This window comes from Syngnathoides biaculeatus, chromosome 15 (assembly GCF_019802595.1).
Source record: "Syngnathoides biaculeatus isolate LvHL_M chromosome 15, ASM1980259v1, whole genome shotgun sequence".
NCBI lineage: Eukaryota > Metazoa > Chordata > Actinopteri > Syngnathiformes > Syngnathidae > Syngnathoides > Syngnathoides biaculeatus.
The window spans coordinates 9670760-9781920 of NC_084654.1; the positions used below are offsets into that span (position 1 = coordinate 9670760).

At 41.2% G+C, this 111161-nt stretch overlaps 6 protein-coding genes across 10 annotated transcripts; 2 read left to right on the top strand and 4 right to left on the bottom strand.

Moving 5' to 3' along the window:
- Window positions 1-395: 395 nt before the first annotated feature.
- On the bottom strand, window positions 396-16188 carry maco1b (macoilin 1b). 3 transcript variants are annotated; one of them, XM_061844268.1, is made up of 12 exons: window positions 15734-16188; window positions 14233-14362; window positions 13996-14137; window positions 13356-13482; window positions 7491-7614; window positions 5862-6040; window positions 4201-4741; window positions 3275-3433; window positions 2920-3102; window positions 2258-2378; window positions 1935-2109; window positions 396-790 (listed from the first exon to the last, which is right to left on the bottom strand). In XM_061844268.1, the coding sequence occupies exons 2-12, from the start codon at window positions 14274-14276 to the stop codon at window positions 588-590; spliced, it is 1998 nt and encodes a 665-aa protein (XP_061700252.1). In that variant the 5' UTR covers window positions 14277-14362; window positions 15734-16188; the 3' UTR covers window positions 396-587. The 3 variants fall into 3 exon arrangements, with proteins under 3 accessions (XP_061700252.1, XP_061700251.1, XP_061700250.1); XM_061844267.1 differs by lacking the exon at window positions 14233-14362 and having other exon boundaries at window positions 4201-4738; XM_061844266.1 differs by lacking the exon at window positions 14233-14362.
- Window positions 16189-17164: 976 nt separating this feature from the next.
- On the top strand, window positions 17165-25631 carry rhd (Rh blood group, D antigen). The gene is made up of 10 exons (XM_061843095.1): window positions 17165-17450; window positions 19256-19442; window positions 19553-19703; window positions 19869-20016; window positions 23847-24019; window positions 24093-24230; window positions 24299-24426; window positions 24502-24581; window positions 24745-24818; window positions 24917-25631. The coding sequence occupies exons 1-10, from the start codon at window positions 17306-17308 to the stop codon at window positions 24941-24943; spliced, it is 1251 nt and encodes a 416-aa protein (XP_061699079.1). The 5' UTR covers window positions 17165-17305; the 3' UTR covers window positions 24944-25631.
- A 143-nt stretch (window positions 25632-25774) lies between these two features.
- On the bottom strand, window positions 25775-34057 carry tmem50a (transmembrane protein 50A). Of its 2 annotated transcripts, none has more exons than XM_061843092.1 (7): window positions 33920-34057; window positions 33279-33384; window positions 31574-31686; window positions 30730-30797; window positions 26723-26815; window positions 26532-26592; window positions 25775-26450 (listed from the first exon to the last, which is right to left on the bottom strand). In XM_061843092.1, exons 2-7 carry the CDS (start codon window positions 33378-33380, stop codon window positions 26405-26407), a joined length of 483 nt encoding a protein of 160 aa, XP_061699076.1. In that variant the 5' UTR covers window positions 33381-33384; window positions 33920-34057; the 3' UTR covers window positions 25775-26404. The 2 variants fall into 2 exon arrangements, with proteins under 2 accessions (XP_061699076.1, XP_061699077.1); XM_061843093.1 differs by lacking the exon at window positions 33920-34057 and adding an exon at window positions 33684-33871.
- A 1484-nt stretch (window positions 34058-35541) lies between these two features.
- On the bottom strand, window positions 35542-37982 carry mgst3b (microsomal glutathione S-transferase 3b). Its single transcript, XM_061843094.1, has 4 exons — window positions 37732-37982; window positions 37493-37615; window positions 37281-37353; window positions 35542-36323 (listed from the first exon to the last, which is right to left on the bottom strand). The coding sequence occupies exons 1-4, from the start codon at window positions 37855-37857 to the stop codon at window positions 36223-36225; spliced, it is 423 nt and encodes a 140-aa protein (XP_061699078.1). The 5' UTR covers window positions 37858-37982; the 3' UTR covers window positions 35542-36222.
- A 1076-nt stretch (window positions 37983-39058) lies between these two features.
- On the top strand, window positions 39059-43618 carry rsrp1 (arginine/serine-rich protein 1). The gene is made up of 6 exons (XM_061843091.1): window positions 39059-39254; window positions 40153-40680; window positions 40769-40944; window positions 43068-43142; window positions 43263-43400; window positions 43510-43618. Exons 2-6 carry the CDS (start codon window positions 40167-40169, stop codon window positions 43573-43575), a joined length of 969 nt encoding a protein of 322 aa, XP_061699075.1. The 5' UTR covers window positions 39059-39254; window positions 40153-40166; the 3' UTR covers window positions 43576-43618.
- Window positions 43619-46388: 2770 nt separating this feature from the next.
- On the bottom strand, window positions 46389-57063 carry syf2 (SYF2 pre-mRNA-splicing factor). Of its 2 annotated transcripts, none has more exons than XM_061843751.1 (7): window positions 56929-57063; window positions 56552-56650; window positions 51125-51250; window positions 50638-50755; window positions 48991-49081; window positions 48343-48441; window positions 46389-46736 (listed from the first exon to the last, which is right to left on the bottom strand). In XM_061843751.1, exons 1-7 carry the CDS (start codon window positions 56944-56946, stop codon window positions 46571-46573), a joined length of 717 nt encoding a protein of 238 aa, XP_061699735.1. In that variant the 5' UTR covers window positions 56947-57063; the 3' UTR covers window positions 46389-46570. The 2 variants fall into 2 exon arrangements, with proteins under 2 accessions (XP_061699735.1, XP_061699736.1); XM_061843752.1 differs by lacking the exon at window positions 56929-57063 and adding an exon at window positions 56752-56883.
- Between the last annotated feature and the right edge of the window lie 54098 nt (window positions 57064-111161).

Below are 111161 nucleotides of genomic sequence, written 5' to 3' on the forward strand. Positions count from 1 at the left end.
AGCAAACACACAGAATCGCACATCTTAAAAACAATTGGCCAACACACCACAGCAGCAGAGTGATTGCTTACTTGGAGACTGATCGTGGGTTAAAATAAATTTAAAAAAAAAACTAAATGGATCTGTGCTCACTTTGCACTACATTCCTCGGATTTTTCTTGCTACCTTGAGATTTTTAAAAAAAATCTGTAGGGTGCAATTTGGATCTGTTTGATGGGAATTCTGTGTTGCACTCATATTATTAATCAGATATTCCCCGGGTAAAATCCAGTTTAATTTGTGGCCAGGAGCTATAATGAGGGTAAGAACAGAGCAGCATCCTTGAGATGTACGCCTGATTCAGCCCCAAACGTGTGAGGTTTCACTACACACTGAGAAAAAAACAGAGTTCCTAGTTGATGTGGTGTCTTTTAATTTCTTTTAACTACACACGATACAACATCCTTCTGACCTGGCAAGGAGAAAATAATGACCCAAGAAAAACATTCTCAGCCGCAGACATGCCGAGCAGACAGAAAGGTGCTGGGCCTGGGAAATAAAAAATAAAAAAAATAAAGGAAAATGGAGGGAGGGATAGAACAAAGCGGTCACTTTTTGAGTGGCTGGTAAACTGAGGCATTGGGGTCCAAGCCAGAGGGGTTGGTGTCCATGAACTTGGAGGAGTAGTGGGGCGCCACGGGAGTCATGCTGCTGGTGTCAGTTGTGTATGAGATGCTGGGCATGACAGCCATCACTTCGGCTATCTTTTGCTTCAAATCTTTTATTTCTTGGTCTTTTTGAAGGATCTGACCTATGGGGAGACATAAATAGTCAAAAGTCAATCCCATGACAGCAGATGCCGCTTGTACATTACATTCCCTACACTCCTGGCATACGGGTGAACAGGAGGGTTGGCATTTATCAGCTTGTACCTCTCAGGCGACACTCAGCAAAACAGGACAATATCGTGTAACGTTCAGACAGCCATTGTAGCTTCTCGCATTCATATAAGATTTGTGGTGACATCAGTGCTACACCACCAATCACTCACAAAGGGCAGTGCATCATAGCTTCTCACTCCGATTACACACTGGCAGCAATTGCCAACTGTTAACCCTTCGGAACGTGTTAAATTCCTAGGTTCGGTTAAAAATCAGCATGTTTCATCAGGACTTTGTCCCGCTGAATTTCAATGGAGGAAAAAAATCATCCTAGCGGCACTGCTTATGATCATTAGGCCGGCTTTGCAATTTTATTTATTTATTTTTTTTTAAACCATTCATTCATTCATTGTCTTTTTTCTAAAAACAGTCTTTTCCGTCAGGTTTTGGTGCTGCCTGTTCGCCACGTTGCCAATGTGGCAAGGATGTGGCCAAGCGAATATCGCATACCCTAACCACGCTGGAAAATCAAAATTGCCTGTGTCAAAACCTCAAAGTTCAAATACGCGCCCCCAATTCTGCCGTGTCTAAGTGGTAGCGTTTTTTTCCCCCCACTTCATAACATGCTTTAATCCACTGTCCAGTCGTTGCTGAAAAAGAAGCCAGGCTCACAGACTTTCCTGGCTGCAGAGATGCATCGAGTCTTTTCTTCCCTAATGCTGCTTGGCACCGAATTGAAGCATGCGTATTTATCACCTTGATGTACGTTTGACCAGTGACTGGTCAATGTGTCCTGCAATTCACTTCTTGCAGCTTGCTAGCTGCCGTCTTCATCAATACACAAGCCCTTAATCCCACATTGGTTGTCATGATGGGAAGCAGCACTGGATTGAACAGGACACTCGTATAACAAAACCAACATCTTTTTTTTAAATGAAATATACAGGATCTTTACATATGCCTTTTATATCAATCATGTCATCATCGTTAAATTTGTGTCTTTAGTAGGTAAAATTTGAGGTGCTAGAAATCCCAATCTAGCTACCTCACACCTGGGTCTTCAAAACTACAGACCTTGCACAATTTCTTGCTGCCTCTTGGCATCTCCCAGTGCAGAGAAGAGGTCCAGTTTGATCCTGGTCTCAGCACTAAGGCTGTTCTCCAAGTGTTGGGTCTTGTCCTGCATGGCTGACAGCGCTGACATCAACACTTCTGTGTCTTTTTCATTCTCCTTGTATTTATGAAGCTCCTGAAAGGTCAGAGAGGCCATACTCATTCAGGGGAAGGGCAATAGCATCTGCAGTTGCTGCAGGTTTTAGGAGAGTTGCATTTAATGGCTGTCCAAATTGTCTATTATTGACACCAAGTACTTAAAAAAAAAAAAAAAACTGTATTACCTGGACTTTCAAGTCAAGGTCTCGGATCTGGTCTTCCTTAAGCTTGTTGTCCAGGTTTAGTTTCTTACACTCTGTTTCTAATTCTGTGATCCGCCGTCGCAGTGTGTCTGTGCATTCTCCTCTGAAAAGCAGTAAGACTTCATTTAATATATATATATAAAAAAAAAAAGATGATAGAGAACAGATACTTTAACATTATCACTGATAAATTTAATGTCTTTATTTTTTCTTTTACTGATTTAGGACAACTTTGAGGCGGAGAATCTAAGAATCACATTGTTTTTGCTCAATCAGGACAAGTTTGTTTTTTTTAAACTTACATGTATTTTCACTTTTTATCAGGGGTTTTCAACCTGGGTGTGCAGAAGAAAATGATTTATTTCTCAAAAAGAACAATCTTAGATGAGCTATATAAAGAAAAATCATCCAATAATGTCAAAAATGTAATCAGTTTAGAAGAAAATCAGATCTTTTTTTTTTTGTAAACCAATCAACTTCTCATAAAAACCTGACCGGAACAAGAAACAGATGTCATTTTTTGATTCAGCGATTCAAAATTCTCCTAAATCAGTTGGGGGAAAAAAAATGATGACTTGGAAAAATAAATACATATATATATATATATATATATTTTTTTGTAAATCAGTGAATCAATACGCTACCTGGAAGCAGCAGCGAGAGCTACTGCTCTGGCTGCCGTAGCTTCTTCAAGCTTTTTGCGCTTCTTTTCATCTGCGAGTTGTTTCTCAGCAGTGGTACGCGCGTCCTGCTCAACTTTGAGCCTCTTCTCCAGTTGCCCCACAGCCTGCTTGTCCTTTTGCTTTGCCTGTACAGCATTATGGAGCCTACAATTCCATGCACACAGGAAAACAAATATTTGGAATCGACTTCATTGTGAGAGTTTTCCTGGTCTTTATCGGTGCTCATTTAATACGGCTTCAAGCCATAACTCTAAACCCAAATTTTAAAAAGCGTGACCTTGTTGGGAATTCGCAGAAATGACTTAAAACCACTTACTTGTTTTGCAGCAGCTCGTTCTCCTGGCGGAGTTGACCCAGCTCAGTACGTATTGAGCGCTCAGCACTGCCAAGTGAGCCAATCTGGCTGCGCAGGTCCTGTTCCACCTGCCGGCTTGCCTGGAGGTCAGCCTTCAACTTCTTAACGTCCTGCTCCAATCTGTCGCACATGAAACCATGAGCAGACCTATACTGACCCATTCAAATACTGAGAGGCCATTCCCAGGCCGTAGTACACATCTTTTTTCCCCCATTTGATGGCACATTTGATTTTCAACTTTAGACTGAATATAATAAACTCCCTGTTTTTTGTGACATAAGAGAGAAAGTACTTTTGAACCATTTGTCAACACTTAAAAGCTAGAAGAGGACTCAATTAAAAAAAAATTGAAACTTGAATCATGGTCCAATTTCACTATGGACATCATCAGCTGACCAGAACAAATATAAAAACTTTGATGATTACATTTGGTAGTAGAGTGGAACATAATCATCTTGTCCATTGTTTATTGCACACTGATGATCAAAAAATGTTGTTCAGTCACTGTCCGGAGCAGTCGTTGGTGACTCGAGTTGTAGCCCAGTCTCGCCTTCTTCTTGACAGGCTTTGACAGCTTTGTGTCCAACAAAGGTGGTGGAATGGATGGTATTGATTTCTTTCATACACTGAAATCAATTGAGAATTACTTTTTGTTGTTGTTTTTAGTCACAGGACTTATTTGTGTGCCTCAGGGGTAACATCACAGCTTGTACGGGCCAGTGTTCTAGCTGGTTGACAGTGAAGCAATTACAATACAGTACTTATTTCCCTCGATCAAACACATTCATTTCATAACCTGCACTATAATGTCATTCTTTTCCCTGAAGAAACGCAGCAGTGAATAAAATAATCACTTCACCCATTCTACATCGAGTGCGTGTGCTTACCTCACAAGTGCTTCAGGCTTGCTCAGCTGATTGTTGGGAATACAGTTGTCTGTAGGGTCTCTGTTGGAGCCACTTGATGTCCCCTTCCCCACTGCTAACTTGTGCTTCTTCTCATTCTTCCCTGTGGAAGAGGAGCATGGCGTAGAGGATGGCACGCTGCCATTGGCAGCACTGTGGCCACGGGGAGAGGAGTTGAGCATTGTGGCATTGCTGTTTTTGTAATTTTTAGAAGAGGAGGAGGAAGTGGATGAGCAGGAGGAATTATTGTCCTCTTTAAGCAAGTTTTCTGTGCTGCCGAGTTCAGTGGTCAGTCTCTTGCTGTTCACATGGTTTTCCATATATTCCATCTCTTGGAGTTTAGAGTCCACTGATGATGGCAGGATGCTGTTGTGCTGCTTTTTACCCTCCCCGCCACATTTTCCGTCTTTCCCTTTTTCTCTATACTCTAACTCCGGCAAAGGCCCCGAGGTCTTTTTATTGGCAGGGGCACCATTCTGTAAAACTGGAAGTGTGTCTACGTCAGATATTCCTTTAGTTGCTGCTGTAAGAATAAAATTAAAGAGATTTCTGATATATTAACACAGTCAGGTTGGGTTTTACTATACAATGTTAAATAAAATTAAAATTGATATGACGGAAATTAAGATTTCAACTGGGAACAAAAGTTAAAAACAAAAAACTTGAAAAAAAATATTTGAATGGTGTATACATTCATAAAGTGACGATAAAAAAATGTGAACCTTTTGGAATTTAGTTAAATTTGTGCAAATGTGATCTGATCATCTAAATCATGGCCATTGACATTGTGTCAAAAAATTCAAATCTTTGCCTTTACTGAACATACTCATTGTTGGAGGATTCAAAATGACAATGAAAATGTAAGCAAACATCTATCCATCCATTCTCAATGCTACTCATCCTTTTCCAGGTCATGTAGTGCTGGAGATTATCACAGCTACTCCAGGCACGATCTAAAGAGTACCAATAAAGTTCTAGGAGACTTATCTTTATTAAATAATTAATAATTATATCAGCAATATGTTGTCAGTTATATTTACTTGCAGTGCACTAGTAAGTCGCACATATAGTTACTCTATGTAGAAAGTGAAGGTTTCTCAGTGCTTTGGTCAAAGTAGGAAGTCTTTTCATGTCAATGGGTTAAAATCCAAGTTGAGCGATAAGCTCTTTTTCGTCGTTTCTCATCTCCTTCCCATTTTAGTTTTACTGTGAGTTTCTCTTCCGTGTTCTTCAGAGATTGGGAAAGACACGAAGCAATTCCAACCTCTCTTGATGCTCTTGGCAAATACTGTATATTAACATTACAGTATTACAATTTTAAAAGACAAGATTGTATCCTACTTTAATTTCCAAAACGAGATTGTTAGTTTTTGGGTGGGGATGTTGTGGTTCATATAAACAGAAATGCAGTGTTATTATTTTAGACAGCTCTGTCAATGCATTTGACTTCTGGTGCGATCCAATGACATTAGATAGAATTATTCATAAATTGAATTCCAAAAGGTTTAAATACATATCATACAATCGGGCTATTTCAAGTTGGACAAAAAGAGCAGTTGTGCAATTCCATCTATGATTGCTTGAAGAGATTTTTTTTAATGCATACAGAATAGGTACATATAGTACGCATGCCTGAATCTCACCTTCTTCTGCTTCTCGTTCTTGCCGTTGAAGCATCTGTTGCTCTGGAGGCAGAGCCTGCTGAAGAAGCTGCATGTAAAACTCATTCTCCTTCTGTACCTCTTTCTGCTTCCGAAGGCGCATCTTATAGCTTACATAGCTCTTAAAGCCAAAGCCCAGTGTCACTACTGGATAGCCAATGCTATAAAAAGCATAATACATACAACTTTGAATCAATCACATTATTTCCATAATAATTCACAATTCACAATAAAAACTACTGAAGTATAAAATGTTTTAATGATTAAAAATGCAGACATTATGAAGTTTACCATTCAGTATACTACATGGACTACACACTACAAGATAAAAAATATGATGCTTTTCATCATCCAGACCACTAATTTCAAAATACTGTGCCATGAACAGTTAGGTGTGCAACAGGAAATTATGTAATGTCCCTCAATAGCCTTAAAAATTCATTTATTCACTACAAATGTTTATTCATCTATCTATGCCACACTGTAAAACCAATTTTGGAGAGTGGTAAATATGACACATCAACATCATCTAAAATTTACTTTATTAATTTTTGATAGGTAAAGAAAGCACCCTAAACAATAGGGTAAGTTTTACCTATACAACCTATTTGACAACAGTAAAAAGTGTTGCCAAGAAAAATTGAGTAAAATCCATCTGAAAGCCGTTGGTACTACAATATGCAACATGCATGATGCACCAATTGGGTGACATTTCATTGGTTCATCAGCACATAATGGCATCGCCCATTGGTGACAACTGATTGTTCTGTTTGGTTGTGAATTAGCCAATAAGTACAAAAAACAAACAAAAAGAAAATGGCACTGTATGATAAAACAAATTTAGCTAAACAATAATTACTTAGACATGTACCTGCTTGTATTATGAGAGGGACACAAAGTCTTCTAGCCCCCACCTCAAACTCACGTTCTTTGGTTGAAATATAATCAGAAATATGGTAAACTTTATCCAGGTAAGTATTTTATCGCTATTTAACTAAGGCAGTACTTCTCAATTGTTTTCTGTTATGACCCCCACAGGAAAAAGAAAAAATAAATAACACTACTGCAAGACCCCCGCGGTTACACCTCTATATAACATTGTATATAAAGGATAATAAAATCTAATCCTGATAAACACTGAAGAAAGTACAAAAGAAAGGGATCTAGATGAATCTACAATAAAGAACAAATGGATTAATGTTGTTAATCATGTTTTTGAGGGTCTCACATGCCTCCCCTGGCATCGCAACAGGTCACCCCACATTACTTCAGAAGCACAAAATTAAGGAAAACCTCACTCAAAACATTTGATTAAATTTACCCAATTGAAGTGGCTGCTAACTGTTGTGTTAAATGTATTGGGTAAATTCTATAGTTTTTTTACAATTCAGCAACAAAGTGACAGGCAGCACAACGCTACTAGATGGATGCCAAGCAATTTGTTCATACACTAATATTTTTGTTAGGTGGTTTGTGGTGGTGAGATTTTTTCCCCCCTAATATAAATGTCTTAGCTCAATGGACACATTTGCATTTGTAATAGAAGGAGGCCTGCAGTACTTTTAGATCGTATGAAAAAAAAAAAAAACAGTTAAGTATGCAGTGGCTCACCAGTGTGCAGCAAATGGGCGACACAAGTCTACATGGAAGTTCTTGAGGTCTTTGAACCTGATGGCTGCCTCTATGTACACGAAGAGTATCCATAGCGATACAGTTGGTAGACAGACTCCTCTCTCTGAGGACAAAAACATAAATAATGGCAACGATATTATGTGCATGCATGCAAACAAACCAGAACTTAACGCTGGGGGTCAAAAATCCCCATTGTATTGTAAATGTCCATATTTTCTTTATCCCATGCTGTTCACTCAAATATACAACGTATGTATACTTGAAAAAAACGTTTAAAAGATTGCATTGGGGTCAATTGCCGAGGCAGTTGTGGTCGATCACGTGATGGTGTGCCAAAAAAAAAAAAAAAGACATTAGGCTATCATCCATCTCGTCACTTGATTCAGGTGTGGCAGATGCATCGATCGCACGCCTCCCTTTATACGTGATTCTGTCTCCTGAGGTAATTAAAGTTAAAAAAAAAACAAATGTATTGACAAACTAAAATTGAATGAATGAAATATTTTATTTTTATTTCTAAAACTATGAATATAAAAAAAAACATTTCTGTCAATTAATTTTCATATCTTGTCATTTTTTGTCTTTTTTTCTCATTTACATTATTTTAATACATTTACAAATTTATTTTCTGATTGTTCTTATTGATTATTTTCAATGTTGAATTTTAGTAGTTCAACAAATGTTTTGAAATAATTGACAAATCATGTTAACCATGGTTTTAATAAATTTAAATTATTGTGACTTCATTTTTCCATAATCACTCAACCCTACTCACCATAATTACATTGAAAAATTTACAGCTAATCCATATGATCAGTATCAGCAGCTATCAGCGCATCTCATTCATCGATTATTGGTACGGGAATCGTCAGCATAAAACTTTGATCGGAGTATCCCTAGTCCATAGTGTGCACAACATCAAGACATAAGATATATCATACTTGGAATGTCAGTGCTAAGTAAATATTTGAATAATTTGGTAATTTTTTTAAACTTCAAGGTTTATTATTTGCAGTTCCACTTGCCTTCTTTGGAGCCATGATAGGGGGTTAATGTTGCTAAATTTGAAGAAAAAAAAAAGTCACTACAGTAGTGGGAAACGTGTGTGTGAGTCAACTGCGGCAGTTTTTCGCGGGTGCTTTTGAAAGCACAATAACAAATCGTCGTGGGTCAGCTGGTCGGGGTGTTCGAATACCGCAAAAAAAAATTGAAATTTTCGTTCAAAAAACCGATATGTACAAAAACCAAGACGTTCAAAAACCAAGGAACCACTGTAATACCTAAAACTTCACATATTGCGTCATAAATATACAGGCCCAGTAAAGGTTCTGACAGGTCCACCACAACCTGGCTCATGGGGACCATGTCAAAAAGGCCTAACATCGGACCATGAGTAAAATATTGTATTGCTCTTTATATCAATTCATCATAACATTTGGGCTTGGCCAAAAGGATTTTTTTTTTATTTGTTGCGTATTTCCAATGTTCTGTTGGTCATACAATAGAATAATTTATTTCTTGTTTAATGAATACTGCTGAAGATAAAACTTCTTCTTTGTATTTTTTTATCTTGTCATTCGCAAGATTTCTTTAAAAGATTTTTTAAAACTTGCAACCAGTAGTATTTTTTCATATCGTTCAGCCCCAGTCCTTATCAATCACTAGGTAGTTTTAATTGGGCCCACATTGTTAAAGCTTATCGGTTTCCAAGTGACGAGGACTACTTCTGGCTAATTAGCCACATAAATGTGTGTTGTTGTGGCTAACTACACGTGTGGCTCGGCGATTTCTGTACTGTTTGGCAATGTTGGCCAGGAGATTTCCTGACCCAGTGCCAACCCTGAAACGGGTATAATTCTTCACCATTTAACTTATTTGGAAAGAAATTACCTGAAATTAAAGCTAGAAGTCTGCAGTTGAAATATTTTTTGTATTATTTCAAATCTTCCAAGTTTGTGGACCATTTTATCACAGAATAGAGATTCAGTAATCCACCGCAAAATCACGGTCCTTGCTTTGCAGTCTGCTGTATAGCAGATTTTATTACAGTTGTTACTCTATATTTAAAATTACTCGTACAATATTTGGGTTCTCACTTGCTGTCACAATAATTTTTTTAGAATTATATTTTTTCCTCTAAACTTTCATGATGAATGACAGTATCATTGATGCTTTTTTTAATGTTATTGATATAATGATAATAGAGCATAATAATTGTACACATCTAAATTCTGTCCTGGTAATCAGAAACACAAGCAGAATTATGTAATGTTCTCTCATTTACTAAAGAGTGGCCACATTTCACAACAAGAAGTAATAGGAAAATGAAAGTTTCCCCTTTTGTCTTCAAGATGCCTAATCTTCACAAAACAGTGACATCTAAAACGATTTTATATATTTTAATTTTAATAAAAATTTTAAGTGAAGTGTTTTGGAGATTATGTTTGCTCAAACCTTTAGTTTCGTTTCATAATAGCATTTCCCATATCCAATTTTAACAAGTACTCCCAGTGGAAACTTCCCACTAAGAAACAAAAGCGTAAACAAAACAATGACCGCAAACTGCTGACAAATGACCACTTTAAGCATCATTTGTTTCAAATTTTCTGATCTGTCTCGCTATTTTACTCAACTTACACGCTCTCTATCTGGTCAGTGCATAGTCAGTGATTTCAGTGATTATTGCCTATGATGTAGATTTGATTGGCTGAAAGGGTTCCAAAGCCATCATAAGATTGCTCGGTCCAGTTAATCACAACTATATTAGGCCTGTAATATGTTGCGCCTCTTAAAATGGAAGCAACCCATGTCTTGAATCATAACTTTTCATTTTTGGCAATGGTGTGAGTCTGTTTGGGACAGTTTATGGGTCCACAGCAGGGATTTTATGAATCACAAATATGATAATAGAATGTGAAATGTAGTGCTGCAGCCAACTAATATTTTTGGTAGTCGAGTAACCTCCTGAAAATTCTATTACTTGGATTTTACTATTTGGATAAACTATATTTTTGCTTGGTTAAAAAGCCATTTTGAATATGAAAGACAAAATAAGACGTTTCACTGAACAACCTACAACGAATTGTTTTTCTTGATATGAAAAGTTTGGATTTCTTAAATTCAATTTTTGCATCAAAGATAAGCCATTTTGGAAAAAAAAAAAAAAAAAAAAACAGCCTTTGTGTATCTTCAGTTAAACAGTTAAGAAAAATATTTGTACTACAAGTTATAGAAGTGTTCAATTTGGCAAAATTACAATGAAGAAACCTAGAGATAAAAACACATTTGACAAAAAAAAAAAAAAAAAAAAAAATTGATGAACCATTTTACTCGACTGGTTAATTGCCGAGGCAGTTGTGGTCGATCACGTGATGGTGTGCCAAAAAAAAAAAAAAAAAAAGACATTAGGCTATCATCCATCTCGTCACTTGATTCAGGTGTGGCAGATGCATCGATCGCACGCACATAAAGGCGCGCTCCAGCAAGCTGGCCTCCTATTCATGGTCTTTCTTTTGCTTCCTCCACGGCAGTTGTGGCGATGAGTGCATGCTCCCCCCACCCCACCCCCTCCCCATTTTACCATGGGATAAATGGGAGGAGAAATGGACTAGGGGTTATTTTAAAGGAAGAGTTCACCAAAAATGTCTTGGAGGTAAAAGGAGTATCAGATCGAGTGATAAGACTGAAACCTGAAATTGAGGGTATTATATATAATGTTATTAGCAACTATGCTGGACAGGTAATATGTGACCTTGAGGTGAAAGAGAAATTCTGGAAGGAACTAGACAAAGTACTACAGAGAATCATGGAGAGAGAAATAGTCATGAATGGTGCAGATTGTAATGGACATTTTGGTGAAGGAAACAGGGATGATGATGTAGTAATGGGTCAGTACGGAATCCAGGAAATGAACTTGGAGGAGCAGATGGCGGTAGACTTTGCAAAAAGGAAGGAAATAGCAATAGTGAACACTTTTTTTCTAGAAGAGGCATGAACATAGAGTGACCTACAAGAACAGAGGGAGAAGCACAGAGGTGTATTACATCTTGTGCAAATGATATAATCTGACTGCAAAGTAGTGGTAGGAGAGACTGTGGCTAAAAAGCATAGCATGTTAGTGAGATGACTCTGGTGGTGGGAAGGACGATAAAGAAGAAAAAGGCAGAGCCGCAAACCATGTGGCGGAAGCTTAGAAATGAGTGTTGTGCGGCTTTTCAGGAAGAGGAGAGACAGAGTCTCGTGGAAAGGAGGAACTTCCAGAAGACTGGACCACTACAGCCAAGGTAATCAGAGAGACAGGCAGAAGAGTACTTGGCATATATTCTGGCAGAAAAGGCGAGAAGGAGACCTGGTGGTAGAACCTCACAGTCCAAGAAATCATTCAAGGAAAGGTTAGGCATGATGGAGTGGGACATTGAGAGGACTGAGGAGAGGAGAAAAGAATATATTAAGATGTGATGTAGGGCAAAAAATAGAAGTGGCAAAGACTAAACAAAAGACATATGATTATATATATGGCAGATTGGACACTGAAGGAGAAAAGAAAACTGGCTGCGCAGTCAGGGATAGATATAGCAAGGATGTGCCTCAGGTTAGGTGATTAAGGCTAGAGATGGAAGTGTGTAGAGTGGTGTCTGTAGATGAATGGAAAGAACACCGAGGAATTGACGAATGAGGAAAATGAGAAGGCAAGAGTAGAAGAGGCAAGTGTGGTGGACCAGGAAGTGGCAATGATTAGTAAAGGGGAAGGTAAAAAGGCATTAAAGAGGATGAAAAATGGTCCTGATGACATTTCTGTGGCGGTCTGGAATCATCTTGGAAAGGTGGCTGTGGAGGTTTTGACCACCTTGTTCAACAAAATTATAGCGGGTCAATAGAGGAGGAAGCACAAGATTGGTTAACATGGTAAATGACAACATGCTATGGCAACCCCTAATGGGACAAGCCGAAAAGAAAAGAAGATTGGTGCAGCTTTCATGTAAAAGTTGGGATCTGGGCATTGGTGACTAATCCCATATTGTTGTGGTGCTTATGAACCATAACTGTGGTGACTGGCTTTACTTTTGACTTTTTGACTGGAGACAGAGGCTCAAATGATGTTTGGAACAAAAACTTGCAACAAGAATATGGTTCAAATCATCATGTAGTCAAGCTTTTCTTGGGCTAGTTGCTAGGGAGCCCAATATTCCAATTTCCAGGTTTAGTCATGTGATGTTTGGAATGAGATTTGTGAGTTTAATTTCAACCCATAGCAGAGGTCTCAATTCTAATTAATTATTAATCCACAAACTGAGTATTAATCAGAATGCCAGGTTGAGACGAGTCAAAGCAGAAAAAAAATCATTCTTGTCCAAAAATGCTTTGCCTTCCCATACACACTAATACAGGAAATAAATTCCAACCTTGGCATAGTTATTTTACTTGTATTATGTCTGTTATACTGTATTCTGCACAATCACAATAGATCATTTCAATCTAGTTTAAATTGGGGTGATTTAACTTAACCGATTAAAGGAAACTATATCCCCAACCCCCACCCCTCTCTCTCAAACAGACTTTGAACCCATGTGGTGTTTCAATGACCACACCATTACTGATTCAGGTGCCTCAGGAGAGACTGGTCAGGATCCCGACACTATACTAAACTACACACAATCTGGTTGCCTGGGGCCTAACTTTCGACAACAGATTGTGGAATGTTGTGTGATCAGTGTACAGATCACTTCCAAAGGGTGTGTATGTCACAGGTGAAGGTGTACAGCGTGGCTCATCATACGATATGTATCCATTAGTCATTTAAAGTATGTATGAAAAATAAACGTGAAAACACAAAGGGTGTGTTACCTGTGTGCCAGACATACTGCACCCACACATAAGTACTGGCAGCAAAGAACAGCCATTGCACAGGGATGAAGAGGAGGCAAATGAAGTCCGAAGTAAGGGCCACAAACACAAAGAATACTGAGAAGGCCTAGAAGAGAGCGAGAGAAGGGTAGAATAAATCCCATTTCACAACAAAATTATTATTATTAGCATTATCTTAATGCTGATTTCCAGTCTACCCCGACATTCCAACATTTCAGAGACAGGCATCAAACCTACACAAGAAAGTTGTTCATACATCATCTAACCTTAAAACATTGACAACAGCTGTGTAGAGCACCATAGCAAAAAAATGAAACTGGCAAAACATTTAATTGGTCTGTCCACAAAGTCCTTCATATTTTCACACATTTAACTGGTTCACGTTCAAAGAGAAAACTATCTCTTAAAAGCACTGCCTGTCTGGTTTTCACTTGTAGTGCACTAAAATACCAAAGCACATGTTCTTAAGCCAGGAAGGAGTAAACCTGAGGTTTTCTCATGACAATTTTCCACATCATTGTGCTTCTCTCTCAAATATGGTTCTGATTACACATTTTGGAAACAGACTTTAGCATCTACAGTGTCAAGGTTTACGGCGGTTTAATAAATATCCACTCACCAGCCCCTGATATCTAAAAGAGTCGTACACACTTCGGAGGAAGAGCCAGAAGGGCCAGAGGTACTCAAATCTGAACTCCAAAACAAAGTCAGCCAGTAACACTAATGCCCACACCACCAGGAACTTCAGGTACAGGAAAGTACTGCAAACATGAGAGATAATTTGACACATTATTACACATTATTAAAATGACTACTGGAAATGTAATAGCAATCAGCTGCTGCAGGGATCACCAACCTGAAATTCTGAAATTGAGAGCTACTACTTGGGAACCAATACATGCAAAATGTGGAGGGCTGATGATGTGATACACTTCTGAGATAAATTTGATTCTTCAATCAAAGGTAATTTGATCAAAGATATTCACCTATGTAAAGAGAGTAAGAATGTTAATGATTGTTTACAATAATTATGAACAATGATTAAACAGAGTAGGATCAGAAGAATATCTGGATGTTACAATTTCGATAAAATCTCCACAAGTGTTTGAATGTTCAAATGATTACAACTAAGAAATTCCAAGGAAACTTCAATGTCCCATTACTGGAGACCTATTTTCCAAACAGGTCTATGGGCTGCTGATGTGTTCTCGCAGGCCCCAGGTTGGTGACCCCTGAACTACTGCATGGAATGTCAAAATTGTAAACAGTTGTAACAGTGAGAATATGTATTGGATAAATGCAAAGTAGGCTACCTTTCTGAGCTGATTGTTGAGAGAATGTATTTTATCCATTTAGTATCTTGTGAAATATAACGAGGCTTTAATAAATCATGTGGATCCTTAAATCGTGACTACACATCTTGCAAAAGGTGCATTTGTGGACTCTGACATGATACTCTTTCACTTTTTTTCAAAATGACAATGGAGTCAACTGTTGAGATCCTTAAAATGTGCTGCAATATTTTATGTTCCTGTTTCTTTCATAGCTTGTGAAGTTAATTTTGCAGTGTTGACTTAGTAGCAAAAGGTGAAACCCGGGACTCTTGACTTGTCTGATCTTAGGACGAGTAGTTGTTTTATCTAAAGTAATGCAGTGTGCCTTATCAATATTTCAAGGACTCGAAACGTCTAACTAATGCCCTTTAGCATTTGGCTCACTTCATATATTGAAAACCACGAGAGGTTGAACCTGTCAGGTGTGGCTGTGGAGATCAACCAATCAATTTCTACCTTGTTGTAACTCAATAACTGAGCCTAATCGCGACATACCTCGATCATGTAAATGAAGCATGAAATAATGTCTCACTATGCAAGTACGACCCGTGTAGTTTGTTGCCACAAAGTACACACACCTTGATGCTAGTGATCATGAATTACTCAAGCAAAGCGGATGAATTATCCTTGGCCGACAGATGTCAACTGGCCTGAGCTGACAGTCGAAATTGTCAGTGTCGATATTAAGTCCAGTCCAAAATGTCCACTGCAGTTGATATTAAACCAATAACGTGGCAGCGAATGACAGGTTTGTTATATGGTTCATAACAGGCTCATGTGTGGCCTAGCGCTACATGTTAGCTGTACACAGCTAGCTGCTATTTAAAACGAAAAGCGATCACTAGCCTACACTGAGCTATCAATAGCAGCTAGTTAGCTGGCGCTAGCAATACATTTGTATCAACATAAACATTGGGAAGAGTGTTCATTTTACAGCTGTCAAGCTGTGGCAATTTTTAATGAGCGGTCCCATTTGTTGGCGTGCGGACGACACATCCGTCAGCCAGCCTCCATAGAAGTTACCTGCCGTATATACCCTCGGTGATTCGATTCCGTTTTACCGGCCGTCGGAGTTTGCTGCAGTCCGCATTGCGCCGCTTCATCCTCCTCCACTTGGCTTTGGCCTTCGAGCAACCACCGTAATCTTATCCAGTTTTCTAGCGTATACGGGCAACGAAAATAAATGAAGTGGTGTAGTATATGTCGCTATAATTATTTTTCCCAACTGGCGAGAAAGAAATAAATAAAGGACTCTATTCGGGGAACCTCCTCCTTTGCTCTTAGCGCAAGCTCACTTGTGTCCTGGCCGCGCTATATTTTACGTGCGTCTAGTTGGCAGACGTTTGGGACATCCAATCAATCTATTCACCGAGGCCTCGCTCTTTGACGGATATCGAGATGAGCCACTTATGGTGCGAGACGACCACTCGATCACTTCCCGTCCGCCATGACTAGAGAACAGTGTCTTTTGAAATGGCTCATCGGCGAGCCAATCACGCTGTTTGTGGACAAATCGGGATATTGCTCATTGGCCAATCAGGTGCACGTAGAGGCGGGGTTTCTTTGGATATTCTTTATGGCTTCTTCTCATCAAAAAAATGTTTTGTGTCATTACATACAAATCTAAAAACGTATATTCATGCTTTGCAGCTTGAGTAATGTATTTCAGTTTTCATTTGCAGACGCGTTCAGGTAGTATTTCACATATAGATAAAATAGTAGCATTAGACCAATTATCAGTGGGGCTGGTTATCATCGACAATGTTGGGCATTTCGAACATTTTGAAGCATATTGACATTGAACATTTTATAAAATCCGATGAAGATCAATTTTAAACTGGTTCAACTGCAAGGAAGTATTTATATATGTATTTAAATTCTTGGGTAACGTCAGGAGAGAGGTTGTGACCCTGGGAACTCTCTGCACTTGTTTTTGTTTGCATTTCAAAGAGCCTGAAAGATTCACATTTCACCAATATGGACATTTTGGAAAACTTTTATGTAGTTTCCAAAACATTTTGCATTTAATTTTTCTCAAGTTTTCACTTAACTTTAATAAATGCATGCTCTGTCTGGGAGTCCCCTGCAGTTTTGTTGGAATTTAAAAACAAAGATGTCTATGTATAAGATGAATACAAACAACTTGTTGCAGACCTGAAAAGCTGTCTAATAAACATATGCTTAAAAACATTTGAACAAAATTACATATTGGAGTTTGTATTATTCAAAAATGTTAATAATAATAAATTTGGACATGTATTGTTGATGATAATCTCTCCTACTTAAATTTTAAAAATGTCTCCTCTCATTACCAATTTTTTTATTCATTTTTTTCCAGACACCAATGAGTCAAGGTAAATGGACTACTTTTGTCCATCGTGTGTGGAAAATGTCATAAATATTTGTTTGTTTGTATTTAATGCTTTGAAAAAGAATGGAGAATTGAAATTTTATTTCAAATGGTTAAGTAGACTTCCTTTCTCTTTCTCTGTTGAGCAGCAGATGTAGCTGATGATAAAAAGCTGCGAATTGGGTTGCACCCCATTTCATATCATCAGTGTGAAACATACGTCTGCTGGAGCAAAATAATCTACTATGGCTCCGAAGTACGCCCCAAGTTTGCGTTCTCGTTTGGCTCCTTTGTTGCTTTCCTTGCAGATGGGCTTTATTGTTGTGTATTACTTTTGTGTTGAGATTGAAAACAATATGAATGGGAATACATTCAGCAATGTTTACCCAGGTAAGTCATCGAGAGTGTAAGTAACCTCTTATAATGAAGTGAAAGTCTGGCAGGTATGGAAAGTGTGGCAAAATTGTAACTTTGTTTTCTCGTAAAAATTCTGTCGGGCATTTCTGATATTTTCTGAATTACCAGTTTAGGCTTTCTTATTTGAGGATGTAATGAGAATTTCGTCGAGCACGTCAGGAAACCTTTATACATAGGACTCTTGTTACTGAGAAAATATATTTTTAAATCCTATATTCCATATCAATACATGTGTATTTGTCAATAGCTCTCAAGTTAAACGTTAACGTCCATGCATCTATCTTCGAATGCTTATGTGAGGTCGGGTCACAGGGGCAGTAGATTTAGCAGGGACACCCAGACCTCCCTTTCCCCAGTCAGTTCATCCAGCTCTTCCAAGGTGATCCTGAGGCGATCCCAGGCCAGCCAAGAGACATAGTCTCTCCAGCATGTCCTGGGTCGTCCATGGGGTCTCCTTTTCCTGAGACGTGCCTTGAACCCTCACGTAGGAGGCGTCCGGCATGGCATCTGAATCAGATGACCCAGCCTTCTCATCTGGCTCCTATCAATGCAGAGGAGCAGTGGCTCGACTCTGAGGCCCTTCCAGATGACCAAGGTTCTCACCCTATCTCTAAGGTAGAGTCTGGACACCTGCGAAGGAAATTCCTTTCGGCCAATTGTATCCGGTATCTTGTTTTTTCGGTCATGACCCACAGCTCGTGACCATAGGTGAGGGTAGGAACGTAGATCGACTGATAAATTGAGAGCTTTGCCTTTCAACCTACCTCCTTCGTTAACGCAACGAATCGATACAAAATCCGCATCACTGCCAATGCTGCACCGAACTGGTTGTCGATCTTGAGTTCCATTCTTCAATCACTCGTGAACAAGACCCCACGATACTTGAACTCCTCGACTTGGGGTAGGATCTCATCCCTGACCTGGAGAGGGCACCCCACCAGTTTCCGAGTGAAGACCATGGTCTCAGATTTGGAGGTGCTGATTGAACATTGTGTTCGTTTTGAACAACCTGTGATGTGCATAGAAGTCCAGTAAGAGAACACCACTTGGATTCTTCCTAATCACGCCCTTCCACGTTTCACTGTCATTGCCCACGTGAGCATTGAAGTCACCCAGCAGAGACGATCCAGTCCCAGTGGGAGCACTCTCCATTACTCCATCTAAGGACTCCAAAAAAGGATGGCTACTCGGAACAATTGTTTGGTGCACATTCAAACACATTTTAAAATGATTCCAAATGCTAGAAACTTCCATTTTAAATTATTAAATTCTAAATATAGTAAACACAGAAGTAACCTATCCACCTTTCAGAAAAATAATACAGAAGGGGGAGTTGATGCACCTAACTTCAAAAACTGTTACTGAACTCACCAAACACACTACCTCATCTAAGTGGTTCCATCTAAATGTTTAACAACAACCTCAAACTATATTGAACAAATAGACTGCAATAGCACCAAACGTTCAGACCTCCAATTTACAGGAACAAGTCAACCGCAAAAATGTTAAGAATCACCATTACTGCAGCCACTTTATTACCTTAGTGAAAAATTTGAGAAACCACAATGTCACAATGTGTTTCAATTGTAATATTGATCATGTAAATGTAGAGCCACTCTGATGAAGAATCAAATGGAAATTACATGGGATGTGTCCTTGCACTAGTCACTAGGGGCTAATGCTATAATGTTTTACATCAAGATATTGTACATACTGTATGTTCTAACTGTGTTGCACTGGGTTCCAATATAAAATGTAGTATCTCTTCTCTTTTCCAGTGTTCCAGGATTTGAATGTGATTGTCTTTTTGGGTTTTGGCTTCTTGAGCACTTTTTTAGTACGGTATGGTTTCAGTGGTTCAGGGTTCAACCTTCTTATAGCTGTCCTGGCCATCCAGTGGGGCCTCATTCTCGATGGCATTGAGTCCTGGTATTACCGAGGGATGATTCGGATTGACCTGAGAAGGTACTGTATTCCATTTTAAATTCATATGGTCGCAAATGCACATGATCTTGCACCTGATATTTTCTCTCACAAGAAATCTGAAACATAGTGTAATGAACATTTTAACATAGTTTGGTGGTTGCTGAGATGTGCACAGCCTCTGTTCTTATCTCAATCGGGGCTGTGCAAGGCAAAACAAATCCCGTCCACCTAATTCTCATGGCCCTGATAGAGGTTTTTGCCTTTGTCCTGAATGAGTGGCTCCTGCTGACCTTGCTTCTGGTAAGCAACATTTAATTTAATTTACCTAATAATAAGACCTTACAAAATTGCACCACAGTTACTGGTAAATACAGTACATACATTGTTATAAGATCACCTATCCATTTTCTGAGCTGCTTATCCTCACAAGCACTTTTTGGAATCAACTAACAATGTCAATTGTAGGTCCAGCCTTTGGACTCAATCATGGTGCTTCACATCTTTGGAACTTTCTTTGGTCTCACGGTGACGTGGATTCTCTATCGGAAAGAAGCAGAACGAGGGTTCGAGAAAGAAAAATTTGACAGCAAAACAGGATTGTTCTCCATGTTAGGTGTGTAGCTGGCGATGTGCTACTAATTCAGGTTTCAAATGGTATTTTAAGTACAAACCCAGAGTAAGGATGTACTCATGCGGCCATAGAGTAGGCTACCATGGTCATCAATGGTTAAGAATTAAGATTCTGACTTAAGGGCCTATTGATCTTTGAGTAAGACACTCAATTTTATCCATCCATCCATTATCCAAGCCGCCTATCCTCACAAGAGTCACGGGAAAGCCAGAGCCTATCCCAACTAGCTTTGGGCAAAAGGTGGACTCCACCCTAACTGGTCACCACTCAGTCACAGGGCAGATATTGACACCGTCAGTGAGTGTGAATCGATCACCCGCTGCCAGCACCAAAGTCAGGCGTGTGTCACCACTACACCATCAGTGACTTTACCACTCAAGTGCATGTCACTGAATCCATACTTCCAACAATTTTAAAGAAGGACATTCTATGTCAATTTACAAGAATTGACATAACATTTGAAAAATGATGGTGATATAAAACCGGAGACTGAAACGTTCTTAACTTCTTCAAGAGCGTAATCTTGTTTAATTTAAAAAAGTACATATACAGTGAAGAAAATAAGTATTTGAACACCCTGCTATATTGCAAGTTCTCCCAATTAGGCATCATGGAAGGGTCTGAAATGTTCATCGTAGGTGCATGTCCACTGTGAGAGGGATCTAAAAATAAAAATCCAGAAATCACAATGTATGATTTTTTTCTTTTACGATTTATTTGTGTGATACAGCTGCAAATAAGTATTTGAACAACTATCAGCTAGAATTCCTACCCTCAAAGACCTGTTGGTCCGCCTTTAAAAGTCCACCTCCACTCCATGTATTATCCTGTATCAGATGCTTCTGTGTGAGGTCGTTGGCTGCATAAAGACACCTCTCCACCCCATACAATTAGTAAGACTCAAACTTGGAACATGGCCAAGACCAAAGAGCTGTCCAAAGACACCAGAGACAAAATTATATAACTCCACACGGCCGGGAAGGGTGAAAAAGGGTCCACTGTTGGAGCAATCATTAAAAAATGGAAGAAGCTAAACATGACAGTCAATCTCATTCAGAGTGGAGCCCCATGCAAGATATCACCTTGTGAGGTCTCAATGATCCTTAGAAAGGTGAGCAATCAGCCCAGGACTACATGACAGGACTTGGTCAATGACCTGAAAAGAGCTGGGACCACCGTTTCCAAGTTGACTGTTGGTAATACATGAAGACGTCATGGTTTGAAATAATGCATGGCACGGAAAGTTCCCCTGATTAAACCAGCACATGTCAAGGCCTGTCTTGAGTTTGCCAATGACCATTTGTATAATACAGAGGAGTCATGGGAGAAGGTTTTGTGGTCAGATGAGACCAAAAAAAAAAGTTTTGGTCATAATTCCACTAACCGTGTTTGGACGAAGACAAATGATGAGTTCCATCCCAAGTTCACCATCCCTACTGTGAAGCATGGGAGTGGAGCATCATGCTTTGGGGGTGTTTTTCTGCACCTGGGATAGGACGACTGCACAGTATTAAGAACCGCGGCCATGTATTGTGAGATTTTGGGGAACAACCTCTTTCCCTCAGTCAGAAAATTGAAGATGGGTCGTGGCTGGGTCTTTCAACGTGACAATGACCCAAAACACACTGCCAGGAAAAGCAAGGAGTGGCTCCGTAAGAAGCATATCAAGGTTCTGGCGTGGCCTAGCAAGCCTCCAGACCTAAACCCAATAGAAAATCTTTGAAGAGAGCTGAAACTCCGTGTTTCTCAGCGACAGCCCAGAAACCTGTCTGTTCTAGAGAAGATCTGTGAGGAGGAGTGGGCCAAAATCTCTCCTGCAGTGTGTGCAAACCTGGTGAACAACTACAGGAAAGGAAATCTGTAATTGCAAACAAAGGCTACTGTACCAAATATTAACATTGGTTTTCTCAGGTGTTCAAATACTTATTTGGAGCTGTATCACACAAATAAATCGTAAAAAAAAAATCATACATTGTGATTTCTGGATTTTTCTTTTTAGATTATCTCTCTCACAGTGGACATGCACCTACGAGGAAAATTTCAGACCCCTCCATGATTTCTCAGTGGGAGAACTTGCAATATAGCAAGGTGTTCAAATACTTATTTTCTTCACTGTATACACTGTAAGTATTTTTTTAATTTCAATACTGGGGTGAATATGCATGCCTACAAACCAGAATTTCAATGAAGTTGGGATGTGTAAAATGTTAATAAAAAGATTATACAGTGATTTGTGAATCCTTGTTAACATATAATCATTGAATACAATACAAACACAAGACATTGAATGTTCAAACGAATGAAGTTATTTTTGTATTTGTTGCAAATGTTCACTCATTTTGAATTTAATACCTGCAACATGTTCCAAGAAAGCTGGAACACAGCCATGTTTACAGTTCATTAGATCACCTTTTCCTTTTAGCAAAACCCAACATGTCTTTGGGAAGTTAATTGTTGATGCCTTGCAGGTGAATTCGTCATGATTCTTGCACGATGTAAAGCTTTGTTTAGTCAACAGTCCAGCATCTTTGCTGTTGTATTTTGCGCTTCAAAATTTACCACATATTTTCAGTGGATGACTGGTCTGGACTCCTGCAAGGCCAATCTATTACTGGCGCTCATTTACAAAGAAACCATTATCAATTGAATGTACAGGGAGGTTGAAAGGGATTTGCAAAAAAAAAAAAAAAAAGTGCTCTGCTTTTTTTTACATTTTACACAACATCCCAACTTCATTGGAATTTGGGTTTGTAGTATACTGTAGCAAAGGGGAGTCAAAATAAATCAACCAGCAAATCAAAACTATTACCATATATGACAAATTAGTAGATTGGAGGGAGTGGATAGGATTTTGTAAGGCATTGATGAGGTCGAGAAGAAAGACAAGAAAGTATTCAGCCAGCCTGCTTTAATTACAGGTTAGGGAGCGGTAAAAATATCTATCCATCTATTTTCCAAACGACTTATTCTCACTAGGCTCATGGGCGTGCTGGAGCTTATCCCAGCTGACTCTAGGCAGGAGGCGGGGTACACCAAGAACTGGCTCCCAGCCAATCGGATGATGCGTATAAACAACTGTTTTCACTCACATTCACACTTACAGGCAATTTAAGAGTCTTCAATCAACCTACCAGGCATGTTTTCGAAGTATGGGAGGTAACAAGAGGGGAGAAAAAAACGGTTTTAAAATGGCCAGTGATTAGTGCTATCTTAACCACATTGTAAATCTTTGGGGGGGGGGGGGGATCTGAAATCTGCCATTCGTGAAAATAAAACTGCAAATGTTCAAGAGGGTGAACAAATTTTAAAGGAAGAGTGGGAGAAAATAACACCAAGAGAAGTGCAAAAAGCTTGTTGATGGATACAAGAAATATTTGAAGCTGTCATCACTGCCAAATGTTATTAATTAAATTCATGAACAGGCCAATGTAAATTTGGTACATTTCAATTTCAGATTGTATAGGCTATGCAAAAAATAAATAAATAAACAGGTAGTGAGCAGGACTGCATCTGTCATTTACAAGTACTAATGAGTGTGACCTTGAATATAATACTACTATATAACACTCACTCATAAACTGCTCAAAGGACACGCAAGAAACATAGGTGATATGCAGCTATTGAATGAACAATGAAAAGTTCCTGAAATGTTCCACTCTTTTGGAACCCTTCTTGTAATGTGTGTGCTTTTAAACTTAACAATAAATCTTTTATATTGCTCACACCCACACATGTCAGGAGTTATCACTTTTCTCCCCCTTGCTCACAAACCTAATTTTAACTTTACTTTTAATGGTATTCCGGTCTTATAGGTACTGTGTTTCTTTGGTTGTTCTGGCCAAGTTTTAATTCTATCCTCGTGGATCATCACTTTCCCGAGAGGAGGTTGGGGGCAGTGTGCAGCACCTACCTGGCCCTGGCTGTCAGTGCTGTAGTGTCTGTTGCTGTTTCTGCACTTTCAAGCTCAAAGGGAAAAGTCAATCCAGTACGTTCAAGTGATTGTTTGGACTGATTAGTTTCACAGAGGCGTTTCGCTTATGTTGTCCCTCTCCTATTAGGTCAATTTTCAGTCATGTGTACTTGCTGGCGGTGTTGCTGTCGGGGTTTCCATGTCAGCGATACGTTACCCATGGGAGGCCATGACAATTGGACTGACAGCTGCTGGTGTGTCAACCATTGGATTCCGATACCTCAAGGTAGTGATGGATACATTAGGGACAGTTTATCATCAATCCATCTCATTACATATCTTATTATGACCCAGAACCACATGCTGTTTGCCTTTGAGTGCCATGACACCTGCAACGTTCTGAGCACACATGGACTCCCTGGTCTACTGGGTTGGCTGACACAGCTCCTCCTGCAGATTAAACAGTGTGATGATCACACAGCGTAAGAATGTTTTTTCACAATGGCAAGTTTTGACACACAAAGCATGCCACTGGCTAAGTCATCTTTCATTTTCAGGGCAATCCGGTATGCCGTATTTCATATTTGTGTTCTCTTCATCACAGTAACTGTAAGTGTGACCATGGGGATCATAACAGGTACAATTATAGCATTTACTGTCTATTTCCTTAACCTGTTTGATAAAATTTTGCAAAAAAGCAACACATGATCAAAAAGCCAAAATGAGAATATTCAAACAAGAAATCCAAAATGACATTATATGTCACTTAAAAGTTTGTCCTTCTCTGGATATGTTCAAAGGGGTAATACTTAAGTGGGACATCTGGAGACCCCCCCAAGATAAAAAATGTTTTGATGATCAGGGTTTCTGGAAGGTAAGAACATCATTTAAAAAATGTTCTTAAAAAAGCTCTTGTGAAAATTGCTCCGTATGTATTACCTCAAAAAGACAAGTGACACAATTGTTTTACAGTTTGAACATCTTGCAGTTCGCAAGTAATCTGAGGAGTGCCTGGAAGCCATGTTCCCTCTAAACTGCGCAACTGCGCATTTGCACACATGTCGCACTCTCTCAGCGCAGAGGAAAACAGATCCAGCGCAGAGAACTCCAGCCTGACGTTTTTTTTTTTTTTTTTTTTTAAACAAGGCAGCACACTGCCTCTCACAACTAGCTACTGGTAGGTCACACCTGGCCACACACCTACTTCCTTGTTTACTTGCCACCGCCCCCCTCCATTTTAAAGGGGTACACTCAAAATTACAAACACCCGGGTATGTGAAAAACAGAAGAAAAAATGGTGAAACTGGACGAGATTTTCTCTTTTTGGGGTAAAAAAGGTCTGGTCTGAAGCCAAAATATAAAGTGCAGGATGAGATGGTGTATGTTAAAATTCCACCTTTGCACAGCCTGATCAAGGATGAAAGCACAGATGATAAAGTGCACTAAAAGCTAATTATGTATTTTAAATATAGGAGGCAACATAGCAGCAACCCTAAAACTGTGTGGGAGCATCATTCAGCTTTCAACATGCATTGTGAAAGATATTCTGCAATAATTCAATTTTACACCAAGAAAAACACACGAGTATATCATTGTGTTTTAAAAAAACTTGGATGCAACATTTCAAATCTATAGTTAATAGTTGGCTTGCTATGTACTTGTATTGTAATGTTTGTTGACACTGGATGACACTGATTGACCACAATACATACGTCTGATGTTCCTCACATTGGTCGAAGGGGGCGTTCACTATCTTAGTGTTTGCTCAGACACGTGAAAAATTAGAGGGAACATTGCCTGTAAGCATACATCACATTTACAAAAGACAAGTGCTTACAATCTTGTTTAATTATGCCATGGCAGCCAAAGACTGACCCCATTGTACAAATGTGAGATATGGACGCACGCAGTAAGTAAATCTACCATACAACTGACCTATGATCATTTTACAATAAATCTGCATGACAAGATTCAGTGCTCACGTGATGTCATTTTAGAGAGAAATAATCCCACGTGGCGAAATTCATCAGCATGTATTTTCATGGTAATTCCCTCACTTATTTTATATATGATCACAAAATGTGTTCTCTTCACTCAGCTGACAGGTGAAATATAATGAATGTGGTGACAGTATAAGTATACCTACAGGAGATTTGGACCTAGAGTTCCCGATATACATGTTATATACAGTTTATACCATTTTAAACAACACAGCTGCATGGGGCAGACACACATTTAAAAATGGGCTGCTGTTCAAAACAGTCAATGAGTATTAATAGTTGTGCTTGGTTATGATTTTGCCTTTTAAAACAGCAACAAAAATATAAATTAAATGAAATCCTGAAAGCTAAAAATGGCTACATAGAAAGTGATGAATAACCACTGAAGCCTGGAACATATTGTCTCATACGACAAAGAAAGCAATGTTTAACAATGATGGACAGACACACTTGGAGTCAACTATTGCCACAGATCTTCTGTACGTCCAAACTTGAACACCAGGGCCCTGAATAAAAATACAGGAGGGTGAGGTCAGTTATTTTGCAATATACAAAGGACCTGAAGAATAATCGGTCTGCTCACTTACCCGAAGAAAATGAATGCATTCTGGAAGAAAATGGCAATACCAGGGTACACAACATGCTTCTCTGGAAGAACAAGAAACACCAACACAAATCTTAACTATTTAAATTCATGGGAAATGTATTATCAGACTACACGACATGGGTTTGGGTTGAAAAACTGACAATTAACGTATCACGCCAAAACTAAACTTACGAGGAACTACAAAACCTCCAAACAGGATCCACATGGAGGCAATGAGGGATCCAAATGCCATCATGAAGCCAACGAACAGCCACACACGAGCACCTGCAAAGTGAGATAAGACAGGGTGGGCTTCTAGTGGACTGTTACTTGTCTGTTGTACAAAAAAAAAAAAAAAAAAAAACAATTGCCACATTCTTGTGCACGACATTTACATTACGGAAAAGTTTTCATTTTGCCTTAAATTTCATTGACTATAATCCAAATAGACGAAATAAATAAAACCAATGATCTGAACTTTGTGATAAATTGCCACTTTTCCTTTTTGAAATAGGTCAGTATGCTTCCAGTGTGTTTCTATTTTACAGTATTTTTTCAATATGGAAAAATCTAGAAGTGCAATGTACTCTGAAAAGGTGTAGGTCAAAGGTAAATTGAAATGTTGCAATTTTTCAATTAAAAAAAAGTTGCGGCAAAACTTTTGTATGTACTGTACATTTCCATCCATCCATCTCTCTGTCTGTCCATCCGATTAAATTCATGGCTGTGCTGGAGCTTGTCCCAGCTGACTTTGGATGAAAGAACTGTTAGCCAGCAAATCTCAGACAGATGTATTCATTTAACGTAAAAATATATAGATATATATATGATTGTGGTCATTTAGTATTGAGATTACTGGGCTGAACTACAGTAAAGGTTTGTGGAGCCAAGGAAGGCAAGGCAAAAAATGTGAAGGACCCGAGTGCAAGGAAGCAGGAAGGCGAGGCAGGAGTCCAGGAGTCTCCAAAACGAGAGGCTGACTCAGATAGTTTTGGGGCGGTTAGTGAAAAAGACCCTAGTCCAGTGGTAGAGCTGTGTTTGAAAACCAAAGTGAAACAGTTTTCCAATCAAAATGTGTGGTATAATGGTGTTAAATCCACAGGTATAATCATCCGTATATAGTATGACCAACACTTGCCCTCGTGCAGTACAAGACATCTTCACATAGAGTTGAACAGGTTGTTAATTGTGGCCTGTGGGATGTTGGTCAACTCTTCAATGGTTGTGCAATGTTGTTGGATATAGACAGACACTGGAACATGTCTTCATATATGGTGATCCAGGCCATCCCAAACATGCTCAATGGGTGACATGTCTGGCGAGTATGCTGGCCATGCAAGAACTGGGATCTGTTCAGCTTTCAGGAATTGTGTACAGACCCTTGCAACATGGGGCTGTGCATTGTCATTCTGCAGCAAGAGGTGATGGTTGTGGATGAATGGCACAAAAATTGATGTCAGGATCTTGTCACAGCAGCATCAGCAAACCGCTCACCCACATGACACCAGACATGCTGTCATTCATCTGTGAACACAATATCTATCCAAAGTTCCAAATGTCATCAAATGGGAGCATTCACCCACTGAATTCGGTTACGACGACTAACTGCAGTCAGGTTGAGATCCCAGTGAGGAAGAGGAGCACGCAGATAAGCTTCCCTGAGATGGTTTCTGACAGAATTTAAGGTGGAGGTAGGACTACATCAGGGATCAGCTCTGAGCCTCTTCCTGTTTGCTGTGGTAATATATAAACTGACAGATGACATTAGACTGGAATCCCCATGATGTTTGCAGATGATATTGTGATATGCAGTGAAAGCAGGGAGCAGGTGGAAGAACAATTAGAAAGATGGAGGCACGCACTGGAAAGGAGAGGAATGAAGATTAGCCCAAATAAAACAGAATATATGTGCGTAAATGAGAGGGCTGGAGGGGGAAGTGTGAGGCTACAGGGAGAAGAGATAGCGAGGGTGGACAACTTCAAATACTTGGGAGTCAACAATCCAGAGCAATGGTGAGTGTGGAAAGGAAGTGAAGAAACAGGTCCAAGCTGGTTGGAACAGGTGGCGGAAGGTGTCTGGTGTGTTATGTGACAGAAGAGTCTCTGCTAGGATGAAGGGCAAAGTTTACAAAACAGTGGTGAGGCCGGCCATGATGTACAGATTAGCGACAGTGACAGTGAAGAAACAACAGGAAGCAGAACTGGAGGTGGCAGAAATGAAGATGTTGAGGTTCTCGCTCGGAGTGAGCAGGTTGGATAGGATTAGAAATTAGCTTATTAGAGGGACAGCTAAAGTTGGATGTTTTGGAGACAAAGTGAGAGAGAGCAGACTTCGGTGGTTTGGCCATGTCCAGAGGCGATAAAGTGAGAATATTGTTAGAAGGATGCTGAGGTTGGAGCTGCCAGGCAAAAGAGCGAGAGGAAGACCAAAGAAAAGGCTGATGGATGTTGTGAGGGAAGACATGAGGACAGTGGGTATTAGAAAGGAAGATGCACGAGATGGGCTTGGATGGAAAAAGACACACTGTAGTGACCCCTGATGGGACAAAGGAAAAGAAGAAGATGGAGGAATTCTTCGGTTATGCAAATAGATTTTTGCAGCAGGTCTCCGGGTGCCTGGTCTCAGACAATCTTGGAGGTGAACATGCTGGATGTGGAGATGCTAAAGTAGACTGGTTACACGTGGTCTGAGGTTGTGAGTTGGATGTATTGCCAAATTATATGAAATGCCTTTGAAGAACGGCTTATAATGGAGAAATCAATTCACTAGTAACACCTCTCGTGGACATTCCTGCAGTTGGCATCCAAACTGCACACTCACACCAAGTTTGCGATATCTGTGGCATTGTGCTGTGATAAAATTGCAGATTTCAGAGTGGCCTTTTGATGTGGCCACCCTAAGGCACACCTGTGCAATAATCACGCTATCTAATCTGCATCGTGACATGCCACACCTCCGAGGTTGGATGGATAATCACAACAAAGAAGAAATTTTCATTAACACAGATTTGTGAACAATATTTGAGGGAAATGGCCTTTTGTGTACGTAGAAAAAGTTTGGAGAACTCGGAGCCCAGCTCAAAAGAAATGGGAGCAAAAACAAAAGTATTCCGTTTATATTTTTTGCCAAATGTATTTACAACTAAAAGAGAAACAGTTGTCCTTATAACACCGTGTTGAGTGATTTGAAAAATTTCCTTTATATATACCAATTTATTTTTGTTTTATACAACCTTCACATGCTTTATTATTCCATGTTGTGACTATTATCTCTTTCATGGCCATTTGTGCCTGCTAGTTGTTCCCAGCAATGTTGTGACTACTCACTGTTTTTCGACAAAGTTCAGTGCAGTTGGACAAAGATAATTGTTTAGCTTTCCTTTGTTTCTGTCTCTCACTTCCGCACACCCCTGGTTTACACCTCAAGAGGTGGGCTAACGTGTGCAGTGATGGAGCTCCATGGATGGTTTTCATACAGATTCTTGCTGTGCAGCTGTTATTTATCATTTTCTGTCATCATAAATTCCTGATTAATTTGCTGTTCATAGAGCCTGCTTGGGGTCAATGAAGGCAACTGTGTGTGTACATAAAGGTGAAAATAAGTGGCGGTTTGATATTGGGGAAACAGACCCTCACATAGGATTTGGCACCTGCCCACAAAAGCCAAAACTATCAATACCTGGTTTAATCGGAATGGAATAACAGTACTTGAGTGGCCAGAAAACTCGGGTGACTTAAAGCCCATTGACAATTTAGGGATTATTGTATAGACGAAGATGAGGGACCAGAAACCCTGAATGGCCATATGATGGCCAATATCAAAACAAACTGGACGACAGTAACACCTGAACTTTGCTAAAGACTGATAACCCCCATTCCACATCACTTTGATGCTGTCATTGAAATTTAAATTGAAAATTGAAATATAAAGCCTTGAACTATTTCACTTTGTGTGTGGTGACGTAATATAACATGCAAGTTTCGATTTTTTCAATCCCTAACAGAAATGAATATTTTGTCCCCCTCATCCTCCTAAACAAGATACCAAAATAGAAATTCATCTCACAGAATGCAGAACCAGGCAGTATCAATGTTACATTTTAAAGTCCTTGTTCTGGATGTCTCTGACTGTTCAAGTATACCTAACGGTGTTTTTGGTAAGAGGTTATTTTGGTAACTCATGTTGTCCATGTACATACCAGTCTGTCCCATGCAGCCTTCACTGTAGCTATCGCCTCTCACTTGACCATTTGAGACAGCATTTATCCTAAAGAAAGCAAATTTAAACACATGTTAGCAAATATAACCAATGTTATGGCTTTTCTGAAGAGATTGATGTATTTCAATTAGCATATAAACTAAGGTAATTAATTTTATTACGACAATCATCTAAAGTTGACTTGTTACGGCTGCAATACTGATTATACCGGATATTGGGACGAGTGATCCAGAGTCTGACATGAACGGACAGCTCATCCACATTCAAGATAAGTTTGGCGCAGGCTATTTTATTACACCACATGGCTGCCAAGCTACAGATGCAAAGGTTTCTTCCGTCCAGTGGTAACGCATTGCAAGTCACTGATCATCAGCTCCAAGGTAGCGATAAGCTACCCTTTTTATCATAATTCTTACAAAAGTGTCATGAAGGGACTACTTGAAGTGGATAGGCGGAGCCGCATGCTAATTGCTAAGCTATTTTTACAAACAGTCGCAAAGCATCGAAATAAGTGATTTGGTGAAACAATACACTTGTCACAGAGTTCTGGGAGGGCCTTGAAAAGATGTGAGAGTTAACAGAAGATCAATCAATTTTCAAATATTTCTGGTCGGATTACACATGAAGGGAAATAATTTATAGCAGCAAGTATGTTTGAAGTGATGTATCACTATCCCAAATTCTATCAGTGAATCAAAATCCGGTAGCTATATATGCATTGTTTGGCATGTAGGATTTTTATTCAAGCATTTTAACCAAGCTTAATATAAACAAAATAATACAAAATATATCTGACAAGCGAGAAAGTGTAAATTTAGACTTACATGAGAAAAGCCACTGTAGCGATAACTCCACATGTGTGATAAGCATGGGGAAACTCTCCCTGATCCGGATACTTCACTGCTGCATCTATGATGATCCACCAACCGGTAAAAAACTGCAATGACAATATTGAAAAAATGAAATCACAAGATGGGCAATTCACCCATTTATCCATCTAATTTTTGCACATTGTATGTAAACTTCTGGCTTCAACTGTAAGATCTTTGTCTTTGCGTTTTTGTTGAAAACTGTAATCTGCTTGTTTGTTTTGATTCACGTGATGGCCTTTCAGCCAGTGTCAGTGCAGGACTCATTTCACTGTGATAATGTGACTGATAATGACACTTTCGTACCATCTTCACAAGGTCTTGTGTTCTGGGGTGAAGTCACACATTTTTGAACAAAACACAGTCTCTGGGACACAGACCCAGTCTCTTTCCTGAGTAGTGTGGTAGCAGGATATTCCCGTTGAACAGATGAACGTGGCAGCTTCAAGCATCTGGAAGTTGCACCCATGGATGAGCCAGACCCGTGGAGCTTCACGATTCTCTGATTTCCTGGGCAATTTCTTTTGATTTTCCCATGATTTCAGTCCAAATTGATGGCCTAGAATATGGTCTAATTGCCAAGGTATGAGTGAAGACACATCTCATGATGGGTATGAGCAAAGAGCTGTCTCAAGACTCCCGCAAATTAAATTTTGCAAAACAGAATGATGGCGTTGGTTACAGGTGCATATCTAACCTCATGAAGGTTCCGGTAAGTATGGTTAATACTTAAGTGTGAAGCCAATCGTATCACCATAAATTTCCCTCGGTCAGGTGCTTCTTCCAAGGTTTATGACAAGAGAAGTGGAAAGAACAATCAGAAGAGTTTTCCAAGAGCCAAGGATTACCTGTGGAGAGCTTCAAAAAGATCTGGAATTAGCAGGTACTCTCACAAGGAAAACAGAGCAATGCACTCCGTCCGCCCCCACGGCCTGTATGCATGCTCATCACGCAAGACCCCATTGGAACGGGGTGATCTGTCAAAGCTCGTTTTCAGTTTGCTGACCAACATTTGGACAAGATAGTTAAATACTGGGAAAATATAGTCTCGTCAGATGACAGGAACACTGGACCCTTTGGATACCATAATGCACACCATATTTGGAGGAGAAATGGCACTGCACATCACCCTAAAAACATCCTAACACTGCCTCTCGACTAAGGATAGCTGGGATAGGCTGCAGCAAGGCCGCGATCCTAGTGAGGATAAGCGGTGCAAAAAAATGGATGGGTGGATTTTGTTTATGTGGGGAAAAAAAACATGGAAAATGGCTCAATATTAGTCTTTACTCTTATGAACTATTTCTGTTATAAATTTGTCAAAACAAATCTATCTTCAATTGCAACAGGCATTAAAAATGAACAAGGGCAGTGTAATATTTGTTTCCATGATGATATGTAGTATTTGCGAGTGTTCTGATTGAAACATGGCAGGATTTCATGTCAGTATTCTCACACAGTGCCATTGTGAGACCAAATTTGCCTTGTAGTCTGAACCAGCCAATAACAGAAAAAAAAACACAAGGGTAAATCCTGACCGAGGTTACCATAATTTATGCATAAAAGGACTACAATAAATGGTCAGTATAATGGGAAGTCCACAGTGAGCTGGACAGTTAATGAAGGACAGTGTGCGTGAAAAATGAATACATAAAAATACCAGAACTCCTGCGGCTATAGATGCAATAGTATTTCTTCTTTCACCCCAGTCCACATTGCACTCGCAGTCTCCGCACCGAATGCCGTCCAGAAATCCTGACATGGCTCTGGACAAGAAGGAACAAGAGTAATTTAATAACCAAACACTTTGTAGAAAACTGTATAAGGTAAAACATTATTACTCTTCAGCATTTACAATTATTGGTGTAGACAAAACACGTTGGTGAGGGCTAAACTAAACAAACAAAACAAAAGCAAACCAGAGCAACCTTAGTACGCAACTGCTACATGGGAATGATGCCCATCTCTTTGGCTACATATAAAAAAGGCAATTGCGTGATCGCGAATTGAAAAAACAACTCTCCAACATTTATTTGATTTTTTAAAAAAAATCATCAAGACGGACCACTTAAAACGTCGTGATGAAAATAGTCGGTGAGAGAGTAGCGATAAACACGACTGTGTCGTAGGAGTCTTTTGTTCGTCGCTTTGATACTAGCAAACATTTCCTCTAAGGCGCCTTCTCGTTAAGACGCTGCTAAAAACATTAGCAAAACCGATACGACAGTCACGGCGTGAAGAGAAAACAGACACAACCATGATGTTTAAGCACTGTAAAGTCGTTTTCAAATGAACATGTACCTCTTATTTTCGTTTTTTGATGTGAACCCCTTGGATCAGCCCGACTTTGCTTCCGAGCTCGGTGAGGCGCATGCGCAGTTGGCCTACACAGTTGGGAGTAACTGAGCCGCTCTTGATGCCTTCATAGGTTGTGGGACAAAATTGCATTTGTTGCTTTGACGCACGATATTGGGTTTGACGTACGACATTGTATGTTTTACATTGAGTTGGAGCCTTGGCTTTGACGCACGATATTATATATTTTACATTAAATTGGAACCTTAAAACATGAAGGGACAAATTTGCATACATTTGTTAATTTGATGCACAATATTAAGTATTTTATAATAAGATGAGGTTTTTCTTTCTTTATAAACACACATTTTCTCTGCCGGTTATCCTCACTTGGGTCAAAGGTACAACTTGAACTGGTCACCAGAAAATCGCAGGTCAGGGAGGAACCCGGAGTGCCCGAGAAAACTCATCCAGACAGAGACCATCAAACTATACAGGCAAGGTCGGATTTGAACACGGGTCCTCAGAACTGTGAGGCAGATGTGCTAACCAATCCTTCACTTTCACAACTACAGTATTTATTCAGCCATTTTCTTAGCCGCTTATCCTCACAAAGATCGCAGGGAGTCCCTGGGCCTATTCCAGCTGTCAACAGGCAGGAGGCGGGGTACACCCTGAACTGGTTGCCATCCAATCTGAGGGCACATAGAGACAACCAGCCGTACTCCCAATCACACCTCGGGGCAATTTCGAGTGTCCAATTAATGTTGCATGTTTTTGGGATGTCGGAGGAAACCGGAGTGCCCAGAGAAAACTCATGCAGGCACGGGGAGAATATGCAAACTCCACAAGCGTGTCCAGGATTGAACATGGGGCCTCAGATCTGCTTTCCAGCTGATCCACTGTGCTGCTCACAGAATTGACTGTCATTTTTAGTGTTAGAATTGTCACTTATCATTATTATTTTATGATTAAAAGTATTACCACCACTGTCCTTTAAATTTTCTATAGTTGAAACTATTAAAATCAAACCATTTTTTACTTTACCTACTACTGTTATGTGACTTTTGGTCTTTGTATAAGGTTTCAAATAATAAATGCATGGCAGTGGTCTGAGAATATACAATTCTAAAAGGGACTATTTTTTGTTTGTGATAGTATTGTTTTTTGTAGTGGTATTCGCAGCTTTGACAAACATTATGTCTGTACATCATGCGAGTCTAACAAGGTCTTTCTCAATTCATACTTTAGTGTTAGCGAGACCTGCAAACTTTTGATATCAAGTTCTGAACACATTTGTTCTTTATTTGTCAACTATTTAGTATTGTGAAATATAGTAAAAGCAGTTGTAACATTTCTGTTGTTCTAAATTATAACTATACCTTCTCTAGTGTCTAATGTACATATTCACAAAGGAATTTTGATTAGAACTATATACTTACTGCCCCAAAAACTTAAAATGAGGATAAGGTGGATAGAAAATGGATGATGCATGGATATTTCTTGTTTTGCACACAGTACAAATAGAATCTTAGGAACTCTCAACAGGACTCTTGTGATTTGCTCAAGGAAACATTTGGGAAAGCACAAGCTCCAAAGTATCTGGTCTTGACCTTTATAGCCCTTCAGCCCAGTGTTTCCCAAACTTTATTGACCCAAGGCACCCGTTTTACATAAGCTCTCACTGCACACCACCAAACAAAAATACTAGAAAAGTGACACCAAACAAAAATACTGGAAAAGTGACATGTGAATTAATTCAAAAACTCATTTACTCTGTGAAATCTTCCCAGCATTAATTGAGCACAAAGCTGCACTCGCACATCTGTGTATTCGCTTGTGTGACAACAAGTGGATACACAGTTTAATGGTACCTTCTGCTATCTAATGGAAGTACAAAGCACATTTTATTGTTCTGACTTTATACAGTCACTGTGATGGATAAGGAAGAATTCATAATTAATATTTTTGACAAATTACTGCTTACTACAGTACACTGGTGGCAAATCCCTGCCTTACCTAAGTGATTATGGACAAAACAACTGTTCAGAGTTTTTGTCCCCCTTATTAAATCAAATACAAGCGAGTCCCTTGGATAAAACTTACAGTAATTATGTTGTCAGTTCAGATCAAAACAGTGGATTTTCTTTTGACTATGATATGCATTTTCAGTATCAGTTGTTGCTTAAATGCTGCAAACTAAGGTGAGGCTACTGCATGTCAAACCAACATGCTATTTTGTAGACTTGAAGAATATTTTCAGTCATACTGGAAAAGACAAGAGCAATCTTTTCTTTCTGAAAATAATCTTAAAAAACTACAAGCAATTGCAAGGCTACAGATATGGACAGAAAGATCACTCCGAAGTATCCAATGTAGCCATAGGCGCCATTCATTCTCTTTGCGGGATCTGTATGGAAACACACAGCATTTCACATTTCAATTAATGTTTTTTTTTAATGACAATTTTATTCATCTTTCCCCCCAAAATCTTGATTTGAACCAGTGCTTCTCAAAGTGTGAGATATGTACCACTAGTGCATCAGTGTCAAACTCATTTTTGTCTTGGGCCGCACTGTAGTTAGGATTTAATTATATATGCAAATTATATTACCATTACCCAACAAACTAAGGGATAACTAGTTTTCAAATCAGAAGGATAACAGTCTCTTCAATTATAATTTTTAAGTTACTGTAGAAAAAGGGGTTGAAACAATAGACATTATTGTCAATTATTATGATTAGCATCTAGAATTGGGGTATAGAATTTAGCAAAAATCACAGAAGTTGATGAACATGGTTTGATTTCGCAGGGCACATAAAGTGAAGTGGCAGCCCGCATTTGGCCCACGGGCCTTGAGTTTGAGACCTATGCACTAGTCAGTGGTATGCAGGCTCTCCCTAGTGGTGCTCAAGAAGTTACTATAATGACTGCCCAAGTACATACAGTTTAATACATTGGCATGAAATCTGATCTGTTTTGTTTTTAAATATGCTTCAGTACATTTCTAACATTATGTGAAATGTATTTGAATTGAATCATTAAGTACTCTAGACGTTTTCCTGGATTGAGGCAGTGTTAAACTGTCTATAATGTTACAGAGTCTTACACTGATATTATACCTTTTCAGAAATAAAACTTGTTGCGTCATTATTGATGAAACCTTGGGCCTATTTTGATTTTTTCAGGTGGTTGGTCCTTAAGTATATATATTTCGCAGGTTATAGTTGGTGTAAAAACTTCGAAAACCCCGATTTAAACAATTACGACCTGAAGGTAAGACCATTACCTTCAAGTCGTAATTTCTCCTTCACTCTGTGAGAAGGAGCGCCCGGTTTTATTTTATCGAGCAAATATGGGTCTTACCTCCAGTGTAATAGCCCCAAGCATAGGAAAGTCTGCTCGTCACCCAAATGGCCCCGAGTATCGACGCTGTTAACTATTGGAAGGGAATGAACAAAACAATATAAACCTAGAATCCAGATCGGTGAAAATGTGCTTAGTCATTGTGACGGTGCCTTTGGATCTAACGCCGTTATCATGAGAAATCACGTCAGAGAGCAAAGATAACATCGTACCGGGTAAACGAGGGCTGCGATGGTCTGGAAAACAAGCCACTGAGGATACACCTCAAGTGTGTTCTGATGGGCTCTCTGGATACAGTTGAACACTTGCTCCTTGTCACTGTACATCGTTGGATACTGCGCGACACAGGACACGCGAATATTTTATTTGAAAATCAAAAAGTAACAAGCACCAAACGCTAACTCAAGCTCTGTACTTTAAAAAGTGAAGTCCACTGAAAAGAAATAAGTACCTTAACGTCATACTTCTTCCGGGCTGCTCCAACTTTTACAGCTAAATAAGCCAGCATAACCCAACTGTATAGGTAAGTGAATATGACGTATCCAAAATTGGAGGGCAAAACAGTCAGAATATTCATCTCTTCTGTCAACTAACACGTTTCCAGGTCGCAGAGGAGAGCTCAGCAAGACGAAGGAGGACTTTGATCGCGCAGCTATTTAAGTCGCGTATGCAACATAGCGTGTACGGAACATCGCGAGATCTGAGATTTGTGACGTACACACAGGTAAGAACATACACAGGTAGGAACAATCTGTAAATAGTATTACTAGTACTATTAGTGCATACGGATAATGGGGGCAAAACATGTAGTCGTTACATGTTTGTAGACTTGGGGAGAAAAAATAAAATCACAAGCATAACCGCACATTTGTTTACACGCGGTTGAACGCAACGCTGTGTGATCACAACAAAGGAACTGGGAATAACGTTTCACAGACAAAAAGACTGTGGATTCTTTTTTTCCCCCAAATGTTCTGTTTTGAGGTCACACACATTGGCGTTGACAACTACTAAACCTTACTGTAATCGGTTAAAAATAGCAAGTTATGGTTATGGCAAGTTTTCAATGTACATGAATTGCTTTGGGACGGAAAAAGTCGCCCCCACCAACATGGCCCCTATATAGATGCAGAGTGCGCTAAAATGTACTCGCCATATCTGGATGGACTAGCAGAAAAAAAATTGACTTCCATACATCCATTTTCTGAGCTGCTTATCCTCACGATTGTCGCGGGAATGCTGGAGCCTATGACAGCTATAATCGGGCAGGTCTGCAGGTTACACCACGAACTGGTTGCCAGCCAATCGCAGGGCGCGTGCAGACAGACAACAGTCGCACTCACAATCACGCTTAGGGGCAATTTAGAGACTCCAACTAAAGCATACACACTATTTGGGGTATGGGAAGGAACCGGAGTGTCTGGGGAAAACCTCAAGGAACATGCAAACTCCACACAGGCTGGGCCGGGTTTTGAACCCAGGTCCTCAGAAACCTGAGACTAACGATTTACCAACGCCGTTTTACAATATTAACTCGTGGAAATGTATTATCCTTGTAAATATTCTACTGTCAGTGATTTCCCAGAATTGTGTATTTTCCCGGTATACAAGGTTAAGGAGATTTCATAAACATCCTCCTGTTCAAATAAAAATGATAACCAAAAAAATGACGTCGTGCTTATTTGTTCAACGAAGCGTTTGAATGGTTTCAGACGTGTCGCCACGAGAAGGCGCCAGAGTGGATAACCACGTGACAGGAATATTCCAGAAGCTCATTAAAACGCGTTGGTCCTTTTGTTCGGTTTCATTCCAGAGGAGACGAGTCAGCAGTTGCACCACTGTGATAGTGCTAGCTGATATTTAGCAGTCTTTAATTACTTACAAATTCTTCGGTTACTTTGTAAAAGGCGACCATATTTTACGTTTGGTACCGTCGTGACCTTGAAAACTGAAACAAAGCATCAATCTTAACAGGTAAGGTTTTGGCTCCTTTGTATTTCTAGAAGTGTTATCACATTGTTTCTTAACGTCTTTCTTTGTATGCTAGTTTTGGAGTAGCAAACGATCGGTCAGAACAAAGGAAACATACCACGTTAGCGCTACCGCTAATGCTATATTGCGTAAGATGGAATTTTCCAGAAGGTTTTCGTTGCGTAACAACGCCGTTGATCACGCGGGCAAGCCACCCAATCAACCACCAAGTATTATATGCGTCGTTTTAAGCGTATTGTTTATCTGTTAGTAAGTTATATAACGTTTTCCCACTAATTTTTTATTGCCCATTTTGAAGAACAATGAGTACACCGGTGAAATGTAGCGAAACTAAAGCCTAATTTGCAGTCTGAGCTCTCCCGTACGCCCTGAACAATTTTAAACACTTCAAAACATAAACTAATAAACCATGAAGCATTTAAGTGACCGTTCCCAAACAAGTGGTGAAACATGCTTGTCTTACCCATTTGAAGTTTATGGCAAAATTGAGACAATTTTAGAGAATATTGTACATTTAAAAACCGTAATGTAATGAAAGAAGCCAAAAAATATTCGTCGATGGACTAACAAAATAGCAGAGGTGAAACTACAGCTCTATGCATGCAAACGACATACAGTACAGTACATTGCACACAGGCTTAAATTGTCTTTGATCTGTAGGAACTGCAAATATTAAAACAGCAAACTGATTAATCACGTGTCTTCCTGTAGACTGACTTCAGTGCTGCCAGGCATGTTAATACATTCAAGGTGCAACTGCGTACTTTCCTGTTAAAATTTCATTAGGAAAAAACAGCATGGCAGGGTGATGAACGTTAAGACTGTATTTTAGTGAAAACGGTACTTAATTTGTATGTCCTTAATCATGGTTTTGTTGCAGATTTGTGGAAGACAATGACTAAGGGAGAAGACTCTCACCTAGCAATGGCTCATGTTCAACTGAGTGATGAAGCTTGTGGTGTTTTTGATCAGAGGAGCCCCTCCTCCTACTACTCCAGGAATAGTTATGAAAGCAGCCCTTCCTCATCTGCTGACAGCGACAGAGGGCGTCACAGATCTTCATCATCCAGCGACAGTTCCTCATCTCGTTCCAGGTCGCGCTCTCATCCACGCTGCCACAGACATTCCCGCTGTCGCAGCCACCGAAGAAACAGCCGCCACCATGCATCACGCCGCTACAGGGCACACTCTCGATCCTACAGCCGCTCACCCTCACCGGACAGGTACCACAGGCACCATAGGCGCTCCACTTCCAATTCTCGCTCCAGATCCCGCTCACGGTCGGCATATGCCAGGAGCAGATACAGCAGGGTCCAGGGTCGCTTTAATAGGTTTCCCAGATCACCGTCCAGATCCTATAGAAGCCCCTCAAGATCCTCAGGAAGTTCAGTCAGTTTGAGCGTGGAAGGTAATCTGAACATGCAAAATTAAGGGAACATTTCCATCCATACAACTATATATTCATACTAATTATATCTACACTTGTCTCTACTCAGATAAGAAAGAACTTCTCAAAGTTGCAAGAACTAATGCCATGAAGCTGCTGGGAGTGGACAAACTGGAGCTTCCTGAAAGTGTGAAACCGATCCTGTCAGAGCAGATGGAGAAGCACAAATGGACGCTGCCAGAGTCTGAGCCAAGGGTGAGACCACACCCTGAAAAGATATCTCAGGTGAGTGTCAGTGCTCCTAAATGAGTCACATGACTATATTTAGAGTTGCTTTGTTTTTTTCCCCAGTTTGTTGCAAGTTTAAGTGATGATAAACATTGAGTCCTTTGAAGAAAGTGATTTTCCGTATAGCATCAGCCACAGTACTTTAATGGAAAAAGTAGAAGTAAAAAACAAAAACAACGAAGTAAGATAATGTATGTCATGGGCTACGAAGATCAATCATAATTGTTAATGCCAAGGTTGGGCATCGTTTGAATTTTGGGAGTTCCGGTTCCAAACACTCTCACTTCCGACTATTAACAATTTTTTTTTTTTTTTGGGGGGGGGGGGGGGGTGTTGGGCTCACAAAAGTTTGTCCAAATTATGATATCCATTTTCTTAGCAGCATGCAGCAGATACTAAAATGAACATTTCACCCCGTCTTTGATAACCAATATTATCAAACTGAACTGAAAGGCAATGTTTGTAGAACTAACCCAACTGAGTTAATATTCATCGTTTCAGCTACATAGTTACATTTTGCATTAAGTTATTTGGGACTATTCTATCTTGTTAAATGGTTCATCTGTGCAAGTTTTAACTTGAGTTCCTGTTTTAAATTTGTAGCCCCTTATTTTGAAGGGTACGCACTGGAACTCAGCATTTTGACATGAAAAGTAATTTCACACACACCAGGTTTTTAGAATAGAATGCAAAATATATTAAATCATTGATTGCTTTCCTTCTTCAATGATGAGGCCCAAGGTTAGGGTTTGTAATACCCTAAGACGTTTGTGAATTTTGTCCCAATTGTGATGATAGTTGCTCTTGGGTTTTAGCTCACTGTTAAGTTTTTTTTCTTTCATTGGCTCGTAAAGTTCATTTAAAGACTAAAATAAATGCTGAAGCTCTGGCTGCTATAGGCTGAGGCTTGGAGTGGGAGGGAGCATGTCTGTCATTCATACAGACTGTGAAAGCCTCCAGTACACATCCATTTTTCGTACCGCCATCCTCACTGGAGTTGCGGGCATGTTGGAGCCCATCTTTAGCCAAAAGGCGGGGTACACCTTGAACCAGCCGATCGCAAGGCACTTCTGCCGAATATAATTTAATTTCGATTGTTGCACTGAGGCAATTGGGCATTAATCTTAAAGGTAAGGCATGCTTTAGTTCGCCGCAGCTATTTGCCACGAGAAATCTTTGATGGGGTTTTTTTCGTTGTTTTTTGCCATTTTCATTCGGGGTTTGCTGACAGGAGGCATCGAAACTGAGAACGAAAACTTAAATTTGACCACTTCTGGGAGATGCGGAACATTAGTCACGTTTCCAATCGATTCTCGATGCCCAACCCTGGTTAATAAGTCACTTGACTCATTTTTATTATTGGTTGCAGTGGTAAAATATTTCAAATAAAAGCAACCTCCAGCAGACTCGTGTAAGTCAACACAATATTTCTAAAGACAGTCAATACAGGAATCTGTTTTGTGATGTGTATTGCCTGTGTCTTGTGTTGACCTTTTGGAACCATGAGGGAATGCACATATTCTCTGTATTTATTCCTGTCTTCATAGATAACATGACAGTGGTCTCCTTCACTCATCGGCACCTGGGAATAAAAGGCTGTCATGTGACTTGGGTGACGACAATAAGTTTGCGTGAAAGGTTGATTGATGATTCTTGTCCTGCACACACTGCGTTCTCTGTTCTGTACCAGGCTTAGCAACACATTTAAATTCACAGAAATGTACACAAAATAACACGAGCAGATTTGAGGACTAATATACCGCGTTCAACAGGCAGTACTGTGTTGACATGACAAATGTATCTATGGTTTGCAGTTGAAGTGGGTCATCATTATTTAACAGAATCCACCATTTGCTGATGGAGCGCGGGTGCTTTATAGTGACTATTCCTGTCAAGAGAACTAGAACCAGATGAAGTCCTCGTCTCCATATGCCAAAGATAAGTTGGTACATGAGGCGTCTGCCGAGAATTTGGCCGTGACAACACTGAGATTAAATGTGCATGTGGTGTTATGCAGTAAAAAGTGCTCTTATATGAAAGTATTGTCAGAAGCTAGATGTCCACAAAAGTGAGAAGATGCTTGTCTTACTGGTTCTGCTATTCTTGTCTTTATGAAACAGAGCAATGAAGCAGAGGCCACAGTCACCAGCCCAAAAATTGCCGCAAAATCAAAAATCATCACTTTCAGCATCAATGTAAGTGTAATGATGATCATGATTGTGGTTCTTGAAGGGCTAACATTTTAAGATCGATGCTAGTGTAACAGGTTTGAGAACAAAGAGTTTCAGGTTTTTGTTTTTGTCCTCATTCCCCAGAATTGTGTGGCCAGACCAACTCTGATGGCGCCATCTAGTGCTAAATTAACAGCTAGAGTGGACAGCTATGAAAGCAGGATGCCCTACGGCCACTGGGTCCCAGTCATGTCTGCCAAGTCCTCAAGGAAACGCAAACAAGTGCGCACCAAGTCACAGTAGGGATGGGACACCACTAGGAGGACTTTGTTTATGCTGTAAATACTTTGAAGATATTTTACAGTCATTTCATAGTGACGTTTTCTTTCAGATGGTTAAAGATTTATTGTGGGAAGGAGTGAAGAATCTTTCAGGTGGGATTATTTCTTTTCCCTAGTCCTGTATATTTGCTGTTCAAATAAAGTATTTGATGAAAGAAAGTGTCTCTGATGTTTTGCTTGAAAGACTGCCAAAAATACAAGGTAGCGAACACCTAGACCGGACTACAGGACAAATTTGGTCTTTAAACGATTACACGGGCTGCCATAAAATCTCTGGCGAACGGTGAAAACACTGGACATTTATTTTGATAACCATCATATCCCGTCTTTTACCATCGTTGGACTTTAGCTTGTGAAATAAAAATTAGAGAGGTGGAACCAGAAAAACTACTGGCTTGGTACACTGATAACAGCGGCAACAATAATGATGAATTGTGCCAATGTGTTTCAGAGTACTGAAGAGCTTGAAATATGTTGATGCACTTTGAATACAATATGGTTCGCAAGTGGTGTGTGTAGCTAAGCAAGATTGTTTTTGCACTGACATTTGAAGAAGCTGATGTTCTGCATCATGCCTAAAAGTTGTGGCAGACATTGGTTCGTATACATTGAATAAATACTAGCAGCTACGGAAGGCAAAGCAGAGGTCTTACTAGATGATCCTATTGGTCGAGGTCAGTGTGCGGAGCTGTATTTTGACTTTTGATGTCCTGAAAGTAAACGAAAAGACGGAAGACCATTATTTCCATCGCTCTCTGAAACGGAACTCGTAGGATTAAGAGCATTTTTTTTGAAGAAAAGCCAAATCCACCTTTCCCAACACAATTTACCCCCTTAAGTCACGTGACCAATGAACCCCCCCCCCCCGCCCCACCATTTGATGCAAAAGTAGCAATACTATATATTTGGATAATGGATTATTACAAATGTTCCAAGGGTTGCCATAGGTAGGAAGAAATGTTAACCTTTTTAGAAGCACATCTAAAAAATAAGGCCCATTCTGTTTTTTGTCTTTTTTCCCCCCAGTTACCCTACAATTTTGCACAACTGTAAGTTCTTATATGGGAGGGGGGGGGGGGGGTTCCTTGTCAATTGACTTCTTTTTCAGTCTTGTTACTTTGTTGTACATGTTCTTTGTTTTCAACATCTATGTCATACGAGGGCGGGACCAACTACCAGAGACAAATTCCCTGTGTGTTGTTACATACTTGGCCAATCAAGCCGATTTTGAAAATGAAATATTTACAGTTAGCTCCAAAAGTAATGGAACGGCAGGGTCTATTCCTTTGTTTATTGTTGCGTACTGAAGATATTTGGGTTTCTGCTCAACTGATGAATATGAGACAAATCTTCAGAATTCCGGCTTTTATTTTTATGGTATTTACATCTAGATCTGTCAAGCAACTCAAGAATTTTGTTTTGCTTTCCTTTTTATCTGAGCAAAAGTATTTGAACACGTGACTGATCAGTGTTTCTTGTTGCTCAGGTGTTGCCTTTTAGATTGCTTAGACATTTGATAGTGCTTGTTTTTTTGGATTTGAATTTCTCCTTGCTGTGAAGCAAATACGAAGACCAGATACAAGGAGACACAATTTGGAAGTTCTTGAAAAAGAGACAAACTACGGGAGTACTGTACTTTGCAGCGGACATTGAACAGGTCAGCCATGATGATAGCGGGAAAATAAATGTCGAAGTCTACAAAAACCATATTGTCTGGCAATCTGCAGAAATATATCTTCAATATATGAGAAAACCAAACGAATTGGCCTTACTGTTCCAATAATTTTGGATAGGACTATTTTCTCGGATGACCTCCACCGTTTCTGCAGTTTCCATTATGGCCACAAGATGTCACTGTTCTTTTAAATTTAGTAGTTTGCGTTTGTTCAATTGACAAACGTTTGCATCCCATTTAGTTTTTTTTGGCATTTTTTGCTCATGCCCTAATTCTTTTCCCTTGTGACCCATCACGTATCTGATAAACGGTCCAGTGTGAGCAGAAATTACTATTAGGGAGTTTATTTAAAAAATACTTTCATCTGTCAACTCGCGCGATGTTGCAAGTGGAGCGTCTGAACTATTGAAGGCTCATTGATTGACTCCTCCATCCCAGTTGTCATTGTCACGAAGCCTCTCTGGAATTCAGATCGGTGGTTTTCAAATAGTTGTACACTAGAAGGGATACTTGAGATGTTTTTAAGTAGGCTCAAATGTAAAAAAAAAAACACAAAACGCAAATGAATTGAAAGTCATTCACTGCTTGCAATGTTATGAGTTCCCATGTCACATTATGTCCCGTTTTCTGGCTGCATCGGGGTCAGTATTCAACATTGCTATACTGTGGAAAAATGTTGAAGTCTCATTCAAAGAGCAGCAACATGAATTTACCAAACTCTATAAGGAAACGTGGCCTTCAAGTGTTCATAAATAGGATGATCAAATTGTTCGGGTTTTCCTTGAAGGCCTTTAAAAAAAAATCTTGTAATGGGTACTTCGTTTTAAAACCAATTATCTCAACATTTAGTGTACATTTTGAAACAGATCCAGTTCACTCAGCGTGCACTTTGAGGGGACTTGTGCCATCATTATCAGATTGTATGAGTTGGGGGAGGTTTATTGGTGTGTGTGTGTGTGTGTGTGGGGGGGGGGGGGTTTGCATGGGAATAGCTGATCATTAATCCACTCACCAGTCACAAGGCTCTCCTCCTCTTGTAGCTGCTACAGGCGAGTTGGTGAGATGGAGTTGATGATAATAAATTGAATTACGCCGTTGTTGCTCCTTACCACAGAGCAGCTACATCAAACACATTCGTCAGTTAGCGTTTGTCAGCCAATATGCCTGAGGTTTGATACTTTTTGATGGTAGTAATTCTCACGCTCAAAACGGCTCTGTCATGAGACCACACACACAAACACACCAACAACCAAGTTGTGTTCTCAATTGAAGGACTACAGAAAGTGTTTTATTCAACAATAAGGGTGGGAATACTCCACGAAGGGTGTTCTTAAACTGTACAGACATTAACAGATACATCATGGCTAAAAAATACACAACGTGTATCAAGACGTGCAATGCAGTTAAGTTCAACATTTGATGACTTAAACGGGATCTTAAACAGCTGTGCCTCGCTCCAGGTTCTGCTTGATCTCTGCTGTGTATTTGCCATAAAACCGTTCCGCCTTCTTGTTGAACTTGGCGTTCCTCTCGTTAATGTAATCGATGTCTGCGTCATCGTTGTAGGCCCTGCGTCGGCTATATTTGGCCCGCTTGTCAATCCTGCACAATAGAAAAGGCAAGGAGTTTAGTGGTCGATTCCACATAACTAATAAAACTCCCGTCTTGTCCGAAGAGTTCATAGTAAACAGCTACTTTCGTTAACGGCATTCTGGGTAGTCGTCACTTTAAAAGGATAAATGTTAAGTCAATTGGCCCCTGTCAGCTGCTTGTGTGAAGTGTTTATTGGTTCAGATAAAACTCAGTTTATGCACGGTATTAAAACCCTCCAAACAGTCCTTCCCACGCATCGTTTGTGCATGGTTCCGTGACCAAAACAAGCATCAAAAAAGTCCTAAAGGAACTCTGTTGGAATATAATCTGATCAATCTGCAAGGACTTTTAAAGGGTAGCAGCAGTGTTTTGCACGTGGGGATGTGGCTAACCAAAGTAAACAGCATCTGACAGTAGCTTGAGAATTATTGAACCATTTCATTTACTCATTGACATATGCTGTGTTAATGGCAACTGTGGGTTGACTCTGTTGAAGGCGTCACAACTCACAAGTGACACGTGGTCCCAGGTTTAAATTTGGCCATGCCTGTGTGGAGTTTGCATGTTTTCCAACTGCCTTGTGTGGGTTTTCAGCGGGTAATCGGGTTTCCTCACACATTCCAAAAACATTTGGGTTCATTGACAAAAGACTCAATCTCGTTAGGTGTGAATGGTTGTTTGTCTATATGTGTTTTCCCATTGGATTGGCAACCAGTTCGGGGTGTACCCAGCTTCTCGCCCAGCACGCCTGCGACCCTTGTGAGGATAAGCAGTACGGAAAATGGGTGGACAGCGGTAGGAAAAAGTGTTTGCCCCTTCCTGATATCTTATTTTTTGGACGTTTAGCACACCAAAATGTCTCTCCGTAATCATACAAAATTAAATATGCATTTACGTTTTGCTGTTTCAAAGTTATAACAGAATAAAAGTGAGTTGGTCCTGACCTCAATGGAGGTCATTGTAATGATGGTGTTTGGAAATGATTTATCCCAGTGTCATTTTTATATCACAAAAACCTGGCATTCAAACAGGCGTGGGCAGACTTTTTATATGGGTCTTTCTACATTGTATATTCCATCTGCTTATCCTCACAAGGGTCGCAGGAGTGCTTGAGCTTATCCCAGATATTGTACATGTAATTAAGTATTGGTGGCAAATTTTAACAAATACAAAATTTGTTAAATGTTCCCCCTGCCACAACACAAGCCCAACATAAAATTCTAGACTACTTCATTAAACGAGAATTCCACAGTAGAAAAGTTGGTTAATCTTGGTGCCATTTTATTTCCAAAGATGATTTACTGGCAGTGCCTGGTCCAGGCCACACCAGTATATATAATAAAGTGTTAATTATGAAAGTATTACTTTTCTTGAAAACACATACAGTATTCAATTGGGATTGAGTTTCGAATAGAATTAACCAATTTTATTAATTTGATTTTAGCATTTTTTTTTTTTGGTTGATGTTGGGATTCAAATCAATTTCCCCAGTTAGGTGTACCTAATGATATGGCCTCGGAACGTATGGTTATGGTGTAGAAGCATGTGACCCATGAATTTGGAGCGATAGGGATGGAGGGCATCCCTCCTTTGCAGTCTTTGAACTCTAACTTACTGTTTCTCGACGTCTTCCACCATGCGGTCAATGCCTTGCTGGGAAGGGATGTGGGTGCCGTGGATCAAGCTATTGGACGTGGGGTGGAAGTCCTCACCACTGCGGGTTAAGTGCAAAAGAAAATTAGACGTACACAGCCATAACTAATCAGCATTTTGGGAGATTTAAGATGGCTTCTCTATAGTGTCATTGTGATCTTGGTCATTCCGTTGAAAGATAGTGGTGTAGCTCGGGGCGAAATGTGTCGGTGCATCCTTCACGGCGGTGCATGTGGCAAGATTTAAAAGCAAGAAAAACCCTGCAGGCACTTCTTTGACCTTTGTGTGCATACCAGAGATTCAGAATTTGACTTCTTTAAATTACAGTGGAGTTTGGATGAGACTATCCCCAGGGCAAAACTCGGGTACAGTCATTTATGTCTAAGATGTACTTTGTGCACATGTGATGGGATGAATGCCATCACCATTAAGCCAAGCTAAATCCTTAGGATTGATTACGGTTGACTAGATATGGTCATATTAGCAGAGATGGACTTATACATATTTGTCTTTTCATCAGATGAACAAAAACCAAGAATGACCAGAGGTCATTGCCCTTGACACAGAGACGGTATTATTGAACAAATGTAAATATGAGCCATCTCCTTACCATTCCTCTCGCTGTTTCTCATAGTTTTGCATGTCCGGTTTGATTTGTTTCGTGAGCCTCTGATACTGCCGAAATTGGGCCTCAGCATAACCTGGTTGAATGCGACAGAGAGAGAACATGAATGAGTTCATCAAAATGAGCCTCTCGTATGTTCTGTTATGTTAATTTGCAATAGGATAGTAGCCATATTTGACAGGCCCCATCTTTCTTAGAAGATTCAAGTATGTAGAGTAATTAGTACTGTAATCGTGTGTGCCAACACACGCACACACTGCTCATATACACAACAATGCAAAAAAATTATCACTTCAAGTTCTACATTTCATGACATGACAAAGCTTTACGTTTCTTTAACTCAAAGGTCAAGTGAACTATTACATTACTTGATATAAATCAATAAAAGCAATGTTCAATGTTTTTCAATCTTAGTCTCATTTTTATTAAGTGTTGAGTACAGCTAGCATCGTGTGTTGCTGGCTGGTCAATAGAAATCAGTGACATGGACTGGACCACTTAACTTGATGCCACTTTTTTTCTCTGATTTTTACTCAAAGAATCATTGAGACCAAGGGTGTCAAACTCATTTTTGTTGCAGGCCACATTATAGTTACGGTTTCCCTCAGAGAGCCGTTATGACTGTGAAACTACAAAAATCTTTCACCTTGTCATATTTACACCTAAAATTTATGAACTAGTTTTGGAATTTAAAAAAAAAAAAAAAAAAAAAAAGGTAATGGCTTTTTCAACTATTGTTGTTTGGTAACAAAAACACTTGCCATATTTCACCGTTATTTATGAGAAGAAAATGTGAAATCTTGGTACAGATTTGAACAAAAATCATGGACGCTGATACACATGATTTGCCTTCGTGGACCACATAAAAGCATGTGGTTGGCCGGATCTGGACCCCAGGCCTTGAGTTTGACACCTGTGATTTGGACAGATTTTGTGTTCCTGGACAATGTAGATTCCGTTTTCAGGATCTACATTTCCAGTCCCAATTCTTAGTTTATATGAATTGACATGGAGGTAGAAACACTGCTTTCTCCGTATTGACATCAGTGAGTCACTGGCGATTTACGAGGTGCATATTCAGAGTTGCAAATGACCTGTTCCACCACATCCCAAAGGTTTTCAAGGTTTTCAATTGGCTGGAGGTTTGATGACTGTGAGGTTCATTTGAACAACAATGAATTTGACATGTTACAGAAGACAGATTAAGATGATTTCATCTTTGCGACATGGTGTCTTAACCAGAGGAGAATGAGCTAGAAAAATCTAAACTTGTTGTCTTGAGATCACCTGCTTCTCCACCCGTTCATATCCAGAATTTGCTTCTCCGCAAATGTATACAATTTATAGTCTGATGTACAATTTGATGTAATAATCCATGCATGGCTATGACATCACTGCTGTCTCTGAATTACAGATTTTACACTTTGGTGGCTCATTTTAAAAATTTGCTTGAGAAAATGTTATATATCTACACATGGTCATAAAATTGTTGACAGATGGAGCATATTTTGGTCAGGATGAAAGTAGTAAAAGTAGTTTGTCATGTGGTTTGAAAACAACTTTCCAATAGTGCCTTATTAGATGATCTTTCCAAAACATTTGTAAATGTATTAAATGAATGTTGCCACCAACCTGCAAATCCTGTGTCAGGATTCTTCTTCTTTTTCTTCCTCTCCCACCGCTCTGCATCATCAGCTGTGATATCAAGGAGTTTCACTCTGTGGTAGTCTTCACCTCTGGCTGCACATTCCTAAAAAGACAGACCCCAATTCAATTACTAAGAAGAAAAAAAAAAAAAATCCCAAAGTTAAGATAAATTAAAAATGTACTTGTTTACAAGACAATAGTAATCTTTGAGGTTGGTTATTGTGATCAAATCAACACAGAATGAAAAAAAAAAAAATTCTCTCTCCACTACATATGCGCTCTTTTACAGGATCACAAGACTTGTATGTGTCCAGGTGAACGAAGTCCTCATTAGGAATTCATGCATTAAATCGAGTGGCATTCCTAAAAGCGAGAACTTGCCATTAATGTTGTTGGGTTGTTATGTTGCTTGCTGGACTCAAGCATTGTATTTAATAGTTTTTTGGACCTTGGAAAACCACGTGTTACATACCTTTTTCTTTTCGTCTTCATTAAGTTCCCACTCTAGTCTGGCTTTTTTAGCCTCCCAGTTCGAGGGTAGCTTGAGCCTCTTATCCTCTTCAACAACTTCCTGGTGATTAAGCTTGCGTGCTTCATTCTGTTGATGAAGACAAAAAACTTTTCAGTACATCACAGAGGATAACTAAATGCATGTTTTTGAAAGCTCCCTGAGACTTAGAAGCTCAAATTTCTGATTTCTCAACACGGTATACAGTGGTACTTCGAACGTCTCAGTTTTGGAACAAATCAGTTTTTGAACAAAAATTTTGAGATTGTTGTTTCTTTGGTTTTCGAAGAAAAATCGGTATTCAAACGCCCCCGACCACCTGACAAACAACCATTTGTTATTGTGCTTTCGAACGCATCCCCGGAAACTACGCAACGCGTGCAACAACCAGTTGACCCACACACTCCTCTGCTCGCGGACGTTTCCCAGTACTGTCGTGAGTTTTTTTTTTTTTGACAAATTGAGCAACGTTAACCCCCAATCATGGCTCCAAAGAAGGCAAGTGGAACTGCTGGTGCTGAAAAAAGGAAAGTGGTGCGTAAAACTGTCGACTTCAAGAAGGATTTGATAGCCGCATACGAATCTGGTGTGCGTGTTTCTGAGCTATCGAAGAAGCTGGCATGCCGAAATTGACGATCAGCACCATTTTCAAACACAAGGATGCCCTAAAAGCAAGTGATGTTGCTAAAGGAGCAACCGTGTTGAACAAGCAGAGGCCACAGATCTTGGAGGAAGTCGAAAAGTTGCTTCTTATTTTTGTAAACGAGCAGGAGTTAGCTGGCGATCGTGTTAGCGAGGAAGGGAGGGGATGTCGTCTAATGAGGCTGAAGGCAGGAAGGATGTCTCAAGTGCCGATATAAAAGCTATCTGCGGCAAATGGACTGACATCCATAATTTTGTAGAACTCCATCACCCTAACAGAGCAGAATGTTGCAGAGCACTGCAAAATTTCAATGACGTTATTAGCCACTTCAGGAAGGTGCTCAAAAGACAGCAGAAACAGTCTATATTAGATTTGTTCCTTGTTAAAAAGGGGTGAATCACCCCCACATTTGAAACAGTTGTTCTGAATTGCTTTTTTCTTTTGTTCCATTAACCCTACCTCTAGTTGCAAGTGCAATTTCTTGTACAGGTTACGTACTTTCTGTGCAAATAAAAAGCAATTTGTCTGTTTCTTTTGCCCCTCACTATTGCTTGTTTAAAGTTATTCTGCACTTTTGTTAATAAAAAAAAGGTTCACAAGGCTGGGGTCCGGGTCGCTACAGATTTGGCAATGCACTCCTAGCCTGGCATACTCTACTGCTAAAGCATACATTTTAAGCAAAAAATAAATATATTTCTTAAATGATTTAATTATATAAAGAATTTAAACTATACATTTATTTCTGTGATGTAGTTTATTACTAGGAAAAGCTAAAAAAAACCTTTTAAAAATATATTTTTAGGCTTGGATTGGATTATTTCATTTTCCATTCATTGTAATGGGAAAATGTGCTTCGGTTTTTGAAGGTTTCGGCTTTGAACGAGCGTTCTGGAATGGACTGTGTTCAAGAACCGAGGCACCACTGTACCAAAAAAATGTCTCTGTATGGGCCATATTCACCTGTTGATTTATAAGTTTTATTTAGATTCTAAGCTTGCATGGTCATCTGTATATCTTTCAGAGCTTAAAAACCTCTCTGTGCAACAGGGTAGTTTGAAACAGTCCCCAGTAGTTGTTTGTTTTGTGTGTTTTTTCCTATAGGGGAGATGTTCTACCACAAACTCCAATGCTGATTAAAAATAATGGAAAACAACCCTGTAATGTGTTCTGATATCATTTACTGATGCATGAGCAGGGTTTGCCCTGCCCGTTTTCCACCTCGCCAATGGCTAATTTTAACTTTAATTTTAATTGTGGCAAACCCAATATTGCTCATCTTCGCCATACTGGCAAATCAAAAGCTCTTTCTGATAAAAGTGAAAGTGACTTTGCTCATTCTGCTGCGCGTGAACGTTGATAATGGTTTAATTCTACCCCCACTTTGTAAAATGCTTCAGTTTGGCTCCACAGGCTTTCCAAGCTATGAGCAGCGGTGCATCGGGCTAAGAGGGATAAGAGCCAATGCTGATTGGCGTCGAATTGAATGAAGCACACATTTATTGACCAAGGCCTACATTTGAAGTGATGCTGGCCAATGTGTCTCGCAATTCATGTGAGTTCTTGCAACTAAATAGCTGCCTTCCTCATCATTGCATAAATCACTAATCCCACTTTGGTTGTCGTGCTGAGTGGCGTTGGAGTTAGCTAAAATCAGGGTTTATGTAATTTACACTAATTTGTCTTGCTTTTTATAATGTGTTGCAATTAATTGACAGCTAAAGATACCCCATTAAAAGTTGCCATATATTTAGGATATAAATGTTCATCTTCAACTAAAAAATCCTTAAAATCCTTCTTGAGGATTATCAAACAAGTGAATCAATGGAACACTTTTACTTTAATTGATAACAGTAATTCTCACAACAGGTTTCAACTACTTTTATACTGACATCTTGTTAATGAAGTGTCACTCGTGTTACTCCATTTTATCTACGTAATTGGCTGTCACAGACAGCAATACTGCTACGGGCAAGAGCTTCACTTTACAGTATTATAATTTTACAACGCATTAACTTAAATCAATAGGCTAAACAAGTGGCATATGACGACATCTACACCAGGTTAGATACGAAAGAAGGAGAAAAGGATCTCCACAGGTTGGCCAGACAGACGGTTACAGAGATGGGAAGGATGTGCAGCAGGTTACGGTGATTAAGGATAGAGATGGAAATGTGTTGACTGGTGCCAGTAGTGTGCTAAATAGATGGAAAAAATACTTTGAGAAGTTGATGAATGAAGAAAATGAGAGAGAAGGAAGAGTTGAAGAGGCAAGAGTGAAGGACCAGGAAGTGGAAATGATTACTAAGGGGGAAGTCAGAAAGGCACTACAAAGGATGAAAAATGGAAAGGCAGTTGGTCCTGATGACATACCGGTAGAGGTATGGAAGCAATTTGGAGAGATGGCTGTGGAGTTTTTGGCCAACTTATTCAACAGAATACTAGCGGGCGAAAAGATGCCTGAAGAATGGAGGAAAGTGTTCTAGTTCCCATTTTTAAGAACAAAGGGGAGGTTCAGAGCTGTGGGAACTATAGAGGAATAAAGTTGATGAGCCACACAATGAAGTTATGGGAAAGAGTAGTGGAGGCTAGACTCAGGACAGAAGTAAGTATCTGCGAGCAACAGTATGGTTTTATGCCTAGAAAGAGTACCACAGACGCATTATTTGCCTTGAGGATGTTAGTGGAACAGTACAGAGAAGGTCAGAAGGAGCTCCATTGTGTCTTTGTGGATCTAGAGAAAGCCTACGACAGAGTACCAAGAGAGGAACTGTGGTACTGCATGCGTAAGTCTGGTGTGGCAGAGAAGTATGTTAAAATAGTACAGGACATGTATGATGGCAGCAGAACAATGCCTTAGGTGTGACAGAGGAATTTAAGGTGAAGGTGGGACTGCATCAGGGATCAGCTCTGAGCCCCTTCCTGTTTGCAGTGGTAATGGATAGGCTGACAGATGAGGTTAGACTGGAATCCCCTTGGACCACGATGTTCGCAGATATTGTGATATGCAGTGAAAGCAGGGAGCATGCAGAGGAACAGTTAGAAAGATGGAGCAATGCACTGGAAAGGAGAGGAATGAAGATTAGCCGAAGTAAAACAGAATATATGTGCGTGAATGAGAAAGGTGGAGGGGGAAGAGTGAGGCTACAGGGAGAAGAGATAGGGAGGGTGGAGGACTTCAAATATTTAGGGTCAACAATCCAGAGCAATGGTGAGTGTGGTAAGGAAGTGAAGAAACTGGTCCAAGAAAGTTGGAACAGCTGGCGAAAGGTGTCTGGTGTGTTATGTGACAGAAGAGTCTCTGCTAGGATGAAGGGCAAAGTTTACAAAACAGTGGTGAGGCCGGCCATGATGTACGGATTAGAGACGGTGGCACTGAAGAAACAACAGGAAGCAGAACTGGAGGTGGCAGAAATGAAGATGTTGAGGTTCTCGCTCGGAGTGACCAGGTTGGATAGGATTAGAAATGAGCTCATTAGAGGGACAGCCAAAGTTGGATGTTTTGGAGACAAGATTCGAGAGAGCAGACTTCGATGGTTTGGACATGTTCAGAGGTGAGAAAGTGAGTATATTGGTGGAAGGATGCTGAGGATGGAGCTCCCAGGCAAAAGAGCGAGAGGAAGACCAAAGAGAAGGTTTATGGATGTGGTGAGGGAAGACATGAGGGCAGTTGGGGTTAGAGTGGAAGATGCAGGAGATAGGCTAAGATGGCAAAAGATGACACGCTGTGGCGACCCCTAACGGGACAAGCCGAAAGGATAAGAAGAAGAAGATTAACTCAAATCAATAGGTCGATATTCTATTCTTATTAAAGGGTTTTGCATTAAGCCTAGTTCACAGGAAATAGTTGCTCTATTTGGTGGTTCTATCCAATGTCGTCCTTGTCAGCCTGTAAAAATATTTGTGTTTGGTAAAGATAAACTTCCTCCTCAGAAACATTACTTGCTACATCACAATGTTTGTTTAAAAGAAGCAAAAATAATATCATCAATCGTAATAAATAGGCGGCACGGTGGTTCAGCTGGTAAAGTTCTGAGGTCCCGGGTTCAACCCCGAACCCGCCTGTGTGGAGTTTGCATGTTCTCCCCGTGCCTGCGTGGGGTTTCTCCGGGCACTTCGGTTTCCTCCCACATTCCAACAACATGCAACATTAATTGGACATTCTAAATTACCAGTAGGTGTGATTGTGAGTGTGACTGTTGTCTGTCTCCATGTGCACTGCAATTGGCTGCCAACCAATTCAGGGTGTACCCCACCTGCTGCCTGTTGACAGCTGGGAAAGGCTCCAGCACTCCCCGCAACCCTCGTGAGGATAAGCGGTGAAGAAAATGGATGGATAACAATAAATACAACTAACAATTAAGCGCTTTCCCCCAAAATCGTTCAGCCCTACTCCTGATTGATGACTAGGTAATTTGAATTGCCCCCTATCGTTCCAAGTTTAGTAATTTCTCAGTGACGAGGACTGGCAAACCTTTAGCTATATAAACTTACGTGATGTTGTGACTAACGTTTGGCTATCAGAGTATTTTAATTCTGTATAGCTGTATTGGCGAAGAAGTTTCATGACTCAAGTGTCAACTTTGAGAAGTCAGTTTCTTAATCGCATTTTGCACCTTTTAAGGGGTGGGATAAAATCATCAACATGCAAATATCAAAAGGCGTACATCTGATTTGCTAGTAATCAGAAATTCATTTTTAAATTAACAGTACTTATGACAGAGATAAAGAATACAAAACGGCAGTCCTACCCGTTTAAAATGTAACTCGCGGAACTTTCGTAGTCTGTCCTCCCTCTTTGAAGACACGAAGGTTTCGGCCAGCTCCCCCTCAGTGGGTGTACTCATCTCCTACAAGTTGGTTAAGGTTTCAAACAACGTCAATATATAGCCATTTAATTTTAGATCAAGTACAAATCGAATGTTTCTTGTAAGATTTGACGTTAGCTCACAGGACATTAGCATAGCAACATCGCCACAACTCCAAACCGTGTCAATTAGTTAAAACATATCATGTCGCAAAATAGATGAGGTTACAAATGTTCGCTGACAGCAGTACAAGAACTGTTTCGATAAAGAAATTAAGATCTATTGCCATTAAAATAACTGGGAAATTAAAATCCACATACCTCACAAACAGACGCCATTAGTGTGTACACTGCGGAAGAACAACGGAAGTATTGGAACGGATATTGCGCAATGTGTTTTTCATGACGTCATTGCTAGTACGGACCGCCAAGGTTTTCTTTTTAAAAATGGTTCAAATCATGTATTTTAGGTCCCAAATCATTCCTTGGACTCTGGATAATGAGAACATACCTTTTTTCGATTACCAATTACTGTTGTGATCTACTTGCTAAAAATAACAAGAAAAACACATGTGAAAAATGTGTTTTATTTTTTGCATAAACATGAAAAAATAGGTCCCATCTTATCTAATTACGTCAGAAGACGTATTAGAACAAGTGAACCAAAAATGTAGCGCTTAGACCGAGACCAGATTGCCAGCGCCCCTAGCGGCCATTCCTTGGTCTTTTCTTTTTAATCTGTTTATAAAACATCAATATATTTAGTATAATTGATGCAATACAACACAGTACATAATATAATATAATATAATATAATATAATATAATATATCCATCCATCCATTTTCATCACCGCTTATCCTCACGAGGGTTGCGGTGAGTGCTGGAGCCTATCCTAGCTGTCAACAGGCACGAGGCGGGGTACACCCCTAACTGGTTGTAATATAATATAATATAATATAATATAATATAATGTAATATAATATAATATAATATAATATAATTAATATAATATAATATAATATAATATAATATAATATAATATAATATAATATAATATGGTGGCTCAGCTGGGAAGCATTAGCCTCACAGTTCTGAGTTCCGGGGTTCAATCCTGGATTGGGTTTCCTCCGAGCACTCCGGTTTCTTCCCACATCTGAAAACATGCAACATTAATTGGACACTCAAAATTGCCTCTAGGTGTGATTGTGAGTGCAAATGTTTTCTCTATGTGCCCTGTAATTGACTGGCAACCAGTCCAGGGTGTACCCTGCCTCCTGCCTGTTGACAGCTAAGATAGGCTGCAGCACTCCCCGCAACCCTTGTGAGGATAACCAGCTAACAAAATGGATGGACAGATAATATTTCCTTTCAGATCCCAAAAGCATGTATCAAGTGGAGACACTAATTTGCCCCTAGGTATGATTGTGAGTCCGACTATTTGTTGTTTTGATAGCCAGCGTGACAGTATTGCTGCGTCGACGTAGACAATCGTGCAAAAGTGTTATAGCTGTAGGAAAGCGGCCGCCTCGGTCGGTTGCCACGATAGATCTGCCGTGAGCATAGTAGGGCGCGCCGGGCAGTTGAACAGGTGCTGCGTGTCGTGTGGCCCGGTGCCACAGATGTCGGCAACTGTGTCGTAGAGGCGGTGTTTGTAGCTATTCAGCAGGCCAAAGAAGCCCGAGCGTAGTTGGGCGAGGATGGAGCGTGCTTCTTGAGGCAGAGACCATTCGTCGTCGTGAATTGGAGGCGGGTAGCCCCCAAGGACGATGTTAGGCTTGTAGGCCAGCCTCGTTTTGGTAACGGCCGATGTGTGGAGTTCAGTTAGTCCGCGCTTGTATTGTTGGTCGTCTAGCCGTCCTATGGTACCGACGAACTGGTCTACGTCCGTTTGGCAACGAGAGACGTCGTAGATTTTGAGACACTGGGGTCGGACGCGATGGACCAGGTCGCTGTTTGGATGACATGGTCGATGGCATTTAAGCAAATACTGCCTAGACAGCAGTTCGTTGTGTTGACGGACGGGCAGGGTCTTGGTTTGAACGTGCAGGTGGTCGGTGGAGGACATCACGTGGCAGCCTGTGACGCAGTGGAGGGTTGCATTTTGGCTGGCCGTAAGTTCCTTTCAATGGCTGTCAGCTAGGTTCGGTGACCAGATCGGGGCGGCATATCTGAACAGGGGCTGTCCGATGGCTTTGTAACTGGTGGCTTGCACCTCTTTGTTGGCACCCAGGAGGCACCACCAAGTGCTTTCAGGGCGTTGACTTGGCCGTGCAGCCGGGACTTGACGTCCTTCGTTTGTGCAGCAAACGTAAAATGGATGTCGAAAGTTACACCAAGCACCTTCGGCTGGTTCACCGTTGGGATCACGTAGCCGGAGATCTGAATTCGAAGGTCGAGGTTGAATTTGGCTTGCCAGGTTTAGGCAGAGGGATTACCCTGCCGACTTTCCAGATGGAAGGAGCGATGTATGACCAAAGCGAGAGGCTGAACAGTTCGGCCAAGTAGCTGTGACAGGCTGGTCCTGTGTGTTTGAGCATGACAGCACAGACCCCGTCGAGCCCCAGGGCTTTGCTGGATTTGCGCCACGGATGGCCGTGGCGATGTCAGCCGGGATGAATGTTGGTGTGTTGTCGGTTTTCAAGTGGTGCAGCGAACGCAGGGCGTTTCGGGCGACCTTCGAATGTACCGATCGTTTGCCGGCTGGGTGTGGAATTGCGTGTTGAAATGCCCGGCACTGGACTAGGGAGTGCTGGCAATTTACCGTTGAATTGAAGAGCGATGTTGGGGCTTTGTAAGTGAACGCAGCATTGACCAAAGTTTGCGTACGCCTTGCCGAAGGTCACACCGTTTGATGTGTTCCCGCCAGCGTTAAGAGCGGTGCTTGTCGACCGCTCCACGAACCTCGGCCTCAAGTCTGGGAATTTCTGGGTCGGATGGGTCGATTTGACGTCGACGGTTGCGTTCGTCAGCGAGACACGCTCCGGCGGTCGGGAAAGATGGCCGAATCTGAGCTATGTGTCCGCCAGGGATGTCGCGGCACCGAGCTTTGCACAGGATTTGGCGGACGGCACGTTCGCCGCTGTGCACGTTGGTAGGCGGTGCAAGGTTGGCGAAGCAGGCCTCAGACTAGGCAGTGAAGTTTTCCCAGTCGGCTCGACGAAAGTTGATGTAGGTACGACGTTCTGTATTGACGTGGACAACTTCCTTTCTGAAGCTGATGACAATGGTAAGGATGACAGACACGTTTTGGTGGTCTACGTGGCGCTGGTGAAAAGTAACAGTGATGCAAGCGAAATGTCTGGCGAGCTGCTACATTTTGCCACAACACGTGTTGCCGTGGGTTCGTTTAGGACGCTGTAGGACGATTGTTCGAATTCGTCATTGAGTGTGTGGCCCCGGGCGTCTTCCTGCAGGGCGAGTGTGAGTTGACGTCACTTGACGACAACCGTGTCGTCGGTGGTCAGCAGGTGGGTGAGCGACACAGTGTAGCCTCGGGTGCAGCTCGACTGAGGAGGCACGTAAATGTTGTGGATTGTGATCGACGATGTTCCCGAGGTGACAGGGTGGTGCAGTGTTGCAACAGGGACCGATGTAGTCGTCCCAGTAGGATCGAAGGTTTGGCAGGCCGGAACAGCGCAGATGGATCCAGTTTTGGCACGATGATTGCAAGACGGAGTTGTGGTTTACATAGCGGCGGCAGACTGAACAGTTGTTCGAAGGTCCCGGGTTGGGATGGATGTTGCCCAACATAATTAGCAGGATCCGGAGCAGGCCTGCCGGGCTAGGCCGCTCCGGCGGCCAATAAACGATGGCTGCACGATTGTCGACGTCGACGCAGCATAATTGCACCAGAAAATGGTTGACAAGTCTTTGACCGCCCAGGTGCGGTGTGGATTTGCTGCCGACAAACACATTCGTCGTGAAATCCCCGACTTTTTGTCTCTATGTGCCTTGTCATTGGCTGGCAACCAGTTCAACGTGTACCCTGCCTCCTGCCCGAAGACAACTGGGATTTGCTCCAGCACTCTCGTGACCCTTGTGAGGACCAGTGGCTCTGAAAATGAATGGATGGATGGAGACACTAATGGTGTTAACAATTTCTCAAAATAATAACCAGCAATGAATGCACAAGGTCTGATCAACATCAATATGCAAGAATTTGAATATGTTCTGAAATGTACTCAAAGCGTGCTCTCTACTCTGAAATATTCGCCAAGTGAGAGTGTCTTTGAAGTGTGTTTTTTGTTTTTTCAGAGAGCCAAACTCTGGGAGTGTGGAAGTGTACTCCTGCTGCTCTGATTTAGGAGACAGAGTGGCCAGAGTATCAGGTAATCAGAATCAGAGTCTGAATCGCCTTTATATTGGCCAATTGTATAAAAACACACTAGCAATTTATCTCCAGCGGTCGGTGCTGCCCTGGTACGACCTTCAGAAAGAAGATCAACAAAGTAACAAGAACAAAAGAACAAGACACATTTCTGTTTATGGGAACTATTCCTTATAAGAGTTACAGATGTGCAACATGTAAAGGACTAGAACAGGTAAGAGATAAGAGTGTCAACGTCCCACACTATGAAAGGTCCACTGTCATGAAATGCATTATTTTTAGTATGCTATTAATGACAAAACGGCAGCCGACTTGTACCCATGAGTTTTTTCACCACAAAACATGATTTTGACGTATACAGCTTTTTGTAACTCCCACCATGAAAATCCTCTCGAGGCATTTGTTTTCAAGAAGAAGCACCAAGTGACGTAAAGGACAGGACCGCCCTCAAGTGGAGTTGTTTGTTTCCATTAATTTTACCTCCGGGAAGGTAGCTCGTTGTACCTTCGTGTTAGCCAAAATGCCGGCTTGTTGCATTGCTGGACATTCCTTAAACACTCGGGCAGATGGATTTACCCTTCGTAAGTTTGCAAGAGATCCTGTTTGTCGTGAAAAATGGATTGCACGGGTGCAATGGACTAGAGCTTCGTGGGTTCCAAGTGACAGGTAGGTGTGTATACAGCTACTAAAAAAAAATAGTTTTGGGCGGACCACGTAATCAGTCTCTCATAATGTAACAAAACATTCGCGTATGTATGACGGGTGTGCTACATGTGTTGATGTGCGCATCGGGCGGCGTTCGGCTTGCCGGCGAAGGCTGCTGGGTCGGCTCGCCAGCAAAGGCTGTGCGTCGGGCTCGTGGACGGCGGCGGCTTTGAAGAACGCTGCCGACAATGCCGCACTCAGCCGGGTGCGACGACGTAAAGCGCCCCGGCTTGCCGGATTTGTTCATCACGAACAACGCCATAAAGAGGCCCGGGTCGGCGCCATGACAACCCACCTCGCCGCCGAAAATGAGCCACCCTAGCCGGCCTTGTCACATGGATGACGTGCTCTCCACTCATACTGACTTTTTCAGATAGACATTGAAGTGAATAATGTTATATGTATTTTTCATTACAATATCTATTTTAGAATGTTTATAGGGATGACACTTGACCTTTAAAAAAGGTGATTAAGATTGTTGTGGATGTATTGGCAGGAATGGTGTTGATTTGGAATACAGGAGGACACAAGAAATGAGGAAATACAGGATTTAACAAAAAAATAAAAAACTGTCAGTGTTGAGGCTCGTAAAGGCAAGGCAAAAACATTGAGTACCCAAGTTCAGGGAAACAGCGAGGCAAGGATTCCAGGAAACTCAAAAAATGATGAGAGAATGCAGAAGTGCCCTCCAAGCTCCAAGATCCAATAATGGAACTGCAGGGCAATAGGATACATGACATTCTAGTCTTACATTACAAAAAAACAAAATAAATTTCATATTAGGACAGTGGGTGGCACGGTGATGCAGCTGTAGTGTTTGCCTCACAGTTCTGAGGACCAGGGTTCAAATCCCGGCCCCACCTGTGTGGAGTTTGTATGTTCTCCTCGTGCCAGTTTCCAAAATCATGCAACATTAATTAGAGAATCTAAATTGCCCCTCGGTGTGATTGCGAGTGTGGCTGTTTGTCTCTATGTGCCCTGCAATTGACTGGCAGCCAGTTTAGGGTGTTCCCTGCCTCCTGCCTGTTGACAGCTGAGATCCAGTACTCCCCGCAACCCTTGTGAGGATAAGCGGCAAAGAAAGTGGATGAATGTATATATATATATATATATATATATATATAGTTTTCTATCAAGGCTTTTTCCCCCCTTTTTTAAATTAATACGTCCTGTTGAGCACCATGGCCTTGCAGAATGGTGGATCTGTATGCCTTTTGTGCTGAAACAGTTGTTATACAACAGAGAAGTTGGAAATAAACCCTCTTCTTATTTTTACATTTTTCAAAATTATTGTGATATTTATCGAAAATGCAACCGGGCTGAACGGGGTTTTGAACGGGGACAGACAGAGAGACCTAGTGGACAAGGGGACTAGGGATGCAAACCACAGCAGAACAATAATTAAACTCTTTAGATATTTGAGCACAAGTAACATTACAGTAGCCAAATCCTGTTCTTATTTGTGGATGGGACGGGGTGGGGCGGTATTTGGATGGAGTTGCTGTGCTGGCACATTGAGGAAGGGGGGGCCTGCCCCCAAAACCAGTGAGTCTGACTAATTGTAATGGAATAGGATTTATCTTTCTGACTTTTAAACTTTTAATCTATCCATCCATCCATTATCTGGGCTTATCCTCACAAGGGTCGCAGTAGTCCTGGAGCTTATCCCGGCTATCTTTGGACAGGAGGCAGGGTATACCCTGAACAGGTTGCCAGCCAATCACAGGGCACATAGAAACAACCAACCTTACGCCTTCACAATCACACCTAAGGCCAATTTAAAGTCTCCAATTAATTCACGTTTTTAGAATGTGGGAGGAAACTGGAGTGCCGAGAGAAAAGCGATGCAAGGCATGGGGAGAACACGCAAACTCCACACAGGCAGGGGCAGGATTTGGACACTAGTCCTCAGAACTGTGAGGCAGACACTGTCTCCACCGTGGCGCCACTTTTAATTTAACATAATTTAATTAAAAAACTGGAATGACAAGACAGACGCATGTTATTGAAGGTTACACAGTGAGGCATGAAAGGTCAAGCATGCAGCCAAGGGCGAAATGAAAATTGTGGTGAGAAGGAAAACACATTTTCAATCATACCACCAATGAGATGTGTTATTGTCCATAAAAGTCATATGTGTTTATTATATACTGAAACATGATCATATATTCATTGTGCTTTAAATATGAGTCAATGCACTGACCAAAGTAAACCCTTTCAAAAGCCATTCGAGCAGATTTGAGTGGCCAAATGGATTCAATCCGTATTTGATTGCACTAATAGAGCTCTTTTGCAGGATGTAATTAAATTGAGTTTATAGTCTTAGATTAAAGTATCCGCGAGATCACAAGCATTGTTAATGGAGTGATGCATTTTCACTGGAAACCAGATGGGAGCACATCACAGCCAACTCTGGCTATAGTAATGGGCGTGCATCATCTATTGATGTGGAAAAGACAAAACAACTTCATAAAAAATGACTCTAAAATTATTTTAAAAGTGGACTGTGACCCTGACCCCACAAAAATATAGAACACAATTTCAAAGCCCACTTAAAAAAATAGGTAGGTGTTTAATATAATTTGATGAAATCTTAGTGTTAATCATAAATAGAAGTTAAATATTTTTAGTAATGTTATGCACCCACATTTTGCAGTTCAAGCCTTCTCTTACACAAGATATATCCGCTATGGCTCTACCACACTCCACGGAGAAAAGACAGAAACTCGTAAATTAAACTGCCTTTTTTTTTAAATACACACAATTTAATTTGTGCAATATATTTAGCACACAGCCCTACCTTATATTGCATGGGAGTCAGCCAGTTTAAACAAATGAGAAGAGCTTCAAAAACTACGGTAGAGACTGGCTTAATATTAATTTTAAATGCATTGAGGCCCTGTGCCAGGCAGCATAAGGAATTCGGCAATAATGTCACTGCCATTTAGTGTGTCGTCAAATTTAGTGCCATAAGATACGGATCTCCCATGTGCTTGGGGAGGCCACCCAAAATTGCTGAACAACCACGCTTTCAATATTAACTTTACCAGTCAAGCAAATCATATCTAAAATAGAGTAACATTATATCTTCAAATAAATTGCCCTTAAGGGACACATTCATGAATACGGAACAGACTTCATGGTTCCTCATAGCCATCGCATGTTAATTAAACTGGGTGTTATATTAATTTAAATTCTGGAAATGCACGTTACATATTGCATTTAGATGAATATGCACGCAGCATTATCCTGTATTTGACTGGTGCTGTTATGTTACTCTTACTAAAACTTTATCAAGATTGTACTTGGGGGGTGGGAATAAGATGGCCTACTCCACAAGCAGCTGCCTCACATCTGGAAGTTAATATAAACATCATGGCCAATAAAATCATTCCATTTCCTTAATTACTATTCCTGTCATTTCCGCACTAAATGAAAAGTTATTAATTCCAGGCCAACGCAAACATGCTTCTCCAAGATGAGGAGCTACTCTTGAAGCGTCACCTCCCTGACTACAGCCTCTTGTCACTGGAGTGGAACCACAAGCTGAAGCCTGTGCTGCAAGCGTGCATTTGTGTGAATGTGTCAAAAGGAGTGCGGGTGTCCAGGGGACTTGGGGCTGAGGCTCAGCAGACATGAATGGAACATAAAGATGCCGTTTTGTTTTCCATCTCACCCAAATTGTTCCCCACTGGTGCCAACGTGATCAAGACCAGGGACAACTTGATTTGTTTCATCCCAGCCCCCACCCCCACCATCTTTCAAAAAGCAGCCCTGATTTTTCTTTTTTTTTTTTTTTTTGCTGCACTCAGTGACGCTCTTAACTTGAACCAGTCAGTCAATGATCTCTGGAATGCCTCCAAATACCACAAATGTGATTCCTTCAAATGTATAATTTATACTAACTGTCCATATATCCATCCATTTTCTTTACAGCTTGTCCTCATTTCATGGGTGAGCTCGATCCTATCCTGGTTGATTTTGGATGAGAGGCAGGGTACACCCTGGACTGTTTGCCAGTAAGTTGCAGGACACATATGGATAAACATCCATTCACATGCACATTCACTCTGCTGGACAATTTAGTCTTTAATGAACCTAACATTTCTGCTTTTGAAAAGTGTATGTTTATACTTTGAGAAGCCAAAGTACCCGTAGAAAACCCACACAAGCACAAGCACATGCAAAGTCTACAAAGGAGGCTCTGAACTCAGATTCAAACTCTGAATTGACTGTGAGGCTGATGTATTAACCACTAGTTCACTGTGCTGCTCTAATTTATAATATAACCTCAGTAAGGGCGGCATGGCAAATAACTGGTTAGCACATTTGCGTCACTGTTTGGAGGACCCGTGTTGAAATCTAACCTTGGCTGTGTGGCCTTTGCATTTTCGCCCTGTGCCTGTGTGACTTTTCTCCAGGTAATCCAATTTCCTTCCACTTCCCAAAAACATCCAAGGTAGATTAATTGAAAACTCTCAATAGGTGTGACTCTTTGTCCAAAAGGTTGTTTGTTCGTGTGCCCTGTAATGGACCTTTCCGACTGGCGATCTTAAGCTCTGCCCCCTTAGCTACAGTTGACCTGTCCCACAAGCTTCCAAAATAGCGACTGAACAGAACAGGTTTGAAGTTGATTCTTTATCGTGTAACTAGATAATATTGCGGTATCTTTTTTTGCCAAATGCGTCAGACTTGTCCAAGAGAGTTCTACAGAGAGGTCTCAACTATTTCACGCGACGATATGTACACGGAATTAAGATTTTGGACGGAGCAGGACGCAATGTCAGAGTTACAGCGAAATGTTGGCGATCGTTGGAAAAAAGTTCGACGCTTCACCAACTTCATATTGAAATCCAACAGGATAAAATAGTAGAATCTTACTGCACATCTAAAACGCCGTGAGTACTTTTTACTTGGAAAGCTCTTGAGTAATATCATTGTAGTGTTTAGAAGTGAGTTAGGTTTGATTTTTTACAAGTGCATTTAAATAATGGTGATTAACTCAGTTAGTACCGTAGTCATCAGATGAAAAAGTTTGACTTGGCTCGTATTTAAACCCAGTGCTCTGTCTTAAAAGTCTGATGTGATACAAATAGGCAAGTATACGTTTCTCTTGCATGACATCGCGCATTTAGTATCACTAACCCGACTCTTCGGCACAAAACATCACACACAGGTCAGTGATATGCTAACAAAGTGAAAGTTGTTCTCCTGCAATGTATAAAGCACTGATAATAATTCAATCAAACTCAGAGAAAATACTTTTCCCTCACTTACCTTCGAAAATACAGCCTTGTGTTTGTTGATATTTTTCACACTGAGTTGTATGTGAGGTCTTCCCCAACATTTAATCCATCGGAGACACTTCGCCAACTGTTTTAGGCTTTGGAAAATGAATCAACCGGGCCCCTTGTAACCTAGCAGGATATCTTTCATCAGATTTGCACGTTCCCCAAGTGCATCTGAGGACCATTTTCTTTGTAACATTAACTTTTCTAAGCGCACGCTACTGACAACCAGCATTTCTTGTGGGACAATATGGCGAGAGGGGCGTGTCAAGCCAGGGGTTAAGACAATGCGACTATCTGATTGGCTATTATTGTAGGAGTGATTGACAGGTCAGAAAGGTCCATTGGCTGCCGACCAGTGCAGGGTGTCCTCCGCCTCTTACCCTGAATCAGCTGGGATAGACTCTAACATGCCCGTGACCCTAGTGAGGATGAGGGGTGCACAAAACTGATGGATGGATGTAAAACCCAAGTAAGAGAGATGTTTGCAATAATTTGTATTTTATTTAACCTATTCAACACAGAGTACAGCAACAACAACAACTACAAAAATCCACATTGAAATTGGAATTTTCCAAACTATGGACCCAATCTCTACATTTCGGATACACCAAATACCCTTGGACTTTGACCACCCATGTGGCAGTGAGCCACAAAATGGATATGATCCTACTACTGGGGCTCATGAACACTTCGGAAAAGCTTTGTCAGTGGACACTGTTAAGTATTGCCGTTAAGATTCTACCATGCAAAGCAAAAATAATTCAACTGCTTCCAGAAATGCTGCCAATTTCTCTGAGCCTGAGACAAAATGGAAAAGTGTACTGTGGTCTAACAAATCCTCGTTTTCAAATTGCTTTTGAAATGCAGCAAGATATTTTAGTTATAACAGGTTATAGCTTACATTAGCATGCCGTCCAGGCTAGTCTTTCACTGCAGGCATGAACCACAAATTCGACAAAAGAACCTTTCACACTGAAGTAGCAGCACAAGCAAAAATGACAACATATACAGTATGAAAATGGCCCAGTTGATGAATTTCCCCTCTGTAGTTTTGTCAATGCTGCGGTGACAACACAATGTGTTGCTTTTATGTTTGACTTCTTTTGGTGGTTCAGAATATGATGGGGCGATGCATAAAGTCAGCTGTGTTCGGCAAGTTTCTCTCTCGAGTTCCCTAAATGCAACTCGTATAAGCTGCCTCATGAAAAGCAAAGTCATTCAAGATTCAACCAATTTCATTTTATTTATACATTTTCATTACAATTTTCATTAGACTGGAGGGAGCTTCTTTTCACACATCGATGACAATTAAAAAAAAATGTTAAATTGGTACTCAAAACATGATCGTATAATGAATAAACCTCTTATGTTAACAGTTTGACTGGAATGGATGAACTCAATTTAAATTCATTTTGATGGGTAAAATTTTATTGGAAATAGTAACAATTTTGAGCTGACCAACATCCCCTTTGAGGTTACACTGTATTGGGTTTTTCATGCATTTCACTTCACTTTACTCCCTATTGTCAGGTTCTTTCAAATAGTTAATTTTTTCAGACTGTGATACAAACAAATGGAAATGAAGACGCTACTTTGGTGTAATTTAGTATAGTAGAATATATGACTACAGACTGTATAATCACAACCATTCTCGAAATAACTAATGAAGTTAATCAATTTGAATTCGTAATGTTCCGGCTGAAAAGAAAATGTATTTCAGACAATTCCATCATCCCATCTTCTTAACACCTCTGAGTGTTCAGCCTAAATGTCTTGGGCCAAAATGTTCTACATCAATTCTAAAGGGGAACTTCTTCTTCTTTCATGGTCAAATGTCATTAAGCACATTTTCATCTGGAACCATTCTTCACAGCACATTATCAGTCATCCCAGCAGTCATGTCTGAACTGCTGTTGCTTTACTACATTTCCAGAGGGCATGGATCACTGAGCTATTTAGAAAAGGATCGCTATGAAGACCTTCACACCAAAAATATCTTTGTGTCACCATAAATGCCCGTGAATGTGTATCCATACTGACCTTGACTCACTAGTTATCTCCTTTCCTGGTAGGCAAAAGGATGCTAATATTATACACATCATGACATTTACAGCTTGGGATCTTACTTTCTTCTTTGCCCATTCACAGGCCAGAAGGGGAAGTCAATTTAGTGAGTGTCAACTACACCTACACAAAAGATACGCGTATCTATGCACTCAAATACCACCAATTTTGCAACCAGAGCTTTTGCTCCACCGCACACAATTAAACCTCCAATTAAAGGCCATTATGGCTTTTCCACTAGCAGCAACCGCAGGGATGCAGCTCGTACATTGCGGGCACATAGATGTCTCTTGAGTTGTCATCCACTGGAATGATCCACTAACTTTATGATCATAATTACTGATCAAAACAAAAGTGCAACAACAATATAAACTCAAAGGACTGCAATAAAAAGTTTGAATGATTCCAATAAGTGGGTGGCCAAGTGGGGCTGAGTGAAGTAGATTTGAGTAGGCCACAACATGAGATACATATGCGTGTACGTTTGTCAAAGCTGAATAATAATAAAAATGGAAAAAAACCTGCCTACACCAAGATCATAATCTTACTATACAAAGAGAGACAGAGCTAATGATGAAATATTCCGGTTGTAGTTTTAAGCTGTGCCCTGATCCAAAAGTCTCCGTTATCGTTTCCTGCTATATGCATAAGTCACAGTATTGAAACTATGCATTGTACTTTAATGTGCTGTAATACATTCCACCAACCCACCCAACCTTCTGTCTACCCAGTCCCCCATCCATCCATCCATCCATCTCGCCTGTGGACGAAAGGCACCTCCTGGCGCATATATACTGACATCAACATTCACACCTTAGTCACTGGCTCAGAAATTGTAATGCGTCAAGCAAAATAATAAACGCTAGGTCAAATTAACAGGTCTCTTATTGTATTCATCAAAAGTGACCCTTTTTGTAAAGGTAGATTTTTTTTTTAAACAATAGTCTAATATTAGAGCTGAATACAGTACTATACCAACTACAATGAAGTAACGTGTCCAATGCATGTAAAGAACACCTCAATTCTGCGTGTCAGACCTATATTAAACCACAAGAGGGAAACCTTCCCCCTGATATTTTCTGCCACTTAAACCTCTATGGGAATATGAAGTTAAAAAAAAAATCCTATCATGGGTGATGCTCAAAATTTAAATGTTCCTTGGTTTCTACCACCCAAAAACAATGAACTCTCATTTTAGATAAAAGCACCGAGCAGTTAGAAAAAAAATGATACCCACAAGAGGAGTGACTTCCCTTGAGCGAGGCCCAAAAGTGTAATGGTAAATGATACGCTTCTGCAATACTGAAGTTCTCACTGATCAAACAATGTGCTGTTCATGAAGGTTGACAACAGAGGAAAACCCCAGGACAAACAGCTGGGTAAGACAACAGCCTTCTATAAACTATCCCCTATTTGACCCTCCGATTCAGTTGCTAGATTAAAAACAAAACAGCCCCCCCCCCCAAAAAAAAAACACAATCACAAGCAGATCCAAATTCATGTGGGTGCAAAAGCAGACACACAAAAGTAAATTCTATCCCCACTTATCCCTCTGCTGTAATGAGAGCCAACACAATATTTTTGTGTAAAAAAAACATGGACTGCTTTCATGTTGACTGCAAGATGCTGACATTCCATCTTCAAATCTGAAGATGAGGAGGCTTGTGGCAAGTATCTCACACAAATGTCAACAGCAACACCACTGTAAACCCCCTCAGTGATAAATGAGCTCTTTCTTTGCGGTTAGTAGATTTACCTTTTGAGCTATTTAGGACTGAAAAGATCTTCTATGTCCTTCAACAAAGGGATTTTGTGAGACACAACATTTAAATGTAACTATTTTCCAGCTCTAGAGACTTTTCCCCTCGGAAAAATGTCAAGTATATATTATTACTGAGGGTAAAGGGTTCTTCGTTTAAATAACAGTTTGGATTCTTCTTTGACAAAATTTGGATGTATATATATATAAAATACATTCCTTATTATATAAAAAAGGCACAAATTAATTCTGTTGACATTATTTCAGATTTACAACACCGATTCATACACAATTTGTTCCCAGAGGGAAAATCAACTTTTACACTTTGGTGTATATTTTTGTTGGACACCACACAACGAACCAGATTACCCACATGCAGGCATACAACGAGCAATATCAAGGTATAAGGGGAGTGGAATGCAGTACTACGCCTCATGAGCTAGGGTGAGGGAAGTGAGGGGATCTGTGCCTTGCTCAAGGGCACCTGAATAGCAGACGTGTATAAATTTTTCATTTTTGGTGGCAGTTGAAATGTGATCCACCATTTCATAATTAAATTCCTCACAGATGTCATCAGGCAGGAAGCGGGGTACACCCTGAACTGTTTGCTAGCCAATTGTAGGGGTTATGGAGACAAGCAACAGCCACACTCACAATCACACCTAGGTGCAATTTAGTCTCCAATTCATGTTGCATATTTTTAGGATGTGGAAGGAAACCGATGTGATGGTCTGACCACTCCCCCGTGCTGAAAAGTCTCCTTGTGATTAATGCGCATGCGTTACTAACAGGGGAACTCCGGTTACGTAGCAGACGCTTTCTGTAAAATCACCTGGTCTCATAGTTCCCTTTCTTCTACATAGATGGAGCTAACATACGTTATAACCTAACCCTAACCTCACTTTAAAACAAAAGTTGATAAAAAGATATACACATATATGTACATTCGCCGTGTTTGTCTTTTTGAGACGTCGTAGCGAACATGAATGGCCGGCGACAAGTTGTCAAATTGTCACGACCGGGGCTCGAGGGCGGACCTAAATGCACGACTCCAGAGGCAAGCAGGTAGTGTACAGAAAGCCTTTATTCGGTCCGTGGTCAATGATCAGCGAGTCAGTCTGGAAAAGCAGCAGTATCAGAAGTGGCAGGCTTCCTAGGATGGTCAGGGAACAGGCGAGGGTCGGTACACGGTAGGTCAGGTATACGGGAGTGCGGGAACGAGGCATGGGAATCAACGATCTGGCGGAGGACTAGTTGTCCCCCGTGTCCTATAAGTACAGGGTGTAATCAGCCGAAACAGGGTGCAGGTGTGTGCAGACGAATTGGCTGGCCACGCCCAGCCTGGGCAGTATACCAGGAGCATGACACAAATGGCACATGTTGAAGCATGGGTGGAGACGTTTCAGACTGGCCAGAAGTTTACTATATCTATACTGTATATATATATTTATATATATCTATCTATCTATATATATATATAAATATATATATGAGAGGAATCGGCTCAGTGATTATGCCGATATCTGCCCTGCGACTGACCGGCGACCAGTTCCTGCTGTAGTCCGCCTTTCGCCCAAAGTTAGCTGGGATAGGCTCCAGCTTTCCCGCAACCCTAGTGAGGATAAGTGGCTTGGATAATGACACACACACACACATATATATATATACTAGGTAAATTAAAAAACTACAATTTAGAATTGTAATTTCCTCCAAGGTTCACCAAGCAAATGTAGTCAACACCTTTTGTTAATTTGTGTTTCGTTTTTATTAATTATGATCTAATTAAATAAATCTGTATGAAGATTGCTAGTACATGTAAGACATTGTGCAGCAATGTTGAGTTGTGTGTTAATGAATCAAGTGTTTCGTATCGTGGGATCTACTGTCACACTCTCGAGTGGAGTAGCAGACATAGTGCCGAAGAAAATTTTGGCGAGGTCTGTTTTTAAATCTTAAAAAGTTAGCGTACTTATATCGAAAAATACCCCCAACAAGATTTCATAATTATTACGAGTGGAGGAAAAGGACAAAAAGACAGCATGGTCCACAACAAGCTTGAGTATACAGAAACCAGACAGGGGTTGAGCCAAAAAGTAATATACCAAGAGAATGTGTTTAACAGAGTCCATTAAAGCCAAAGGCCTCTGAGGGAACGCTCCACCTCCAGGATAGCAGCTTAGTCTGAGTAATGGACCAGGGTGTTTTCAGATTCTCATGTCACCCTCGCGGGGCCCGCTGCGCCCCAATGATGAAGTTAGAAAGGGCTGCGCCAGAGAGAATGATCCATGCCCATCTCCTGTTGTCATATCGGATTGCAGTAGAGGCGCAACTGAAAGAGAAGGAATCTATTGAATTCAGCTCAGACATCACGATAATATTGAATCTTGTATGTAAACACGCATTTGGGATTTTCAGGAGAATCATTTGTTTGAAAACCCCAGCAATGAATGTAAAGTGTCTCAGCATCCTGAAGTGGAAAAAAATCTCATGAAAGGGATTTAAAATTATTCTACTTACGAGACTGTTGCATCAAAACATTACTCACTGAATTATGGAGAAGACAAAACAGTGCCCAAAACATAGATTAAGGATTAGAAATCAGGAGTGATACGAGTTCCTTTTTTGTGTAAGCGATGTTCAATAAAGGATCTGACTTTCTCGAGTATATGGTCACAAAAATAAAGCCAAGACGTGATTCAGAAATCACGTTTTAATGATGTTGTCAAACAAGATCGTATGACATCATTAACTGCACTTTTGGGGTTAACCCTTCCCCCCACCCCCACCCCCTGCCTCCCCAAAAACAAAACGATTAAAGTGACACATGACAGCAGGCAGGTAGCTCTATAGAGAACGCATATTATTCTGGTTCATTTTGACATGAATCACAATGATGTACTGTATGTTCAAAGCTCGATAAAATGAATTAATCAAAAAGCATTATTCATAGAATGACCTCTTCCTCTCGCGGCTGAAAGGAAACGGAATAGGAATGTATTTTTGCTTTAATGAAGTTAAGTTTAGAGCCGGAACATTGTTATGGCATTTGAAAGGACCACCAAAGTAATTTGGGTTTATCCAATTCTTGTAACAGCCGCAGTCTTGTTCTACTGTGTATGATAAAATGTGCCACATGGGATTTATGGTTTGAGCACCATAAATGTCTCCATAAAATGTCCTGATAATTCAAATCCATATTGGTGGTTGGTCATTCGGTGTCTGATTATACTGTACCTGTTTAAATTATAAATTGGATTCAATAACATTCACCTTCTCCCCTCATCATTCATCATGGCCCCGTGTCTTTTCCTTCGTGGTTAACCAATTTTTGGATCATTTTTCACTAGTGAGGCCATCACTATTATAATGCCATCACAGCTGCCTGCCAAACCATAGCGAATGATGTCACTTCCCCCATGGTCATGGTGGTTTTGGTTTGACCACGAGTGTATGCGACATTTTGTGCCCTAGTATGAATCTCTGAAGCTTCCAACTTGGCAACCAGCCATGACACCCATGGCCCCACAAAGCCCCACAGCGAGATGCACATTCACGCAGCTGTTTTGATTTACTGGAGTACTTTTCGTAGGGCCAACATTGCTCCACGTGTCAACTTTTGTTCCTGTGTGATAAAAAAAAAAAAAAGTATATTCTTCATACTTATCTGGAGGCTCCACGTACTGTTGTTAGGGCCTGTGCCTTTGTAGTCCTGCTGTAAGGTGGAAAAGGACCTGGGGCCCAGTGGCACCTTATGTGTGCCTTCCAGAGAGGAAACAGAGGATGAGAGAATGTGGAGAGGAACACATCACACAAAGTCCATTGGCTCTCTGTGGTTCTTATGCCTGGTAGTCAAGATATATGAAGGGTGTGTTTGCAGTGGAACATTGTGCATAGTGATTAATATTGGGTATGCTGTTTAACTGTGATTGACTATTACATGTAGTGTACTTATGAGTATATATCATCTATCTTTATGGATATTGTGATACCATTAAACCACCTCATTAGGCAGTGTTTCTTTTCCTTTTTTTTAACTGCAACACTTTGCACTGGTTTTGGGTTGATGTAAATTATTTGAGAAACACTTGCTTATGTGAAGTATTTATAGTTTTACCAACATTTGAAATTGCTACTCCATGTACACTGACTAAGCATGCTTTATCAATTATACCACCCTTTTTTACATTTTGACCCTAGTCTGTAATTTGCCATTTGACAGATTAACTGTCCAAGACTTTTCTGCCTGCTATATTTGATCTTGGGAATTTCTTATACATATTGCCCTGGTGTTGTGTCTCTGAGCAGAGAGGGGATTTTTGGTTTTGCAAAGTGTCTAATTATTTACGGGGTTCTTACCAGGGCGGCCCAGCCCAGAAAAAAATTAGTGGGACACATGAAACTGCACCACTCACAGGCCTCAGTCCAATCTGGTATGAGGAACCAGCTTCCTATTTGCCTAAAATAGCCCTTCCTCCAGGTGGGGTGAAAGGCGAAGGGGATTGACAAACTACCCGTGAGGAACTTTAAATGGCGACCATTTTTTTCCCCAACAGAAGATGTCACCACAGAGCCGTCAAAAACGACAATATTCACTGTTTAAGTTTTGTTGTTGTTTACATATATCATATCATATTTGAATAAATAAATTATATACATGTATTGAACTTTTATTCAAAAACACCAGCCATAAAGAAAAACAAAAGTTAGGCTTGAAACAATCATGGAATCAAACCGTAGTCATGCATATAAAGTCAGTTATTCAGTTTTCTGGGTTTGGTCATGATGTTTTGCATATAGCAGATTGGTGTCAGAGAACAACAACACTTATCATTTGAAGGTTTGAGTCTGAATGCTTCCCACTGATTTTGAGGGGGAAAAAAAAGATCATTTGAAGGCTAATTCATACATTCTGTCGGCATGTCCGCAGGGTGTGCATGTGATCTAAATATCGTCACCTCCCTCCATCTGCGGTCCGACCGTGCAAGGCCCGGTACTAGTAACCACTTGGACTTAAAGGTCAGAGGCCAAAGATTTTTAAAACGTTCTTGATCAGGGAAAGTTAATTGACGGGGAAGGAACGTGGTCCGCTATGGGTGCCAGGCAAGCATTCCAAACACTGTGCTGTTCACTCCAAACCGGCATGTTTTCACAAAGACTTAACAGAAATCACTGGATACAAAAGTGTAGACAGGCTGAAACCAACTGCGATGCTAACTGTTTTTCCTCTAGCCATCGGGACCTCAACTGCCAAAAGAGAACCAAATTTTGCAGTTGCCATGGTGCACCAGCGAAGCGGTGCCGACAAGAGCTGAGGATTTCACTGTACCTACGACTATTTTGGTTCTTATTCACTGGGCAGTAAGGATAAACGAATATAGAGATAGCCAAATACCGCAAAACCCCTCACGTGGACTATGCCAAATGTTACAATAAATATGGGCGCTGTTTCTTTTCACTTTAGATAAATAACTGGATGGCCCAAGATTTTCTTCAACTAAACCACAACAAAACTGAGACAAATTGTTTTTGGCAATAAAGAAATGAGAATTGCTGTTAGTAAAAACCTGGACTCACTATCATTAAAAAGCAAAGACCCAGCCCGAAACGTTAGTGTTCTGACCCGACTTTCAACAGTCGTATCAAATCAATCACAGAAACAGTCTTTTAACATGTGAAGAACATATCTAGAGTGAAGGCTTGCATGTATCAAGCAGACCAGGAAAAGCTCATCCATGCTTTTACCTCAAGTAGACTTGACTACTGTAAAGGTCTTCTGCCTGGACTCACCAAAAAGAGCATTAAACAGCTTTAGCTCGGGTTCTGACCTGAACAACATGTCAGACCATCTAACTCCATTTCAAAATTTTTTTTTTTCAAAACCTAAACAATAATTTGAAGGTCAAACAGTCATCATGTTATGCAAATCTCGTGAGATTTCCTAAATTCAGCGAACATCTAAAAAACTTCACACAATGCGTCGCAGTGATAATACCACCTTACGGGTGCTTAATCAATCAAATGGCATGAAACTCAAAAGGGAAGAAAATGTCCAAGGAAATGTTCAAACAAGTTTTTGCTGTGCTGAAAAACTTCTCTAACCTGTATTTATGTAGTTATATTGATTATTTGGGATTGGTTAATGATTCAAACAATAGCAAATCACGCTAGAGTGATATTTTATGTATATAATCACCATTAGAATCACTTTTATCCTATCAATTTTCTTAGACTTTGTTAAATAATATCCTTATCAAATAATGTACAGTGCAAATGAATGAGTCAGGAGTTTTATACCTTGCAGTTTTATTTAATTTTAGTTATTACACGATGGTTAACTAAAACTGATAAATGTTCACAATTGGCTTAAAACCTTTAAAACAAAGGATTTATGATGACAAAAGATTCAGCCTCTTGGTTGTATTGTACTGTTTTCATTTAATTTCTTTATTATGCAGCAAGCTTATGAAATTTAGAACAACTTGGAAGAGAACCAGCATGTGTGTGTGTGTGTTTTCTTTACTGTAAATATAGCCAAGGGTCAAGGCTTTAGCACTGTTTCAGTTTCATTTCAAACATTCTGGCTAAAAGTGAAATCTAAGTAAAAACGATGTTTTGCTGGGAATAACATTCTTGTGTGACAGAAATGTCAATGCCTGTCTGTGATCAAAACCAGACATTGTTTAGGGGATTTGGGAAAGCCGACTGTATTTCATGGCGAAACCCTTGGGCAGGAATGCAGAGTGAATGTAATTTTTGTCTTACGTTGCTCTGTCGCTATTATAGAATTCCCCCTCTCTGCTTGCTAATCTACCATCATTTACAGTTGAACGCAATCGCTGTATTGGCTCAGCTGTTCCTGTTCTAAAGCTCTGGGGGCCTTGCCAGTCATCGTGGTTACTATAAAAACTAATCATTTCAATTTCCTTGTATCTTATTTCATTCATTTACTTTAATCACAGTCTATGGGAGGCGCCAATGTTTCCCCATGAGTGGCGTCTGTGAAAGAGAACAGAAATTTGGAGCTGGCACTGTGGCAAAGACACCCATACTACAGTATTTAATGATGTTGCTGGAGTCTCGAGTGATTATAGATCATCTTAGAGGATCTCAATGGCCTTTTGATCTCCCAATCTTGCAAATGAAGACAAGCGGAGAGACGTTGACTAATCATCTGCGGTTTTGGAAACCATTCAGTATGGACAGGCTCTCCTAACTAATAGAGGGTGAAAAAGCCTTGATCTTCTCTCTGTTTTCTTGCAGCATCTGTGTGGTGTAAAAAAACAACAACAACAAAAAAAACCGCATGATTTCCAAGTTTTGGCTGGCGACCAGTCTGGGGTGTACACCATCTCTTACCAGGAGTCAATTATGATAGGCTCAAGCACACACACAATGCCGATGATGGTAAACGTCCTATTAAAAATGGATGGACGGACATGGATTCTTCAAAAATGCAAAAGCACAACAATGTTGCGTGTGGATGAGTGAGGTCCTAGAACTGCTTGTGGCATTCTCAGACCAGAGAGGAATGATGACCTTCGTCTGCTGCATTAATTAAGAGTCATTCAGACAGGAAACCAGACCCAGGCCTCCAGTTCACTTTCATGTCACATCTCATTTGCCAGTAGAAACCTCATTTTTCATTATTTACTGTATCACTTCCAGACTCACAATCATCAATATTGTGATCATGCGTGAGGAGGGGCATCTTTTTATGAAAAGGACATGATATTTAGCCGCTGTTGTTAATAAACGGCCATAGTGGGTTGTCACATCTCGTTAAAAAAGGTGCCTTTAAACAGTAACACACCGGGGCATAACAATAATGAACCTCGGGGACTTTGGGAGCATGCAGGGTGAAAGTGTTTTATGATCTGGCAGCACTACGGACAAAGCAAATAATCGCCCAACGCAGAGCAGCAGGTAGTTTCACTTAACCTCTGCTCAGGACTGAGTGCTAACCTAACTGGAAGCACATGGCTGCAGGGCATATTAGACAAGCCGGAGATGGATTATTCCTATTGCCTGACTCAACAATCAAATTTTGTTCATTGCTTTGAGTTGAAATAAAGCCCAACCCATGACATGGTTGTTCCACAGGAGCTGGGCCACTGGCCTGAATTGTATACAGGAACTATTTGAAAATAATTTGTAAAGTACCAACCACCTAGATAAGTTACATACCTGGAAAGTACAGTACAGTAATTGCTTTACAGTCACAGTCCTTTTGATCTTCCCCTCTAACTACCAACAGCAATGTTATGAATTCCCCAGACAACTAAAACAACTTCTAAACTATCTAGTTGACGAATAGTCGATCCATAGAATTTTTAGATCTTGTTCTTGGTGACACCACACATTTGCCCTGCCACCTGTTGCTAGGCAGAATTCGTGGGCTACAAACATTTGCGACCTCAAGCCCAATGAAAACATCTGCATATGCCAGTCCAAGCCTACTCGGGTGTCTGAAAAGTAAACAAAGCATTGATAGTGAAGAAAGAGCTGGCAGAAGCAGATAGTGAAACACACACACACACAAACTCCGTCACTCAATACGCTTCCCAATCGGATCACTGCTTTGTTAAAATATAAAATTCAGTGGAACCTCCACAGTCAAACACAATCGGTTCCGTGACACTGGTTGACTTCCGAGTGGCAATTTCAAAACAAACATTTCCATAACATAAATAAGATGCCAGGTGAATTGATTTGTTCCAGGTCCAAAGTGCCGCCAGTAGAGAAATGTCACAAACCAACGGTGCAGGACTCCAAGATGAGGACATGATATTCAGTGGGTTTTATTTTAAACCAATGTTGTGCACGACAACACAGTCCAAGAAGGCAGTATCCCAAACACAAGAAACAATGTCCGATAACTAGGAGTCAACTAAAGAGCATAACCTAAGCGTGACTGGGCTATAATGGCGCAGTGGCGGAGTAACCCTGGATGTAGGAAAGCATACTCAACGAACTGGCAAAAACCAGTGACAAAACTCCAACTTAACTATAGTGTCTAATCACTGTGCCTCATGTGACACAGCTGTGACCAGCAACAGGTGTCAGAGATGAAACCGCTCGAAGCGATGGCTAGGCCATTCCCCTCTTGGCTGTGGTCCAGCCTTGCTCATAACAGAGAAATACATAATAATAATAATAATGAAAAATAGCTATGCTAGGGTGGATTTTTTAAAAGTCACTTTCCTAACCGACAGTTTAAAATGTAATCGCTGTATACAAACTGCAATGAAGTTTGATGACACTTGACAAAAAAGCAAAGGCAATACTAACGGTGTTTGCACTTAGTAGTGTCGACACTTAACGTGTTCATCTAATGGATATTTAATTGGATTGCTCATGTTGTACTAATGAACCAAGTTCCATTTCTGGTTCTAGAGTCAACACTATATCACTATAACCCGTTTTTGCCGTCACTGGCACAATTCTGTTGCACAACACAAAATACTGTATTTTGATTGAACACAAAAAAAGTACCCCTTGTGCGTTTGGAGGGTCCACTATACATATTACAAATAAAGAAATAGCCCTTGCCCCAAATGCAAACTCACCACCGACTGTGTATGAGTTCACTTTAGTCAATTATGGAAGTAAGTGAAAGCACTAAGAAACTCTGAGAGGAAGGTGGTGCCTCTGTTTTCAATACCTGCAAGTTGAAATGGAGGAGAGAGCTTACATCTTGTGGACTGTGGTCTGCTGCTTACTGGATGTCTGTGGCCTGTGGCTTTGTCTCACTGTCATTAGTGTGTTTGGTGTTGTTTGTATGCGGACCAGTCCTACAGTAAATGCTCCTTATCGCGCGGCCACTCCTGAGGGCAGTGCAGCCACAAAAACCCATGAGAGGATGTACGATGGATGAGCTGCGCACACGAGGGCAAAGTGAGAGAGATTTTCCAACCAAACTAACTGTGAGAAAACATGCGAGGAGGAATGTAACATGTATGGTGCAGGGTCAGGTCCAGTGGCAAGTGACCATTCATCTCACAGGCACCGGCCATGTTAAATGCTCCTCTGAGCCGAGGACCACTATCAAGTTCCCCCATGTGGTTCTGTTTAGACCGCCAAGGGGCTCCATCTATACAATTTGCAACCAGATGTTGGGGCCACAGGGTAGGAACATTGTAAAGGAAAAGGCCCCTCTGACATAGCTGGAGATGCAGTAGGCTCAAGAACCACATAATGGCACACACCTCATTGATATCAACTGGTGCCTTGTTGATTCTTTACGGCTCCAGACCCAATGTGTTACTCCTCACTGATCATTATTGTTACTTGTAAGATAAGATAGATCACGTCACTGGAAAATGAATGAAATGCTTCCCACATCAGTCTGACAAAAAAAAAAAAAAAAAAACACGTGTGCACGAGTTTATGATTTATGAGCACAATGCATAGTTTAGGGCTTATATTACAGCTTCCTTATGTCCCTTAGTAGAGTTAAAGTCTTCCTTCTGTCACACCGATAGTCCATAGTATAATTCTATTGATGAGTCCTGACAGCACCACCATTCCCATGTAGCTCAGGACATTTGATATGTACACCCCACCCTTTGCAAAAATAAAAAAATAAAGAAAAATATACCACCGTCTCTCCTTCTCAATCCTGAGTCTCTATAACACCCTAATTTCTCTTTCCAGTCATGGAATATGATAATTTTCTTATTTGCAAGAAATATCAATTGCTCAAGGCAGACACATAATCTTTGGGGAGGAAAGGAGAAGCTACCTGTGTAATGTGTTTAACAGGCTAACCCATTTAGCCGCAGGCACTGTTTGAAAATGAGAAAGTGCTGATGGTCAAAATCAATTTTCCCTGTGTCCAAATTACTCCCTGTCCGGATTAGAATTTCACCTAAATGGCCAAACCTTAAAACACAGATACTAATTCTATCATATTATAGCATGGTCATTCGTATGGTTGAACTTATTGCTAATGCTTTTTTTTTTTTTTTTTGTATTTATTGATGTAGGACAAAGATACAAAGGTTAAGAAACACTGCCTTTGGTTATTTGGATATGTTTTTCTAAATACTGCATTGAGAAGTTTGGCCTATTTGTACATATATATTTTTTTTATTGCATCTGATAGAAACATAATGAATAACAACGCATAACATTTTTGATTTGTTTGTCTTTGTGCCCCGCAATTGGCTGGTGAGCAGTTCAGGGTGTACCCCGCCTCCTGCCTGGAGATAGCTGGGTTAGGCCCCCAGCGTGACCCAAAACCAGAGCAAAACAAAGCAAAGCAAATTTATTCGTGTAGTGCATTTCATACACAAAATAATTCATTGTGCTTCACATGATTAAAAGCATTCAAAAACAAAGGAAAACCATCTTAATGTTTAAAACAAACAAACATTTAAAAATAAAGCAACAACAACAAAAGTACAATTAAACCAGCATACACACCATAGTCAGGTTTGTCACGACCCATCGATACAGAGGGAGGACCCAAATGCAGGACTCGGGAGACGCAGAGGTAATTCGGGAAAATCGTTTATTGTTCCAAGGTCGAGGATCAGGCAGACAGTCCGGTATAGCAGCGGTCGTCAGGACGCCGGGCGTGGAGAGCAGGTCCGCGGGCAGGCAGGACTCGGTTCATGGGAAATCGATCAAAGCAGGCAGGAATATCAAAGGAGTCAGGCTTACGGGTTCGGTCGGAGAACAGGCGGAGGTCGGTACACACGGGTTCACGATCAGAGATACGGGAGTGCAAGAATGGGCTTGATTTGCGACGATCTGGCAAAGGACCAGTCGTCCCCAAGGTCCTATATACACCGGGGCCAATCAGCCAGCATGAGGCGCAGTTGTGCGCCTCCCAATCAGCGTGGCCTCGCGGGAACCAGCACAGCCAGGGCTGGACCGGCAGGACCATGACAAGGTTATGCTGTACAGATAATGGATGGATGGATGGATGGTTTATTTTTTCCAAAGTTTTTGTCCCATTTTCATTTTTACAGCCAATGCATTGTCATATCTGTTACAAAGACATCCACTCCTCTGGGAAAACATCCCCTGTTGGAATTTTGCTTTGTTTTACTTTTGTCCAATATATGCTGTCTGATGTGAACACTATTATACATCCTAATAATTATACATAGCCTGTTATAGTGTTTTCCCTTAAAAATGACATGAAATGACTTTTTCCATTTTGTTATTCTTTTTGCAATTTATTGAAAAGCAAATCCATCCATCCATCCATTTTCTGAGCTGCTTATCCTCACAAGGGTCGCGGGAGTGCTGGAGCCAATCCCAGCTGTCATTATGAAGTAAGTAGGGTACACCCTGAAGTGGTTGCCAGTCAATTGCAGGGCACATACTTTACAAACAACCATTTGCACTCACATTCACACCTACGGGCAATTTAGAGTGTCTGTGCTTAGAGTGGACCAACGTCACTATTCTTAGCTGGTATGGCAACACACAACATGAGCCTTATTAAATACAGAATGATCTGGTGATAACTGCTGGCAAATCTGCCCACGGATCTCATGTATCTATCTCCACCCCCAATTGTTTGCGTGCCCCCCATTCCAGTAGGTTTTCCAACCACTGGATGATTTAAAAAAAATGGATTCCTCAAATGAATCAGAAGGTCTGATGCCAGCTGTTGACATACAGTATTTACTATTGCAATGTCTGACATCACCACGCATGTCCGCAGAGCTCGCATATTTTTCTGTCGGCGCACCGATCAAATCCACCAAAATTGCATTAGACCAGCAGTGTACCTTCAGCTCTGGACTTAATCATGGCTGAGTTGAGACCCACTTTATTTCACATAATTGTCAATCCACTGTTCACTTGTCAAAGGACACACCCTCGCTGTTGTTGGAAGACCCAGCTCGTTGCGGACCAGGCAAACAATTCTGTTTCCAAGAATATCAGGATACACCAGCATTAATGTCCTGCCGTGGACACGCCACAACCGTTTTCAGCTAGCTCGGTGAACTAATTTGAATTACAGGACATTTCAAATGCTGCTTGCAGTTCTGGCTCAACTCACCACAGATGGGGTAGCCTGTTGCTTTGCTGGGCGTGGCTGCCGGTGTGCCAGGCTACTCCAATCGCAATGAGCTGATATATGATAATGACCTTCACGTCAAACCTCTGCTCCGCTAATTAAAGCTTTGCTCACTTTAAAGCTGCAAAATAGTAATCCTCAGCCAGCCACTCTGCCTGGCTCCTTTTGGTGCAGACAGAATTACATTTTAGCCTCCCAAATAAACTGGAAAGGCTGATGTATTTTCATTAAAGCATGTAATTATGGTCACTTCCAGGAAAACTTTGTGAATTGCCGTTGATATATAAACATCCATTCAGCCATGAGGTAACCTGGAAACTGAAGGATTAATTAACTTGTCACACAGTTTGATGCCATTCAACCATGGGAAAGACAGGGATAATTTTATTTTCCTTATTATAAACAAGTATCATTACGCATGTATGATATGCAATTTGTGTTCATATACTAATATGTACGTAGGCTAAGTAACTGTGAATGTGTCAGGCACACGCTTGATGATTTCTGATTAATTCTGTAAAAGCTCAGTCCAATTTAACTGCATAGTGTCATCACTCTGTAAGAACAACACCTGAAAGGTCTCAATTTATCTTTTATTTGTCAATGTGGTTCACTCCTTTGTGTTTTGATCAATCTGAGTTTACAGTAGTTTTAATCAGCAGCAGGCGGTGTTTTGGACCTAGGCCTTCACGCTACCTCTTAACAACTTCTTCAAGGGCATTGATGACTGCTGAATTCAAATATTCATCTTAACATGAAGGACTGGAAGAGATTAATAACACCACCACATCACAGAATGATGTACAAAAATTAGATTTAGTATGTGTGACATTGAACAAGAGACAGATACATTTTGCACATTTAAGGATGAATACCACTACTCAAAAAAAAAAAAAACAGTCAGCTTTTATCTTCCAATAGATAACCTCCAACCAATTTCAAACCTACAGTAAATAGAAGTTGTAGTGTATATAGCAGTTTAAAATTCGTATTTATCAAATAACATGACCAAAACATAACAGCAAAATAAATTATTATTTGCAATACTCATATCTCTCACTACCGAGCCGCATGAATTAATTTGTTAAATTGCATTTATTTCATTTTTTTTTACTGTGCACCATGCTGGAGCAACTGGTTAGTGCGTCTGCCTCACTGTTCTGAGGACTGGGGTTCAAATTCTGGCCCCGCCTATGTGGAGTTAGCATGTTCTCCATGTGCCAACATGGATTTTATTTGGGCACTCCTGAGTGGTAAATTAAGTGAAGACTCTAAATAGCCCGTAGGTGTGAATGTGAGTGCAAATGGTTGTTTGTTTGTTCATGCTCTGCATTTGGCATGAAACCAGTTCAGGGTGTACCCCGCCTCATGCGCAAAGATAGCTGGGATGGGCTCCAGCACTCCTGTGTCTCTTGTGAGGATAAGTGGCTCAGAAAATGGATGGATGGATTTTGCTTGAGGTTCAGTAGATGAGGAAATAGGGCAAAATAAAACACCTGAAATTATAGCGCAAACGGAAAAACAACAAAGGTTGCGCAAGGAAATTTTCTGGAATGGAGATAACAGAAACTAGAGAACATGACAATGAAGAAGGGAAACACGAAGGCTTATAAAATAGAGCAAGACGCAGATACAATTAAACAGATGCAGGACATATGGGAGAGTTACTGTGGATAAGGGTGTTTTAAATGCTGCTCATACGCTATTCTTGGGCCTTGGGGGCTCCTTGGGTTTGCTATTTGCTACCAGTTTAGGCCCCCATGAATCTCAACTATTCCTCTTATTAAAACCTATTTGAGTTGGTCATTTCTATGCTTCAACAGTGACATTCTAAAACCCCAGTGCAAAGCTGTGAAAATGCCATGTTAGAAGGCCAGCGCAAAAGAGGCTGTGTTCTTCCACTTTCAGTTTCTTATTACCAGATAGCCTTATACTTTTTTGCCCTTCTAGCTGAGTATCCTAGTCTAATGCTCAGACCTCCTGTTAGCCTAACAACCTTTGTCAGCTCCTAAGGGGTGAAGAAGGTATATTGCAACCATTTGAGCAGAAACTGTCCGCTATTCCCGATATTGACTCAAACATGCTGAGGGGCGAAGGAGAAGAGGTGCGGAAGAAAGTGACACTAATGGAACACTGATGACAAAACAAGGTGTGTATGGGGACCACTTTCCCACGTTTTTAATTCTTAATACCGTTTCCTCAGGTTTCAATCCGTCTTGAGCCGAGGAGCCTCCTTAGTCACATGGATTAGGATTTCTTTGTGAGGAAATGGTCACGTGATTTACTGTTGGTGGAGAGGCGCTACAGGTGTCATCGCAGGAGGAGGGAGGGATAAGATGACCGAGAAGTCGTCTCTTTGGAACCACACTACGCTCCTCACCCGCTCCAGAATCAGCTCTATTGTGACTGGAGTGGGAGATCGGAGTGTCATACTATACTTTGAAAACACACTTTGATGGCAATTAAATATTAATGTGGGCCATCCTAGCCGGAGAGCTGTATCCACATTACATGGGCTATGCAAATTGCTTCAATCGGTGACCCAACCGAAATTGTATCTGGTCATGTGTCTAAATAAGACAACTGTTATATTTAACACTATGAATATAGATGGAACCAAGCACCGACAAACTGTTGAAAAAAGGGTATTTTATATGACATTACTTTTTGGGCATCATATTTATTGTTTGGATCCCTCTTATATCCATCTTTTTTTGGACTGTGTCTGTCATTCAATCACTTTGGACCAGAACTCATTCTGGCCCAAAATACGTTCCTATGACTTAATGAATGGGCCGGGCCTGATTGACCACAGATGCACAGACCTAAAAATATGGAACAGCCCACTAAAGCCACCCTCATTCATTCATTAGTTCTCAAAAGACAAGGGAACGTGAGGACAACTGGATGCAAGGCTGAAATATCTCAAAGAGTTGGTGCGGTTATATATTGGCAGTTCCTCAAGACAACCTCAGATTTCATCAGTGCCTGAGGAAAAGCTGAAGCAGCTGAGGAAAACTTCGAGTTAGTGCCAGTTCAAGACTGCCTTGAAACCAAAACCTCTCCTGGTCCAGATTCAAAGCCGTATGTGGTGGGTAGTTGTGAAAGAGTAATTCATTAAGTCATAAATAAAAGTGGATCATCAACATGAGTGATTGCCCTGCAGCTGCACTGCAGTGATAATCATCAAGTTGTCAAACTTTACCACCCATCATTTCCAAAATCTTATCAGAGAGAGTAAAGCACTAGGAGGGTGAGAAAGTGCGTGTTTAATTTCAGCAACGTCGTCGTTGCAACAGTTAGGACAAGTTATTTGTCAGCATTCCTCTCCGGCTGTTCCCTCGCTGCACCTCCTGCAGGAGTGTGAGGCCAACTTGAGTTTTTGGGCGGCTGCTCGATGTGTGGGCACAGTTTCTTAGACATTCCATTCCTCCAACTCGTCAACAGGCTGTACAGGCCTGGGCCAAATCACACCATGTTTGTATGTGTGTGGGGGGGAACTGTGCATTTTCAAATATTCCACTTTCATTAAGCTTTATATAGGGTGCTGGTCTTAAGACAGCACTCGCATTGTTGTTGAAATGACCTTTTGCTCCACAGTCCCTTTAACCTGAAATGAACAGTAAGAAAGATGTAAGTGTTGTCGATTATGCTAATTAGACTTACATTCAATCCACTGTATCTACTGGTGGAGAGTATTCATTGAAAAAATTGTCTTCCATCCACACTCATGTATTTTTAATAACAGTATCACTTTGGTTTGAGTTAAAACTTTTTTCTGGATCTTAAAACGTTACTTAAAAACCATTACCTGTAGTTGAGACCTGGAAATGGCAGTGACAAAGTGCTGAAAACGTGTTAAAAAAAGTATATCTTCTACAGTTCTCTCTCTCTCTCTCTCTCTCTCTCTCTCTCTCTCTCTCTATCTATCTCTCTCTCGCTAATGATTTTAGAAAATGTAACAAAGAGTGAAAAATGTAAGGGGGTCCGAATACTTTCTGTAACAAAAATGTGCGTGTGCGAGTGTGTATATGTTTTTACTTTATATCCATCCATCCATTTTCTGATCCACTTATCCTCACAACGGTCACAGGAGTACTGGAGCCTATCCCAGGTATCTTCGGGCAGGAGGCAGGGTACACCCCAAACTGGATGCCAGCCAATCATGCATGCATGCTTTTGGGATGTGGGAGGAAACCAAAGTGCCCTGAGAAAACCCACGGAACCACGGGAACATACAAACTCCACACAGTCGTGGCTGGAATTTTTAAACTCAGTCTTCAGAACATATATATATATATATATATATATATATATATATATATATATATAGTATTCGCATATACTGTATATAGTATTCGCTCACCCGTCTGAACTCATGATTTTAAGAGATCCCATTTTAAAGCCATATGATGCTACTCTACCCTTTGCAGCTACCACAGCTTCAAGCTTCAACTCTTGGATGCATGCAATTTTGTGTCACTGTGTGTTTCCGTGTAAACAGCTGGCGAGCCTTCCTGTGGTGCTATGCATACAGAGATGAAGATATTCTGGTTGAGGTTATGAGAAGCGTGGTGGAGGAGTTGATATGTTGGGGTTGAATGAGGCATTGAGGGCCGACAGTTAAAAATACTCCATGCTGGCTATGAGCTGCACTGTTGCAACTAATGTTGCTCTTCACACAACTTATTTATACCACGTATCAGCCACATGTCTTAGCTACAATCTAGGCTGTGGACTAGCATGAAAAACGATCATGGTTTACCAAGGCTATGAGGGCAGCCCGGCTGGGAGGCTGCCCCAACATGCAAAAAGGATCTTGCGCCACGTGTAGTGTAGTGTTCCCTCACTATATTGTGGTTCACATGTTGCAGTCTCTCTACATTGTGGATTTTTTTTTCATATTGCCAATAATTTGACATATTGTGAAATTATAAGTGTAAGAATTTTTTTTTGGTGGTAAAATAAAAGGCTCTTGGCCTAAAACGTAAAAAGAAGCAAAAAAAATTTTTTTTAAAACACACGATAAGGACTAAAATCTAATATACAGTCCTACCAGATATGTTTAAGAGTATAGAACATGTTTTGAAGAGGAGGTGGTAGGTGCTTCAAAATATGGATAAACAAACATACGTGGACGATACTTTGCGGATTTCACCTATGGACCTTTACGACCTGTCAATCACTCATACAATAATAGCCAATCAGATAGCCGCATTGTTTTAACCCCTGGCTTGACCCGCCCCTCTTGTCAACATGTCCCACAAGCAGTGCTGGTTAGCTGTTGCGTGTGGCTGGAAAGTTAATGTTACGAACAACATGGCCCTCAGATGCACTTGGGTAACGTGCAATTCTGATGAAAGATATCCTGCTAGGTTACAAGGGGCCCGGTTGATTCATTTTCCAAAGCCCAAAACACAGTTGAGGTTGTCTATGATGGATTAAGGCTTGCGGAAGAGCGTGCGTACAACTTGTGTGTGGACAACAACAATCACAAGACTGTATATTCGAAGGTAAGTGAGGGAGAAGTATCTTCTCTGAGTTTGATTATTATTAGTGCTTTATACATTGCAGTAGAACAACTTTCACTTTGTTAGTGTATCACTGACCTGCTGAGTGAACCGTGTAATGTTTTATGCTGACGAGTTGGGTTCGTAATACGTAAATGTGCAATGTCATGCAAGAGAAATGTCTATTTGCCTATTTGTATCACATCGGTCTTTTAAGACAGAGCACTGGGTTCCATTACGAGCCAAGTCAAATGAATACACCCACTCACTTATAAAGACTACAATGATATTACTCGTGATCTTTCCAAGTAAAAAGTACTCACCCTGCTTTACATGCTCAGTACGATTCCACAATTTTATCCTGTTGGATTTCAATATGAAGTTTGTGAGGCATCAAACTTTTTTGGAGTGACTGCCAACGTTTTGCTGTAACTCTGACATTGCGTCCTGCTCCGTCCAAAATCTTAATTCCGTGTACATATCCTTGCATGAAATAGTTGAGACCTCTCTGTAGAACTCTCTTGGACAAGTCTGACAAATTTGTCAAAAAACATACCCGAATATTATCTGGAATACGGGATAGAGGGTCCAGTTCAAACCTATTGTGTTCAGTTGCCATTGTGGAAGATTGTGGGGCATGGCAACTGTAGCTAAGGGGGGGGAGGAGCTGAAGATCCCCAGTCGGGAAAGTCCAATGTGGAGGTAGTCTGGAACCTAGGCTCACGATAAACGAGGGATGACTGTATACATTCAAAAAGTGCTTTATCTTTATGAGTCAACCTGGGATTGTCATCCATTGACAGTCAACCAATTGTTGATTGAAGATTTATTTGTTCTGATTCAGTCTCACGCAGCTGACATGCTGCAAAGAGAAGTTATTCTGAGTTAGAGGGCTATATTTTCCCATTGGGTGCTCTGCTACTTATACATCAGGGCTGATACAACAATTTAATTTCACTGATTCAATCTCGCCATTAAACGATTTTAGTTGGAGGAAAATGGAAAGCTCTTTGCTGTTTATCAGACTGAAAGTCTTCCTCTCATTCCTATTAATGACAGCATTACAGTAATATAGGTGTTTACGATAGGTATGGGGCTTATTTAGAATGAATAAAACATCGTCTTTCCTTTGTGTTCATCATAAGTGCTCTTGTTTGTTCTATTTGGTCTCATGTGTGAGCAGAGGACCATTAACTGGATACCAACATTTTTACCAGTGGTTTGTGAAAGTATTCTCTGAGATGCTGACTGGGAAGGCACTGATACAGGGTCTATTTTGTCCCTTTTTGACTCAAAGCAGAGGTATAAGAAAATTTCCAAGAGTGACCCAAACATATACTTACATACGACACAAAATTATATTTTACATTTACATTACATTTACATTCCACAACACACTATAGTAATATCAAGACCTATAACAAAAATTCCCTCTTCTTTCATTTAAAGGTCAGATGAAATAGATTTTATTGGGTCAGTTAAAATTCACATTTGCAATGTTTATATGATATGTATAACTTGCACGGAACTTCAAGGATGTTTTCAACCATAGTTTAGCCAAAAATTTGAATGTGATGCATATTGAGTCCTTCCTGAACATATCCAAAGAACAAGACACCGGGGGTGTGGTTACTCTATCCACCGCAAGGGCTACTAGAAGTAATGTTACAATTGCCAAACACAGCACGCCACACACTATATGCAATCAGGAGAATGTGTTGAATGATGTGAGGGATGAGGATTTTGTAGTACAGGAGTACACAACTGAACTTGGCTTCATCAAAGCATACACAGTCACTAAACAGGGTCAGCCTGGTGGCTATCCATGTCACCCATGGCTTGGTTGGTCAGTTCAGGATGTCAGCCAGAACTCCTGGCACCAGAATCTTTATGGGGCCATTCAAGCGGATGTCCATGATGAAAAACCCAATGGAAAAGCAGGAGCCAAGCAAGAGGGACAGGTGGTGACCGCTGGTCGAGTTAGGAAACATGGATGGTACAGAACGAGGTCACTCAGGGGCAAGTTTGGATTGATGGGACTTGGGTGTTGAAGAAGGTGTGAAAATTGGAGAAAAAGTAAGGGACTCAAAAACAGGAGGAATGAAACGGGAGGACAAAATATGATCTTACTTGGGCGCCTCTGTTAGCCAACACGCGGTGGTCCAGGCAGAATAGGCAAACGGGTGCCCAAGAAATGGTAATAGGGAATGGACTCTGGCTTGGACTCACAGGGGCAGGAGAAGGGCAGATGTGACAAAAACTGACTGGGATGAGAAAAAATAAAAGGAATCTGAAAAAACTAAATAAAGTCAAAATCTACAGGGGGTTAAATAAATCTTCACAATCGTAAAATCTGAATCTAAAAAACGTGGAGGTAAAAAGGTGAGACATGGTGAATACCTAGTAAATGTGGGGAAACCAGGTTAAAAGGACAAAGAGGATGAAACAGGGCTTATGGGAGGAGGGTAGGTATTGTTGGCAGGCTCAAGGCGTTAGAAAACAGGCTGCCAGGGTGACAGGTGATGCTGTTCTTCCTGCTGGTCCTGTTTTGGTTGGCCCATTCTGTCACGGCCGGGGCTAGCAAAGGCGAGGAAGGCAACACAAAAACGCAGAGGACCAAAGTGCAGAGAAGCAGGTCTGTAAGGAAGGAGTCCAGGAATCTCAAAAAATGTTATGTAATGTCCAAAAATTGCAAACTAAACAGAGTCCAACAACTAATAATCAAAGTAACAAAGAAAACTTTAATTGGAGACAGGACAAAGAGAGAGACAATGGTATGGTCATGTACAAACATGACATCAACAACTAATGGAGCGACAAGAACTGAAAGAAACAAGAGAATTAAATGTGCACAGATTGACGAGACAACGAGGAACACCTGGACTAAGCATGAGTGGCTGGAGGGAGCTGATTGGTCATCACAAGGGACGAGGTTAACAGGAACAGATGGACACAGCTAACGGATTCAGCACATGACACATGGAAAACATGGAACACAGGAAAACATGAAACAAAAGCAGCCCAAACAAAACAAAACATAGATCATGACAGCCACCCCAGTAGTGCCAATACTTTTGAACACGAGTATACATATTATATATTCATATATGTTTCAGTGACATGGCAGAAGTGCTTACATAGGATGTAGTAGTCCTGTATATTGTGTGCTGCTCACTCATGTAGCGTTATAACATGCTGCACAGAATGTCTTTGCCGTGTGGCTGTTGGCTATCATTTAGGCAAAAGGACAGGACTGGAAAAGTACTGTGTGGGTCTTTTTTTTCCCTACTCCCCAGTATGTGGTAATCATAATAGAGTTGCAGGTATATACAAGGAAATGCTAACTTCTTGTCTGTGCCGCTTTGCTGCTGCGCCTTGGCAGCTGTGAGATTTAGATCTTTTACTAGTATGGCTGAACGAAAAATGGTTGACATCGTGGCTGCTTTCAGCCTCCGCCTAATTACACTTGTGTATCCGATACTTTCTGAAAACACACCGGTTGGAAGTGACTGGGACAGAGTTTCGAATACTTGCTAGGAACACATAGTGGAGCACGTTTCTTCCCCTGTTGAGTGACTTTCACTATCCACTTGTGACATATTCCGTCTTCACTTGGAAAGCCCCCCCAAAATACAAAAAAACCCCTCTTGCTCCTGCCTGAACCATTTGTACATGTCATGATCCTGCCGCTCCAGCCTGGGCTGGGCGGGTGTCCGCGGTTGCTCTGATTGGAAGGTGCACACCTGCGCCTCATGCAGCCTGATTATGCTGTGGATTTATATGACCGCGATGACAACTGGCCGGCGCCAGTTCGTATGATCTTCATGTCCCGATTGAACCTGTGTGTACCGACCTTCGCATGTTCTCCGACCAACCTTGTAAGCCCGACTCCTTTGATACTTCTGCCTGCGTTGATTGGTCTCCCGTGTACCGACTCCTGCCTGTCCGCTCATCTGCTCTCTTCGCCCGACGTCCCAACTACCGCTGCTGCACCGGACTGCCTGCTCGATCCCCTACCTCTGCATATAATAAACATGTCTCTTCTTGAACTGCCAAGCGTCTTCCGAGTTCCTGCATTTGGGTCCTACTCTCGTTCCGATAGGACGTGATAGTACAAATAAATACCACACAATAAAACATCATGATGTTGTTGACGACAATTGTTATACTACACCAAATGTAAAAGAACAACAGCATGGAACAATAGCACACAACGGCGAATGAAGAGGATGCTCGTTTTCTTTGATGTTGAAGCGCTAGAAAGAGATGAGGACAGGAAGCTGCGGAATGCATAGGGCGTAAAATGCATTCTACATTACATTTATCAATTTAGCTGCTGTATAGCTGCGGTATGATAACTTCAAAATGGCAATCTGGTATGTAAAGGGGTTATCAAGAAATAAATGGTAAACCTTTGTCCTCTGACCAGTATCAACACAAATCTAATCATAGCAGTATATTTGTCTCTGACGGTGTAGTGGTACACATGCCTGATTTTGGTGCAGGCAGTGTGGGATCGATTCCCGCCCAGTGATGGTGTCGAAATCTGCCCTGTGACTGACGGGCGACCAGTTCAGGGACGCAGTAGTCCACCGTTTGCCCGAAGGTAGCTGGGATAGGCTCCGGCTCTCCTGTGACTCTTCTGAGGATAAGCGGCTTGGATGATGGATGGATGGATATTTATACTTAAACTACAAAATGTTTTATTGTGGTTAAAATGTGCACTACATACAACTGTCGGACATTGCCTTTAGCATAAATAAAAACAGAATACGTACAATTGTCATGACCAGAACATGGGGTTGGACCCAATTGCGCGACTCGGGAGACGTGGAGGGAAACGTTTTTATTCAGTCCAGTGTCGGGAACAGGCAGTCAGTCAACCGGAGCAGCAGTAACAAGGTTGTTACGTGTAGGAGGCAGGTCAGTGTGCAGACAGGGGTAGGAGATCAGGAACAGAATCACAAGAGTGCGAGAACGAGGCATGAGGCAACAATCTGGCTGAAGCCATACCGTACGAGGAGTCCTATTTGTACCTGTCCTAATTAGGGGGAACGAGGCGCAGGTGTGCGCCTCACTGATTGCTGCAGGTGTGTGCTGTGTCGGGACCGGCACAGCCAGGACAGCCATGACAGTATCTCCGCCACCTCCCCCCTCCTTAACGGCAGGCCAAAGACGGCCCAGGCGCCTCAGGGTGGGAGGTGGGAAAGTCCCTGATGAGGTTGGGATCGACCATGAACCGGGACGGGATCCATGAATGTTCCTCGGGACCATAACCCACCCAGTCCACCAGATACTGGATACCCCTGCCCCGGTGGCGGGACGACAGGAGCCGGCGCACCGAGTAAACTAGGCCTTCATCAACCATGCAGGGGGGCGGAGTGGATCGACCGGAGGGACCAACGGGGATGACCAAGCCGGCTTGAGCAGGCTCACATGGAACCTCAGGTGGACACGCATTGTTCTGGGGAGCTTCAAAGAAACCGCAACAACGGACCAACGAACCTGGGAGTGAGCTTGCAGGACTCCATCAGGAGTTTCAGGTCTTTCGTTGACAGCCAGATGTGCTGGCCTACTTTATAGGTCGGTGCCTTCCTCCTTTTCTGCTCCTCCATGGCCATGTCGGTGGATCTCTTCCGCAGCAGCATCCTCCTGGCCAGCTCCCAGGTCCGCTTGCAACATCTCACTATTGCCAATGCAGAAGGGACTCAGCTGACGGGAAGAGGGAAGGGGGGTAGTCATGGACAACATGGAATGAGGCCATAACTGTCGATGCCGAGGGAAGAGAGTTGTGAGCGTACTCCACGCAGGAGACCTGCTGGCTCCAGGTGCCATAGCCGCGAGAGGCCAGGTATTGAAGTCCGGTCTCCAAGTCCTGGTTGATCCATTCGGTCTGGCCGTTGGACTCTGGATGCCTGCCCAAGGTCAGACTTGCCGTGTCCCCAATAAGGGAGCAGAACTCCCTCCAGAATCGTGAAATAAATTGAGGCCCCCTATCCGACACCACGTCGGTAGGCAAGGCGTGGTAACAGAAAACCTTATCCAACAGGAGCTCGGCAGTCTGTTTGCCAGAGGGAATCTTTGGCAATGGAATGAAGTGGACCGTTTTTGAGAACCGGTCCACCACCGAGAGGACGGCGGTGTGACCCTGCGAGCATGGAAGACCAGTCACAAAATCCAGGGATATATGGGACCATGGGCGCTGGGGAACGGACAACGGACGTAGCTCCCCAAAGGGCCATTGACGAGAGGGTTTGTTAGCCACACAAACCAGGCATGCATTTATTAAATCTTGTACAGTGGGGAAAATAAGTATTTGAACACCCTGCTATATTGCAGGTTCTCCCAATTAGAAATTATGGAAGGATCTCATATTTTCATTGTAGGTGCATGTCCACTGTGAGAGATAATCTAAAAAAACAAATCCAGAAACACAATGTATGATTTTGTAATGATTTATTTGTGTGATACAGCTGCAAATAAGTATTTGAACACCTGTCTATCAGAGAGAAGATCTGTGTGGAGTAGTGGGCCAAAATTCCTCCTGAAGTGTGTGCAAACCTGGTGAACAACTACAGGAAACATTTGACCTCTGTAATTGCAAACAAAGGCTACTGTACCAAATATTAACATTGGTTTTATCAGGGGTTCAAATACTTATTTTCAGCTGTTTCTTACAAATAAATGGTTTAAAAAACTCATACATTGTGATTTCAGGATTTTTTTTTTTTAGATTAACCCAAATGCATGACTTGGGAGACGTATAGGCAGTTCGAGAAACACTTTTATTCAGTCCAGTGTCAGGGATCAGGCAGGCAGTCATCGAAAAACAGCAGTAATAAGGTCATCAGTCATAGGAGGCAGGCCAGTGGGCAGGCAGGAATCAGTACACGGGAGATCAGGAATGGAATCACAACAGTGGGGGAACGAGGCATGAGGCAACGATCTGGCAAAGGCCAGACCGTACGAGGAGTCCTATTTGTATCTGTCCTAATTATGGGGAACGAGGCGCAGGTGCGAACCTCACTGATTGCTGCAGGTGTGTGCTGTGTCAGGAACTGGCACAGCCCGGACAGGGACTGGCATGACCATGACAACGATGACTTGCAAATCATGTTCAACCTATATTTAATTGAATACGCAGCAACGACAAGACATTTAAGGTGTAAACTGGTGAGCTTTATTATATTTAGCAAATAATCATTGAATTTTATGGCTTCAACACATTCCATAACAGCGGGGACAGTCGTCATATTTACCACTGTGTTACATCACCTTTTTCTTTTAACCTTCTTTTAACGAAAAATGTTTGGGAACTGAAGACACTCATTCTTGAAGCTTTGAAGGTGGAATTTATTCCCAACCTTGCTTGATGACTAGCTTCAGCTGTTCAACAGTCTGGGGTCTCCATTTTCACATTGTATGATTCATAATGCGCCACACTTTTTCAATAGGAAACAGGTCTGGACTGCAGGCACTCCAGTATAGTACCCGTACTCTTTTACTACAAAGCCAAATTGTTGTAACATGAGCAGAATATGGTTTGGCATTGTCTTGCTGAAATAAGTGGGGGCGTTCCATGAAAAAGAAGTTGCTTGGATAGCAGCATGTTTCTCCAAAACCTGTATTTACTTTTCAGCATGAACGGCGTCTTCACAGATATGAAAATTACCTATGCCATCGGCCCTAACACAGCCCCATACATGACAGAAGCTGAATTTTGCATTCACAACTGTCTGGATGCTTCTTTTTCTCTTTGGCCCAGAGGACACAAGGTCCACAATTTAAAAAAAAAACTATTTGAAAATGTTGTTGGACCACTGAACACTTTTCCACCACACCAGCTCTTCCAGAGTGATCCCCAGGCGTTCCCAAGCCAGCCGAGAGGCATAGTCTCTCCAGCGTGTCCTGGGTCGTCCTCAGGGTCTCTTTCCGGTGGGAAATGCTCGGAACACCACACCAGGGAGGGTTCCGGGAGGCATCCGAATCAGATACCCCAGCCACCTCATCTGGCTCCTCTCAATCCAGAGGAGCAGCGGCTCGACACTGAGCCCCTCCCGGATGACCAAGCTTCTCACAATATATCTAAGGGAGAGCCCGGACACCCTGTGAAGGAAACTCTTTTCGGCCGCTTGTATCCGGGATCTTGTTCTTTCGGTCACGACCCACAGCTCATGCCCATAGGTGAGGGTAGGAACGTAGATCAACTGGTAAATTGAGAGCATCACCATTCGACTTAGCTCCCTCTTTACCACAACGGATCGATACAAAGTCCGCATCACTGCAGACGCTGCACTGCTGCTGAGGCCACCAAACCAGACACCCTCTATGCCTTGGCTGCGTCTAGAAATTCTGTCCATAAAAGTTATGAACAAAATCGATGGCAGAGTCCAACTCTCACCGGATACGAGTCCGACTTATCGCCGGCAGTGCGGACCAAACTCTGACCGTGGCTGCACAGGTCGACGATCCTCCCCAAGGTATAGAGCTGGTCCACTGTTCCACGGCCAGGACGAAAACCATATTGCTCCTACTGCATCCGAGATTTGATTTCCCTCCTTTCCAGTACCCCTGAGTAGACCTTACCAGGGAGGCTGAGGAGTGTGATCCCTCTATAGTTGGAAGACACCCTCTGGTCACTCTTCTGGGACCACCACCCCAGTCTGCCAATCCAGAGTCACTGTCCCTGATGTCCATGTGATGTTACAGAGGCGTGTCAACCAGGACAGCCCCACAACATCAAGAGCCTTTAGGAACTTCGGGTGAATCTCATCCAACCCCCGGGCCCTGCCACTAAGGAGCTTTTTAACCACCTTGGTGACCTCATCTCCAGAGATAGTAGAGCCCAGCTCAGAGCACCCAGACTCAGGTTCCTCGTGGGAAGGGGTATTGGTGAAATTAAGGAGGTCTTCGAAGTATTCTCCCCACCGACTCACAACATCCCGAGTTGAGGTCAGCAGCGCCCCGTTGCTACTATACACAGTGTTGACGGTGCATTGCTTCCCCCTCCTGAGACGCCGGACGGTGAACCAGAATTTCATCGAAGCCATCCTAAAGTTGTTCTCCATGGCCTCACTGAACTCCTCCCATCCCCAGGTTTTTGCCTCAGCGACCACCGAAGCTGCAGAATGATGTAGTTGTCAGAGGGGGCGCTCACCAGCACTCCCTCTAAGGACTCCAAAAAGGGTGGATACTCTGGACATCTGTTTGGTGCATAAGCACAAACAACAGTCAGGACCCATCCCCTACCTGCAGGCGGAAGGAGGCTACCCTCTCATCCACCGGGGTAAACCTCAATGTACAGGCCCAGAGCTGGGGGGGAATAAGTATACCTACAGCTGCTCGGCGTCTCTCCCCGTGGGCAACTTCAGAGTGGAACAGAATTCAACCCATCTCAGGAGGAGTGGTGCCAGAGCCTAAGCGGTGCATAGAGGTGAGTCCAATTATATCTAGTCAGAACTTCTCAACCCCACACACCAACTACCCGGGGTTTTAGTCGTACTTTGTCTGGTCCCTCACCTAGGACCTATTTGCCATGGGTGACCCTACCAGGGGTATGAAGCCCCAGACAACTTAGCTCCTAGGATCATCGGGACAAACCATGATAAGGTGACAGCTCGAGGAGGGGACCGTCTAATTAGAAACAATTAGGGTTCAGCAGCCGACTGGTTAGAATGTTGACCTCACAGTTCTGAGGACCGGGGATTGAATCTCGGCCCCACCTGTGTCGTGTTTGCATGCCTCTAGGCACTTTCTTGTCGTGGCACCTTCTTTCACATCCCAAAAACATGCATTGATTGGAGACTCTAAATTACCTTTAGGTGTGATTGTGAGTGCAACTGGTTGTTTGTCTCTATGCGCCCTGCAATTGGCTGGCAACCAGATCCGGTGTACCCCAGCACCTGCCCAAAGATACCTGGGAATGGTTCCAGCACTTTTGTGACGCTTGTGAGGATAAGCATCTCAGATAATGGAACTGGATGGATAGGGTTCACGATAAAAAAATAGAGAACTGATTGGAACTCAGACTAACTTTCCAGTTCTTTTGGAAGTATTTTTGAAATTTCTACATTTCAGTTCCTGGTTTCGATGCCTCGTCCACTGGCCCCAAAGAAGAAGTGGGGAAAACCAACAGAAAAATCACCAGTGCTGTATGAAGTTATTTTAAAATGCTGAGTTCTGGTGCGTACCATTCAAAATAAAAGGCTCCATGCTTAAAACAGGAAATCAAGTTAAAACCAGCAAATATAAACCATTTGATGTGACAAAACAGTTTCAAATAATGATTTTTAAAATGCTATGTTTAACTTTTGAATTTATTATGAATGTTAAGTCAATTGGGTTAATTCCACACACATTGCCTTTTGATGTATAAGTTTGATATTGATTTCTGTCATAAATAACCCCAAGTCACATGTTCATTTTCGTCTATGCTGCATCCTGCTAAGAAAATGGATGTTCATAATTTGGACAAACTTTATTTAAACCATGCACACCTTTTTGACCCAGCCACCTTAAAGAATCGTAAAGAACCGCAATCGAAATAAGGAACAGGACTCTGGACTGGAATTGCTGAAATTCAAACAATTCATACACTGAATGTACTGCACCAACGATACCCGTGCTGTATACATATTGGAGCGTTGATAGTCAAGTCAAAATTGGTTGAGCTTTTGGTGGAAAAAGGAGCTGCTGTCTTTTTAGGGTTGCTGGAAGGTTTACAGTTGACAAAATGAAAATAAAAAAATAAGATGAAAGTGTGTTTTTGTGTTTAATTCGATAATGTTCCCCTTGGGTTTCCAGGAGCTCACAGGTTGGGTTTCGAGCAGAGCACACGAAAGGGCTTCAAAAGCATCTATTTAAAAGTCTGAGTTAACAAGACACTCCAAACAGTCAAACCGCTTCAAACGTCAGCCAAACAAGATCCACATTGTTGAGTCTTTGCTCAAAGTGGCCAGGGACCAAGCACGGGGCCATAAACATCTCCTAATTGGTTTAATTATTTTATAATTTAAAAAAGATGTTTTAATATGAGGTTGATTCTTTTACAGTATTTACTACAGTGAAATGGAAATAAGTAACAGATCCAATATGGATCATGTCATGTAAACACCTTCAAAAGCTCTGAGCCACAAAAAAATAAATGTGTCTTTTATTCTAGCGCTCTGTAACATATAGAGATTCGATCAAAGTGGAGTCTTAAGGGTGGCTTGACGAAGAAATAAACGCTGTTGTCTTGCAAATAAACCAGAATCCAACGTTCAGAATAACTTGTGTTGTTATTTCTGTTTTTCCCAACAGAGCTGACAGAAAGAATATGAACAGAGAAAAACGGTCAACTGTTTCTCAACAGTTTCCTTCCTACTCAGAGATAGGGGTGGCTGGGAGGGATAAGAGAGGTGACCAAGTCAAAATCGACAAAGTGGCAGTTCAGGAACATTTGTCAACCCCTGCTTTCAAATTGCTAGTGTCCTAGGTGAGTAAATAAACCATCCGTCTCCCACTGAACCCTCATCAGTTTTCCCTTTCAGGATCCTAACTGTTGAGTGTTGAAATGCTGAGTCCAATACACGCTTCTTGCTCAAGACTGCACATGTTACCGCATTCACAACTCACAAGAATGTGATTATTGCTCTGGAACATAATGAAAACATGCAAATGAGTATACCCTAGCCCAGAACACGTTACGATAAACACATAAATTGGGATGTTATCTATTGCAATACAATGAACCTGCTAACATGCTAATATTTTGCAATAAAACACTCAACAGTAAACAAACTACAATTGACATTCATTCACATTCATACCTACGGACAATTTAGAGTCTTCAATTAAACTACTGTAAATGTTTTTGTTTTGTTTTGTGTTTTATGTAGGAGAAAAACGAACAAACTCCATGCAGGCGAGGCCAGATTTGAACCTGGGTCCTCAGAACTGCAAGGCCAATGTGCTAACCAGTTTTTCACCGTGCTGCCATAAAAATATAATAATTGTACGTATATATAATTATATATTTGCAGCGGTTCTCAGCCAAGTCTGAAGCGGCACCTCCAAATCTGAGACCATGGTCCTAAGTCAATCGCAGGGCACATAGAAACAACCATTCACACTCACAATCACACCTAAGGGGAATTTTGAGTCTCCGATTAATGCATCTTTCCAGGATGTGTGAGGAAACCGGAGTGCCTGGAGAAAACCCCCGCAGGAACTGGGAGAACATGCAGACTCCACACAGGCGGGGCCGGGATTGAACCCCAGTCCTCAGAACTGTGAGGCTCAAGCTTTACAGGTACTCCAGCGTGCTGCCCTATATATAATGGGTAAAATTCTGTTAAAAAATGCAGTCGCTCTAAATTGTTTAATAGCATCACATGCGTAATAATTTGGAAGAATATGGTATGTATGTATGGCTGTATGTATGTACAATGTATATGTATGCATGCAGGAGACTATATGGATGTAATTATCACTCCTTTTGAGGATTAACTAATACAGTATTTGTGCAATGACTATAACTCATATGCATATGTACGTACTTGATTTCTGGAATCATCATCCATCCTGCTACTTTGTCTTGAGTGAGCTCCAAAATGTGTGTTTCATTTGCAGCTTTGACCTTTGGATCACATCATAATTTTTAAAACTCCTCATTAGAAGTGAGAAAAAGTGTTCAAGAGGCAGAAGGGAGAGGGAGAAAGTAAGAAATAAAGATAAATGAGACAGAGGAACTAGAGAGAGACAAACAGCAAGAATGAATGAATGAGTGTTTTGGTACACATGAGCCAAATGACAGGCGTTGGAACATGAATTTGGGCCTACTCTCTGAAGTGGGCCTCTCCAGTCAAATGAAAAGCCCATGGATCCATCTAGTGATGGATGAAGCGTTGTTCTTGCTCAACCCTGACAGATTCTGGGAAAGCACTTGAGTCGTCACCGATCCTGAAAGAGAAGCAAGAAAAGACCGGACAATGGTCTAACGCTGAAGACCAGAATGGAGTTTTGCAAAGAAATAAACAATACCTTCCACACACAGCAAACAATTTCTGTCTGTGAGGGTAGCAATGCCACTAGTGACAAACTTGGTTGCCTTTTGGGTTTCTGACAAATTGACTTTCCAAAGCCTGTATCTCCTAATTCAAAAAACAGACATGGCTGTTTGTCATTATTGGTACCATCTTCTCTCAGAGTGAGATCATTGAAGTTAATGCTGAGGTGATATGGTCCAGATGCTGATGAGTTGGTGGCAATTCCCACCTTAATCTGCTCTCCACACCTCTCATCTCATCCCCCCATGTCCTGATTCATCAGATAAGGTAACTGATTGTCCGCCAACAGTGCTTTGTCAATTTAGCTATCGCTTTTAGTTTTCAATACAATTGCCACAGAATAATTGTCGACTAAATCAATTCTCTTTTCATGTCTGTCATTGATTTGCATGGTATCACATGTTCCTCTTTAAGTATAACATACAGATTAGCTTTAGGTGTCCGATTTTAATAAAGTGGTGCTCACTCCTTTGGCAGACATTTGACCTCTAATTAATGCTACTTTAGTTGCTTATTTCGTTGCCTCCTGTCTGTTATAAATAGCAGTCCAACACAGCCAGGAAGGTCGAATCTCTTTAGCTGATCACACCCACACGCACACACAAGCACAAACAGGCTAAGATACTCATTGATCTTCTGGCCTGGTTTTCATTTCAAATTCCTGTTAGGATCTATCCACCTCATTGATTTCACCATCTCCTCTGATTAGGCACTTGAGGGGAGTATTGCAGTTTTCCGATTGCCTGATCAGGAAGACTTGCCCCAAAGGATGAGTAAAAAAAAGAGAAGGTAGAGGTGAACAGAGCCCAAAGTTTTATTGAGGTCGCATTCAAAAGCCGGGTCTCACCTAGGGAACCACATTTTTCATAGTAGTGGGACATGACCCACTTTTAAGATCAAACAAATGTGTTTTTTAAAAAGAGCCACATGTATAGATTTAATTTAAAAAAAAATGCGCCATTCCATGTGTATCTAATGGTTGACATCAACTCATTTGCAATAGTTTTCTTATAGTTTAGCATTGTTAATATTCCACTTTATAGGCCTTCTAGTATCATCTACTTCAGCTACTCTGGGCAGAAGATGAAGGATATGTACAAAATGGGTTCCAAGGCAGAAAGAGAAGAGGGAAACACAAAGCCTAAAACTGAATCCGGGGACTTTGAATGCTCTTACTCTGAGACCAAAAGCTCTGGATTAGGTGAAAAGTTGATTTATTGTGTGTCTCTGAGAGCAGGTGAAAACGCACTAAGGCTAGAAGTGTAGAGCAGGGTTCAAATTTTTTTACCATTGTGTATGTGGAAAGAGAAATGGAGTTGGGGTTACTGAACCCTAGAGAACCCAGGGGGTCACAATTTTAAAAGAGGATTTGGATGTCTAACCTCTCCAGAGTTAACAGTGTCATGAGCTAATAATGTTTTGGACATGAAGAGTATCAGATCAAGTGATGAGGCTGAAACTTGAAAATGAAGGCGTTACATATAATGTGGTTATTGGCTATATGCCCCACAGGTGGGATGTGACCAAGAGGTGTAATAGAAATTCTGGAAGAAGCTTGACGAAGTACTTCTGAGCATCCCAGAAAGAGAGGGTGTTGTGATATGTGCAGATTGTGATGGACATGTTGATAGAGGAAACAAGGGGGATAAAGAAATGATGGGAAGGTCTCACATCCAGGAAAGGTACTTGGAGGGACTTATGGTAGTAGACTTTGCAAAAAGGTTGGAAATGGCTGTGGTGAACATTTACTTCCAGAAGAGCCAGAAACAAACGGTAATTTACAGGAGTGGAGGTGGAAGCACACAGGTGGATTACATCTTGTGGAGACAATGTAATCCGAAGGAGGTTACTGACTGTAACTATGGTGGTGGGGAGGAAGATTAAGAAGACAAAGGTAGAGCAGAAAATCCTGTGGTGGAAGCTGAGAAAGTAAGAGTGTTGTGTGGATTTTCGGGAAGAGGTGAGACAAACACTTGGTGGAGAGAAAGAGCTTCCAGAAAACGAACACTACACTGAATGTGATTGGAGAGACACCCAGGAGAGTACCTGGTGTATGCTCTGGTTGGAAAGGAGAGAGGTAGACAGTTGTAGAATCTCAGAGTACAGGAAATCATTCAAGATGTTAGCTAAAGAGCAGTGAAAGACTGAGAAGACTGAAGAGAGTAAAAAGGAATACCATGTGATGTAGGCTGAAGATACAGGTGGCTAAGACCAAACAAGGTATATGGTGGCAGGTATGCCAGGTTTGACATGAAAGAAGTAGAAAAAGATCAGCATTGTTGGCCTCACAGTGAGATAGAGATGGGAAAGATGTGTACCAGGTTAGGTTGATTCAGGATATAGAAGGACATGTATTGACTGGTGCCACTAGTGTTCTAGGTTGATGGAAAGGGATACTTTGAGGACTTGATGAATGAAGAAAATGAGAGAGAAGGAAGTGTAGAAAGGGCAAGTATGGTGGATCAGGAAGTGTCAATGATTAGAAAGCTGGAAGTTAGCACTGGAATTGAGAGGAATGGAGATTAGTTGAAGTAACGCAATATATGTGTATGAATGAGAGAGGAAGAGTAAAGCCACAGGGAAAAGAGATTGCGATACTTGGGGACAACAGTCCAGAGCCATGATGAATGTGGTAAGGAAGTGAAGAAACAGGTGGAGGAAGTTGTCAGGTGCGTTATGTGGCAGAAGAGTCTCTGCTAGAATAAAGGGCAAAGTTTACAAGACGGTGGTGAGGCCAGCTGTGATGTACACACTAGTGACTGGCATTGAAGAGACAACAGGAAGCAGAGCTGGAGATGGCAGAGATGAAGATGCTCAGGTTTTCAGTAGGAGTGACCAGGTTGGATAGGAATAGAAATGAGCTCAGAGGGATAGTTAAGGGCAGATGTTTTGGAGACAAAGGTAAAGAGAGCAGACTTTGAAGGTTTCGACCTGTCCAGAGAAGATCGAGTGAGTACACTGGTAGGAAGAAGGATGATTAGAATGGAGCTGTCAGGCAAGAGAGCTAGAGGAAGACCAAAGAGAAGGTTGATGGATGTAGTGAGAGAAGACAGGAGGAGAGTTGGTGTTAGAGAGGAGATACACTTACATGGAAATGGATGAGTTGTTGTGACAACCCTTAATAGGACAAGCCAAAAGCGAAAGATGAAGAACACAAGCCTTCTACCATCATATACTGTTGCCACCAACATCAACACCATCCCAAAATCGTCTTCACTAGCTAATTTAATCTCTTCATCTTTGATGCTTACAGCAAGACACAGTTGCAGTTTCCTACAAATTTAGTGTTGTATACAAAGTTTACGTGAATTTTCCCTTTAATAAATCAATACTCCACTGGAATTGAGCAGATCACTTTTGGTCTGCGGCTGACAACTTTTTCCTTCGAAAACAGCTCTGCAGGTGTGATCCGGAATTATTTCATCTAATTCTTATTCCTTGAAAACAATATGAATGAGAGTACTGTGATTTGTCTGGTACTGGCACACGCAATGTATTCTTACAAAACAAAAAATAGTGGTCAGTTCCTCTTTCAAGAATAGGGAAGCAAAGTTAAATTAAGAATGACAAAATGTAATTCACACATACCACTGCATCCAGAGCACAAATCAGCAACATAACTGCATTCATAGACTGTCATCCATTGCCTCAGAACATGAATGCTAACTTGTAAAAATTCCAGTGTTAAGAGTCAATGATGCTTCAAGATTTATACACATGCCTGAATGAACACATTTTGTCCAGTTTAGAAAATTCATCAAGTACAGCTATTTTTAAGTTAGAGTATTGATCATAATTAAAACAATGCAAATCCCAAGACTGGTAGTTTGAAAAAAACACACACATGCACACAGACACACCCACACACAAAACAACACAAAAATATTCAGAAAAAAACAATTTATATAACTGTAATGTTTTATCTTTTTTTCTTTTGCAAGAATAGGAAATAAATCCACTATGGTTTTGTAAAATTTGTGGAATTTCTAATCACAGCAGTTTGTACTTTTTGTTTTGCATAGCCTCCCAGGTGCCTGCGAGAACAAGTAAAATAATTACATTTCTCTGCAAAGAGTTAAAAATTAACTCAATGTAGTGACACTCCCAAGATAACCTGGCTCAGGCTCACCTGAGAATGTGGTTTGAGAGACTGGGATTGCAAACAACCTTGATTTGAGCTGACTGCATGAAAATATGTTCTAAAAGCTGTTTCATGTTTGGCAACTCGTCCAAGGTGCACCCCGCCTCTTGCTCAAAATCAGCTGTATTAGATGCCATCTCATCTTTGACCCTGATAAGAACAAGTGTCATGGAAAATGTATGAATGGCATATTGGAGTCTTTATAGATGTCACGACCCATCGGAACGAGAGTAGGACCCAAATGCAGGACTCGGACGATGCAAGGTAGTTCAGGGAGAAATGTTTATTATATGCCGAGGTCGGGGATCAAGCAGGCAGTCCGGTGCAGCAGCGGTAGTTGGGACGTCGGGCGAAGAGAGCAGGTGAGCGGGCAGGCAGGAGTCGGTACACAGGAGCACAATCAAAGCAGGCAGAAGTAACGAAGGAGTCCGGCTTACAAGGGTGGTCGGAGAACGGGCGAAGGGCGTACACAGAGGTTTGATCAGGGATACCGGAGCACACGAATGGGACATGAAGATCAACAAACTGGCACCGGCCAGTTGTCATCTGGGTCATATAAATCCACAGCATAATCAGGCTGCATGAGGCGCAGGTGTGCACCTCCCAATCAGCGCACCCGCGCGGGCACCCGCACAGCTCGTGCTGGAGCGGCAGGATCATGACAATAGATCAGCGTTTTCAAAGATCTGAAGTGGTTTAGCACAGAGAATTGAAAAAAAAATAACTTAACTTATGCATATACAGTACTAAGTCTTGGAACACCATTAGATTTCTTCTTTCAGCAATGCCATGATTAACTGACACCAGAGATGAAGTATAATAGTGAAAAGAGTTCACGCACTTTCTATATAGGTTTCTTTGTGTCTTTGATTGTTCATTGCCAGGCTACCTACTTGTTGCGGGTTACGTGCAGGTGTGTGGGTGTGTTGATGTGAGAGAGAGAGACGGACTGTGCATGCGTGAGGCTGAGGTGCGAGTGAGAAGAAGATGAAAAGTTGATTCACGGCGATCGGGAACTGTTCTGTGCGAAAAACAAATAAACCCGGGACAACAGCAAGTCGATGCTCTGTGATATTACAGCCCCGCCATTGTGCTTTGAAGTTGTGACGCGTCAAGGGAGTTAACCCCGAGGAAGACCACCTCGGCCCAGGAGGAGACGTCTACCCTGCGTCTCCCGACTATGGTCACGAGACCGTAGCAGGAAAGGTTAACTTACTGATTAATAGATGATGGAGAATAGACAGGAAATGTCAGTATTATTTTATATATATATATATATCATATTGACGAACATGAAATAAAAAAAAGTCACCCAATGGATTGAAATATAATTGTTTCTTGAAATGTAAGCAGTTATTCCTTCGTGTGTGTTTCTGCTACAAAGTTTTGACCTTTGATCAGTAACCATAGTATAAAAATGAGTGGTGGTCCTGAAGATGATGGAGGTTCAGACACCCTTGAACAAGGAACTCCAAGGAACCTGAGCATGATCTCATTGGACAGTCTCATCTCTCCTAAATTGAATTTCTACTATTAAATTGGTTCATGGATGAAATGTGTTCAGAAAATCCCTTTTTAAACAAGACTTGTCCCACTTCATGATCAATAAATACAGCGTTTTCCTCTATGTAATTGTAGATGAAATAAAGAGTGACTCAGAACCCGTTTTAGCTTTTACAGGGGCTTCTTTTTTTAAGCAGATTTAATCCGGTCTTTAAATAGAGGAGCCACAACAACAATGCATTTAAGCCTACGATGACTCAAATCAAAGGATTTGCAGAGAGCACAAAGCTGAAGTGCGTGTTCAGCTCAGTGATTTCAGACCTGGAGCACAGACACAAAGCTCGTTTGTAACCACAACACAGATCACATGCAACAACTGGAACAGCTTCGAGACACACAACTAAGACCACAGACACTGATTCCGTGGCAGCAATGGAGAAAAAAAAATGTCCAGGAACTTCTGCTCTCTGTGTCAACAAAGTGACACATCTCTGTCCTTGTTCATTTGACACTCTCTCGAGAGAGGAAACAAGAAAACCGAGTTATGTCACACTTCTTCATGGGACTTCACTGTTTAATCGAGGCCTCACTTGGGCTTGTTCTCCTGCCTCTTGGTCTTCTCCTCTGGGGGAGAAAGCAGCAGTTGAAGTAGTAGCCCACCCTTGGGGTTGAAAGCTTGTATGCCATCCAAGCCTGAAAGCTGTTTTCAGTCAAAACATTGTCAGCGTGCCCAAACATGTCAGAGGATGTTATTTGTAACAAGAAGGATGGAGGACTATCCTTTAGATCCGTCGTCGGGCTCAGGAGGGGAAGCGTGTGGCTCACTGGTCACACGTTTCCTCCAGCCAATCAGGGAAAGGCAAGGAAAAATAAATGAAGCGCAGTTACTGAATGAACAACTCATACTGGCAGTTTCATCATCCTGTGGGATGGCGACACTCATTCTAGTTTTTCCGTGTACTCTTTTCTTTCCTCCCTCTTTTGATTTTTTTTCCCCCACCACAGTGCACAAAACATAATTTAACTTGAAGCTTTTGTAACCAGTTAATAGTGTTATGTAGCTTATTAAAATAGGAAATGGTAGAGCACAGAGCTTCACAATGGCTGCACGATAATGATAGAAAGTGAACGGTATGCGAACACTGTTTTTCTTGGGAGTTAGATTTCCCTCATAAAGTTGATTTGACTAGTCAGGTTCCCACTTGATATATACAGTGATTTGTAAAAAGTTTTTTTTAATCATATCAATGACAAATCAAGAAAAAAATTTCAAGAAAAGAAGTTCACCTTGTTTTAAAAATGTATGTTAATCAAAGCAAAATGAAAATTCCTGCTTTGCACCTTTTATCTGGGTTATTTGTTGATGATAATGCATCACCCCACAAATCTTTGTGGAAATTGCAGAAATCATAAAACTACATTATTTGCAAGATTGTGTTTAACAACCTTGTGTACACCTCAACCCTCACCTCGTTGGCATGACTCCAACTACCGAGAGGGTGTCAAAATGAACTTAAATAAAAGATTATAGATTTATATCTTTACCTGTATATATGTATCAAAATGGCTGAATGCATTTAAAGTCATTTATCAAATGCTGAGTAGCTGTCACAGCGTGTGATACGTGACAACGCTTGGCTGGAGAAGCATCACACAAAATGACTCACGCTTCTTTGATTGGATTGCCTCCTCCCTCAGCAAGAATGTTGCGTAATTGGATAATGGCGAGTGAGGAATTGCTCCGATGGTGAGGACAAACAAATGCACGTTGCACTAGACGTATACAGTATGCATACTTCCAAAATGAACTTTTACCTTTTTGTAAACAACAGCAACAAGACAAGATCAATTCTATTTTTCAAACAGTGAAAGAATTTGAGGCCCTTGTATTTACAGTATATTGTGCAAGTGGTTTGCAGATAGTATGTTAAATACTGAAAAGAAACCAAATACTGTAAACTGCACAAAAACATTTCATTCAGCCGTTTGAACCGTCAAACACAATCTATAATCACCACATAATACGACAAATTGGGAAATGCTATTTTCGAGGGCCCTTATCAGTCATGGTAATTAAAAGATAGAATCATCATCATTTCTCCCCCATACCTCCCTGCCACACCAAAGGACACAGGAGCTGTTCATTTTTTTTTACTCTGTTTTCAAAAGTGTAATGTGGACATAATTCCCATCTCTATCTCGTTGCCTGGCCGATGTGAACTTTTTCTTGCTTTTTCCTCTCCAAACGTTGGATAGAAGCCATCTTGTGCCTTTCCTTTACCTTTGCCTATATTCTATGTATTCTTGTCACCTCTTCTTTGCCCTCACAGTCGCACTTCTTTTTAGCTAACCTCTTTCTCTGCCTGCTCCCCTGCACTTCCTTGTTCCACCAACAAGTCTCCTTCTTCTCTCTCCTACAAAAAGACCCACCGAGTACTCTTCTACCTGTCTCTCTGATCAGTTTTACTGTAGTCATCCAGTCTTGTGGAAGCTCCTCTTGCCCAGTTTCACTTCTCCTCCTCTAATGGTTGCTTTTCAATTCTTCCAATAGGCACATTTTTCAGTTGCATGAAAATGATACTGTATTTGCACATTTTTATGCTAGCTGAACATGCAAATGTCAGTTTCATAATTTCAATTGTCCCGAATCCTTCATGATGTGGCCTGTTGGGTTGCCAGGTTAGCACACAACCCCACCAAAAAACTTTTCTTTCAAAAACAGAACCAATGAGTCATTTTGTTGTAAAGGCAGATTTTCAACTGTAAACCTGAAACCCTGACAGGGGTCCTGGCCATATGACCGGTTTTAACCCAACCCTCAGAGCCACAAAACCCACAAGATAAATGGCGGCACTTTGACCAATCAAACGTCCAATTCTCTTTCTCTTAACAGATTTATTTGATGAGTATTAGCTAGGATACGGTTGTGCAAGAAAGCAGTAAAATCCCCACTGTGTCTTTTACTTGACATTCACATGTGTCGTTGAAATTTGCCAGGTACAAAATTTTAAACGTTTGATGTTGAACTGTAATTAAATGAAATTAACCCAGTTAAAAAGTGCTGGAGCCTGTGGTTGACGGAATATAAAGAGAAGACTCACAGCCCCCCTCCCCCCAAAAAAACCCCAGACATATTTTTCAATGCAAGAGGATCGACCTAGATG

Bases quoted from the DNA above. Each gene is read 5' to 3' on its own strand.
- maco1b (XM_061844266.1), bottom strand. From the start codon at position 15,813: ATGAAGCGGCGCAATGCGGACTGCAGCAAACTCCGACGGCCGGTAAAA. The intron at 13,483-13,995 runs GTGAGTGGATAT...GCTCTCTTCTAG, and splicing joins CTTTTAGATATCAGGGGCTG to GCCTTCTCAGTATTCTTTGT. The intron at 2,379-2,919 runs GTAGCGTATTGA...ACTGCTTTTCAG, and splicing joins GCTCTCGCTGCTGCTTCCAG to AGGAGAATGCACAGACACAC.
- rhd (XM_061843095.1), top strand. From the start codon at position 17,306: ATGGCTCCGAAGTACGCCCCAAGTTTGCGTTCTCGTTTGGCTCCTTTG. The intron at 20,017-23,846 runs GTGTGTAGCTGG...CCGGTCTTATAG, and splicing joins AGGATTGTTCTCCATGTTAG to GTACTGTGTTTCTTTGGTTG. The intron at 24,231-24,298 runs GTAGTGATGGAT...ATTATGACCCAG, and splicing joins TTGGATTCCGATACCTCAAG to AACCACATGCTGTTTGCCTT.
- tmem50a (XM_061843092.1), bottom strand. From the start codon at position 33,380: ATGTCAGGATTTCTGGACGGCATTCGGTGCGGAGACTGCGAGTGCAAT. The intron at 30,798-31,573 runs GTAAGTCTAAAT...TGCTTTCTTTAG, and splicing joins GCTACAGTGGCTTTTCTCAT to GATAAATGCTGTCTCAAATG. The intron at 26,816-30,729 runs GTATGTACATGG...CTCACTTTGCAG, and splicing joins AGGCTGCATGGGACAGACTG to GTGCTCGTGTGTGGCTGTTC.
- mgst3b (XM_061843094.1), bottom strand. From the start codon at position 37,857: ATGAATATTCTGACTGTTTTGCCCTCCAATTTTGGATACGTCATATTC. The intron at 37,616-37,731 runs GTACTTATTTCT...TGTGTCGCGCAG, and splicing joins GGAAGAAGTATGACGTTAAG to TATCCAACGATGTACAGTGA. The intron at 37,354-37,492 runs GTACGATGTTAT...CCCTTCCAATAG, and splicing joins TCGCAGCCCTCGTTTACCCG to TTAACAGCGTCGATACTCGG.
- rsrp1 (XM_061843091.1), top strand. From the start codon at position 40,167: ATGACTAAGGGAGAAGACTCTCACCTAGCAATGGCTCATGTTCAACTG. The intron at 40,681-40,768 runs GTAATCTGAACA...GTCTCTACTCAG, and splicing joins AGTCAGTTTGAGCGTGGAAG to ATAAGAAAGAACTTCTCAAA. The intron at 40,945-43,067 runs GTGAGTGTCAGT...TTTATGAAACAG, and splicing joins ACCCTGAAAAGATATCTCAG to AGCAATGAAGCAGAGGCCAC.
- syf2 (XM_061843751.1), bottom strand. The intron at 50,756-51,124 runs GTATGTAACACG...CTGTCTTTTTAG, and splicing joins ATGAAGACGAAAAGAAAAAG to GAATGTGCAGCCAGAGGTGA. The intron at 46,737-48,342 runs GTAAGTTAGAGT...TCTATTGTGCAG, and splicing joins GTGGAAGACGTCGAGAAACA to GATTGACAAGCGGGCCAAAT.